This window comes from Emys orbicularis, chromosome 12 (genome assembly GCF_028017835.1).
Source record: "Emys orbicularis isolate rEmyOrb1 chromosome 12, rEmyOrb1.hap1, whole genome shotgun sequence".
Taxonomy (NCBI): Eukaryota; Metazoa; Chordata; order Testudines; family Emydidae; genus Emys; species Emys orbicularis.
Genome location: NC_088694.1, coordinates 32,894,414 through 33,035,446, shown reverse-complemented (window position 1 = coordinate 33,035,446; position 141,033 = coordinate 32,894,414). Strand labels below are relative to the sequence as shown.

Here is a 141,033-nt window from a genome sequence, read left to right as displayed (position 1 = left end):
AGCGCGGACGCCACAGCACTGCGAGCATGGATCCCGCTGCGACCATCGCTGCAGTTGTGGCCGTTGTCAACGCCTCGCAGGTTATCATCCACCTTTCCCAGAGGCAGATGCAGATAAACCAGGCGAGGAGGCTACGGCACCGCGGTGAGGGCCTGAAGTCTGAGAGGAGCACAGGCCTGTCAGAAAGCACGGGACCCAGCTCCGAGGACATCACGGTGACAATGGGTCATGTGGATGTTGTGGAACGGCGATTCTGGGCACGGGAAACAAGCACGGACTGGTGGGACCGCATAGTGCTGCAGGTCTGGGACGAATCCCAGTGGCTGCGAAACTTTCGCATGCGGAAGGTGACTTTCCTTGAACTTTGTGAGTTGCTGTCCCCTGCCCTGAAGCGCAATGACACCCGGATGCGAGCAGCCTGACTGTCCAGAAGCGAGTGGCCATAGCCCTCTGGAAGCTTGCAACGCCGGACAGCTACCGGTCTGTCGCGAACCAGTTTGGCGTGGGCAAATCTACCGTGGGGGTTGTTGTGATGCAAGTAGCCAACGCAATCGTTAAGGTACTGCTCTCAAAGGTAGTGACCCTGGGAAACGTGGAGGTCATCATAGATGGCTTCGCCGCGATGGGATTCCCAAACTGCGGTGGGGCTATAGATGGAACTCACATCCCTATCCTGGGACCGGACCACCAGGCCAGCCAGTACATTAACAGAAAGGGATACTTTTCAATGGTGCTGCAAGCACTGGTGGACCATCGGGGACGTTTTACAAACATCAACGTCAGATGGCCGGGCAAGGTTCATGACGCTCGCGTCTTCAGGAACTCTGGTCTGTTTAGACGGCTGCAGGAAGGTATTTACTTCCCGGACCACAAAATAACTGTTGGGGATGTGGAGATGCCTACAGTGATCCTTGGGGACCCAGCCTACCCGCTAATGCCCTGGCTCATGAAGCCCTACACTGGCGCCCTGGACACTGAAAAAGAACTGTTCAACTACCGGCTGAGCAAGTGCAGAATGGTGGTGGAGTGTGCTTTTGGACGTCTCAAGGGGAGATGGAGAAGCTTACTGACTCGCTGTGATCTCAGCGAAACCAATATCCCCATTGTTATAGCTGCTTGCTGTGTGCTCCACAATCTGTGTGAGAGCAAGGGGGAGACCTTTATGGCGGGGTGGGAGGTTGAGGCAAATAGCCTGGCATCTGATTACGCCCAGCCAGACAGCCGGGCGATTAGAAGAGCCCAGCGGGACGCGCTGTGCATCCGGGAGGCTTTGAAAGCCAGGTTCCACAGTGAGCAGGGTAACCAGTGACTTTTAAGTTTCTGTACAGAGAAGCTGAACCTGCCACCGTTTCTTTACCCAGTTAATGATGACTATCCTCTCCAGTTACAGACCCCCTCCACCCCCTTCCAAAATAATAAAATCATTTTTATTTTGTTATTGAACACCGTTGTCTTTGGTACTGTTTTCGCGGGAATGTTTGAAACCTGGGACGCAGACTGTGGTGGGGAGCGGGTGTAGTGTACTGATGCAAATGATCCTTCTAAACTCCAGGAATGACAGGATTCGCAGTGGCGGACTGGTTGTTTCAACGGAGCCTGCCAGCCCTCCTGAGCGTGACTGCATGTATGTGGGGGCTATGTGACTTTATGGCAGGGGGAGGAGGGTTACAGATCCCCTGCTGCGTGGCTCTGTGATCCAGGACAAGGACCGCTGCATAAGATCTGTAACTGCCCTCCCCCGCCACAAAGTCACAGAGCAACCAACCCCGCCCCGCCCCCCACAGAACATGAAAACCACCTCCCAGACTGACCAGGGTAACTAGTCACTGCACTGTGTATGTGCCCTGCTGCTGGACCTGCCCCCGCCTCTGTACCCTGCTAAAGGTGACTGTCCTGTCCAATTACCAAGCCCCTTCCCCCCCTTCAGACAGACTCTCCCTCAAAAGAACCTGACTGAAACAGTAATGAACAGAAACGTATTTTTTATTAACAACCAGACAGGAAACTGGGGGGTGAAAGTTGGACGGGGGCTTGGGTGAGGCGGGCAGGAAAGGACTTTTCAAATTTTGGGGAATGACAGCCTTCTGGTGCTTGAGCAGTCTGCAGGGGTGGAGTTAGAGTTTTCACGGACTCTGCCGCCCCTCCTTCTTTGGACTTTGGGCGAGGGGGGGTATGGGACTTGGTGGCGGGGGAGTGCGGTTACTGATAGACTGCAGCGGGGCTCTGTCCTCCTGCCTCCGTTCCTGCAGAACATCAACAAGGCGCCGGAGCGTGTCCGTTTGCTCCCTCAGAAGTCCAAGCAGCATTTGAGTCGCCTGCTGGTCTTCCTGCCACCACCTCTCCTCACGTTCCATGTGTGTCCGGTGCATTTGGGACAAATTCTCCCTCCACTGGTTCTGCTGTGCTGCCTGGGCTCGGGAGCAGCCCATTAGTTCTGAGAACATGTCCTCTCGTGTCTTCTTCTTCCTCCGCCTAATGTGCGCTAGCCTCTGGGAGTGTGATGCCAGGCTGGGTTGGGAGACAGTTGCAGATGTGGCTGTGGGAATGAGGAAAAGGTAGTGAATTCCTCCGAAAGATAAATGTAGTTGTGAACCAAGAACATAGTCTTTCTCTGTGAACAAGACCATGAACCACACCTATCACATGCGCACTCAGGACAAGGTCGAATTTTCGGACCTCGCCTTCAGTGCCTGGGCTTTTGCACTGCCGATCTGGGAAGCGGGGCAGGACACGGTAATCTCTGTAGCAGGCAAACATGGTAAGCCGTAGACTTGTGGCTGTTTAAAACTTTAGGAGTACCACTGGCCTCCTTTCACATTGAAAGCACTGCCAGTCTGTGCTGCCAGCAATCGGCCAAGCAGGAACTCTGGCCCTGTCCCACCCCCTCGCGGATGTGCCAGGGAAAGATCCCTGGATGCTGCCCCTCTCCCGCCCCCACCGCGTGGCTGTAAACCAGCGGTCACAGTTCTGTAAAGGAACTTGTTGCAAGCAGTCCCAATACTAACAGTCCCCTACCTAATTCAAAGCAGGTCATCATGAGCGACATAACTCTCATGAGGATCCCGGACACCGAGAAGGAACGGATGCTTCGAGAAAGCCTGCAAAGACCGGGGCCCTATGCCGCCATGCTATGCAAGGCAATGATACCGGAGTACCTGCTTGTCTCCTGGCGCGGGAACGTCTCGTACTTCGGAGGACCCAGTAAGGCCGCTCTCCCCAGGAACCTGATGAACAGGCTATCCCATTACCTGCAGGAGAGCTTTGTGGAGATGTCCGTGGAGGACTACTGCTCTATCCCCGGACATATAGACAGGATTCTAATATAGCTGCAGTAGCAGGGACTAAAGAGTGGAGCAGCTTGGGCAGCAGAATCATGCACAACCGGACACTGTTTGATTTTTTTTAAATAGTTGGAACTGATTACTTAAGCGCCCAGGGGGAAGAAATCATGAATCACACATTGTTATTACTCTTAATATTCCAGTTTTGTAAAAAATAAAGGTTTATATGTTTAAAGCACTTACCGCTTGATCCTTCCCCTGAATCTGTGTCCAGGTTACATGCTGGGGAGGGTTGGTAGGGGATCTCTGTAAGGGTGATGAAGAGCTCCTGGCTGTCGGGGAAATCAGCTTGGTAAGCGCTGTCGACTGCCTCGTCCTCCTCATCTCCTTCCTCATCTTCCTCGTCCGCTAACATGTCCGAGGAACCGGCCGTGGACAATATCCCATCCTCAGAGTCCACGGTCAGTGGTGGGGTAGTGGTGGCGGCCGCACCTAGGATGGAATGCAGTGCCTCGTAGAAACGGGATCTGTGGGGCTGGGATCCGGAGTGTCCGTTTGCCTCTTTGGTCTTCTGGTAGCCTTGTCTCAGCTCCTTGATTTTCACGCGGCACTGCGTTGCATCCCGGCTGTATCCTCTCTCTGCCATGGCTTTCGAGATCTTCTCATAGATCTTTGCGTTCCGTCTTTTGGAGCGCAGCTCGGAAAGCACGGACTCATCGCCCCACACAGCGATGAGATCCAAGACTTCCCGATCAGTCCATGCTGGGGCCCTCTTTCTATTCTGGGATTGCACGGCCATCTCTGCTGGAGAGCTCTGCATCGTTGCCAGTGCTGCTGAGCTCGCCACGCTGTCCAAACAGGAAATGAGATTCAAACTGCCCAGACAGGAAAAGGAATTCAAATTTTCCCGGGGCTTTTCCTGTGTGGCTGGTCAGAGCATCCGAGCTCGGACTGCTGTCCAGAGCGTCAACAGAGTGGTGCACTGTGGGATAGCTCCCGGAGCTATTACCGTCGATTTCCATCCACACCAAGCCTAATTCGATATGGCCATGTCGAATTTAGCGCTACTCCCCTCGTTGGGGAGGAGTACAGAAGTCGAATTTAAGAGCCCTCTATGTCGAACTAAATAGCCTTGTGGTGTGGACGGGTGCAGGGTTAATTCGATGTAACGGCGCTAAATTCGACATAAACGCCTAGTGTAGACCAGGCCTCAGACTCCTGAGCAGAAGAGCCACTCCCAGCAGTCCAGCACTGGCGAGCCTGATGCAGGGGAAGGGACCTCTGGTAAGTATGCAGTCTGCTTCAGTATTGCAGGGACACTTGTTCAGGTACAATTTTTTAAATCAGACTAGAAGAGGTGGTGAAATAAACAGTGGAGGTAGAGTGGTATCTGCTTCTCATTCCCTGTACAGCTAGGCAGAGGGAGTCCGGCGGAACAGTTCATTTATGTGCACCAGGACGTCCCGTGAATCCTCCATAGAGATCTCAAGGAAACTTTGCTGGAGGTAGTCTGCAATCCTCTGCCAAAGGTTTCTGGGGAGGGCTGCCTTACTTCTACCACGGCAGTAGGACACTTTCCCATGCCAGTCAGCAGTTACTTCAGCAGGCACCATTGCAGCACACAGACTAGCAGCATACGGACAGAGTCTGCAGTAGAACGACCCCTCTCCCCCGGGCCGTACTCACCATGGCTGGGACTGCCGCCATGCTCTGTGAATCCCAAGGAGAAGTGAGAATGTTGTGCTTGTAACTTGTGTGGATCAAGAGGAGTGAATGCACTCACAATAGTATCTCTGTCCATTGTTTCTTTAGTCGCTGCAAATGTGGCCTTGAGGGTCTCTCCCTCCACACTAGTGGAGCAGCTTGGCCAGATACGGAGGAGAAAGAAGAGGACAAGGAAATGTAAGCAAAACATTACTTTTACTGTTAATTTTTTGCAATATCACCCATTGGTACATCTTTTCCCGTAATCTTAGGGCATCGGGTTAGTCTTCGGTCACTTACTTATGTCAGCATTTCTTAGCTCCAAGGCCTAGTATGGCTAAATCAGCATGGCAGCTCTGCGCGCTGCCTCTGCCCATAGGCACCGCCCCTGCAGCTCCCATTGTTGATGGTTCCCGGCCAATGGGAGCTGCGGAGCGGGTGCTTAGGGCGAGAGCAGCGTGCAGAGGCCCCCTGGCCACACCTCTGCCTAGGAACCGAGGGACATGTCGCTGCTTCTGGGGAGCTGCGCGGAGCCAGGTAGGGAGCCTGCCAGCCCCGCCAGCCGCCCTCCCCAGCAGCAGCAAATCCTACAGTTTAACCCTATTTAACATACAATGATGATCTATGACATAACATGTTAGTTAATCATAACCACACAACAAACTAAAATTATTGAGTACAGAAAGAAATGTACCAGAATGTCCTGCAAGCCTCTGGTGCTTAGGATTCCGAGCACAGGGCTTGAAGGGTCACACTCAAGGACAGAATGCAGAGGGATAGCGGGGTCAGGAGAAACAGGCAGTATGAGATGACAGTGCTGCTCAGGGAGCAAACAGACATGCTGTGGTCTCTGATTGAACCTCAGGCTGAACAGATCTGTGCTTGCCTCCTCCTGCAGCCCATAGAGAACTGCATTACGGGACCTCCCTAAACTCCCCCCCCACCATTCCACATATCTTCCGGGGCAGCAGCACTACCCCTATCACTCCAGCCGGCGGGAGAGTACATGCAATCACAGCCACACATAGAATCATAGAATATCAGGGTTGGAAGGGACCTCAGGAGGTCATCTAGTCCAAGCCCCTGCTCAAAGCAGGACCAATCCCCAACTAAATCATCCCAGCCAGGGCTTTGTCAAGCCTGACCTTAAAAACCTCTAAGGAAGGAGATTCCACCACCTCCCTAGGTAACCCATTCCAGTGCTTCACCACCCTCCTAGTGAAATAGTGTTTCCTAATATCCAATCTAAACCTCCCCCGCTGCAACTTGAGACTATTGCTCCTTGTTCTGTCATCTGCTACCACAGTCTAGATCCATCCTCTTTGGAACCCCCCCTCAGGTAGTTGAAAGCAGCTATCAAATCCCCCCTTACTCTTCTCTTCTGAAGACTAAACAATCCCAGTTCCCTCAGCCTCTCCTCATAAGTCATGTGCTCCAGCCCCCTAATCATTTTTGTTGCCCTCCGCTGGACTCTTTCCATTTTTTTCACCTCCCTTCTTGTAGTGTGGGGCCCAAAACTGGACACAGTACTCCAGATGAGGCCTCACCAATGTCGAACAGAGAGGAATGATCACGTCCCTTGATCTGCTGGCAATGCCCCTACTTATACAGCCCAAAATGCCATTAGCCTTCTTGGTCACAAGGGCACACTGTTGACTCATATCCACATACACCACCCGTGTCTCTCACAGGTCGGTATGTGTTTGTGAAATGGAAATGACTATTCTTTCCCCTGCAAAGACACTTTCCCTGTATTTATAAGGTTTTGTTCAGTTTTAAATGTGTCTGTTTGCCTGGGTTTGGAATATGTCTGTTTATGGAAACTTAATTCATCTTTATTAGTCCACCGCATATGGTGGCTGGGGCTGATGTTCACAGATAAGAGCAATAGGTGCATTTGGCTCGGCTTGTTGAGCCTAACCAAAAGAAGACTGAGGGGAGATATGATTGCTCTCTATAAATATATCAGAGGGATAAATACCAGGGAGGGAGAGGAATTATTTAAGCTCAGTATCAATGTGGACACACGAACAAATGGATATAAACTGACCATCAGGAAGTTTAGACTTGAAATTAGACGAAGGTTTCTAACTATCAGAGGAGTGAAGTTCTGGAACAGCCTCCCAAGGGGAGCAGTGGGGGCAAAAGATATATCTGGCTTCAAGACTAAGCTTGATAAGTTTATGGAGGGGATGGTATAATTGGATAGCCTAATTTTGGCAATTAATTGGTCTTTGACTATTAGCAGTAAATATGCCCAATGGCCGGTGATGGGATGTTAGATGGGGTGGGATCTGAGTTACTACAGAGAATTCTTTCCTGGGTGTCTGGCTGGTGAGTCTTGCCCACATGCTCAGGGTTTAACTGATCGCCATATTTGGGGTCGGGAAGGAATTTTCCTCCAGGGCAGATTGGCAGAGGCCCTGGGAGGTTTTCACCTTCCTCTGCAGCGTGGGGCACGGGTCATTTGCTGGAAGATTCTCTGCATCTTGAATTCTTTAAACCATGATTTGAGGACTTCAATGGCTCAGACAGGTTTGATACAGGAGTGGGTCGGTGAGATTCTGTGGCCTGCATTGTGCAGGAGGTCAGACTAGATGATCATAATGGTCCCTTCTGACCTTAAAGTCTATGATTCTATGATTTGCACTGTTCTGTTACCACACCCAGAGCACTCATTACAAGGTTCATATTGGGGCAAAAAGCAATGCCAGGCCCAGCACACTACAGCAACACACACATCTGTGGCTCATTGTTAAAATGGTCCTTGAAGCCCCACTGAGCCATATAGCTCCCCGCTGAGCGCTTCTTATAGCTGCTCTAAATCAGCAGAGAGACTTTTCACCTCCAACCCTGCGGAAACTTCTCCCCCTTTGCCTCACAGATATTATGAAGCACCCAGCAGGTAGCTATGACCATGGGGATATTTTCTTCACTGAGGTCTAATCTCATGAGTAGACATCACCAGCAGCCTTTCAAACAGCCAAAGGCACATCGAGCTCAGCTGTCATTCTGCACCTGCTAAGCCTGTTGTTGAAGCGCTCCTTGCTGCTGCCGAGGTGGCCCCCCACTTCTAGGGACCTTCTGGCGGCGGCGCTCCAAAGGCAGCGGGCCAGTGCCAGGCCGCATCTGGCATTTCTTGCCCCCTGCGTGGCCAGCCTTCTTTGGGGGAGGCCTAACCTCTTATACACGCCACCCACGAGAATGGGAGATAACTGGCTGGGCAGCAGCGCTGCTGAGAGGGCTCTGGGAGTTCTAGCGGATCACAACCTCAACAATGCGATGCTGTTGCAAAAAAAGCAAATGCAATTTTGGGATGCAAGTCACAGGAGGTGATGGTACCACTCTACTCAGCACTGGTTAGGCCTCAGTTGGAGTACTGTGTCCAGTTTTGGTCACCACTATCTAGAAAGGATGTAGAGAAACTGGAAAGGATCCAGAGGCGAGCAACAAAGATGATCAAAAGGAAGAAATGCAGCCATCTGAGCAAAGGCTGAAGGAACTGGGCATGTTTAGTTTGGAAAAGAGGAGATTAAGGAGGATATGATCGTGGTCTTCAGATACTTGAAAGGCTGCTATAAAAAAAGATGGAGAAAAGTTGTTCTCTCTTGCCACAGAGGGAAGGACAAGAGGCTATGAGTTCAAACTACAGCAGAGCAGATTTAGGAAAAAAACTCAGGAAAAACTTCATATCTGTAAGAATAGTAGGACAATGGAACAGATGCCTTGGGAGGTTGTGGAAGCTCCTTCATTAGAGGCTTTCAAAAGGAGGCTGGAGAGCATCTGTCTTGGATGGTTTAGACACAACAGATCCTGCATCTTGGCAGGGGGGTTAGACTAATCTTGGGGGAGAGGTAGATATGCTGGAGGGTAGGGATAGGGTCCAGAGTGATCTAGACAAAATGGAGGATTGGGCCAAAAGAAATCTGATGAGGTTCAACAAGGACAAGTGCAGAGTCCTGCACTTAGAAAGAAAGAATCCCATGCACCGCTACAGGCTGGGGACCGACTGGCTAAGCAGCAGTTCTGCAGAAAAGGACCTGGGGATTACAGTGGATAAGAAGCTGGATATGAGTCAACAGTGTGCCCTTGTTGCCAAGAAGGGGTAATAGCATATTGGGCTGCATTAGTAGGAGCATTGCCAGCAGATCGAGGGAAGTGAGTATTCCCCTGTATTCAGCGTTGGTGAGGCCACATCTGGAGTATTGCGTCCAGGTTTGGGTCCCCCAGTACAGAAAGGATGTGGACAAATTGGAGAGAGTCCAGCGGAGGGCAACGAAAATGATCAGGGGGCTGGGGCACATGACATATCAGGAGAGGCTGAGGGAACTAGGCTTGTTTAGTCTGGAAAAGAGAAGAGTGAGAGGGGATTTGATAGCAGCCTTCAACTACCTGAAGGGGGGTTCCAAGGAAGGGGGGTTTGGCTGTTCTCAGTGGTGGCAGATGACAGAACAAGGAGTATTGGTCTCAAGTTGCAGTGGGGGAGGTCTAGGTTGGATATTAGGAAAAATATTTCAGTAGGAGGGTGGTGAAGCACTGGAATGGGTTACCTAGGGAGGTGGTGGAATCTCCATCCTTAGAGGTTTTTAAGGTCAGGCTTGACAAAGCCCTGGCGGGGATCATTTAGTTGGTGTTGGTCCTGCTTTGAGCAGAGGGTTGGACTAGATGACCTCCTGAGGTCCCTTCCAACCCTAATCTTCTATGATTCTATGACTAGATGACCCTTGTGGTCCCTTCTATAGTTCTATTTCCTGCACGTTGTCCACAGTCACAGTCCTTCGTAGCAGGAGGCGATTAATGGCCCTGCACCCTTGCATCACAGCAACCCCCACAGTTGATTTCCCAACTCCAAACTGATTCCCGACTGATCGGTAGCAGTCGATGTTGCCAGCTTCCACACAGCGATCACCAGTCACTTTTCCACCAGGAGTGCAGCTCTCATTTGGTGGTGCTGGAGGGCTGGGGCGAGCTTTGCACACAGTTCCATGAATGTGGCTTTGTGCAGCCGAAAGTTCTGCTGGCATCCCACACCTGCATAACGATGCGATCCCACCAGTCTGCTTGTTTCTTGGGCCCAGAAACAGCGGTCCACTGTGTGCAGCTGCTCTGTGAATGCCAACATCACCCTTGAGTTGTTTCTTTCCATGGTGCATAGCAAGGCAGCCTGCAGGGTATCATCATATTCTGGCTTGCAGCTCTGGAAACACTGCAGGTTCAGGCGTGTTGTGTTCGTAACACTCATCACAGTACAGCAGAGCAGTGCACAGGTTTGTGGGGCTTTTGAAAAGAGGCGTGAAATGTAATAGGATGCCCATGGAATGATGGGATGGAGAAAACTGCTTCATGGGATGCTTAACTCATGTTCCCACTCACCCTGCGGGACTCGTTTCCCCCAGGAGGCATTGCAAACCCCTCCAAAACACTTTGCGCTAGAAGGTGATGAGTTGCACAGAGGGGTAGCTACCCACAATGCACTGCGCTCTACATCAGTGGTAACGCTGCTAGTGAGGACACGCAGTGCTGACACAAGGAGCGTAGTGTGAATGTGCAAAAACAATTAATTACTGTGGGGGCTGTACGTCAACGTAACTTAGGTCGACTTAATTTTGTGATGTAGACATGGCCTGTGTGAGTGACTCTGTGCATGCTAAGGTGGGTTAACAACATACCATTTTCCTACTGAAGACAAGGCCTAAAGGAGTCCAGGCACTTGTTCTGATATGGAGGAGAAGGGGAGGCGGTGCTGTACCCACTGCCTAGTGGAGGAGGATGCTCTCCGGTACTTGAAGTTTCTTCCATTTACCAGACAAAGGCACAATGAGATCCACCAGCTGGAAGTTGAAGTCAGCAAAATTGAAACTGGAAATATGATGTCGCTTGTGCAGTGAGTCATTGGAACAGATTGCCCAGGGACGGGGTAAATTCTCCATCAGGTTAAATCCAAATCAGAGGGCTCTTGCTACAAGCTCTGCTCTGGCTCAACCAGGCGTTCTGGACTGGCCGCAGGAATCCCTGGGGCAGGGTCTCTGGCCTGTGTTCCACAGGAGGTCAGAGCAGATGATCAAACTGACCCCTCCTGCCCTTAAAAAAACTATAAAGTCTGAGCATTTCAAGGGCAAAAATGGGTTCTTCAAAGGCTCAGGGCTAAGTCATGTCTGGCCCAGGAGATTCACTGAGGAGGGGGCTGGTGCCATCACAAGCACAGAATCTCACCCCCTGTAACAAGGGCCCCTTTTGGCCACAGGATTGCACTGGGAGCTCCTGTTGGGCCCGTTATCTAGTATATAGTCCCCCAGCTTGTAAGTCTGGCCGATATTCGGTGTTCCAGGAGGAGAAACCATTCAAGTAGAAGGTGACCATAAGCTGCTAGAGACCAGTTTTTAAAAGTCACTGCTAGAGGCCCCAATATGCCTTTAAGCACATGCTACTGGAACTGCAACTTAGATGCACATTGCAAGAAAGGGATTGAGATGTACATAGCTGGGTGCTTATCCAGCAGGGCCGCCCGGGGGGGGGGGGGGCAATTTTCCCCAGGCCCCGGGCCCCGCGACCCCTGGCCAAGAATCCCTTTCCTGGCTAGAGGCGCCTTTTTACTTACTCAACGGCGGTCAGGGTCTTCGGCGGCATTTCGGCGGTGGGGGGCCCTTCATTCGCTCCGGGTGTTTGGCAGCATTTCGGCGGCGGGTCCTTCAGTGCTGCTGAAGACGCGGAGCGACTGAAGGACCCGCTGTCGCCACTGCAGACTCAGAGCGCCGCCCGGTGAGTATGTCTGCTCCCCCGCTTTGCCCTAGGCCCCCTGAATCCTCTGGGCAGCCCTGTTATCCAGACCTGCCTTGCGGCATGAAAAAACGGCAACTGGACATGAATATGAGATCCTCAGCCTGATAGAAAGCAACACTCAAGTGACTGCCTGTTCTGTTCATTCCCCCTGAACCATCTGGCACTGGCCATGGCAGGATACTGGGCTAGGTGGACCTTTGGTCTGACCCAGTATGGCTATTCTTTTGATCTTAGCAACTAAGCCAGTGTTATATGCCAATTTCAAGGCATGGCTAGACAGAATCCGAGGACAAACCGATACAAGATTTACAAGTGCTCACGTCTGCCCTTCTGTCAGGATGGCCAGACACCAAGGGAAAGTCCCCCCTGGCCTCTCAAGAACCCCAGAACTAGCAAGATGAGGTGAGTGTACAAGACAGCATAGTATATAAAGGCAGCTGAGCCTTGATCCAGAAAGGGACTTAGGAATTGTGATGCTGAGCCTAACTTTTCAGTGCCTAGAAAATCACTGGAGCAACACTAGGCTCCCTGTGCAACGCATGGGGATGACCCACACAGTCAGCATGTCTAAGCTAGCCAGCGGGGGACGATGATGAGGGATGTATTAAAAACCCCACTCCTCTGAGAGAGAGGGGCTCCGGAGCCAGGGCTGCAGGCAAGCACCTGTCTCTGGCTGTGATCTATGAACTGGGGGAAGATGATGTTTACCTCTACAGGACTGAGCCCTGCAGGGAACACAGGTGGGTATTCAGAGGCCACTTAACTCCATGCAAAATAGCAGGGGGGGCCTCCCTTACAACCCCTAGTCCAGTGGCTAGGATACTGCCCTGGGCTGTAGTCCAGACCCCCTCTGCCTACTGAGGAGAAGGGCTTTGAACAGGGGTTTCCTCTCTCTCAGGTGAGGGCACGAGCCGCTGGGCCGGAGAGTGAGTCTCATTGTCTCTGGCCCAAATCGTATTTAATGAAAGTGGAACAACATCGGTAGGTGTCAAGGTTCCTTCCCCACTCTGAACTTTAGGGTACAGATGTGGGGGCCTGCATGAAAACCTCTAAGCTTAACTACCAGCTTAGATCTGCTTTTGCTGCCACCACCCAAATGATTTATGAGTTATTTGGGAAACTCTGTCTTCCCCCCCAAAACCTTTCCCGCCCTGGGTAGCCTTGGGAGAGTCTTCCACCAATTCCCTGGTGAACACTGATCCAAACCCCTTGGATCTTAAAACAAGGAAAAATCAATCAGGTTCTTAAAAAGAGGGCTTTTAATTAAAGAAAGAAAGGTAAAAATCATCTCTGTAAAATCAGGATGGAAAATAACTTTACAGGGTAATCAGATTCAAAGAGCCCAGAGGAACCCTCTCTAGCCTTAAGTTCAAAGCTACAGCAAACAGAGATAAACACTCTAGCAAAAGTAACATTTACAAGTTGAGAAAACAAAGATAAAACTAACACGCCTTGCCTGGCTGTTACTTACAAGTTTGAAATATGAGAGACTTGTTCAGAAAGATTTGGAGAGCCTGGATTGATGTCTGGTCCCTCTTAGTCCCAAGAGCGAACAACCACCAAAACAAAGAGCACAAACAAAAGCCTTCCCCCCACCAAGATTTGAAAGTATCTTGTCCCCTTATTGGTCCTTTGGGTCAGGTGTCAGCCAGGTTACCTGAGCTTCTTAACCCTTTACAGGTAAAAGGATTTTGGAGTCTCTGGCCAGGAGGGATTTTATAGTACTGTACACAGGAGGGCTGTTACCCTTCCCTTTATAGTTATGACAGTAGGCGAGAGAGAGATTCCGAGGAAGGGCTCCTGCAATCTCTCCTGCTGACATGGCTCCACTAAACAGTTACATATTAATTGGGCCAGAGGAAGACAGAGTCCTTTTACAGCCCAGTGCTTAGTGCTCTCAGCTGAGAGGTGGCAGATGCTGTTCAAACCTTTCTCCCCAGGCAGATGGGAGACCTGAACCAATGGTCTGCCATGTCCCAGCTGAGCACCTCACTACTGGGCTAAGGGAAAGCCTTTTTGTCTCTCTTCATCCTCCTTCATTCCACCCCTCCCCGCCCCCACCAACTTGTGCCTGTGCAGGTAGGCAGCCCCTGAGTGTGCCCACCAGCTGGGGCCTGCAGGGTGGATAGGATTTGCCTGCCTAGCTTCTCCTGGGTCCTGGATCAGTCTGGGGCTGAGGTGTCTGGGGGCCTGCAGAGAGGCAGCAGTGCTCATGCCCAGAGGCAGAAACACAGGAGCCTATAGGTGGCAGCTGAGAGGGAGTTTTGTGAATTGCAGTGCACCTAAAAATGGGACTTAGGTGCCTAAATCTGGAGGTTAGGCACCCGAGTACCTTTGTGGATCTGGTCCTAGAATCATCATACCCAGATCACTGAGAGAAAACACCCTGAAGAACACATCTGAACCGTCCTGGACTAGAAGGCTGTATCTGGGAAACCAAAGATGCTATATATATACTGGCCAAACATGACCAAGGATGTCTGAGAGCTGGTGAGCAGCTGTGATTCATGTGGGGAAATGCAGGCCAAGCAGCAAAACCAGACAATGAAAATGCGCAGTGTTCCTAACAGACCTTGGAGCAAAGGAGGAATGGACCTTTCAGCACAAACCACAGAAGCCACCTCATTATTGTACTAGTCAGACTTCTGGGAACTACATGAACTGTCCCAGTCAAAGCAATGAAGCATTTGAGGCTCTGGTTAGGCCTCAGCTGGAGTATTGTGTCCAGTTCTGGGCACCGCATTTCAAGAAAGATGTGGAGAAATTGGAGAGGGTCCAGAGAAGAGCAACAAGAATGATTAAAGGTCTTGAGAACATGACCTATGAAGGAAGGCTGAAAGCATTGGGTTTGTTTAGTTTGGAAAAGAGAAGACTGAGAGGGGACATGATAGCAGTTTTCAGGTATCTAAAAGGGTGTCATAAAGAGGAGGGAGAAAACTTGTTCACCTTAGCCTCTAAGGATAGAACAAGAAGCAATGGGCTTAAACTGCAGCAAGGGAGGTCTAGGTTGGACATTAGAAAAAAGTTCCTAACTGTCAGGGTGGTTAAACACTGGAATAAATTGCCTAGGGAGGTTGTGGAATCTCCATCTCTGGAGATATTTAAGAGTAGGTTAGATAAATGTCTATCAGGGATGGTCTAGACAGTATTTGGTCCTGCCATGCGGGCAGGGGACTGGACTCGATGACCTCTCGAGGTCCCTTCCAGTCCTAGAATCTATGAATCTATGAATCTATGAATTTCCGCAGACCCGGGATCCCAAGCCGTGTAGTTTCAGATAACAGATTCCATTTCACTCGCTGGGAGTGAGTTTGTACAACTTATCTGGTAATGGGAATTCAGTTATATCATATCATCACCGTACCAACAACAGGGAAATGACAAAGCCGAACTGGCAGTTAAAATTGCTAAAACTCTGTTTGGTGTCCCTAGCCTGTGGTTGCCAGAAGCTGGAAATGGGCAATGGGATGGATCACTTGATGATTACCTGTTCTGTTCATTCCCTCTGGGGCACCTGGCATTGGCAACTGTCGGAAGACAGGATACTGGGCTAGATGGACCTTTGGTCTGACCCAGTGTGGCCGCTTTTATGTTCTATTAAAGAGATCTTCACAAAGTAAAGAAAATGTGTAGCAAGTTATTCCTGAAGGGAGAAACACAGTGCACAGAACAACCCAGTACAGCACTTGATGCCAAGATGCGTGCATCCCTTGGTGCCGATAGCCTCAGCATCACTGCAACCGGCAGTAGTGGAAGGAGCAAAAAGGAAGAGTGACACAAAGGCCAAAGGCTAGTATGACAAACAAGCTAAAGACTTCCCAGAACTACAACCGGAGACCCTGTCAAGACCAAATGATTTCCTCAGGACAAATCATGCACTTGCAAACAAGTTACGTTGAAGAGATGAATCCTTGTTCATATAGCCTAGCAGTGGAGGAGCACGTTTCACTGAAACTGCACATATGAACAAAAACATGGATGTGAAGGATGGTGAAATATGCCCTCCACTGAGACTGGATCAGCAGGACATGGAAGAAACCCAGATCAATTTTGGAACAGACCCTCAAAACACCACCCCACCAGAGATCCAGGAACAAGTAGATCATCTGTCAACTCACCCCCTCCAACATCAAACTGCCTGAAGGGATATGCAAGACTTGGTACAATACTAAGACCTGACAGAACAACCCTCCCAGAGGAAAAGACCTTAGTTGCCAAGCACGTTACGAGTGAGTGACAAGAGTTGCTGTCCAGCCATAGACATGCTGTGAACAGTAGGTCTGATAGAATGGGACGTATGTAGCAGGTTATGGGATTCATGTTTAATTTTACTAACTCTGATAAAGGTGACAAAAGGAATGTCACAATAAATGGCTTCCCACTAGGGGGCACTAGAGTCTGGTTATGTCTAGGGACTTGGAGAGCTCAGCTTCCAGTAAGTGCTTGGGGGGAGAGTTTGGTGGTTGGGGAAGGAATGAAGCCAGAAAGCTGCAATGTTATGCTCGTGCACTGCACCCCTCGGTGGGAGCAGGTCAAGTGGGACAGTGGGATCACTGCCTTCCGTACCCTTACCAGACTGATACCACCTTAGCCAACGCTGTGCTGGTGTCCGGGCACTCACTAGTGCCACTGTAGCTACAGCCCAGACTGGAAAAGCAGCACAAACCATGGGGGCCCAGTGATTCCAGCATGGAGCCAGCATCAGGGCGGCTCCAGGCACCAGCGCAGCAAGCACGTGCCTGGGGCGGGAAGCCGCGGGGGGCAGCCTGCCAGTCGCTGTGAGGGCGGCAGTCAGGCTGCCTTCGGTGGCATGCCTGCGGGAGGTCCGCCGGTCCCGCCGTTTCGGTGGCAATTCGGCGGTGGGGATGCCGAAGGCACGGCACCGGCGGACCTCCCGCAGGCATGCCGCCGAATCGGCGTGACCAGTGAATCGGCGTGACGCTGCCGAAGGCCGCCTGACTGCCGTGCATGGGGCGGCAAAAAACATAGAGCCGCCCCTGGCCAGCATCACAGGCACGGCCACAGTGCTCTGTCAGCCCTCTCAGAAAGAAGGTCTGCTGCTCTCTGGGGGTTCAGGCCAGGCAGGATCCTGCCCCTCTACCTGCTCAGCATTAGGGGCAGTCAGAATTGTCCGGGATTGGACCAACTCGCATCTGTGCCAGGACCCAATGGAGAGTCCAGCAGGAAAGAAGCTGAGCTTGAATTGCTTTCCCAGGTGGTGCTGCATTTACAGCTGGCTCGCACAGAGACTGGCACCGGCACAGCAGCTGGTGTCAATTAAAACTGATTTCGTTCGTCTAGTGCTAGCTTGTGTACAGACCAACCCTGGTGTATTCACACGCGGACTGGCACCAGGATGGCTCAATCAGGTTCGGGAAACTGGTGCCAGTTTGGGTATAGACCAGACCTTCTGTGCTGCTCCCCTGCATGGTTTGGAGGGGGTGCCACAGGCACTCCTGCCAGTGCCATTATTCCCCTACTGCAGGTGACAGCCACAGGCCTTGGCATTGCTTTTGTGGCGTTCCAGGAAGTGCTTGTGCAATAAAAGAATAAAAGGAAATAACCACGGGCCACCCGCAGGATGATTCACTCCTGAGGAATGGGCAGCTCCGTGTATGCTGAGCAGGACTGTTTACCTATGACGGACTATGCTGTGCTGCTGCTGGCATTCCTTAACCGCTAGCCTCCAGGCCAGGCTCTGGGTGGGAAAGCAGGTGAGAGGAGGGGGAGAGCATGACCGGCACTCAGGGTGGTGCATCTCCAGTGGCCTGGTGACAATGACCATCCCTGCATTTCTCAGCACAGGAGGTGGAAACTAGAGGGAAGAGCGGTCAGGCCTGGCCTCTGTGTACAATGCAGATTTGGGGCAATCGGAAAGTGTGCGAACTCCAGTCAAATTCCCCAAAGTGTTTCAGTCAAAAAACCCATAAAACAAAATGAGAAAAATTAGAAAAATTCAAACTGTTTTGCTCTAAAGTGACCTTTTGTTTTAAAATTTGTTTCAATTAAAAAAATGGGAAAAGTGTGCCCCAAATTGAAGGCTTTTCACGTTGAACTAACCCCATTCAAAAATAAACTTCTTGTAACTGGCAGCGACCAGAAAAATGGGTTACTCACAGCCCGCTGAGGAATTGGGTGTAGCCCAGTGCATTTAGAAATGACATTCCTAGCTGGTGGCAAGGACTGGGGCATTGTGCAGGCCACATCCCCCAGGGAGGCCAGCTCTGGGCGTGTAACTAGGCCGGAGTCATTTTGTGTCTTCCAGATGCCCTATTTGTACCTTGTGGGTGTTTGCCCAAAGCTGGAATATTTTGGTCTCCGGAGTGAGCTGCTGTGAGAAGTGGGCTAAGCCCTGGGGCTCAGGCTGCCTCTGACGTTATGGAGCTGTCCCTCCCCATGGCCACGGTCACAGTGGCCATCCAGCACTGAGGCTAGCTCAGAATGAGCCAGCCAGCTCCTGATGTCAGGGGAGACTGACCCTTGGCCCCTGTGACTGGCCCCTCCCCACAGTGCAGTTTCTCCCCGCCCCCATTCCTGTGTCAGATTCTTTACAGCAGGGAGCTGCTGGGGGCCTGGGGTTGCTCAGCATTATAGGGTTGCTAACCCTCCCGGTTTTGCCGGGAATCTCCTGGAATCATGCTCTATCTCCCGGCTACTGAAGCCAAATCTGGAGATTTTAAGCCGCTAAAAGTTCGGTGGTGCAGCAGGGCTAAGGTAGGCTCCCTGCCTACCCTGGCTTTGCGCTGCTCCCAAAAGCGGCCGGCATGTCCCTGCGGCCCCTGGGGTGGAGGCCAGGTGGCTCCGCGCACTGCCCCTGCCCCCAGCACCAACTCCGCAGCTCCCATTGGCCAGGAACTGCAGCTAATGGGAGCTGCAGGGGTGGTGCTTGTGGGCATGGCCAGCGTGCAGAGCCCTGTGCCCCCCTCACCCAGGGACGTGCCAACTGCTTTTGGGAGCAGCACATGGCCAGGGCAGGCAAGGAGCCTGCCTTAGCTCTGCTGCGCTGCCACCTGGGAGCCGCCCCAGGTAAGAGCCTCCCGGATGGAGCCTGCACCCCTCACCCCCTCCCGTACCCCAACCCCCTGCCCCAGCCCTGATCCCCCTCCCTCACCCAAACTCCCTCCCAGAGCCTGCAGCCCACACCCCCTCCTGCACCCCTGCCCCAGCCCAGAGCCCCCGCCTGCACCCAAATTCCCTCCCAGAGCCTGCACCCCTCACCCCCCTCCCATACCCCAACCCCCTGCCCCAGCCCCCTCCCACACCCAAACTCCCTCCCAGAGTCTGAACCCCACAACCCCCTCCCACATCCCAATCCCCTGCCCCAGGCTCAGCCACCCACACTCCTAACCCCTTGGCCCTAATCCCCAGCCCAGAGCCCAAACCCCCTGCCCCAGCCTGGTGAAAGTGAGTTGTTAGGGGGCTTATTCCTATGGGAACAGGGACTGGGGGTGGGGGAACTGGAATCATGTTTTGCTAAGGGGGGGAATGGGAACAGGGAGACAGGCAAGGCTCTGTGGTGTCAAAGCTGGGAAGGGGGACACTGAGGAAGGAAACTGGAATTATGCTTGATGGAAGTTCACCCCAATAAACATCGAATTGTTTGCGCCTTTGGACTTCGGGTATTGTTGCTCTCTGTTCATGCGAGAAGGACCAGGGAAGTGAGAGGGTGAAGGAATAAGCCCCCTAACATCTGTGAGTGGGGGAGAGCAAGCAATGGAGGTAGAGGGGATGGAGCAAGTGGGTGGGGTCTCAAGGAAGGGGTGGGGCAAGGGTGTTTGGATTTGTGTGTTTATACAGTTGGCCACCCCACTGAGCAATAACGGTAATAGCTCTGCCCATTAAGGCCTTGGCTTCATGGCTAACACAGGTGGTTTTTCCCTCAAGGTAACTAGTGCGTGTGAGCTAACCTGAGGTCAGCACAGTGAAGATCAGGCACTTTCCTTTTAGCATAAGGTAAACAGTCCAGGGCTGACCACAATGAGTTTACCTCAGGCTAAAACGAAAGTACCTGGTCTTCACGGTGCCTTTACCTCAGAACAGCTCACCTGCATTAGCTGCCCCTTAGTAAAGACACCATTTTTTAGCACTGACGTGCCCACTGAGGTGAAGGGATCTGTAATGATTTACTTGCAGTTACATGGTTCTGCCACTAGATATCGCTCCAGAAAAGGCTGGGGGCTCTGACAACAGGCAAAGGTAGAAGGTGGCTTGCTCTGTTAGGAGCTAATTGTAGTTCTCCCGAATAGCAGCATTGCCAATTCACTTGTAGCAGAAGTCTCGTGATAGCTGGTGTTTTTCTTCAAGCCCCAGCTTCTGGAATCAGGTGATTAGGTGAGACCCTAAGCTTTCATTAACATTTTTTTAGCCCTTTTGAATCTGGAGAAACACTTGAAAACATGACCCTGAAAACCCAGCCAGCCTATAACAAGTACCCCCCTGGATTAGTTTAAAAATCCAATGATTTTGAAGCCAGTCTTCTGATTTTTGAATACTTAGGGTTGGCAATACAGAGGGCCCTGGCTCCCTAGATCTTAACGTAGTATCATAGGGGCACCTGTGAAACAATTGCTTGGTGCCGATTATAAACGACGTGCCTATGTGTCATGTGCTGGAGTGGTCTAGCCACGTGTAACAGACTCACCAGAAGGCCAGAGTGGCAGCGTAGCAGCAGAAGCATCACAGGGTCCCAGCTAATTTTGGGTGAGGGTTCTCAGAGAACCATGCTCAGAAATGCTGGCTAAGCTGTGGGCCTCAACATGCTCTTTTTGAGAACAAAGTCGATGGCCAGGTGAGCCGCGCCCTTCCGCCAGGGCTGGAGAAACTGAACATGTGTTCCGAGCGTTTATGTTTGAGGGATGAGCACAGCCGATGCCTGGGAGATAGTCTGCTGATGATTAGTTGGTCCCTGACTAACAGGCTTTTCCCAGCAGCATGGCCAAAAGCCTGGAGAATCAGTCAAACCTTCCTCAGAAGCCCGTAGGAAGTAGCAGGTGCTGTGACGATGGGGCTCTGTCGCTGAGCGCGTTTGGAACACAATCACAACTGGTATTTCTGGGCAGGATTTTGCAGAGAACAGGCCATAATGGTGCAGCACTATTGAAACGGATACACAAAGGGATGCCAGAGGCTTGGGGGGTGGAGCATGCCTTTTGTCTTAAAGGGGCACTGTCCCTATTGCAAGCACCCAGAAATAGCAACCTTGGCAGAGCCATGGAATGGGCAGCCCATGATATAATTTTAGTCACAGCCATTGTGTCCTCACTAGTACATGCAGCCAGACTCTGCTTCTCTCCAGCACTCTGGCTAGTGACCCCGCTGGCACTAAATGCCTCAAGAGGGCTGCTCCAGACAGAGGTTCAGGAAGGCTAAGGAGCCCCAGTTGCTTTCTACTCTGGCCTCTCTGACATCACTCTAAGATTGGATGGACGTCTGAAGTCAAGGGGCCAGGATCCATTGGCGATGGTTCCTACGGCACTAATCACACTGCATTGCGGCATATCTCGCAGACGGTGGATGATGTCAGGGAACTCGGAAGCATGCTGAAGAAGAAGAGTGTCCAAGCGATCGTCTCTGAGATCCTTCCTAATCCTGTCCCACAGGGGAAGGACGGCAGAAGAGGCGGGAAGTGAACTGCTGGCTACGTCAGTGGTGGAGGGTTTGGGTTTTGTGGAATATTGATCCACCTTCTATGGGGAGAAGGGGCTGTATAGTTTGGTCCCCCCTCTACTGTAGAAGAGGCCATCCAGTCTCCTCGGGGTCAGGCTGGGTAGAGTAGCCAGGAAAGGGTTAAACTAATAGCAAAAGGGGAGGGTAAAAAGAGGGAAGATATGAGCACTCAGCACAAAATCAAGATGTGGAGAACAAAATTAATCAAGGAGTTGAAAGACATGAAGAGAGGCAATTCTGGCTGTACACCAGTGCTGGGAGCCTGGGTAACTAACAAGAGGAACTGGAGCTGCTCATTTATGAACATAAATTCAATCAAGTGGGTATTACTGAAACCTAGTGGGATAATTCACACAACTGGAATGTTAAAATCAATGGTTGTAACCTATTTAGGAAAGACTGAATGGGCAAAAGAGAAGGGGCAGCGGGCGCCACTCTGTCAAAATTGCATTATCTGTTTCCGAGTCACTGATAACTCAGAAGAAAAATAATCTTGAAATGGTTATGGATCAATGTCCTAACAGAAAAAGATGGGGTATTAGCTGGAGTCTGCTACAGACCCCAGATCACACTGGGAACAGGATCCCTGCTCCTTATGTACCTATCTACAATGTGTAGGGAAAAAAGCTGTGTGATCATGGGAAACTTCAATCTGAGTGAGGAATTCTGGAGGTCTCATACTGCCAATTTCCTAACTCCTAACGCAGCCAGCACAGGAAATCTTTATTAGGCCTTGTCGTGACAGATAAAGAAGAACTGATCACAGAACTAAAAATTAATGGCAGCGTAGATTCAAGTGATCATGACTTGGTCACATTTGTAATGTTCAAGTCCAGGCCAAGTAATATATATATTACTAGATGCCCAAAAAGTCAGAATCCTACAATCAAGGAAGAAGGCTGTACTGGGTAAAAAAACAATCTGGTTAAGAGGCAGAATAAAGGCAGCTATTAAAAAAAAAATACCACAAATGGAAGAAAGGGGAAGTTGACCATAATGATTATAAATCAGAAGTTAGGAATTGTAGAAAATTGATAAGGGAAGGAAAAGGACACAAGGAGAAGTCTATGGCCAGAAGAGTTAAGAACAATAAGGAGCTGTTTTAAAATATATTAGGAACAAGAAGAATCTTGACAATGGTATTGGTCCATTACTAGATGGAAATGGTAGAATTATCAATAATAAAGCAGAAAAGGCAGAAATATTCAATAAATATTTCTGTTCCATATTTGGGGGGAAAGTAGATGATATAGTCTTATATTGTAATGATAAAACCTTTTTTTCATTCCACTACTATCTCTGGAGGATGTTAAACAGAAGTTACTAAAGTTGGTCATTTTTAAATTAGCAGGTCCAGATAACTTGCATCCAAAAGCTGGCTGACGAACTTGCTGGATCATTAATGTTGATTTTTCAGTAAGTCTTGGCACTTGATTTCCCAGGGGGTGCTCCACCCATGCTCCGTCCCAGCCCTACCCCCACTCTACCCTTTTCCCCAAGGCCCCATCCCCACCCCTTCCTACCCCACTTCTTTCTGTCCCGTTCTGCCCCCTCCCCTGAGTATGCCCCGGCCATAGATGACTGGTGCCTCCCTATACTGGCAGGGAGGGGCATGATCAAAAGTGGAGATAACATGACCGGTCACGTGTCTCCCCCTCCCCCCCCCCGCCAACTCCTCTACACCCAGCCCGGGGCCACCACACTCTCCTTGCTGAATGTTGCCCGGCGGGGGGGGGGAGGGGGGAGGCTCTGTCCTCCCACTGCACCTGTGCCCCCCCCCCCCCGACCGGCATGTTCCACCGCTCTCCCTGGTGGGATGGAGCCACTTCTAATGCCAGCCCCCTCCAGTGGCTAACTGAAAAAGCCCATCTGGGGAGGAGGTGGCTTCCGCTTCCTGCCCAGGCTCAGCTGCTGGGGACCGTGGTTGAGTGAGCTGGAAACATACCAGGGGGGAGAGGGGCTCCAGCTCGATCACCCTTGATCCCCAGCACCCGAGTCTAGGCAGGGAGCAGAAGCCATCTCCCCAGACAGGCTCTCTCAGGCAGCCACCAGCCCACCATGCTGCAGAGCAGTGTCCCAGGGGCTGGAAGGGGCTGGTCCTACCCCTTCCATTCCACAGCATCTGGGGATGTCCCCCCAACGCACCTCCCAGTCCCGCCCTCACTCTGCCTCTTCCTGCTCCTGCTCCTCCCCTCCCAGTGCCTCCTGCACGCCGCTGAACAGCTGATCCTCAGCGGATGGGAGGAGCTGGGGGGGGAAGGAGAGGCTGATCGACGGGGCCCACCACCAGCGGGAGGCGCTGGGTAGGAGGTGGAGGGGGAGCCCGCCGGTGGGTGCTGAGCACCCACTATTTTTTTTCCATGGGTGCACCAGCCCTGGAGCACCCACGGAGTTGGTGCCTGTGAGCCTTGGAGCCCTAGGGAAGTTCCAGATGACTGGAAGAAAGCTAATGCTGTGCCAATTTTTAAAAAGGCTAAATGGGATGTCCCAGTTATTACAGGACTGTCAGCCTGACATCAATCCCAGCCCATATAATAGAGCGGCTGATATGGTACTCAGTTAAATAAAGAATTAAAGGAGGGTATGTGACGGGTTCCCTGGGGTGCAACATGGACCTGGGGTATTGCTCAGCCCTCTGGCATACCAACCTGATGCTGTGACAAGCTGCAAACCTCTCCAGGTCCTGCACTTACACAGACATCCACAGGAAGGGACACACCCAGCTGAGTTACAGGAATGCTTTCTCCAGCCACTCATGAACTGACAATAAAGAGGCTCCAGGCAGTTCTCCCCAGCCTGGGACCCCAGAGCTGTACTGTCCTACCCTGGTCAGAAGCCTGAGCAGCGTAAGTTTATTACCCGGTCCACCACTTCTACAAAGGAAAGTGGATGTGCGCCAGCTTTTGTACACTGAGCAGATTTCCAATGCACTTCAAGCAAAACCCACTGTTTTAGGTGAAATAGAAAACAGATTTAATAACTACAGCAAGGTAGATTTTAAATAATTATAAGTAGTAAACGTAAAGATCAAAGTTGGTTACCTAAGAAATAAAAAGTAAAATCACCATCTGAGTTCTATAAAGTAGGCAGGATTTAAATCAAGCCGTGTCTCACCCTGGTGGTGTCGTTCCTTTAATACACAGGCTGGGATTCTCCTTTCCAACCTGGGGCCACCTCCCCAGGTCAGTCTTTGTTCTCTAGACGTGTTTTCAGGTGTTGAGTTGTGGGGGGGAGTAAGGCTAAGTGATGATGTCACTTCCCCCTTCTATAGCTTCTTCCAGCTTGCTGGAAAGCGCTTTTGCTGTGACGTGAGTCAAGCAGTCTCCATTGTCTACGTGCTCTCTCTGTGAGTCTATGTATTCCCCTTAATGGGCCACCAATGCTATCTGGCCTCTCCAGTGTTGTACCTAAAAGGCTGGCTGTGGGTGTTTCCATCTTACAACATATTCCAGTAACATACACATAGCAAAACTTCGTAACTTCCCTCCAGTGACAGCACATACAAGCCAACAGGATATTAATGTTCAACAGATCAAGACTTTTAGAATGATACCTCACAGGCATACTTTATACAAAACATATCATAGTTATATGACAGTGGTAAATACGGGAGTGCCAGAGTGTTGCTTTGGAGCACAGAATGTCTCAGGGTAATGTAATTAATGCCAATCAACATGGGTTTATGGAAAATAGATCCTGTCAATCTAACTTGATAGCTTTTTTGATGAGATTACGAATTTGGTTGATAAAGGTGATAGTGTTGACATAATAAATCTTCTGTACGGTGTTTGACTTGGTGGTATATTCCTTTTTGATTAAAAAATTAGAATGATATAAAATTAAGATGATATAATAATTAAATGGATTATTGGTATATTGGGCTGTATTAGTAGGCGCATTGCCGGCAGATCAAGGGAAGTGATTATTCCCCTCTATTCGGCTCTGGTGAGGCCACATCTGGAGTATTGTGTGTAGTTTTGGGGCCCCCACTACTGAAAAGATGTGGACAAATTGGAGAGAGTCCAGTGGAAAGCAACAAAAATGATTAGGGGGCTGGGGCACATGACTTATGAGGAGAGGCTGAGGGAACTGGGCTTATTTAGTCTACAGAAGAGAAGAATGAGGAGGGATTTGACAGCAGCCTTCAACTACCTGAAGGGGGGTTCCAAAGAGGATGGAGCTCGGCTGTTCTCAGTGGTGGTAGATGACAGAACAAGGAGCAATGGTCTGAAGTTACAGTGGGGGAGGTCTAGATTGGATATTAGGAAAAACTATTTCACCAGGAGGGTGGTGAAGCACTGGAATGGGTTACCTAGGGAGGTGGTGGAATCTCTATCCTTAGAGGTTTTTAAGGCCCGCCTTGACAAAGCTCTGGCTGGGCTGAATTAGTTGGTGTTGGTCCTGCTTTGAGCAGGGTGTTGGACAAGATGACTTCCTGAGGTCTCTTCCAATCCTGATATTCTATGGTTAGAAACTGGCTAACTGATAGGTCACAAAATGTAACTGCAAATGTGGAATCATCATCAAGTGGCTGTGTTTCCAATTGGGTCCTGCAGAGATTGGGTCTTGGCCCTACACTATTTAACATTTTTCTCAATGACCTGGAAGAAAACATAAAATCATCACTGATAAATTTGCAGATGACATAAAAATTGGGAGAATGGTAAATAATGAAGAGGACAGATCACTGATTCAGATGCTCTGGTTTGCTTGGTAAACTGGGCACAAGCAAACAATATGCGTTTTAATAGGGCTAAATATAAATGTGTACATCTAGGAGCGAATCATGTAAGCCTGTAGTAGTGTCCTCAGTGGGCTGGGTGGCCTAGTGATTAGCATCCACTCAGTCATCGGAGTATTGATAGGGGAGTCCAAGCATGCCCATTCTACTGGGCTCAACCTAGGGTCCTAGAAGGATCAGTAGACCCCTGAGTTACCCTCCCTGCATCACTTCCTACCACTGCCCCCTCCGCTTCTGGTCCCAGATAAGGAAAAAGGAAACCAGACCAGCAATCCTAACTGGGCTCAGCATACAGCCCTGGTACTTCAGGGAGGCATCTCTAGCTCCTTTTGGCAGGAACCTCCAGGGTAGGCCTGTCCCTCCCACTTTCTCAGCTGGGTTTGCTCCCTTTTCAACCCTGTCTCCAGCTGGCATGTGCTCTGCAGGGTTGGAGGTGCACGGCTAGCTTGGCCAAGCGCTGTCCTTTAACCCCTTGGTCCCAGTGTGGGGTTTGTATACCCCATCACAAGGCCATACTACAGAATGAGGGACGCTATCCTGGGAAGCAGTGACTGAAAAAGATTTGGGGGTTGTGGTGCGACTGCTGCTGGAATATTGTGTCTAGTTCTGGTGCTCACAATTCAAGTAGGATGTTGATAAATTGGAGAGGTTCAGAGAAGAGCCACGAGAATGATTAAGGGATTAGAAACCTGCCTTATAGTAATAGACTCAAAGAGCTCAACCTTTTAACTTAACAAAGAGAAGGGAACAAATATTTAATAATCGGCTCTTTAATGCAGCAGAGAAAGGGCTAACCCGGTCCAATGGCTGGAAATTGAAGCTAGACACATTCAGACTAGAAATAAGGCGTACATTTTTAACAGTCAGAGTAACTAACCATTGGAACAATTTATCCAGTGTCATGGTGGATTCTCCATCACTGTCAATTTTTCATTCAAAATGTTTTCCTACAAGATCTGCCCTAGGGTGGGGGGAGTGCCGGGGGGGGGGGGGGCGCTGCCGGGGGTGAGTGGGGGTAAGTGTTGGCATGCCAGAGTGAGTGTGGGAGTGCAGGGTGTAGGGGAGCATGCAGGGTGCTGGGGTGAATGTTGGAGTGCGGAGGTGCAGGGGTGAGTGTGGGGGTGCCAGGGTGAGTGTGAGGTTGCTGGGGGTGAGTGGAAGGATGTCAGGGTGTGTGCAGGGAGCTGGGGTGAGTGTGGGGAGCCGCAGGGGGTGAGAGTTGGGGTGCCAGGGTGAGTGTGGGGGTGCAAGGGGTGAGAGTTGGGGTGCCGGGGTGAGAGTTGGGGTGCCAGGGTGAGTGCAGGGGTGGGTGAGTGCAGGGGTACTGGGCTGCGGGGGGCAAGGGGCAGGTGGCCTTGGGCGAGGGGCAGCTGGGGTGAGTGCAGGCTGCGAGGGGCAGCTGGGGTGAGTGCAGGCTGCCAGGGGCAGGTGGCCGCGGGCGAGGGGCAGGCAGGGCAGGGCCATGTGTACTTTCCGGGTGGGGAGCAGGCGGCCCAACCTGTTGGGCGCGTCCCGGCGGTGAGTCAGAGGGACCGGGCCGGGACCGGCCGGGCGCAGCGCAGCACAGGAGCGGGCCGGGGTCGGGGTCGGGGCCGGCGGCAGCAGCATGGCGCTGAGTGTCAGCGTGAAGCGGGTCACCCAGCTGCCGGGGGCCGGGGAGCGGCAGGTGCAGCTCAGCTTCCGAGGTGCGACGCGGGGGTCGGGCGGACAGAGCCCCGCGCAGGGCGCAAGCGAGCCGGGTCCGGGGGTCTGGGGGCCGGTGCGCGGAGGGGGGAGGGGGGGTTGGTAGATGTGGGGGCTGGGTGCCGGTCCACAGGGAGGATTGGTGGCTGGGCGGGAGGTCTGGGGGCCGGGGCACTTGGGGGTTGGTAGCCGGGGGAGGGGGTCTGGGTGCCGGTGTGCAGGGTGGGGGAGTGGTAGGGGGGCTGGGTGCCAGGACGCGGGGGGGGGGGGTTGGTAGCCGGGGGGGCTGGGTGCCAGGACGCGGGGGGGGGGGGTTGGTAGCCGGGGGGGCTGGGTGCCGGTCCACAGGGAGGGCACGTGGGGGTTGGTAGCCGGGGGGGGGGTCTGGATGCCGGTGTGCAGGGTGGAGAGGTGGTAGGGGGGCTGGGTGCCAGGACGCGGGGGGGGGGGTTGGTAGCCGGGGGGGCTGGGTGCCAGGACGCGGGGGGGGAGGTTGGTAGCCGGGGGGGCTGGGTGCCAGGACGCGGGGGGGGGGAGTTAGTAGCCGGGGGGGCTGGGTGCCAGGACGCGGGGGGGAGGTTGGTAGCCGGGGGGGGGTTGGTAGCCGGGGGGGCTGGGTGCCAGGACGCGGGGGGGGGGGTTGGTAGCCGGGGGGGCTGGGTCTGGATGCCGGTGTGCAGGGTGGAGAGGTGGTAGGGGGGCTGGGTACCAGGACGCGGGGGGGAGGTTGGTAGCCGGGGGGGGGGTTGGTAGCCGGGGGGGCTGGGTGCCAGGACGCGGGGGGGAGTTGGTAGCCGGGGGGGCTGGGTGCCGGTGCGCAGGGGGAGTTGGTAGCCAGTGGGGTGTGCGATGGGGGGGGTGTTGGTCCGTGCGGGGGGGAGGCCCCCGGGAGCCAGTGTGCAGTGGGGTTGGTAGCCGATGTGCAGAGGTCTATGACGGGAACAGGCCAGTTTCTATCTTCTGCCCCCTGCCCAGGGTGCTGCACTGCCTGGTTCCCTCTCGCCTCTCCCAGAGCCTCGTGCTCCCGGGCTCTCCTCCGGCTGAGCTGCCCAGGCTGTCTCCTCACTGCTCTGGGTCTCAATCCCACCTGCCGCTGAGCGTCAGCAGCCCGGGGTTTGGTGAGGGGCCCTTGGCACCATGGCTGGGGCTTTGGGCAGGGATCTTGCTTCTTTTCTGTTCCGGGCCAGCGCCTTGGACTCAGCGTTAGTTTTGGCGCTGCTGGGCTCGGGGTGAGAGATTCTGCAGATTGTGCTGTTTTCTCCCAACTGGCTTCGGCGCTGTACAGCCCCCGGCAGTGGTTCAGCCAGAGAGGAGAGGAGCCAGCACCCCATCTCCCTGCAACAGCCCGTATCCACTTCCCTGGCAGGGCGTGTCGCTGACAGCAGCCTGCACCCTTCCCCCAGCAGGTCTCATCCCCTTACAGCCTTGCCCCCCCCCCAGCCGGTCTCATCTCCCTGCCGCAGCCCCCCTTTCTTCCCTCTCCCAGCCGGTCTCATCTCCCTGCCGCAGCCCCCCTTTCTTCCCTCTCCCAGCCGGTCTCATCTCCCTGCCTCAGCCCCCCCTTTCTTCCCCCTCCCAGCCGGTCTCATCTCCCTGCCGCAGCCCCCCTTTCTTCCCTCTCCCAGCCGGTCTCATCTCCCTGCCGCAGCCCCCCTTTCTTCCCTCTCCCAGCCGGTCTCATCTCCCTGCCTCAGCCCCCCCTTTCTTCCCTCTCCCAGCCGGTCTCATCTCCCTGCCGCAGCCCCCCTTTCTTCCCCCTTCCAGCCGGTCTCATCTCCCTGCCGCAGCCCCCCTTTCTTCCCCCTCCCAGCCGGTCTCATCTCCCTGCCGCAGCCCCCCTTTCTTCCCCCTTCCAGCAGGCTGTATCCCTCTGCCCTACTGCAGAGTTAGGTCGACATAAGGCTGCTTACGTCAGTGTCCACACCTCAATGCTGCCTCTGCCGACCTAAGGCCCCCCCTACACCGACCTATGGTGAGAGGCACAGCACTATGGTTGATGTGGTTAGGGCAACACAGTGTCAGTATAGACACTGCATTACTTCCACTGGCTGTTGGCAGTCAGCCCTGAGATGGGCAGGGGGCTCCAGCTGTGAGTCCCCTACAGGCTGGCAGCTGGAGCCAGAGCCCTGATGTGAAATAACAGCAGCTATGAAACTGACAAGAATGTCAATTTCACTGCTGGTAGGCTCCCTGCTGTGAAATGAGCCCATGCTGGCTCACAGCTCAGACTGCTAGCACAGGGCTGGGGAAGGGAGGCCAGCTGTGAGCCTGCACCTGCCTGACAGCTGTGGGGGCGGCAGATGTGAGCCCCGTGCCTATAGCTGAGGCTGTCAGCCTCAGGGCTCCAGCTGTCAGTGCCCCACAATGCCCCACTTCAGTCGGTGAAAGCTCCTGGCAAGGATGGAAAAGAAGGAGGGTAATGGGGACATGAAGTACCACTGTAATTACTGCGGCGGCTGTACACCGACTTAACTTACACTGACTTCATTAGCGCAGACAAGTCCTGGGCCCAGCGCTTAAATTCTCATACAGCATTTCCTGCAGCCCTGGGGCTGAGGGCATCTGGCCTATGGGGGGTGCTGGAGCTCGGGGCTTCTGCCCTGCGGATTTGAAAATATTTACTGGAGCTCCGCTCCTGACAGCTGCAGGTGAATTGAAGCCCTGCCTGTGCCTCATGGCCTGTTCTCTGCAGCCCGTCTTGTGCCAGTCCCAGCATTCGCTCTCTCTCTCTGCAGGCCTGGGCACTGCAGTGTCTGAGCACAGCACCGCACAGCAACCCAGAGCCATTTGGAAACCTTTTAATCATAATGGACTCCTGTTGCACCAGGGGAGCCAATGGATCCTGTGTCTCATCTATGGGCTTTCCTGCACAGCAGCACCATTGGGGAAGCTCACTTAATATGGGCTGCGGGGGCCCAGGGACCAGGTGGGAGTGATCAGGATCAGCTTAGTTCTGAAGGGAGGTGATGGCAGGGAAACACCCCTAGTAACGAATCTGCCCTGGTTCCCTTTGCTGGGAGATGGAGGAGGGGAGCTGCAGCTCCAGCAGAGTCCCTGGGTCCCCACACACTAGCCAGTACCCACTTGCTGCAGCCTGGGAAAGCTGAAATGAACGAGACCCAGTCCTGAGATGTGCTGAGCACCCCAACGTCCAGCATTGGGCCCTTAATGAATTAGGCATAGATTTGGCATAGCTAGATGTTCTGGCCTCCCAGCTGGCAGATTTTGTCTTTCCTGGCAGTCGGGGCCCAGAACCAGGAGGAGGAAACCCTGCGTCTGACCATTGTCTTAACATTCTGTGTGTGTTGTTCCCCAGGGTTTACTCAGAAGACGAAGAAGGTTCGCTGTGGCCAGGAAGCTGTCTTCGGAGAGGTAAGGGAGCATGGGACAGCAAGTGTTTGCAGTGAGTGGGGCTGGGCTGCGCTGTCTCTTCACATCCTGGGTGAAGCCCTGCCCAGGCTCGCCCTGAGGGCTGTTCTTGGGTGACCAGATGAGCTAGATCCATAAGAAGCCTGACTCAGTCCTGCTGTCTTGGGGCTCTGAAATGAAGCAAATGGCTGAGAAGGGTTCAGCTCCAGTCAGTCCTTAGGCCCCTCATTGCAACCTCAGGCCTGGGGAATCCTGGAGCAGGGTGGAGATGGGGTTGCGGGGGTGGGGGTGTCAGTTATCAGTCAAAGGATTTTTGTAAAAGAAAATGACCAGACATAAAAGAATGTCATGGGCTTGGCAAAGAGGTGCAGCTTCTCAACCTCAGCACCAGCCCAGCTGCTGTTCTAGGACAATGGCGTTTCCAGAGAAAAGATCCCAAGTCACTTAGAAGCTATAAATAGAGAAATCAGTTCACCCCCCACTTCTGGGGTGGACCACTGCTGCTGGTTGAAGGAGCATAGGAGAACTACACAAGAGTCTCGGCCAGGAAGTGAATTCTCCTGAGGGAATTCTGTACCAAAAAAATAAATTTCTGTGCACAATATTTTAAAATTCTGCAAATTTTATTTGTCAGTAAATAAATGTGGAGGCTCCAGCATGGCAGTGGGGAGCACAGGCCACTGTCTGCACAGAGGTGGGAGATCACCCTGCATCTCCCCCCCTTTTTCTCCCCCGGGACAGGGACTCGGTGGTGAGGCTGCATCCGACCCTGACACAGCGCAAGGGCCAGGCCTGCCCCAGAAATACCCCAGGGCCCTGTCCCTCCGTGCCAGATGCACCAGGTGTGGGGCAAGTAGGTTCTGCCTGACAGGATCCAAGTATGGAGGGGCTTAGTGTGGGGAGATCCAGGTGTGGGGTGAGAGGGTTCTGTATGGGGTGTGGGCAGCTCAGTGGGGGGTCTGTGTGTGTGGGGGATCTGGATGCACAGGGGCTCATTGAGTGGTTCCAGATGCAGGGGCAATGTGGGGGACTCTGCAGGAGGATGCAGGTGAAGGTGGTTGTGGTCAGCAGGGGTGTCTGAGTGAGGGTAGAATGGGGCTTGGCGGGGAGGTCTGGGTACTGGGGCAGTGGGGCTTGATGGGGTGGGGGTTCAGGTGCAGCTATGTTGTGGCTCAGTGGAATAAGGGTCGAGTTGCGGGGGCTTGTTGGGGTGGTCCAGGTGTAGGGGGGTGAGACTCATCGGGGTGGGGGTTTCAGTGCAGGGGTGGAGGTCCAGATGCAGGGGGGAAGGGATTGGCAGGGGTCTGGATGCAGGGGGTGAGGCTTGGTGTGGTGAGGGTTTGGGGGGCTTGGTGAGAGGTTCTGGGTGCAGGGGGGTGAGGCTTGGCAGAGGGGTCTGAGCAGCTCCCAATATCGTTACCCCTCCCCCTGTGGCTGAGGAGCAATGGGGGCAGGAAGTGTGTGTGTGTGGGGGGGGGGGGTGCAGAGCTTCCTGCAGCCCTGGGAAGTTTCTGGGGTAGGTCTGTCCTGAGCCCAGCTGCCCCTTGCAGAGGAAGAGGAAGTCCCATCCTCCCCAGCCAAGCCAGGACTAGCAGCTGAGCCCAGTGCAGGGTGGGAGCCACTGGCCAAGGCATCCCCAGCCTCCCTCCCACCATGGTGATTTACCTCTCCACTGGCTGCTCCAAGTGCCTGAAACGCCATGTCTACACTGCTGGGGAGGGGAGCATGACTGCTCTTCTGGCTTCTCTTTGCTTCCCTGTTAGAAAGCCATTTTTCTTCAGGGAAGCAAAGAAATCTGTGGGGGACATGCATTCTGCGTGCATGCGGGACACAGAATTCCCCCAGGAGGAAAGTGAAGTATACAGACAGTAGGAAGGCGTGTGCCTTTGCGTTAGTTCTGGAAAACAGAATAGAACTGTCGCCACTGGACTGAACACTGGCAGCTTGTCTGTGAGCAGAGGGTTGTTGGAGGTGACCTGCCCTTCCATAAACTCCCAGTGGTTGAGCTGTAGGCTAGCTATGCCTGGCTGATATGCCCAACCATTTGTTGCACTTTTCATAGAACTCCGTCCCCTCTCGTGGAGTCCCAGAGCCTGGGCTACAGCCTGAGCCTAGTTGTCTACACTGCAGTTTTACAGCCCGGTAGCCCAAGCCCCGTGAGCCCGTGTCAGCTGATACAGGCTAGCTGAGGTGTTTCATTGCAGTGTAGACTCACCCTCAGACTCCTGGTCTGGCAGGCATGACTCAGGGAGAGGGGATTTGTTCCCTGCTTAAGATTCTGTGATGGTTATTTTGCTCACTCTGTCCATGACCAGCAATGACACCCCCTCAATACCTCCCTTCAGCCAGTGGACAGGGCGTCAGTCAGGATTGTCCACAACAGACTAACCATGGAAGGTTCGTTCTAGGAATTCAACATAAAGAAATTGAAATCGAAAGCAAAAGCTGTTAAATATTAACCTTGTTACTCCAGCTCCTCCGGAAGTCTGGGAAAACGTAGCCCAGTGATTATGTCAAAGCATAGCTTAATCTGGCCTCCCCAGCAGTCTCGGGGGAGGGGGGCATTCTTTCTCTGGCCTCATGCGGCGGGGAAGAATGATTCATGCCTGGGAAGTCTGAGGGAGCTAGGGCTGGATTCACAAAGAGGATTTCAGTGCCTAACTGCCTCTTTAAGTGCCTGGTCAGCTGCTGCCTCGCCCTTTAGGCACCTCGAATCGCTGAGATGGCTGCACTTCCCCCGGTGACATGTGCACAGTCTGATACTGCCCCATAGCTAACTAGCGTCCTAGCTCATGTCTGAGCCCAGGTGGGATTCCAGTGCCCGTCTGCCTGCTGGGCTGATCTGGTGGGTGTGCTCAGAGCATGGCTCCTGGATTGGGCTTGGCACAAAACACAGCTGTGGGTGTAGCCAACAGCCCACCGGGTTTGGCCACCCACCTGGGATGTGGGAGACGTAGGTTTGAGTCCTTACTGGGCCCGATTTGGGGCATGCTGTGTTGGTCGCAGGATATCAGAGAGTTAAAGGGGAGGGGGAGGTAATACAAAAATCTCTTGGGCCGACTCCTATTGGTGAGACAGACAAGGTTTTGAACTACACCGAGCTCTTCCTTGGGGTGTGGAGCAGCACTTGAGCCTGACTCTCCCGTGGCTGAGTCCCCTGATGACTCTAGCTCTGGGCAGCCTGCTACACCCAGCAGTGTGGCTGTTGTGGCCCCCGTGGCTGCTCAGGCTCTCCAGCCCACCCGAGCGTGGGGTCGGGTGGTTTGAATTCAGGGGGTCAGCCTGAGCCTGTGCCAGAGCCGCAACGCGCCAGCTCCAGCCCTGCCAGCCCGGCTGCTGTGTCCCCCGGCAGACGCACCCCCAGAGACCAGTGCTACTTGCAAGCTGAAGCAAGGGGGACTGTCTGAGGGGTGTTGCTGTCTCACTGGGCCGTTGGAGGGGTGTGAAGGAAGGAACGTGTCCTCCTCCCTGCAGGTTCACAGCACGGTCATTAACGCTGACATGGTGACTCTTGGAGGAAGGCGTGGAGGGAAGCACCCGCTGACTTCAATAAGCACAGGGTTTCTAGTACCCAAGGGCCAGATTTTCATAGGTAGTTAGGCCTTGTAGGTTCTGTCTACACTGCAATAAGGTGCCTGCAGCTGACCCTGTTGGCTGGCTTCAGCTCTTGGGGCTTGGGCTGCGGGGCTGGTTAATTGTGAGGGATGGCTGGGGGGGGAGATGGGAAGCGAGGGGTGTCTGGGTGGGATGGGGAGTGAAGGGTGGCCGGGGGAGGAGATGGAGAGTGAGGGGTGTCTTGGGGGGGTGGGGAGTGAGGGGTGGCCGGGGGCGAGGAGATGGGGAGCAAGGGGTGGCTGGGGGGATGGGGAGTGAGGGGTGGCCGGGGGGAGGAGATGGAGAGTGAGGGGTGTCTTGGGGGGGGGGGAGTGAGGGGTGGCCGGGGGCGAGGAGATGGGGTGCAAGGGGTGGCTGGGGGGGAAGGGATGGCTGGGGGGAGGGCATGGGGAGCGAGGGTTGTCAGGAGGAGGGGAAACGGCAGGTGAGGTCCATGGATGTTACAGGCCGCACAGCTGCCCTTGGCAGGGGCAGCCCAAGGTGCCTGGCTCCTTAGGGTCAGGTTCTCCCTTTCTTGGGGGTTGTTTCACACCCACCTGCCTAGTGCCCGGAGAGCTGGGATCACAGAGGTGGCTCTGGCCCCCGGTGCTTCACCCTCTCCTCACCCAGGTCTCTGTGCTGCAAGGGGTGCCTGGAGGCGGGGCGCCGGCTCTGCCCACACACCTCTAGTAGGGATGGGCCCAGCGAGCCTTTTCAGTCTGTGGCTGGAGCAGGCTCGCTGAGCGCATGAGTTGGCCTGTTCGTGGTGAGAGCGACTCCCCATTTCCCTGGTTCTGCGGGAGGCTGAGGCTCCCCGGCGAGAGCGCCCCGAATCTGGCTGTCAGGTGTGGGGAGTGGTGCAACACAGCCTCCTGCCTGGGCTGGGGAGTCCAGCTGGCCCCAGAGCGTCAGAGGGTGGCAGGAAACCAGCTGCTTTAGAAGCTGAGCATTGCCCTGGGGGCCCACAGAGGGAAGCAGGGCGCACAGGGCAGCCGGCCCCAGGCTGGGGAACAGCCTGCTGTGCCCTGTCTGTGTGGGCTGCTCTCTCATGCCCAGCACAGCGCTGCGCTGTGGCACTTAGTGGGAAAGCCCCCGGGGGCCTGGGCCACGTTCTCAGTACAGCTGGAGTCCCTTGGCAGGGCTTTCTGGCTGCTCCTGTTTGTACTGAACATTACTTCCCTCCCACCTCTCCAGTGTTTGTTATCAAGAAACTGAAAATGCGGGAGTATTGCTAAATATAGACAGGAGCGGCCAGAAAGCCCTGCCCAGGGCTGAGTCCCAGAAGTGTCACTGCTGGGACCTGGGGCACGTTCGGGGTGACGGTGACCGACAAGGGGAGGTGGGGAAATGGGTGCACACCCTGTTTTAGGGTTTAAAGGGGGGGAAGTTTCAGCCAAAGGGGGGATTCTGCTTGTTTTTACATTGGGAATTCAGGTCTCACCCCCTGGTAGACTCCAGGGCTGACTGAGAGCTGGAAGGCTTATGAAATCTGAGACACTAAGCAAGCACAGCTAAGCGGTGGAGAGAGAGGGAGCTTTAGGCCTAATATTTGAAACACTTTGAACTGAATTTGGTTTTGTTATTGCCTGTTTAATTCAAGTGCCTGAATAAACAGTGTGAAGGAAAGTCTGTTCAGCACTCAGCACCCAGCCCTTTCCAATAAGGCTAAAGAAGTCCCGGTTCACTTCCCTGCGTCTTCCAACTAGACCTTCAGCAAAACCATGGGAACAGGAGACTTGAGACCTAAACAGGGAGAATGTCCCATGCCCAGAATAGTCAGGCTCCCTCCTCTGCCCCCCTGGCCCATGCCTAGCGCTGCAGGGCCCTGGGGCAGTGCTGGGGGCCAGGTGCCCGGGCTCGTCCTCCAATTGGCTCACCTCTCCTTTTCTGCTCATGGCTGCTGGATGGAGTTGGGCTTATTTTGCAATTTCTATTTTAGCAATGTTGTTAATTTTATTTTGTAGCCCCGCCCCCCACTAGCTGTCCTTTGACAGGCCTCACGCCCAGTGGAAGGGTGAGGGGGGGAAGGCAGTGGGTGTCCCAGCTCTCACTTGGAACACACGGGGTCTCCATGTCCTAGGGCTTGGCTAGACGAGGCAAACAGCTCGAGTCCCAGGAGAATCTCAGGCTCTGCCCCAAAGCAAATCTTGTGGCGGTGAAGCCAATGGGGTGTATGTTCTCACTCATCCAGGGGTTTATTACAGAATCTCTCACTAGAGGGTGAGTGTTAGGAGGAAAATAACCCTAGGCCCTAGGGAATGGGGACAAATTGAGAATTAGTGGGGATCCCCTGTGGCTGTGAGGTGCTGCAGAAACTCTGAAAATTCACTGTATGTTTGTGTTTGTTTTTAGCTCTTTCGCTGGCCACATTATGGGAAGCTCATTATGGAAGAGATGCTGCTAGTTAAAGTTTACAACTGCAGTAAAGTTTTTAGTAACAGGTAGGTTCTTGTAGGCATAAGGATAAACTGGATGACTTGGGTAATAGAGGCTGGTTCACCTGACATTGAGCCCGGGCAAAATCATGCAAAACCTGATATGGGATGCAATCAGGAAAGACGGAAAGGATGAGAACATAATGCCAGTGAGCGTGTGTATGTTTTAGGGAGCATAGGTCTTGTCAAACAAACTTGATTTTTTTTTCTGAGATTGCCGGTTTGGTTGAGAGAGGCACCCTGGCGATGTCATATACCTCGACTTCTGTAAGGCGCTGGGCTTAGTACCGCACAACGATCTGATTAAAAACTTAACATGGTACAAAATCAATGTAGCACATATTGAATGGGTTAATAATTGACTAACTGATAGATCTTAAAATGCAATTGTAAATAGGGAATCATCTCCCGGAGGGGTTTCTAGAGGGGTCTTGTTCTTGGCCCAATGCTATTGACTATCTTTATGATCAGGAAGAAAACATAAAATCATTGCTGGTAAAATTGGCAGATGACACAAATACTGGCAGAGTGGTATGTAATAATGGGGGCAGATCAGTTATATGGACTGATCTGGATTGCTTGGTAACCTGGGCTCATTCAAACAACATGCAGTTTATAAATCAGCCAAATATAAGATCATACATCTAGGAGCAAAGAACATAGGTCATGCTTACAGGATGGGGGACTATCTGGAAGGCAGTGACTCTGAAAAGGACTTAGGGATCATGGTGGATAATTAACAGAACATGAATCCCCATGAGATGCTGTAACTAAAAGGGCAAATACGATCCTTGGCTGTATAAGATGGAGAATATTGAGTAGGATCAGGGAGGTGGTAATGACCTCTATTGACAACGTTTTTGGCGAGACCATTACTGGATACTGCCACAGTTCTGCTGTTCAAAAATAATGTGGACACATTGGAAAGGGCTCAGAAAAGAGCTACAAGAATAACCTGAGGCCTGGAAAATCTGCCTTCCAGTGAGAGACTTAGGAAGAGAAGGTTAAGAGATGGTGTGATCATGATCTCTAAGTATCTGCAAAGAGAGAAGATTTCTGACATCAGGGAGCTCTTTAATCTAGAAGAAAAAGGCATAACAAGATCCAGTGTCTGGAAGCTGAAGCTAGATAAATTCAGGCTAGAAATAAGGCACAAGTGTTCACCAGCACGGGTAATTAGCCACTGGAACAGCTGACCAAGTATGTGATGGATTCTCTGTCACCTTCAGATTGGAGGGTTTTTTTAAAAAAAATCTGCTCTAGCTCAACCACAAGGCATTAGACTGCTGCAGGAACCTCTGGGGGAAGTTCTCAGGCCTGTGCTGTGCCGGAGGTCAGACTAGATCATGGCGGTCCCATCTGGCCTTAACAGCTACAGTTTCTCATTTTGTAATGTTTGGTTCTGAGATAATCACAACATCCCTGTAATGTCTTTACCTTATCTCTTTTCACCCCATCTGCTTGTGAGCAGATGTAACACTTAGGCTACGTTTACACTACGGGGGGGGGGGGGGGGGATCGATTTCAGATACGCAAATTCAGCTACGGGAATAGCGTAGCTGAATTCGACGTATCTGATCCGACTTACCCCACTGTGAGGACGGCGGCAAATCGACCACCGCGGCTCCCCCGTCAACGGTGCTTACTCCTACCTGGGCTGGTGGAGTACGCGCATCGATTCGGGGATCGATTATCGCGTCCCGACGAGACGCGATAAATCAATCCCCGAGAGATCAATTTCTACCCGCCGATCCGGGCGGGTAGTGAAGACAAGCCCACAGTATCTTTGTTCTTTGTTCACACATATTAGTATAAGATATAAGAGTATCAAAAGTCAAACCCAAAATTCTATCTCAGGCTAACAAACAGGCCTATATACTAACAGACCTGCAGGAAATACTTTGGCAATATTATATACACAGCCATGATGTGAGTTATCAGGGTGGAGACTGTGCCGTGAGCTACCTTCTCTGCTCTGATAACTAGCTGAGACTGAAACCATAACAGAATATTTCCTCTCTGATTGTTGTTTTGTTGTAGACTGCTTGGTACCTTAGTCATCAGCCTTCAGCACCTAGTGACATCTGGACGCCTGACCCTCAGAGAGGCCCTCGTTGACAAGAACCACAGCATCACTGGGGTAAGGCACGTGGTTACTGTAGCATTGGTTAGATGGAAAGCACCAAAGGAGAGAGCACCAGGACACCAGAAGGGTCCCAGGTGCACAGCCAGCAAATGTCTGACTTGTTCAAGTTTTTCCTGCTCTCCCATACTCTGATTTCCTCATATCAGAAAATATCCAGCAACTCTGTGTAACTTGGTTAAGGCCTCATCCTGTCAGAGATCAAGAACAGTTTAGACAAGACGTTATTGGGAATGAGGTAGTGAGAAGTCCTGCAGAATGCTGGGCTTGATATGGCCTTGTGGAGTCTTTTCCAAGCCTATTGACTAGGATGTTTTTCTGTGTGAATATGCACCAAATAACAGTTGTAATGAGACATTGCTAGAGGCTACTCTACCGTGCTGTCCTTTATGATCTGAACTGAGGTCATCCCAGGCATTTCCTGTTGCTCTTGCTGACATGTGGCTTTTTTGAGGCTCATTAGTTTTCACATTGACAATCTATCATATTAGTTGATACTAAATAGACCCGAGTGTGTGTAAATCCTTGAATTTGCTTAAAGCTGAACCATAGCCCAGGGTTATGAGCTCTTACTTGACAGCCTGGCCAAGCAGGTCAGAGGACTGGGATCTGAGTTAAGGAGAGAGGCAGAGCTGTGTGGAGATGAGGATGTCACTGAATCCAAGGCCAGAGGCCAGCACCTCATCTGATGTAAGTCAACACCAGTTTATGCCAGCTGAGGACTGGCTGTTCGTTTTTAAAAATAGAAACGGGTACAAAATTGTAATAGAAAATTATTTTGATTGAAAGAATTAGAAAAGTGGGAATTCTGTCCATTTTCATTCTGGGTCTGACTGAGACAGACCATGTGTTCCGGGAGCCAGGGGACCTCAAAGGTACTAGACGGAAGGTGAATTAGAAACAGGAGCAATTACAAAGCAAACACAGAGAGGGTTTATGAATGTGTCAGTTTCGAGCTGGGAGCGCTGCCAAGGTGTTAGCGAAGGTATTCTTTAGCGACTGGGAGGCTGGAATGTGGGCAGCCCAATCAGAGAAGTGGCTGGTGAGAAGCTGGGAGGTATCATGAATGCGTTGGAGTGTGGGAGCAAATATAGAATGATGAGGCGGCAGCAGAGGCAGGCACTGGGAAGTTCTTTGAAGCACATCTCTCTGCCTGTCTGCCTGCCAGATGTGTTGGCACATTGGGAGCATCCAGAATGGTTCCCTGGGGACTAAGTAGCCTGCTAAGGCTTATGGGGATCGGTGTTGGCTTCTACGGCTCCAGGGTGGGCTGAGCCCCCAGCAAGCCTCAGGCTCAGGGGTGTGGTGGTGGCCCCCACTGAGCCTCCATACTACATGGAATCTCAGCTTCCCAGCAGCCTTTGGGCATCCTGGCAGGAGCGCCGCCAGCTTTTCTGCCGCCCTAGGCGGCGGAAGGTCCCGCCGCCGAAATACCGCCGCGGTCGCCGCCCCCCAAATTGTAGTGCCCTAGGCGACTGCCTAGGTCGCCTAATGGGTTGCGCCGGCCCTGCATCCTGGACTAAGCTCACCACAGTGGAAAATGTTAACACAATTTGTAATTTTGCATTCGTTAGCTACGTTTTGGGGCTGGCCCTGGATCTGAGGGAGGGGACCCAGAGAAGGACCCCAGTGGTTGGATCTCTCTCCTCCTTCCTGCTTTTTTTGTTACAAATGATAAAATAAAGAAGTTACACTGCTGGAACTGCATTTAACATGGTGTTATGGAGCCATTATCCATGAACCCCTTGTCCAATTCACTTCTAGCTTAGCAGGGAGATTCTACCCCAGTCCCAGGGCTAACGTAACAATTTGGAGGCCGATATAACTTTTGGGGTCAATTGTGGTTGCGTTGTGGAGTAAAATAGCACTTAGATTGGAAACCCAATTGTGGAACCCCAGCTGCCACTCCACAACACACAGTGCTGCAGAGGAGCAGGATTTCCCCCACTGAAGTTAAAAGCTACGTTAAGCTCACATGTCTTGAGATTAGCTCATTTCATTTTTCATTCAATCTTGACTGGCAGGTCCCCTCAGCCGGTGCTAAACAGTTACTCTGGACTTGGGAAAGGCCTATTGCATGAAGGTGGGCAATCTCTCCTTGCACTTGCTGTATGGCAAACTAGATTGTCATGACTCAGGGGCAAATACCTGCTGAGATGGTCTGCGAGATGATTCTGAGCCCCGGGCAAGTGAACAGCTATCGGAGTGATGTTCTCCTCGAAACAGAACAGCCACAGCCTGCTCGCCTCTAGGCAGAGCAACCTGGAGTGTGCTTCCCTTGTTTGATCACATAGTACATCGCAGTGGTATTGTCGGTGAATATGTGACCCACTGAGTCTCTGATATGGTCCTGAAAAGCACAGCATGCTCTGGAGATGGCCCGAAGCTCCAGCTCGTTGATATGGAATGAGACCGTCCTGAGCCATATTTGAAGGGGGCGAAAGCGCAAGCTTGCAAACTGGACCACCTGCGGGCAAGTGGACACGTAGCCCAAGAGCCTCCAACACGTCCAAACTGTCGTGGCAGGCTGAGACTACAGACTGATGCAAAGCTGGTGAATGGCATGCGGCCCATCAGGGTAAGCTGATTGTGGGCTGCGAGACATTTTGCGGGCGTTGACTGTCCGCAGGCACAGCCCCACGCAGCTCCCAGTGGCCGCGGTTCGCTGTTCCCAGCCAATGGGAGCTGCAGGGGACCATACCTGTGGACGGTCAATGTCCACAAAATGTCTCACAGCCCGCAATCAGTTTACCTTGATGGGCCGCCCTGGGCCACAAGTTTCCCACCACTGCGGTACTGGGAGGAGCAACGACTGGAACAGTGCTCTGGACCAAGGAGTCAAAATGGACGCTTGGAGGGCACCAGGGGCGTGTGTGTGGACTGTCCGAACCCTGAAGCTGACTGCTTTCTCCTTTGGGCTCTATCCCTCTTTCTTGGGTCGTCCCGTTGCCTCAGATGAGGGTAGGGCTGAGCAAACGTGCACTGCGAACGATACTGCTGTTGCTGTTGAATGCCGCCAGCGTGCACACCCCCAGGATCAGAGGGTAGCTCTGGAGTCCCTGAAGAAGTGCAGCATCTCGTCTGAAAATAGCATTTGGCTATTGAAGGACTAATCCTCAATGGCTTGTTGGACATTGGGGGCAATGTGCGAATTGTGTAGCCAGGAAGCTGTCCTCACAGTGGCCAAGGTGCCCGTGACATGTAGCGTGGACTGCAAGGATGTCTTAGGGCCTGGTCTACACTGGCGGCGGTGGAGTACAGGAGTCGACGGGAGAGTGCTCGGGGGTCGATTTATCGTGTCTAGACTAGAAGCGATAAATCAACCCCTGCTGGATCGATTGCGGCCAGCCGATCGGGTGGGTAGTATAGACATACCCTAGCCACCAAGCAGCCCTCAGTGACAAATGCCTGAGATTCCTCTTGGGAGGCCTTGGCCAGCTGGACTGCGAACTTTGACACAGCTCGGCATGTGATGAAATAGTGCTGGGACAGCGAGACTTGCTGGTTAGCAATTCGCATGTGTAAGGAAGAGGAGGTGTAAATCTTCTGCCTATGAGGTCCAATCATTTAAAGTCCCTGTCCTTGGAGGTGGACTTGACCCTGCCCTGCTGGGTTATGTTATTCATCGCAGTTACGACTAGGGAATTTGGGGCCAGTTGGGAATAAAACCTCTCAAATCCCTGCGTGGGAATGAAATAGTGCTTCTGCATGTGCTTAGCCGCAGGCAGTTCTGAAGCCAGTGCGCTCCAGAGGGCCTTAGTTGTTTCGAGGAGAGTATCACTGATAGGAAGGGCGACTCTCCCTGGGGCGGATGGCTGAAGGATATCCACTCATTTCTGGTTGGTATCTTGCAAGAACTCTGCTTGGATTCCAAGGGAAGCAGCTACACTGCACAAAAGATCTTGGTAGGCCTTAAAATTCTCCAGTGCCGAAGGGAAGGAAGAGCCAAGCATTGTCTGGAGATGAAGATGAGGCCCTTAACTGGGCCAGAGCCGGATCCTGTTCCAGGGCTAATGGACCTGTACGGGACGACTCTGGAGGCTCCGCAGGGAGGACTGCTGGTGGCTGGCCTGCAGGACTGAGGAGTGTCCCAGGGAATCCATGGAGGCCACTGACATGGATAAGGTATTTGTGGCCAGTAGGTGCTGGGCCAGTGGCCTCCATCTTGACCACAAGACATGCACCAATTCTAGTACCTGTAACGGTCCGTCAACGGCCCATGATGCTGGTCAGGTGATGGAGAGCAGGAAGATGACGACTCCGACTCAGACGCAGAGGAGTCTCGGGATCCGAGAGATAAAGGCGGAGCGAGACCACAGGGAGCGAGTCACCGCTCTGACTCCACCATTGCCAGAAGGAGGCAGGAAGCGGCACTGCTGATGGAAGCAGTACCATTGGTACTGAGCATGCTGGTGCCGGAAGTGGTGTCGGTGCCAAAGTGAGTAGCAGCACTGGAATGCCTGCCGGTACTGACGCTGAGGCCAGTGAAAGTCGCCACGGAAGCTTTTGCAGTGTCAACTGCAGCAGTGATGCAGAGGTTCCCGGTACCGAGGTCCCCCATACTGATCCTGGTACTGGCCCTGCCTCCACAGCCTGGGAAAGGGGAAGATTGGGGTGTGGTGCCAACAAGTGCTCAGCAGCTCAGTCAGTCGACGGGGCTATAGATCAGTGGTTCTCAACCAGGGGTACGCAGACCTCTGGGGTACACAGAGGTCTTCCAGGGGATACATCAACTCATCTAGATATTTTCCTACGTTTACAATAAGCTACATAAAAAGCACTAGCAAAGTCAGTACAAACTAAGATTTCATACAGACAAAATGAAAAAGTAAGCAATTTTTCAGCGATAGTGTGCTGTGACACTTTTGTATTTCTATTTCTGATTTTGTAAGCAAGTAATTTTGAAGTGAGGTGAAACCAAAGGAGAGGTCAGGACTGAAAGGCAGAGCAGGTCTGTAGCTGCCTGATACGCTGCTGATGTGGAAACAGTACTGGCATCTCCCTCCTTGGTACTGGTCTCAATGGATATCCAGAGGCTGGAACCGGAGTCATGGTACAGAGTTTCTAAGCTCCCTACTTGGTACCACTGCAGGGAAGGGTTAGAGCAGTGGTTCCCAAACTTTAACAATCTGTGAACACCTTTCACTAAAATGTTGTGTCTCGCGAACCCCCTCTTAAAAATGAATATTTCCAGGAATTTTCTCCTTTACCTGAGTTTAAATTATAAAAGCAGTGATCTTGGAAATATAATTTTTTTTATGACATGCTTATTACACACTATTTATTATTATTAATTATTTATCATTACAGTATTTTTACTACATTATGAAAACGGCAACACTCTTCCAAGATCTCACTTTCGTAGCTTGTATCACTTTGAATAAGCCTGTTATAAGACAAGGTTCCTATGTTTCTTCAAGGAGTATCAGATGTGAAACAGCATGAAGGTATTTAAGAAGCCAACTCAGAGTTCCTCCTACACAAGCATTCAGGTCTTGAGCAGTCCAGGCAAACAACGCACATTACAACAAAGCTTAAACTTGTTCTTCGTAATAATGTTAAAAACAATACTAGCTGCCTATTTAATTTTAAAAACAGCAAAAAATATCCACCTCCCTTTCTATTTCTTATAAGGAGTCTTGAAGTTTAAATCTCCTCAGTGTGATAGAGATGCTTGCTTTGATCTGCTTAGCTCTTGGAAGTCCAGGGGCTCCGGGCTGCTGGCCCCATGCTGCCCCGTGGGACAGCTCTGTCTGCCATTAGAGAATTTTTTCCCGAGAACCCCCTGGAACATTTCACGAACTCCCAGGGGTTCACGAACCACTGGGTTAGAGGCACCTGCGCCAATCTGTGTGTCAGCACCAACTCCATGCCGGTCCACACTTTTCCTGGGGGAGGTGGAAGAGTCATCCTGAGATCTGGAGTGCTCTAGATTGGTCTTATGTGACCTTTTCCTCAGCGCTGTCAGTGGGGAATGGGTCCTCCATTTCTTTGGAGAGGGGCCTGCTCCGGAAATGTCAGCGCTCTCAGAACCTGAGGGCGATCTCTGACCCAATAGGGTCTTGGTGCCAAAGCAGGCTGCATGGCCATTCGAGGAGAGTTTGAGAGCATGGTGTGCTGGGATGTTTTTGTCACTCCTGGTGACCTGGCCGAAGAGCATACAAAGTTACTTTTGAATGTAGTGAGCGATCTGAGGAGGGCCAGAGCTCTGCAAGATTATGGCATTTCATACAAAGTCAAACCACTTTATGCTCAGAATTTGGTGTGGATGACACATATGGAATGTATCTAGCAGCTCCAAGTCTGCTTCTAGGAGGGTTCAGGTTTTTGACCCATGTAGCAGTACAGGCAGAACCCAGCTTTGATAGATCTTGAACTGTCTCTCAGTGCAGAGACATTTTTTGCGTCCACAGGTGACATGGACTTCATGCAGAAGCGGTAAGACCTATTTGTTGGAGGATGTCCAGTTTGCTGTGAACACTTTAATTCTGTTTGCAGCCTATGTAGGTGAACTTGTCAATACTCTCCACAGTGCAAGACAGCATTGTCGGCATAGTTTTAGGCCTGGTGTACACTGGGGGGGAGGAGGAAGGGGGGATCGATCTAAGTTATGCAACTTCAGCTACGTGAATAATGTAGCTGAAGTTGACGTACTTAGGTCAACTTACTGTAGTGTCTTCACCGCGGTGAGTCGAGTGCTGCTGCTTCCCCATTGACTCCGCCTGCGCCTCTCGCGGTGGTGGAGTACAGGAGTCGACGGGAAAGTGCTCGGTGATCGATTTATCGCGTCTAGACTAGATACGATAAATCGACCCCCGCTGGATCGATCGCTGCCCACCAGTCTGGCGGGTAGTGTAGACATACTCTTAGTTGGTGAACATTTCTTGACTAACCTTGATTCCGACATGTGGAGCGGCACGTCCTAATATCCAGTCGATAGCTCGACCTAATAGTGCTGGGGCGACAATACATTCCTGCCACATGTGAGGTTGTGTTGAGAGCAGCGCACTCTTGCACCGGGACTGGTGTGAAAATTGTGTGCCAGATTTAGCAGAACATCTGGAATACCAACTCTTTTTAGTGCAAGCCAAAGCTCTCACCTGTCGACCAAATCAAAAGCAGGCTTGATGTTGATATATGGCACATGAAGTGGGCAGTTAAATTTTTGGTGCAGTCAGAAGCTGGAAGCTAAGAACAGCAGCCATTATCAACTGCCCAGCAGTGAAACTTGATTGCTGTGGATGATGATGTCTGTCAGGGAGTGGCTGCATCCTACCAAGCAGGACGTGAGTGAAGACCTTTATGGGGACTGTAGCAATGAGATTGGCTGGTAGTTGCCACATTCGGTGCAAGATCCTGTACCCTTGTACAGGGATGCTATGATGCCATCTTTCCATTTTGCTGGCACTCTGTCTGATACCCGCACTTTTAAGAACAGTTGATGCAGGCCAGTGCTCACTGGTTCCGAGGCACTTTTGAGCAGCTCAGGTGGAATACTATCAGGTCCAGCAACATGTCGATTCCATAACTTTTGGATGGCCTTTTGTACTTCCTCGAGCGACGGAGGATCAGTATCATCCTGGGTGTGCTGCTGTATGGTTTGCCTGGTCCTCTAGCTCTGAATAGTCACTGGCAGGTGTGTGCTTTCATCATGTGTTTTCCATCTGTCCAGGTCCTCGTCGGATGATGAGTAGGGAGAGCTGTCTGGTTTTGCGATGAGGATGTTAGAAGATGTTTATGGCTGCCAGCCAGGTGTGCGATAGCTTTGTAGACAGGACAGGTCGTTATACTTCAGGCCGTCCTCTGCTTTGTCGGCCAGGGAAATGATGCAGATCTCCCCGTCATGTTGTGCTAAGGCCTGGAAAATGCCTTTCAACTGTTTATGTTTTCAGACAGCTCCCTGCTTGTGTACTTCTGCCTTTTTCGCTCATCTATCAAAGGCCTCTTCAGAACGCCAAGGTGTCTTGTGTGACTTTCTGAAGCTGATTGTTCCAGCAGCAGCCTGTGATATAGTGTTACGTATACCGCTCGATGCGATCTCCAAGTGGTCTGAGAGGGTATGTGCTCTTTAACAGCCGGTGTGTATTTCACAGCTTTAAGAGGATCCTCGGTGAGACACTGGACATTGCTAGTTTGCAAGGGTTTCACATCCCAGCAACTCTCCACCTTTCTCCCTGGTGTCAGGCGCTGGTGCCAGGCAGTCAGGCCTGGTGGTTGGAACAGAGGTTGAAGCCGGGTGGTCAGAGTCCGTGGACAAGCCAAATCAGTACCATAGCCAGAGTCCAGATGCAGGCCAAGGTCAGAGCTGGGGGTCAGGAGGTGGATGCAGGGCGGAGCGGGTCAGTAACAGGCCTGGAGCAAGGTCAGGGTAGGACATGGGCAAGGCTGGAACAGGGATCAGGCCAGGGACAGGAACTGGATCTGGAGCAGGCTGGGAGTCTAGAGTGTCTGCTTCACAGTGAGGCTGCAGGAGGGCTCCTGGCTGCACAGACTAACTTGCAGCTCTGGCGTTGGGGAAATATCTGAGTCTGGGGGTCAGCTGACCCAGGCTCTGCTCAGGGATAGGCTGCTGCCGCAGACAGAATCTTAACCTTAGTCAATAATACTGGTGGATTTCAACAATCCCCATATTGACTAGGTATATGTCACTTCAGGATGGGATGCAGACATAAAGTTTTTGACACCATAAATGACTACTTGGAGCAGCTAGTCCTGGAACTCACAAGAGGAGAGGCAATTCTTGATTTAGTCCTAAATGCAGCACAAGATTTGGTCCAAGAGGGGAATATACCTGAGCCGCTTGGTAATAGTGACCATAATGTAGTTAAATTTAACACCCTTATGGGGGGGGGGGGGACACCAAAGAAACCCACCACAGTAGCATTTAATTTCAGAAAGGGGAACTACATAAAAATGAGGAAGTTAATCAAATGGAAATTAAAAGGTGCAGTCCCAAAGATGAAATGACTGCAAGCTGCATGGAAACTTTTAAAAAACACCATAACAGAGATTCAAATTAAATGTATAGTTCAAAATAAAAAAACGTAGTAAAAGAACTAAAAAAGTGTCACCATGGCTAACCAACAAATTAAAAGAAGCGGTTAGAATCAAAAAGACATCCTGTAAAAATTGGAAGTTAAATCATGCTGAGGAAAATAGAAAGGAACATAAATTCTGGTAAGTCAAGTGAAAAAGTATAATTAGGAAGGCCAAAAAAGAATTTGAAGAGCAACTAGCCAAAGACTCAAAATGTAACAGCAAATTTTTTTTGAAGTACATCAAAAGCAGGAAGCCTGCCAAACAATCAGTGAGGCCACTGGACGATTAAGGTGCTAAAGGAGCACTCAAGGAAGACAAGGCTATTGTGGAGAAACTAAATGAATTCTTTACATCAGTCTTCACTGCAGAGGATGTGAGGAAGATCCCCACACTTGAGTCATTCTTTTTAGGTGACAAATCTGAGGAACTGTCCCAGATTGAGGTGTCATTAGAGGAGGTTTTGGAACAAAATTATATTCACCCAAGAATTCTGTAGGAACTCAAATATGAAATTGCATAACGGTGGTATGTAACCTGTCATTTAAATCAGCCTCTGTAGCAGATGACTGGAAGATAGCTAACATGACACCAACTTTTAAAAAAGGCTCCAGAGGTGATCCGGTAATTATAGGCCAGTAAGCCTAACTTCAGTACCAGGCAAATTGGTTGAAACTATAGTAAAGAACAGAATGATCAGACACATAGATAAACACGATTTATGGGGAAGAGTCAACATGGCTTTTGCAAAGGGAAATCATGCCTCATCAATCTATTAGAATTCTTTGAGGGGGTCAACAAACATGTGGACAAGGGTATAGCATACGTAGGCTTTCAGAAAGCCTTTGACAAGATCCCTCACTAAAGGCTCTTAAGCAAAATAAGCTGTAATGGGATGAGAGGGTCGGTCGTCTCATGGCTCATTAACTGGTTAAAAGATAGGAAACAAAGGGTAGGAATAAATGGTCAGTTTTCAGAATGGAGAGAGGTAAATAGTGGTGTCCCCCAGGGATCTATATTGGGATCAGTGCTATTCAGCATATTCATAAATGATCTGGAAAAAGGGGTAAATGTTGTTTTGCCAAAATTTGCAGATGATACAAAATTACTCAAGAGAGTTAAGTCCAAAGCAGACTGTGAAGAGCTACAAAGGGAGCTCACAAAACTGGGTTCTGGGCAACAAAATGGCAAATGAAATTCAACGTTGATAAATGCAAAGTAATGCACATTGGAAAACCTAATCCCAACTATACATATAAAACGATGGGGTCTAAATTAGCTGTTATCACTAAAGAAAGAGATCTTGGAGACATTGCGGATAGTTCTCTGAAAACATCCACTTAATGTGCAGCAGCAGTCAAAAAAGCTAACAGAGTGTTGGGAACTGTTAGGAAAGGGATAGATAATAAGACAGAAAATATTATCAGGCCACTATATAAATACATGGTACGCTCACATCTTGAATACTGCCTGAAGTTCTGGTTGCCCCACCTCAAAAAAGAAATGTTACAATTTGAAGAAAAAAGAAAAAAAACAGTGAGGGGGAACAAAAATGATTTGGGGTATGGAACAGCTTCCGTATGAGGAGAGCGTAAAAAGACTGAGTTTTCAGCTTGGAAAAGAGACAATTAGGGGATATGACAGAGGTCTATAAAATCATGAACAATGTGGAGAAAGTAAATAAGGAAATGTTATTTACTCCTTTACATAACACAAGACCCAAAGGTCACCCAATGACATTAATAGGCAGCAGGTTTAAAACAAACAAAAGGAAATATTTCTTCACACAACACACAGTCAACCTGTGGAACTCTTTACCAGGGGACATTGTGAAGATCAAAGGCCAAGACTATAACAGGGTTAAAAAAAGAACTAGATAAGTTCCTGGAGGATAGAAAGAGATTTGATGTCTATTATAACAGGAAATTAAAATATTTTTTTACATGATTTAAGCAAGATGTGGGGTTTTTTTGTGGTAAAAATTATGTCTGAATTCGGTTTATATATATATTAATTCAGAGGTTCTCAACCTTTTTCTTTCTGAGGCCCCCCTAACATGCTATAAAAACTCCACGGCCCACCTGTGCCACCACAACTGGTTTTCTGCATATAAAAGCCAAGGCTGGTGTTAGGGGGTAGCAAGCAGGGCAACTGCCTGGGGCCCCATGCCACAGGAGCCCGCATGAAGCCACATTGCTCAGGCTTCGGCTTCAGCCCCGGGTGATGAGGTTAGGTCCTGGGCTTCAGCCCCATGCAGTGGGACTTCGGCTTTCTGCCGAGGGCCCCAGTGAGTCTAATGCTGGCCCTACTTGGCGGACCCCCTGAAACCTGCTCACAGCTCCCACAGATCCCTGGTTGAGAACTACTGTATTAACTGACCCCCCCCCCTTTTTTTTAGTACCATGGGGGAATCTGTCTCTCTTGAAGGATTTGAGGGGACTAAGGTTTTGCAGGTGGTAGTGGGATAAAAATGCACAAAACAATGAGGGAGCAGGTGGGAATGGGTATTGTGGGGCGGGACGGGATGGGAGCAGGATTTAAAAAAATAGTCCCGCGTAGGGCTCTAGCCTCTACCACCTGAGCGTACTTTCCTTCTCTCTCTCACTTGTGGACAGAAGATCTCTCTTAGGTGTCAGCTGTAGAGAGCCCCAGCTGAATGAAGCCCATAGGAGCTGCAGTATCTCTGACTGGATGTCCCCAAACTGAGTAATTGCTGGTTGTTTCTGAAAATTGTAGCCATATGCCCACTCCTGCTCCCACTCCCACTGCCCCCTCTTTTGACCTCCGGGAGCTGCAGGTGAAGTTTCCGTAACAGCATTGCTGGTGAAATCCACCTCCCCTAGGTGGCGGTTGAGAACAGGTTAGCTAACTTGGTTATTAGCACATTTTCAACCCTATTTTGCATCAAGTGAAGGCAAAGACAGTAATGGCTAAAGCCAGATTAGCCCTCTCCCATTTCCCGGTTTGCACAACCCCTCAAAGCCAGTGCACCAAGCCCAGGGGGGAAAGCTGCTAGTGGTGCATTTTAAACGTGGAAAACTGAGCTTAGCTTCGCTTCCATTTGTCCCTGGGTTTGGGAAACTGCAGGGAGCTGTGGCTGGAAGGGGGATTGGGCAAATACAGTATCGTCTATTGAAGCGTCAGACAGGGATTCTGCACAGCTAGGCTGCCTGTTCCCTGGCCAGCCAGGAAGGAAAGCCCTTGACAGCTTTCTTCACTTTTCCTTTCTTATTTGTAATGTCCTTTCTCCTTCCCTTTGGTGTCTCAGTGGGCAGTCTCTGGCTGCTGTGCCCTTCACGCATGTTGGCTTTCCCTTCCTAGATCTATATCGAGCTAGATTTGCGCTACCAGCCTCCAGATGGCTCAGCGGGTACATGGCTTGAAGAGGATTTTGTCTACCAGATGAAAGACAGGTACTGACAATAATGGAAGAGTTAAAAATCAGGCCACTTCTGCACTTCCACCCTTGTTCCCTTAGGGCCTGTCTGCAGTGGCTTTTTACAGTGTTAGTGGGATGGTTTGAGACAGATTGCCTGGTCAGTTGGAACTGTTTTAGCTGTGAGTAAGATCAGTGCAGGAGTCCAGACTACTCGCCGGGACGTGGGATTGCAAACCACTTGGCAGGCATGGGGTAGGTGTCAGTATCCAACAGAGCTGCAGCCTTGTCTTTACCAACACTGGGCGGATAGCCTGCACCTCCCTCCAGTGATGGCTGGTCTGTGCTGCCCTGCAGAAGACCATGCAAGTAGGAAAGGCACTAGTCAAAGTGAGAAGGGACGAAGCTGTGCATAGGGTTACAGCGGAGACAGGGGTAAGTAAGAACTGGTCCTGGCAATCCCCAGAGGCTGTGCGAGATGGCGCACAGACTGGCAATGTGGTGTGGGTGCAGCGGAGTCAGAAGGGGGAGTTATCATGGCTGTCCTTGCTCTGAAATTCTGACCTGAGGAGCTCAGAGGTTACAGTGGCGGGTGTGGGGTAAGGAGATGGCCAGATAGGGATGCTATGCAGCGTCTGTGCCGTCTCTGCAATGAAAACAAAGGCCTTACAACAGTTAAAGCGAGAGCAGACTCGGAAGCATGTGTTTGGTGAACAGCAATAATGGGCTCGCTGTTTTGACTCGTGTTTCTGTGTCTTGCAGCTCCGAGTTAATTATCCGCAACGCTGGATTCGAGGAGCTGCAGTAAGTAGCCTGTGCCCTCTCGGAGCAATGCGCAGGTGCTCGGGGATCGGAGAAGCAGTGCTTCCTTGGTCTACTCCCGGCTCTTGCCCGGGCAGTCTCACACGAGGCTGACAAGTGTGTATGTGTTTCCAGGCCAGCTGACGTGAAGCGAGCTCATGAGCTGGATAAGAAGGCCACGGCACTGGGCAGGAAGCTGGTGAAGGGCCTAGAGACTGACGAGGAGGAGGAGGAGTATGATGATGAGTCTGATATGGAGTTCTTGGGCATTGTCTTCAGCCCTGTCAAGAGGTACCTGGCACATGCTCCTCTTCTCTCCCCCAGTGCTCTGCAGGGCCTTTTGCTTGGTGAAGGTGTGGGTCTCTCCGCACAGCTGGGCCAGGGGCCCATCCCTGCTGTGCTGGGCTACTGTGAGGAGCCGAGTCTTACCCACAGGGCCCTGGGGGTTCAGTCCAGCCTTGTTTACCCTTCCTGCAACCTGTGGCTTTGTGTGCAGCCAGGCTGTGGTGTTTCTGCTCTCTAGTAGCAGGATGTGATGGTGGCTCTTGGGGAAATGTGGCCTCTTCATGGAGCCTTCACCCTCGCTGACCCACCTATGGAGGGAGTTTGCTTGGAATTGCTGGGCTGTCTGGGAGGAGTGTTTGGAGTTTCCTTTCCCCTTGCTCACGTCTTGGCTGATTGGCCCTTGGTCTCCAGCCATTACGGCTCCCCCGTAGGTATAACTGTGTTATCAGTGCCAGTGGGTAATGAAGCTAACCTTCTGCACATGTGCAGGCTGCAGCCCAAGTAAGTTAAAGGAGGGTTTTGCTCAGAGGCCCACTCAGCTGGTTTGTTTCTCTTGCAGCCGTTCCAGACGCCTCTGCAAGTGGGACCTGTTTGCCACTCCTAGAGCACAAAGCTTCCAGGTATTGTACTAAACAATCCTCCTGCAAGTCAGGTGCCTCCCCTTGGATCCCTGCCCCAAGCCAGGTCTGCTACAGTCAGGGCAGCTAACTGCCAGGCGAGTGTCTCCCTTCAATGTCTAACAGACAGGCAGGCCCCTCCGCCCTCTCCAGGGAACAGTCTGGCGGTTCCTCTTTGCCACATCCCTGCTTCCTATTCCTCGTTAAACACACACTGGCCTCAGCAGAGCTCTCCTTTCCTTGTATAAGCTCTTAAACGCCTACATTCCCAACCCCACTGGCCGGGCCCAGATGGGTGTTGATCTTTCCTTTCATTGCTGGTGGTGTTCCTCCATGCGGCAGCTGAGAGGCTGTGTGAACACTCTGCACGGGATGGAACTGGTTTGAACAATGTGAGCCAGGATTCTTACTGGGCCATAAAGTGAGATCTGAGTTTAAGGGAGATTAGAAACTGCGAACCCGGTGTGGGGAGAGCCATCAGCCTCTTGCTGTCTCAGCTGTTAAACAGCGCCCTGTAGTCTAATAATAACAACAGTAACAGTGCTTCTGTAGCTCTTTGCAGTGCAGATATTAACTGGCCCTCATTGCCCACCTGGGAGGTGTTATCATTCCCATCTTAGGGACGAGCAAACAGACACACGGAGATGCCGCTGTATCCCAGGAGGTTACGCAGCTGGCCTGAGCCCTACTGCCACTCAGTAGCGGATTCGTGACTCCCAGGCCAGCTTGACCATGCAGCCTCTCTCTGGGTGTAATCTCTGCTGCAGCAGGAGTGCCCATTCAGGCTGTAAATGTTGCATTTCTCTAACCGCTGGCTATTATTCAGTGTTTGCCTGGACACTCTAGTGAACGTCTAGAATATTAGGGGGCAAAGGCTCTGCCACACATCAGTGGAAAGGTAGCTTGGATTGTAGTAAAGTCTTTGATTTCCCATTTGTCCCGCTCCTCCTGAGCGTGCCATCACCTGTCTAAGGTGGGAAGAGATGCTAATAACAACAGGGCATTTTAAAAAGCAGCGGAGAAAGGCTGGGGGCTAACGGGCAGGCTGTGTCTCTGGAAGAGCTGGCTGCAGGAAGGAAACAGGCGAGCTTTCCTCTCATTGGTGGCACTCGCAGCTGCTCTGAAAGGACCTGTCAGTGGATTCCTTTCCCATGTTTCCACAGATCGGGATCAATGTCATTGAAGCCCAGAAGCTGGTGGGGGTGAACATTGACCCCTTTGTGGTGGTGAAGGTTGGAGAAGAGAAGAGGCACACGGCTACACAAAAGTCAACGAACTGCCCCTTTTACAATGAGGTACGTGGCATGGGCCAGGGATCCCATTGGCAGAGTGTCCAGAGCCACCTGCACAGGTCAGAGTGCAAGGAAGGGACCAGGAACACTGCAGTGTGGCTGAGAGCTGGCTGTGTTGCTGTTACTCTCCACAGCCTGGGTCATGACACGAGCACTGCTCACACCCAACCAGTGTGACGTGGAGCGCACAGCACTGCTCACACCCAACCAGTATCACGCGGTGTGCACAGCACTGCTTACCCCAACCAGTGTCACACAGAGCGCACAGCACTGCTCACACCCAACCAGTATCACGCGGCGTGCACAGCACTGCTTACCCCCAACCAGTGTCACACAGAGCGCACAGCACTGCTCACACCCAACCAGTGTCACGCAGAGCGCATGACACTGCTCACACCCAACCAGTATCACGCGGCATGCACGGCACTGCTCACACCCAACCAGTGTGACGTGGAGCGCACAGCACTGCTCACACCCAACCAGTATCACGCGGTGTGCACAGCACTGCTTACCCCAACCAGTGTCACACAGAGCGCACAGCACTGCTCACACCCAACCAGTATCACGCGGCGTGCACAGCACTGCTTACCCCCAACCAGTGTCACACAGAGCGCACAGCACTGCTCACACCCAACCAGTGTCACGCGGAGCGCATGACACTGCTCACACCCAACCAGTATCACGCGGCATGCACGGCACTGCTCACACCCAACCAGTATCACGCGGCGCCCACAGCACTGTTTACACCCAACCAGTATCACGCGGCACCCATGGCACTGCTTACACCCAACCAGTGTCACATGGTACGCACAGCACTGCTTACACCCAACCAGTGTCACGCAGAGCGCACAGCACTGCCTACACACAACAGTATCATACGGCGTGCACAGCACTGCTCACACCCAACCAGTGTCACGCAGAGCGCACAGCACTGCTCACACTCAACCAGTGTCACGCAGAGCGCACAGCACTGCTTACACTCAACCAGTGTCATGCGGCGCGCACAGCACTGCTCACACCCAACCAGTATCACCGGAGCGCACAGCACTGCTTACACCCAACCAGTATCACCAGAGCGCACAGCACTGCTCACACCCAACCAGTATCACCGGAGCGCACGGCACTGCTTACACCCAAAGTAAACAGTGTCACGCGGAGCGCACAGCACTGCTTACACCCAACCAGTGTCATGCAGCCCGCACAGCACTGCTTGTCACGCGGCGCACACGGTACTGCTTACACCCAACCAGTGTCACACAGAGTGCACAGCACTTCCACAGGTGCTGAGCCTCATTCAAGTCACACTTGACAGGCTGTGTCCAGGGAGAGGGGCTCTCGGGGTTGCGATGGGGGCGCTTTGCTCAGTTTTCTCTCTCTTCTCTTGTAGTATTTTGTGTTTGAATTCCATGAACCAAGGGAAGTTTTATTTCACAGACTCATAGAGATTTCCGTAAGTATGCCCTGCTGCCCACACCCCCTGTGTAGTGGCAATAACTGACATGCTGCACTGAAGTGCCGAGTGTGTACGTGTGTGTGTGTTTATGGCAGCACCTTCCACCTGGAGATCTTCAGGCTCTTGTACAAAGTTAGAGCATCAGTATTGCCCCCATTTTACAGGTGGGGAAACTGAGCCACAGACAAGTTAAAGGACCTGTCCAGCATCACATAGCAAGTCAGTGGAAGAGTTGGGAATAAATCTCAAGGGGTCTGACTCTCATCCCTTACTTTAGCCAGTAGACAAAGCTGCCTTCCTTGTAGATAATACAAGCTACATGTGTAGCTATAGGGCCTGATCCAAAGCTCATTGTAGTCAATAGCAGTCTGTAACCCACTTTCACATCTCATGTGGTGTTAGGCAAGCGCCTTCAGCAGCCCAGGCAGAGCAGGTGTTGGTAGTGTTGTTGCTTTTTTAGCAATATATAGCAAGTGTGCCCTCTTACATGTTGGTACTGATTGGGCCACAGCATCTGACCGTGTCGATACCCCAGCTGCACACAGCTTGTCAGTCTCCTGCTTTCATAACGCCCCACAGGGTTACATCTGCTTGGCAAATGCACAGTTGTAATTTTATACCGTCAAGCTATTTCAGCACAACTGTTCGTAGGGGTCCCCTGACCCTCCAGCTGAGACTGAGAGTCCAGGGAGAGTTCCTCCCCAGCCTTGATTGAGCCCCCAAGGGAGAACCAAGCACCCCTTCCTCACAGTAAAACATCAGGAGAAATGTGCCCAGAGTCTTTCCCCAAGTTTATTTTTCCATTTCCGGCTGACTTACTTGGAGAGGAGTTGTCTGCAGTGTAGTTGTAGCCGTGTCAGTCCCAGGATATTAGACAAGGAGGGTGAGGTAATAGCTTTTATTGGACCAACTTCTGTTGGGGAGAGACAAGCTGTCAAGCCTCACAGAGCTCTTCCTCCGTTCCGGTAACCGTAACGGGGCACTCTGCTTTGAATGGGCCCTAGAATATGAGCTAACTACTTATGCTAAACAATCTGTTCCAACAATCTGGCATTTAGCTGTGACACTCGGAGAACCTTTCCCAGACCTGGGGAAGAGCTTATAAAAGATATTACCTCACCCACTTTGTCTCTTGGAGAGGAGTTGACATTTTGTAGCAGTTTTTCTTCCCCTAGTAGGGGCACAAGCTGCTCTCAGTCTCGTCAGATGGAGATTGAAGCCAGTGGCACCCCAGGAATGGTTCCCATTGCCTGTCCCCTGTCCCGCAGAGGGGTGTAACATGCTGGTGGGAGGGAGGGGCTTTCTGACTTGGCAGCCCTTGCATGTGTATAAATGCCAGTGCAAGGCGAAGGCAGGGCAGAATCAGGCCCTTTAAAGACTCTAAGGCCTGAAGCTCAGAAGACTCACCTGAGGCTCTTTATAATAAGAAGGTTAAAAGCAGCACCTGTTTGTTGAGACGTAGGCCAGAGACCAGAGATGCTGGTTCTTCTTCTACTGCAGCCTGCCGCCCTCCACCTGTGGCCCAGCACAGCACCCTTCCCTGCAGGAATGTGCCCAGCCCTGGCACGAAGGAGAGGCCGGCCTGGCTTGGCACCAGAGTGATGCCATCCCAGCTCAGGCCTCCTCCTAGGCATGGATTAGGAGCTTGGCTCAGTTCAGTCCAGGCCTTGGCCCATGGGCAGGAATGCAGTCAATGCAGGCACATGAAAAGTCAACTTGGGCCTCACTGGGCTCGCAGTGTGTTGGGGAGGTCAGCCTGGGCCTGCGCATGAGAGAGGGGTTGGCACGGTTCAGGCCTCAGGCAGGTCTGGGCACATGCAGCAGCTTGTCTAGGGCCCAGGGGATAAGTCAGCTTGGCTCAGGCCTTGCCCCGGGCTCCTTGGGTGGTTGGCCTGGTGTGGGCCTTGGCTCAGGAGAGTCAGTTTGGGCATGAGAGAGAGGTTGGCTGGCTGGGGCCTTTGCTCCGGCCCAGTGGGGAGACTGGTCTAATGTCTGGGGGAGGTCACCAAGCTTCTGGGCTGCATGTGTGTTTCACGACAAGCATGCAGCCATCTGTGCCAATGAAGGCTCATCCTGCTGAGCGGAGCTCTGCTTGCGGGATTGTTCTGTTGGTAGCAGCCCGTCCCCTCTGCCCATTCCTCTCTGAGCAGCTGCACTCTGCCCTGGTGACAGCCGGGCCTTTCAGCGGCACAATGGGATTTGTTTGTTATGTGCAGGTTTTTCATTCAAAGAAGATCCCGTTCCTGGGAACACGCATAGGAACATTCAAAATCGACGCCGAGACGGTGTACAGCCAGCCAGGTACAGTGTGCAGAGCCTTGGGGCTGCTGCTCTCACTTCCCTGGTTTATCCCTCCACGTTGTTTCAGGGGCACCATTTCCGATTTTTTGCGGGGAGGGGGCAACTTTAGCCGTGATTCCAGAGGCTACTTGGGCACCTCAAAACTCTTGGTTTTTTTGCAGATAATAACTTAGAAATTATTATCTGACAGCAGCAGTGTATCTAATTCCCATATAAAGGAAGAAAAATAAATAAATATTAGACCCACTCGGCTCTAATACTAACATGTTCTGACATCTTGTGTCAATTCACCTACGGGACACTGGTTAGGTTTAAAATTTTCATGTATATTTTTAGTTTGTTACTAACTCTTAACTATAACAACTGAAACAATTGTAGAAAAATCTAGATGACTTTCTATCACTTTTTTGCAGTTCACCAAAAGCTTGGAATAGATCATTTAACTTTTGGAAACAAACTCACGGGGCCTTGGCCTAGTAGGATATGCTGCACCTGCCTGGGGCTCTAGGGGTGTTACCCCACTACAAATAATAGACTAGAAACTGACCTTAAACAGGAGTGAAACTGACACTTTCAGGTCACTTTCACAGTATTGCCAACCCCAAATGTTCAAAAATCATGAATCAGGCTCACCAAAAATCATGAGATTGGCTTTAAAATGAGATTATGTAAAAATAATAGCTTTGGTGTTCTTTTTATTTGCCTTCTGCTTTTTGAGCCTTTAGGGTGCACTGGGTCACATTTTGAAGCTTTCTCCACAGCCACGAGGGCTAGAAACTTCATTTTTCGTTAAGAATGAAGGCTGAAATCATCACACATCCACTTCACTCCAGGAGTGGGGCTTTAGGGAAAACAATAATTATCTTGAGGCTCATGACAAAATCATGAGAGTTGGCAACACTGCTTTCACTTCTGTTTAAAGGCTAGTTACTTTCCAGAAGGCTCTTAAACACAACACTCCAGTGACTGAGTTGCAGTTCTCACAGGAGAATATTTAAAACCAAACACCAAGAAAATTCCACATTTTAAAGTTGAGAGAAAAATTGAGACTTCTGAGGTTTATCAGGGCCACTGCAGGCAGGAAAGGAAAATAAACAGGCACAGGAGCTCTGGGCAGCTCTTCCTCTTGAAAGAAAGTTGGAGGGTCAAATCTTCTAGTCTTTAATGAAGTAAAACTTCTATTCCCATCAGCGCCTCCACTCACAGCTATTAACATGTGCTCAATCACTATATGCTTCACATAGGCGCCAACTGGGGGGGGAAATGGTGGGCGCAGAGCACCCACCGGCAGCCCCCCTATCATCTCCCCCTCCAGCCCCCCAGTGTTTGCCACCCATCAGCTGGCCCTGCTGATCAGCACCTCCCCCTCCCACCCCTGCCCGCCACGATCAGCTGTTTCGCAGCATGCAGGAAGCTTTGGGACGAAGAGGGAGGAGCGAGGGTGCGGTGGGGTCAGGGTGCAGGAGGGGTTTCAGGGCTGGGGGTCAGGCTGCAGGAGGGGTGCAGGGCATTCGGCTGCAGGAGGGGTTCAGGGGGCGGGCTCTGGCCCGACACGCACCAGGGGCAGGGCAGGCTCCCTGCCTGCCTGCCCTGCCGCCGCGCCGCTCTGGGAAGCAGCCGGAACCTGGGGAAGGAGGGGCGCAGGGGTATGTGTGGCTGTTGCTTCAGGCACCGCCCCCAGCAGCTCCCATTGGCTGCGGTTCCCCATTTCCGGCCAATGGGAGATGTTGGGGGCGGTGCCTGAAGCAACAGCCACACACACACACACCCTGTGGCCCTCCTTCCCCAGGTTCCGTCCGCTTCCCGGAGTGGCGCGGGGGCAGGGCAGGCAGGCAGGGAGCCTGCCCTGCCCCCGGTGTGCGTCGGGCCGGAGCCGCTCTAGGTAAACGCTGGGGGAGGGTGGGAGGGGCCGTGAGGAGCTCGCGGGCCGCAAAAAATAACCCCGCGGGCTGCGTGTTTGAGACCCCTGGGTTAGACCTTGTGAGCCGCTTAGATACTATGGTGATGGGGCCACATAAGTACCACAGGTAGAGTGGGAACTTCTCTATACCACTGCTATCCCTTCCCTGGGTTTTATCCCCTTCTTTTCACCTATGCCCCTCACATCTCCCTCTTTTCTGAATGTAAACTTGGCTCAGAGGGCTTGGTTATATTTCTTCTGAGTCCCCTGCAGACTCAGGGGCTGGAGGGGTTTCTTCAACACTCATAGAATCATAGAAGATTAGGGTTGGAAGAGACCTCAGGAGGTCATCTAGTCCAACCCTCTTCTCAAAGCAGGACCAACCCCAAGTAAATCACCCAGCCAGGACTTTGTCAAGCCGGGCCTTAAAAACCTTTAAGGATGGAGATTCCATCACCTCCCTAGGTAACCCATTCCAGTGCTTCACCACCCTCCTAGTGAAACAGTGTTTCCTAATATCCAACCTAGACCTCTCCCACTGCAACTTGAGACCATTGCTCCTTGTTCTGTCATCTGCCACCACTGAGAACAGCCGAGCTCCATCCTCTTTGGAACCCCCCTTCAGGTAGTTGAAGGCTGCTATCAAATCTCACCCCACTCTTCTCTTCTGCAGACTAAATAAGCCCAGTTCCTTCAGCCTTTCCTCATAAATCATGTGCCCCAGCCCCCTAATCATTTTTGTTGCCCTCCGCTGGACTCTTTCCAATTTGTCCACGTCCTTTCTGTAGTGGGGGGCCCAAAACTGGATGCAATACTCCAGATGTGGCTTCACCAGTGCCGAATACAGGGGAATAATCACTTCCCTCGATCTGCTGGCAATGCTCCTACTAATGCAGCCCAATATGCTGTGAGCCTTCTTGTCAACAAGGGCACACTGCTGATTCATATCCAGCTTCTCGTCCACTATAATCCCCAGGTCCTTTTCTGCAGAACTGCTGCTTAGCCAGTCAGTCCCCGGCCTGTAGCAGTGCATGGGATTCTTCCATCCTAAGTGCAGGACTCTGCACTTGTCCTTGTTGAACCTCATCAGATTTCTTTTGGCCCAATCCTCCAATTTGTCTAGGTCACTCTGGACCCTATCCCTACCCTCCAGCGTATCTACCTCTCCCCCCAGCTTAGTGTCATCTGTGAACTTGCTGAGGGTGCAATCCATCCCACCATCCAGATCATTAATGAAGATGTTGAACAAAACCGGCCCCAGGACCGACCCCTGGGGCACTCCGCTTGATATTGGCTACCAACTAGACATCCAGCCGTTGATCCCTACTCCTTGAGCCCGACAATCTAGCCAGCTTTCTATCCACCTTATAGTCCATTTATCCAGCCCATACTTGTTTAACTTGCTGGCAAGAATACTGTGGGAAAGTATCAAAAGCTTTGCTAAAGTCAATATATATCAAGTCCACTGCTTTCCCCATATCCACAGAGCCAGTTATCTCATCATATCACCCTCTGCAGTGGGATTCCTGTTTTTCAAGTTCATCTAAAGACTTCCAGATCCTTAATTTAATTACCAGCCTTTTCTTCTCTTAGTCACCTTGCCTCTGTTTGTAAACAAAACACTGACTCCCTGCCCCAGGGGCACAAGCTGGGAGAAGCACCTCCCTGCAGAACTCCCATTCCATGCTAATATGGTGCAGTTAAGAGCTCTACCTGGGAGCCCACCTCCTGTATGAAACTCAGGAGAGGGGGCAGGAGCTTTGACCTACGCTCACCTCTCTTTAGGGACGGGGACCCCCTGCTAACTCAGTATCCAGCACCCCTTCCCCTCACCACCATGCTGCTGCACAAGCAGGCCCCTGTGATAAGCAAATACCTGTCCAGAGCAGAGGTCTTTGATATGGGATGAAGACATAAAAAGTAGTGCTGTCAAGCGATTAATCATGCTGTGAAACAATAATAGAATACCATTTATTTAAATATTTTTGGATATTTTCTACATTTTGAAATATATTGATTTCAGTTACAACACAGAATACGAAGTGTACAGTGCTCACTTTATATTTATTTTTTATTACAAATATTTGCACTGTAAAAAACAAAAGAAATAGTATTTTTCAATTCACCTAATACAAGTACTGTAGTGCAATCTCTTTATCATGAAAGCTGAACTTACAAATGTAGAATTATGTGGACATGTGTCCATGCTGATGACAGGTTCTGCTTGATAACGAACCAAAGCAGTGCAGACCAACGCATGTTCATTTTCATCATCTGAGTCAGATGCCACTAGCAGAAGGTTGATTTTCTTTTTTGGTGGTTTGCGTTCTGTAGTTTCCACATCAGAGTGTTGTTCTTTTAAGACTTCTGAAAGCATGCTCCACAACCTGTCCCTCTCAAATTTTGGAAGGCACTTCATATTCTTAAATCTTGGGTCTTTAGAAATTTCCCATTGGTACCTTCTTTGCGTTTTGTCAAATCTGCAGTGAAAGTGTTCTTAAAATGAACATGTGCTGGGTCATCATCCAAGACTGCTATTACATGAAATATATGGCAGAATGCGGGTAAAACAGAACAGGGGACATACAATTCTCCCCCAAGGAGTTCAGTCACAAATTTAATTAATGCATTATTTTTTTAAGAAAGTGTCATTAGTATGGAAGCATGTCCTCTGGAATGGTGGCCAACGCATGAAAGGGCATACAAATGTTTAGCATATCTGGCATGTAAATACCTTGCAATGCTGGCTACAAAAGTGCCATGCGAATGCCTGTTCTCACTTTCTTGTGATTTTGTAAATAAGAAACGGACAGCATTATCCAGGGCCGGCTCTAGGATTTTTGCCGCCCAAAGCAAAAACAATTTTGGCCACCCCCCCCCCCCCCCCGTTCTTTAATTACCCCACCCCCGGCCCCGCCTCAACTCTGCCCCTTCCCCAAATCCCCAGCCCTGCCTCCTCCCCCCAGGCTCTCAAGCCTAGGAGGGAGGGAGGGGGAGAAGCGGTGCCCGCGCCGCGGCCACTCGGAGTCTCCCCCTCCCTCCCAGGTTTGAGAGCCTGGGAGGGAGGGGGAGCAGCGGCGCACGAAACGGCCGCTCGAGATCTCCCCCCCCCCCTCCCAGGTTTGAGAGCCTGGGAGGGAGGGGGAGACTCCGAGTGGCCGCGGCGCGGGCGCCGCTTCTCCCCCTCCCTCCCAGGCTCCCAAGCCTGGGAGGGAGGGGGAGCAGCGGCGCGCGAGCGGCAGCAGCAGCGGAGGTGAGCTAGGGCGGCCGGGGCACATTTTTAGGGGCGGCATTCTGGCGCCGGCCATGCCGCCCCTAAAAATGTGCCGCCCCAAGCACCAGCTTGTTTTGCTGGTGCCTAGAGCCGGCCCTGGCATTATCTCCCGTAAATGTAAACAAACTTGTTTGTCTTAGCGATTGGCTGAACAAGAAGTAGGACTGTGTGAACTTGTAGGCTCTAAAGTTTTACATTGTTTTCTTTTTGAGTGCAGTTATGTAACAAAAAAAAATCTACATTTGTAAATTGCACTTTCACAATAAATTGCACTTTCACAATAGGGGGGAGGGATAGCTCAGTGGTTTGAGCATTGGCCTGCTAAACCCAGGGTTGTGAGTTCAATCCTTAAGGGGGCCACTTAGGGATCTGGGGCAAAATCAGTACTTGGTCCTGCTAGTGAAGGCAGGGGGCTGGACTCGATGACCTTTCAAGGTCCCTTCCAGTTCTAGGAGATGGGATATCTCCATTTAAAAATAAATAAATAAATAAAGAGATTGCACTACATACTTCTTTGAGGTGAACTGAAATATAATATTTACTTTGTCATGTTTACAGTACAAATATTTGTAATAAAAATAATAATATAAAGTGAGCACTGTACACTTTGTATTCTGTGTTGTAATAGAAATCAATATATTAGAAAATGTAGAAAAACATCCCAAATATTTAATAAATTTCAATTGGTATTTTATTGTTTAATAGTGTGATTAAAACTGTGATTAATCGTGATTAATTTTTGTGAGTTAACTGCAATTAATCGACAGACCTAATAAAAAGTCAACAACCAGTCCCATCTTGTCTTTGCCCCTGTGGCCAGTGCACAATTATGCCTTCATGCTTATTCTGTGAGACTTTGTCCCACCCAAATGTAAAAATCCCAAGCAAGGGGGTTCTGCCATTTTCCCGAGAAGCTACTGCAGTCTCAAAGGGATTCTGGGCCTGATCTTTGGCTGGTGTTAATCTGTGTAGCTCTGTTGAATACACTCAAGCTACAGTGAGTTACAGTTGGAGAACTGGCCTGAGAATGTCACAGGCATAGGCGCCGACTCCGTGGGTGCTCTGGGGCTGGAGCACCCATGGAAAAAAATTGGTGGGTGCTCAGCACTCACCAGCAGCTCCCCGCCCCACCGCCCCTGCTCTAGCTTACCTCCGCCTCCGCCTCCTCTGCGAGTGCGCTGCCACATCCTGCTTCTCCCCGCTCCCTCCCAGCGCTTGCGCCACAAAACAGCTGATTCGCAGGGCAGGGAGCGGGGGGAGAGGGGGAACGCAGCGTGCTGGGGGCAGAGGCGGGGCCAGGGTGGGGATTTGAGGAAGGGATCCAATAGGGTCAGGGAGGGGGCGGAATTAGGGCAGGGACTTTGGGAATGGGGTTGGAATGGGGGCGGGGGCGGGGCGGGGCAAGGGTGGAGTCAGGGCGGGGGGTGCGGGCACCCACTGGCGCCGGAGAAAGTTGGTGCCTATGGTCACAGGAGTGGGTGGGTGAGGTTCTGTGGCCTGCTATGTGCAGGACATCAGACTAGATGATCATGATGGTCTTCTGACCTTGAAGTCTATGAGCCAGTGAGCCAGTCGGGGTTTTCCCAGGGCGCTGGTTCAAACACAGTAGGGTCTCTGATTTCAGAAGTGCAGAGCCACAGTTTCTTGGAGAACTAGCAGTGGTGTGATTAGGAATTCACAGCTCAGAGTCCCTGTCCTTATCTCTTTAGATCACAGGTTCTTTCAGAAGTGGGCTGTTATCAATGACCCGAAGGACACCAGGGCAGGAGTGAAAGGATTTGTGAAGTGTAACATTTCTGTCTTTGCACGAGGTGATATAATGGGCTCCCTTCCCACTTCCTCTAGCAGCCAGAATGAAGACATTGAAAAGTAAGTGTGTGCTCTGCAAAGTTTTTGGGCAATCATTGCCCAACAGTTCATAATGGGTTTCTTGCACCATTCTCTGAAGCCCCTGGTGCAGGCCATTGTCTGAGATGGTAGACCAGCCTAAATGGGCCCTTGGCCTAGCGGTTCCCACATTTCCTGTGTTCTTGGGCTTTGACTTGCTGAGGTGATTTACTGTGACCAGTAGAACAATGATTATTTCTTCTAGGAACTTGCTGCTGCCTAAGAGAGTCCCAGCTGAGAGACCATGGGCCAAAATCTGCATCAAAGTTTACCGAGCCGAGGGCCTGCCCAGCATGAGTGCTGGGATCATGGGGGGGTTCTCAAAGATTGTGGGCGAGAAGAAAGTTTTCATTGATCCATATGTGCAGGTGTCATTTGCTGGGCAACAGGTAAGTCTGCTTGGGCATTCAGGTCTCTGTATCCCACAGGGAGGCCTGGGCAGACCCTCTGTTTTCTGAATGTTAAGCCCCACATCACTGTCGTCTGTGCAGTTGAGATTGGTTTCGAAATGCACATGAATGGATGTAGGGATGTAAGAGGTCGGACTCACCCCTGCGGCGCTTCCTGCTGGCTACTCCGGGGAATCAGTTCAATCCAGCCCGGAGCACCCTCTGCAGGCCGGTGATCCGCCTTGTCCTCTACTGGCTCCCGTGTCCCTCCCAGGACCCCGGTGCCCCTTGCTCTGGGTGCTACCCCCTGGCAATACCCACACATGCTGTGTCTCCCCTCCCAGGGGAACCCCCACTCAGCCTCAGCCTAAGGCTACTGCCAGTCATCGTCTAGCCCCACGCCTGGGGCAGACTGCAGTATCAGCCTACTCATCACTGGCAAGGAGGGTTTGGACCTGCTGCCTTGGCCTACCCCTGGGCTGCCCTCTGCAACTCCCAGTACCCCTTAGCCTAATGCTAGGCCACAACCTGGGGCTTTCCAGGCTGGAGCTCCTCAGCCCTGCTCCACTCAGGTACCCTGTCTCAAGCTCCCTGCAGCCAGGCCCTTCTCTCTCTGAATGCAGAGAGAGACTGCTTGGCCTCTGCCTCACAGTCTTTTTATATAGGGCCAGCTGAGGCCTGATTGGGGTGTGGCCCAGCTGCGGCTACTTCCCCAATCAGCCTAGGTAGCTTTTCCCACAGCCCTAGCCCTCTGCAGGGCTGGCTTTAACCCTTCCCAGGCAGGAGTGGGTGTCCACCCCACTACAAGGGAGCATACTGAAACTTGGAGAGACAGTCTGCACCAATCAGAGCTTGGATAGTCATATGGTTAGCAGCAGCATGAGCCAGCAATAAAGTAGGAAAGTCATGTGATTAGGGAGAATCTGAGCCTGCATAGGTTCATGGTGGAGAGGAGTTGTTGATGAGATACTGATGCCACAGCCCAAGCTCTGAGGACCTCACAAGCTGTTGTGATAGTCCAGGTGGTTTGGTTATCAGACACAGGTAGACACAGATGTTTCTAGAACTCCTCACACTGCTGAGTATAGGAAAAAGCTCAAAAGAAATCCCAAGGATGAAATCACACAGACTGTTCCATGTCTGGCTCCCTTGGGTGGGTTCCAAGGTGTCTGGATGCATTGAAACTGCCCAGCCAGCTCTGTCCTGTACAGCCCCAGCCTCTGTCCCGCACAGCCTGATGGGACTGCTGGTCCATCCTGTTACTCTTTCCTGCCCTGAGGCCTGGAGCCTTTGTTAATCAGTCACATGGTTGCCCAGCCTTTCCCTCAGCCCTGTAGTGTGGTGCAGAGTCCTCAGGAAATGCTTCACTCCTGTTAAACCCAGAGACTGATTACAAGGTGCACAAGAGGACAGGAGCAGCGATCTACCCAGCTTTGAAGCTAGCACTCTCCTGTTGTGCACAGCTCTATATACAGGCCAGCTAGGTAAGCAGAGGTGCAGGCTGGAAGAGCAGCTCCATTGTTTTTCTTATAAACTGAGCCATTTGATATAAGGTTAGTGGGACAATAAACGTGGGGCCATTGTATAATTTCTCTTCAGAGCAGGACAGCACCTGAGGACATTACATTTACTTCTCCCCCATTTTATATCTTCTTTCTCTTACCCCTCCAGGACAAGCCATCACCCTCCACCTCATCTGAGCTCCACATGGCTGGCTCTGGCCATTAGAGGGCTGGAGCCCCTCCGCTCTGACCCTTGCTCAGCTGTGAGGTGCTCCCGCCTGAGCCTGGCCTGCATGTGCTCCAGGGCGCCGAGCTCCCCCATGCTAAGCTCCCGCAGCTGGCCAAGGGTGGTTTATGCAGCATCTGTACCCTGGCTGCTGCCGCCACTCACCAGTGTTTTAGAGTGACTCTCCTTGCGTTTGCAGTGAGGTCAGAACAGAGGACCAGGGCCTCAGAGCCACACACTAATGGGGAATCCAGATTTTCCCAGCATGCCTCAGTGATTTCTCTTGAACCTGTGGCTGGCTTTGAAGCCACTTGGAGTTCTTTAGCAGTGCGCCGTGCAGTTCTCATGCTTCTCTCTGCCCCAGGGGGAGACCTCGGTGGAAAATGACACTGCAGAACCGGAGTGGAACGAGCAGATCAGCTTCATCGAGATGTTCCCTCCTCTTGCCAGAAAAATAAAAGTCCAACTGTTAGATGATGCAAACATTGGGGACGTGGCGCTCGCTACGCACTTCATTGACCTGCAGCAGATATCTGACCCTGGGAGGAACGGTGAGGCCTTTACACCCCACGCCTCTGTCCTGTCCCCTGCCATGGAGCTATCCAGGCAGCACCTAGAGCGTCAAATATGATTCTGCTCCCCCACCCCCCCTCCATGCACCTGCCACAGTCATATATGCCTCTGTCTGTGGGGTATGCCCAGGTCTGTCTGGCGTGAAGTGCCCAGGTCTGTCTGAGGGGTGTGTGTCTGTCTGTGGTGAACCACCAATGTCTGTCTGTGGGTGGGGTGTCTGTCTGTGGTGAACCACCAATGTCTGTCTGTGGGTGGAGTGTCTGTCTGTGGGGATATGCCCATGTCAGTGTGTGTGTGGGGTGTCTGTCTGTGGTGAACTGCCCAGGTCTGTCAGTGGGTGGGGTGCATGTGGGGTACACCCAGGTCTGTCTGTGGGTGGGGTGTCTGTCTGTCTCTGGAGGTGTACCTGTCAGTTAAGGCAAATCCTGAACTATTTAATTGCAAGCGTTTCTGTCCCTGCAGGCTTTAACCCCACCTTTGGCCCATCCTGGGTGAATCTCTATGGCTCTCCCCAGAACTCAGCTCTGCGGGATGTCCACAAGGATCTGAACGAGGGCCTGGGGGAGGGCATATTCTACCGTGGCCGCATCCTCCTGGCCATTTCTATGGAGATTTTCAGCAGCCCCAGCGCAATAGATGGCAAGCGCAAGGAGGTGCTGAGGGGCACCCTGAGCAAACTGACGCTGAAGAAGAAGAAGAGTAAAAAGGCCAAGGAGAAATCCAAGGCCAGCGCCAAAGAGCAGAGCCAGAGGCAAGGTGGGGACGAGGCTGGCAGCCCCGAGGAGGCAGAGCAGCCCAGCGAGGTCACTGTGGAGGTGGAGGAGCTCCATCCGCTCCCAGAGGTGGGTACTCCAGGGACTGATGGGCCATTCCAAGGGAGGGGATGGGGAAGAGGCCAGGAGCTTCGGGTTTACACTCCGGCTGAGAGCTGTGTGTAAACCTGCTGGCGCCGGAGTGACTAGTAACTCACACCTGCTGTTCTTGCAGTGCCACTCGGAGTGTACACATATGTGGGATGAGAACTGACCCAAGCTAAAATACAGTGGGGCCCTTCCTATGCCAAAGGAGTGTGTGCTCTGGAAGCTGCAGGTGTGCTGGGTCCGTTACTGCGGAGCGCTTTGGCTACCGGCGCTGATTTTTCCTTTTCCTGGGGGTGCTCAACCCCCGCTTCACCCCGATGCCCCGCCCCCACTCCGCCCCTTTCCCTGAAGGCCCCACCTTCACTCTGCCTCCTCCCTCCCCCATTCTGCCCCGAGGCCTCCGCCCACCTGCCACTCTCCACCCTCCTCCTACAGCTGTTTGACGGCAGCGCGTGCCCCCATCAGCTGAGGAGCAAGGGCGGGGAACAGCTGTGGCTAGTGGGTGCTGAGCACCACTGTTTTTTTCTGTGGATGCTCCAGCCCCTGAGCACCCACGGAGTCGGCGCATATGGCTTTGGCGAAGGCAAGTCCCGTGTCTGCAGCTCTAACGCTCTGCTTTTAAAAACTAGTTCTGGTCTCAGAGAGCGGCCGCCGTCCGTCGCAGGCAGGGCCCTCCTGAGGCCTTGCACTGACAGAAAGCCAGTGCAGTAATTGAATAGTTGCATTGTGACTGGGGACAATAGGCAAGGCCCCTGCCCCCACCACAGAGTGTTCCCCTGAGCTTGCCTCCCGCTTGCTAAACCCTTGTCATTGCTGGAACCTACAAACCTGCCGCTCTGTGGGAAGCTGGTGGAGTGAATCCAGGACAGGTTGCCCAGGGCACGAGCACTCAGTCTGCTGGGTCATGCTCCCACTGCGACCAACAGAGCAGCCCTGCCACGCACCCTGGCAATTGCCGTCCTGGAGCCTCTGAGTCAGCGGGGTGCGTGATGCTGCTATGAGCTCAGCATAGGGTAAATAAAGTTGTAATTCAGAGGAAAGGGGACCCCTTGGGCCTCAGCGCTGGGCCCCTCCTGCCCCCTGGGACCCTCACTGCTGGCCCGAACGGTCATTGCAAACACCCTCTGTCACCTCTTTTGTGAACTTCTAGTAGGCTTCCCTCTTCCAAGAAGCATCATTTCCATCCTGCCCGCCCTCAGCCTGAGCCAGCCAGCTGCTATCTAGCTCCATGTCTCCATCAAGCGCTGGGGAAGTAGGGAAGCCTCCACTCAGCTCAGTGACAAGGGGAGAGAGAGCTGAGTCCATCAGTAGTGTACTGGCACCTTAGCTTTTAGACCAATGGTCCCCACCTTAGCCTTTAGACCAGTGGTCCCCACGGAGGACCATGGCGGCGGACGAGCATCCGCCGAAATGCCACCGACAAGCGGCGTCATCCAGAGGCGTCGTCGCCAAAATGCCGCCAAAATTCGGCGGCATTTCGGCAGATGCTCGTCCACTGGCCAGTACGCGAGCGCACTTAGACGCCCGTGGGCACCGCATTGGGGACCCCTACTTTAGACCCTCTCGGGCTTCCCCTGTGGCATCACATAAGCACTGAACCAGGGGAGAGCCAGGACTGAGCTCTGGGAGATAGAACGATTGCTCCGCCACAGCCTCAGGGATCATGGAATCATAGAACTGGAAGGGACCTCGAGAGGTCGCCTAGTCCAGTCCCCTGCACTCATGGCAGGACTAAGTACTATCTTTCTAGACCATCCCTGACAGCTGTTTGTCCAACCTGCTCTTAAAAATCTCTAATGATGCGGATTCCACAACCTCCCTGGGCAACTTATTCCAGTGCTTAACCATCCTGACTGTTAGGAAGTTTTTCCTAATGTCCTACCTAAACCGCCCTTGCTGCAATTTATGCCCATTGCTTCTTGTCCTATCCTGAGCGGTTAAGAAGGACAATTTTTCTCCCTTCTCCCTGTAACAACCTTTTATGTATCATGTCCCCTCTCAGTCTTCTCTTCTCCAGACTAAACAAATCCAATTTTTTCAATCTTCCCTCATAGGTCATGTTTTCAAGACCTTTAATCATTTTTGTTGCTCTTCTCTGGACTTTCTCCAAATCTTTCCTGAAATGTGGCACCCAGAATTGGACACAATACTCCAGTTGAGGCCTAATCAGCGCAGAGCAGAGTGGAAGAATTATTTCTTGTGTCTTGCTTACAACACTCCTACTAATACATCCCAGAATGATATTTGCTTTTTTTGCAACGGTGTTACACTGTTGACTCATATTTAGCTTGTGGTCCACTATGACCCCCAGATCCCTTTCTGCAGTACTCCTTCCTAGGCAGTCATTTCCCATTTTGTATGTGTGCAACTGATTGTTCCTTCCTAAGTGGAGTACTTTGCATTTGTCCTATTGAATTTTATCCTATTTACTTCAGACCATTTCTCCAGTTTCTCCAGATCATTTTGAATTATATAATCCTATCCTCCAAAGCACTTGCAACCCCTCCAAGCTTGGTATCATCTACAAATTTTATAAGTGTACTCTCTATGCCAGTGTTTCCCAAACTTGGGATGTCGCTTGTGTAGGGAAAGCCCCTGGCGGGCCGAGCCGGTTTGTGTACCTGCCGCGTCTGCAGGTCTGGCCGATCTCAGCTCCCACTGGCTGCGGTTCGTTGCTCCAGGCCAATGGGAGCTGCTGGAAGTGGCAGCCAGTATGTCCCTCGGCCCGCACCACTTCCAGCAGCTCCCATTGGCCTAGAGCAGCGAACCGCGGCCAGTGGGAGCCGCGTTCGGCCAAACCTGCAGACGCAGCAGGTAAACAAACTGGCCCGGCCCGCCAGGGGCTTTCCCTACACAAGCGGCATCCCAAGTTTGGGAAACACTGCTCTATGCCATTATCTAAATCATTGATGAAGATATTGAACAGAACCGGACCCAGAACTGATCCCTCCGGGACCCCACACGTTAGGCCCTTCCAGCACTTCCAGCATTGTGAACCACTTATAACTACTCTCTGGGAACAGTTTTTCAACCAGTTTTGCACCCACCTTATAGTAGCTCCATCTAGGTTACATTTCCCTAATTTGTTTATGAGAAGGTCACACAAGACAGTATCAAAAGCCTTACTAAACTCAAGGTACACCACATCTACCGCTTCCCCCACATCCACAAAGTTTGTTACCCTGTCAAAGAAAGCTATCAGGTTGGTTTGACATGATTTATTCTTGACAAATCCATGCTGACTGTTACTTATCACCTTATTATCTTCTAGATGTTTGCAAATGGATTGCTTTATTATTTGCTCCATTATCTTTCCGGGTACAGAAGTTAAGCTGACTGGTCTGCAATTCCCCAGGTTATCCTTATTTCCCTTTTTATAGATGGGCACTATCTATATTTGCCCTTTTCCAGTCCTCTGGAATCTCTCCCATCTTCCATGACTTTTCAAAGATAACTGGTGACACCATCCTGCAGCAGCTCTTTCCTCTCTGCCGGGTCCTGCCAATCAAGGCAGCCACTCCTCATGGCCCATGGGATGAAGGTGCTGCTGAGTGAGGGGCATGTCAGCCTAGGTCCCAGACCCAGTAACCATTCTCAGGCCCCAGGGCCCGCTGCTCTGCTTAGGAGTATTTTGACATGACCCCTGTGATGGTTGGACTGATTGGTGTCTCCTTGTTTAGAACTCACTGGGAGTGAAGGAAGAATTCCTCCTCTACGCTGCCTTCTTTGAAGTGACTATGATGGACCCCTCCATAGGCTCCAAGCCTGTCCGTTTTGAGATCTCAATAGGTAAATGTTTCTGATGCTCCTGTTTTCTTGAATTAGAAGAAACAAAATGAAAATATTTCTGAGCCTCAGCAAAATGTATTAATTCCCAGCCAGATTAGTTCACAGTTCTGGCTGTAAAGTGCCCTAACAGGTACACAAAACCGCACAACATGAATGTCACAGCTAAAAGCACCCTCGAGGTTACAGGGTGGAGATTTCTAGTGCAGGTTATGGAGATAAATATTCTAGCTACCTCAGGCCTTTTCAGAATGGATTAGCGATTGTCCAAATTCCCGGGGAACATTCCAGAGTTAGGGTTTGTGGGGGGACACTTACGGTGGGAGTAGGGGAGAGGGATGGTGGGAAGGGACTGCAGAATAAGGGAGGGCAGCGGGAGAGGGAAATGCGGGAGTGGAGGGAGAGAGAGCGAGAGAGACTGAGAAGCTCAATGGTTGTGGAGTGATGCCAGGCAGCTGAGGGCATCAGAGGGATGGGGCAACTGGGGAAACAACCCGTGGGAAAAGATTTTTTTTTTTAAAAGTCCAAAGTCCCAAACTTCAGAGTTAAGTGAATGACGATGCTAGGAAGCTGCAAAGGCTCCTGCCAGCTTCTGCTGCTGCTTCCCACATGGAGCGGGTTGGGTGGAAGAAGGAAGGGAAGCTGCTGCGCCTGGGTGGGTCCTTCTGAGTCTAGTGAGGGTGTCGGGGGGCTAAAAGGCTCCCTATAGTAAAACTGTGAACTCGGAAGAGTCTAGGAGGAGTTCATGTCTGGCCACCCAGAGTCTCCAGCTTGTGTGCACCATGCTCTGAGGGCTGGACATTAAGGCACTTCTAATGCCGGGAACACTGGCACTTGCTTCTAGTACTCCAGTGGCTGGGCAGGCACATCCTGTCACCTCTAGGCTATGGCAGATATTTAGTTTAAAATATGAACAATACCTGTATTTGCAAGGGAACTATGGGAAAGCTGAAGAGGTTGTGACCAAAATGCCTAAGAAAGGTCAGAAAGGAGAAGGGCCTGAAGACAAGCAGCCTTTGCTGGATCCCACTTCAGACGAGGAGCTGGATATTGAAGTTATGGCCCCGAGTCCAACTTTACAGAATAAATCCATGACAGAAAGCCAAAGGCCAGAGCCCACCGAATACGACAGGTGAGTTCTCTTCATGGTGCTCGCTCACATCAGCCTCCTTCGCAAAGGTGCTTTGGACTCTTATTCATCCCATAAGGCATTAACAGGTACATGGGTGTAGATGGTAGGGCTCCTAGCTAATCATGTTCCACCTAGCCAGCGAGATTCTCTAGTGAATCAGTAGGAGTTGGAGGCTTTTCACTTCCATTGATTTGAATGAACGTTCGGGGCCTAAGTGCTTTTGATCCCCCAGCCCTAGATGCCATACGTAGATAGCTAAAGGCCACTGTCCCCAGGAGAGCAGTGGTTCCGCCTATGGTGGCAGCAGAAATGTCGTGCTGGGTACATTGGGTATTCAGCATCTCAAATGCTGGATATAAAGTGTTCCAACTGAGGGTGGGAGTGGAGGATTAGCATGTGGTGCTTCTCTGGTACAGGGAATCCCCCCGAATGGGCAGGGAGATGATTGCTATGGGACAAAAGACAGGAATTTAGCTCTTCCAATCTGGTTTTGGAGCTGTCTAGGTACCAGTGTCTGTTGAGCCTTCACCGCAGAGGGGGTTCAGACCAGCTGACTGCCATAGACACCAGGAGGAACTCATTTTATTGGGTGGGTTAGGCCATCTTAGACTCCACCGAGCTTCATCCTGTTCTGTTGAGGCTCCTTTTACTCATTTGGGATGGCAGAGGACAAATCCTTTGGCTTCAAACTGTGTCTTTCCTGCGATGGCACAATGTCCATGAGAGAGGAGAATGCTCAGTGCCTTTTCCGCTGCAGGGAAGGACACAGCCTTGAGCATTGCTCGGCGTGCTGGGGCTTCACCAACTGCATGCTGCACTAGGGGATTTGCTGTTGGGGGTTCAAGACTGGTGCCAGAGTCTAGTGTCGGTGGCCAGACAAGCTTGACCCCCAAAGAAGGTTCAGTGTCTAGGGTCTTGACAAAGTCATCGTGTAAGACAAGTTCCAGCTATGAGGGTCATTCCAGGCTGCCCTGGAGGAGTTGTCCGACCTCCTCCGTTGGGGTTGGCTCTGCCATAAGCACTGCATCAGCCCTTGCACCCAGCCCTTATGGCAGGATCTCTGAGCCAGATTCATAAAGGTACTTCAGCTCCTTGATCATGCAATTAGGCACCTAAGTCTCAGTTTTAGACTCCACTGAGGTCCACAGAATCCCTACCGAATGCTGTAGGCATCTAAACTAAGTATTCAGCGTAAAAGTTCCCTTGGCACCTGTGTTTCTGTCTCTGGGTATGCACGCTGCTGCCTCCCTTTAGGGGACGTCTCCTTCCGAGGCCCAGAGCAATCCACAAATCCGAGAAGGTAAGTTTTCGCCTGTGGGGCCTGATATGGGGCGGGGGTGTTACTCAGAGGTCACCTGCTGGGTCGGGTCCCATTCAAAATCTGCCTAGAGGTGGTGCCTACCTCCTAACTTTGTCCCAGTAGTTAGAGCAGTCACCTGGGATATGGGTGACCCAGGTTCAATTCCCCTGTCTGCTGAAACGGGGAAAATGAGGTCTGAACGTGGGTCCCACCCCTCTCAGGAGTGAGTTATGGGTTATTCTCATGTGGGGCTCCCTTAATCTCTCCTCTTGATGTTATTCCACTGTGCGTTATAGAGTCACTGGGGACGGGGACTGAATGCTGGGTCTCCCACCTCACTGGGGTGCCCTGGCCACTGGACTATAGAGTCGTTCTCTCTCTCACTCTGGCCCAGTGATGCTAAGTATTTGTCCCCAATGGAATAGCTTCCCTGGAGAGACCGAGGGAGCCCCGCATCAGACGATCCCACAGTACAGTCGTTAGAGCACCCCCTATTCAAATCCTTTTATCCCCTCTGATGGGTCTCCCACATCCTGCGCAAGTGCTCTAACCACTGGGCTAAACGTTATCACGTGATGGCACCCCTCCTCCTCTGGCTGTTCTGTGTGGACAGCCCTGCCTGATTCATTTTCACAAGAAACTCCCTGGGCGCCTAGGGCGCCCTGACATCCCGGATCTGGATCGCAGAGACAGGAGCTTCCCTGCAGCCTGGACTTAGGCACTTCTCTCTGTGAGCGGGACGGGGCTCAGCACTCACTCCTATAGCTGCAGAGAGTCCTGTGGCACCTTTAAGTCTAACAGATGTATTGGAGCATGAGCTTTCGTGGGTGAATGCCCACTTCACCCACGAAAGCTTATGCTCCAATACATCTGTTAGTCTTAAAGGTGCCACAGGACTCTCTGTTGCTTTTTACAGATCCAGACTAACACGGCTACCCTTCTGATACTTGACTCCTATAGCTGGCATCTCCCATTGGTTAGTCCAAGCAGCTCTTGCCTAGCATACTGGCTGCTGTGAATGGCATTCTAAGGCACCTGTTTCTCCCCGTGCATTGTACAGGGAGCCCAGGTGCCTGACTCAGGCTTTGTGGATCCCAGTGTGTTCCTGTGATTTTCTAGGCACCTGAGAGCTAGGCACTGCAATGCTCAGTGTCACCACCCTACGTCCCTTGTGAATCTGGGCCTCTGTTCTCAGCACAGTGCTTCTTTCTCGGAGCTAAGGCAGCAGCCGCAGAGCCATGCATCCCATGGCTTGGTTCCCCAAGGCGACTGACATGTATTAGGATGGCTCTGAGGCTGCGTCAGTCTCTCAGTGTGAGTTGTAACCTGCTCTGACTGTTGCTCTTAGTTCTTACAGCTGCCTGCCCTTGCTGCATGAGAAGCCCTGTGTGTACGTCTGGAGCTATTGGGAAGATCACACCTGGAGGCTCTACAATTCCAACTGGATTGTCAAAATAGCAGAACGCCTGGTAAAGTATAGCAGTGACTGGGAGACCCCATTGCTTCCCCTCGCACTGCTTCCTCCTAGCACTCTTTCTTGGGCTTACTGATTTCTTTTATGACATTTATTTGTAGCAATTTTTGAGTTTTATGTAGATGTCCAATAATTGTAGGGTGACCAGATGTCCCGATTTTGTAGGGACAGTCCCGATATTTGGGGCTTTTTCTGTTATAGGCTCCTATTACCCTCAACCCCCATCCCGATTTTTCACACTTGCTGTCTGGTCAACCTAAATAATTGGGGGTGTTTGAGGCTTTCTCTTTGTACGTACTGTAATGAGTAATTATATCTCACATACGTTACTCCTGGCAGTAGTGCATACCGAGAGTGTAATCTCTTTGTAAAGTTCCACAGCGTGCTTTAACAGAGCACGTCTTCAAACAGCACTAGATAGACTTCAGTGTGCACAGGCAGGGTCTACATAGACCAATTCATGTGCCACAGGTTACTGTAGACAAGCTCTTAGGCCTGGTCCACACTAACCCCCCACTTCGAACTAAGATACGCAACTAAGTCGAAGTACCTTAGTTCGAACTTACCGCGGGTCCAGACGCGGCAGGCAGGCTCCCCCGTCGACTCCGCGTACTCCTCTCGCGGAGCAGGAGTACCGGCGTCGACGGCGAGCACTTCCGGGATCGATCCCAGAATATCGATTGCTTACTGCCGGACCCGGAGGTAAGTATAGACGTACCCTTAGATACTAATAAGCCTTTCTGGTGTTTTCCCAATGTTCATTGTAAAAACACTGGTTTCATTTTTTTGTGGGGGGGTGTTTCATTGGTGTTTATCAGTTAAAACAGAAAATCAGAAGCCCAAAGCATGTGTCGTTAATCTGTCAGGAGTTTAATACTCTCCTCCCCCACTGCAGTCAGGGCCTCTTGCAGGATTGAGCCCTGGCCGCTCACATAGGTTTGATCAGGAAAAGTACAGCATGTGCAATATTGAGACGGTGGGAGCTGGATGCGCTGTTCCATGGTTTCTCACATTCTCTTTCTTTGCGTGCGAGCAGTGTGCTATCTTTGGACACGTGCTGCATTGTTGTGTTTTGTGATGCAGGTTCTTTGGGGGAGCTGTTGCGAACCACAAAGGAACTTGTTCTCAGCCTTAATTTCTCTAACTGGAGTCAATACTTACTTAGGGCACAATTGCGTCCTGGGAACTGGGCACTGGTGTTTGGGTTGAGAAATCTGAAAGAGGTTACCTATGTGCCATTTGTGACCACTTCTGTTCCAGGACTGGTGTATATAGTGTAAATATAAAAAGTAACACTCATATACCCGGTTTCCACATCACTGATTCTCCTCCAACAGGAAGCTGACCTGCAAGGCCCTGACATTTGCTACCTCTTGTCAAAGGGGCCCCAAGGTTATTTTAGGCGAATTTTCGGGGACTTGACACAAAGGCACTGCTCTCCCTGCTGCATGTCTGCACTTGCACCCAGGGATAATTTTAACGTGACGCTTGTCTCAACAGGAACATGGACTGGATGACGTGGAGACGCTCATGAGGAGGCCAAAGTCTAAAGCAGAAGACAGACTCAAGCAGGTGCTGGAGGAGTTTGTAGCTGGATGCAGGTTAGTGAGTCTCTGCTTCCTTTGGTTTCTTTCTGAACTCTTTGTTTGCATTTCAGTGAATGTTCCCAGACACCACACTCTCCCCAGACCTTGCCCAGCCTGTTCTGCCCCAGTCACAGGTGTAGGCCAAAACCCATAACTTTTCAGTCACAGTTAGAGGTGGATCGAAATGTCCCAGAACTTGGGAGCAGATCACACCTAGCTCCAGAGCCAAACATTGTGGCGAAGGCCCATTACTAGTTATGAATTGCTATGCAGAGATAGGCACCTATCTCCTGAGAAGGGCGGGACTTTCCTCTCATCTGCATCTCCCATTGGTAGTTTAGGCAGCTCACTGCCTAGCTAGCTGGCGTATGGCAGTCTAAGGTGCCTGTCTCTCCCCAGTCATTCTACAGGGAGCCTAGGCAACTAGCTCAGGCTTTGTGGATCACAGCGTGATCCTGTGATTTTCTAGGCACTTGAAACCACAGGCGCCAACTCCATGGGTGCTCGGGGCTGGAGCACCCATGGGGGAAAATGGTGGGTGCTGAGCACCCATCAGCTCCCCCTCCAGTCCCCCAGTGTTTGCTGCCCATTGGCAGGTCCCATTGATTAAGCCTCGCCCTCCCTCCCCGCGTCTCTCGCCTGCCACGATCAGCTGTTTTGCGGCATGCAGGAGGCTTTGGGAGAGAGCGGGAGGAGCGAGGGCACGGCTTGCTGGGGGGTGGGGGCGGAACGGGGTGGGAAGAGGCGGGGGTGGAGCGGGGACCGGAAGAGGCAGAGTGGGGGTGGGGCCTGAGGCAGAGCCGAGGGTCAAGCACCCCCTGGCACATTGGAAGGTCGGCGCCTGTGCCTGAGAGTTAGGCACAATTTCCTGGGGAGCCCAAAGCTCTGCAGAGGATGCCTGAGCAGTGACCAAAGCATGCCTGTGTGCTCCGCAGAGCCAGCAGCAATCAGAGGAAGGGTGTTATACTGCAAGAGACTGTGTGGTTCCTCTGCTGCTTTGCACGCTACACTGAAGCACAATGGTGCAGGCCCCTCCTCGAGCGAAGGGCTCTACAGTTTAGGAAGAAAGCCATCCAGATAGTAAGGCTGGTCAATAAAGACAAGAAAGGAGGGGAAGAGAGGGAAGGAAAGGGAAGAGGGGGGATGGAAGCAGGGGTGGCTCCAGGCACCAGTGCAGCAAGCGCGTGCCTTTCAGTGGCATGCCTGCGGGCAGGGCCGGCTTTAGGCCAATTCCCCCGATTCCCCAGAATTGGGCCCCGCGCCCAGCCAGAGCGCGGCAAGCCCGCGGCCCCCCTCCCCTGGCCGGAGCTCCAAAGCCCCGCGGTCCCGCTCCCCGGGCCGGAGCTCCAAAGCCCCGCGGCCCCGCTCCCCGGGCCAGAGCTCCAAAGCCCCGCGGCCCCGCTCCCCCGGCCGGAGCTCCAAAGCCCCGCGGCCCCGCTCCCCGGGCCAGAGCTCCAAAGCCCCGCGGCCCCCCTCCCCTGGCCGGAGCTCCAAAGCCCCGCGGCCCCCCTCCCCGGGCCGGAGCTCCAAAGCCCCGCGGCCCCCCTCCCCGGGCCGGAGCTCCAAAGCCCCGCGGCCCTGCTCCCCGGGCCGGAGCTCCAAAGCCCCGCGGCCCCCCTCCCCTGGCTGGAGCTCCAAAGCCCCGCGGCCCCGCTCCCCGGGCCGGAGCTCCAAAGCCCCACGGCCCCGCTCCCCGAGCTGGAGCTCCAAAGCCCTGCGGCCCCCCTCCCCTGGCCGGAGCTCCAAAGCCCCGCGGCCCCGCTCCCCGGGCCGGAGCTCCAAAGCCCCGCGGCCCCGCTCCCCGGGCCGGAGCTCCAAAGCCCCGCGGCCCCGCTCTCCTGGCCGGAGCTCCAAAGCCCCGCGGCCCCGCTCTCCTGGCCGGAGCTCCAAAGCCCCGCGGCCCCGCTCTCCTGGCCGGAGCTCCAAAGCCCCGCGGCCCCGCTCCAAAGCCCCACGGCCCCCCTCCCCGGGCCAGAGCTCCAAAGCCCCGCGGCCCCGCTTCCCGGGCCGGAGCTCCAAAGCCCCGCGGCCCCGCTCCCCCGGCCGGAGCTCCAAAGCCCCGTGGCCCCGCTCTCCTGGCCGGAGCTCCAAAGCCCCGCGGCCCCGCTCTCCTGGCCGGAGCTCCAAAGCCCCGCGGCCCCGCTCTCCTGGCCGGAGCTCCAAAGCCCCGCGGCCCCGCTCCAAAGCCCCACGGCCCCCCTCCCCGGGCCGGAGCTCCAAAGCCCCGCGGCCCCGCTTCCCGGGCCGGAGCTCCAAAGCCCCGCGGCCCCGCTCCCCCGGCCGGAGCTCCAAAGCCCCGTGGCCCCGCTCCCCCGGCCGGAGCTCCAAAGCCCCGTGGCCCCGCTCCCCCGGTCGGAGCTCCAAAGCCCCGTGGCCCCGCTCTCCTGGCCGGAGCTCCAAAGCCTCGTGGCCCCGCTCTCCTGGCCGGAGCTCCAAAGCCCCGCGGCCCCGCTCCCCTGGCCGGAGCTCCAAAGCCTCGCGGCCCCGCTCTCCTGGCCAGAGTTCCAAAGCCCCACGGCCCCCCTCCCCCGGTCGGAGCTCCAAAGCCCTGCGGCTCCGCTTTCCTGGCCGGAGCTCCAAAGCCCCGCGGCCCCACTCCCCCGGCCGGAGCTCCAAAGCCCCGCGGCCCCGCTCTCCCGGCCGGAGCTCCAAAGCCCCGCGGCCCCGCTTCCCGGGCTGGAGCTCCAAAGCCCCGCGGCCCCCGCTGTCCCGGCCGGAGCTCCAAAGCCCCGCGGCCCCGCTGTCCTGGCCGGAGCTCCAAAGCCCCGCGGCCCCGCTCCCCCGGCCGGAGCTCCAAAGCCCCGTGGCCCCGCTGTCCCGGCCGGATCCCAGCAAGCCCCGTGGCCCCCCTCCCCGGCCGGAGCTCCAAAGCCCCGCGGCCCCGCTCCCCCGGCCGGAGCTCCAAAGCCCCGTGGCCCCGCTGTCCCGGCCGGAGCCCAGCAAGCCCCGTGGCCCCGCTCCCCGGCCGGAGCTCCAAAGCCCCGTGGCCCCGCTGTCCCGGCCGGAGCCCAGCAAGCCCCGTGGCCCCCCTCCCCGGCCGGAGCATGGCAATCCAAAGTGCCGCCGAAGACTCGGAGCGCTGCCCGGTGAGTATAAGCCCCACGAATCGGGCCCCGCACTTGCTAAAGCCGGCCCTGCCTGCGGGAGGTCCACCGATCCCGTGGCTTCGGCGGCAATTCAGCAGCGGGGACCTCCAGCAGGCATGTCGCCGAATCCGCGTGACCAGCGGACCGCTCGCAGGCGCGCCACCGAAAGCTGCCTGCCTGCCGTGCTTGGGGCTGCAAAAAACATAGAGCTGCCCCTGGATGGAAGCCAAGAAGAGGCAGGAGAGATTGAGTGAGCTCATACAGGGCACCCCGCTCCCAGGAAGCACAGGGGGGAGCAGGCTGCAGTTCCAGAGCTGGTGTTAATGGGTTGCTGGTCGGTTTGCCACAGCAAGCGGAATGTAGCTTCAGGTGCTACGCCAGCCACTCTCTGCTTTGATAACTGCCTTTGTGCTTCCCCTCCCTTTCTGCTTGGAAAGACCCACGCGGACAGGAGGGAGACTGAAGCTGACTAAGGTCCCATTCAGGGTGACTGCTCAGTGGGGCAGGGGCCTGTTGTGGGGCTAGAGCCTAATTTACTATGAAGGGGACACACGAGGTCCTGCCTAATGCACAGCTCAAATGCAGCTAAGGGCTGTTGGTGGCTGGAGAAGGAAAAGCAGTTCAGAGAGAGGAGGGATGTTAGTGGTTTCCCTTGAAATCCATTAGGTTCATGTTTTCGGAGCCGTGCCCTGCCTGAGGGATGTGGAGAGCGTGGTCCTGGCTCAGGGCTCACGGGGTCTCTCTAATCACAGGCAGTATTCACTGAATGCTGAGAAAAAAATGATGTCACGTCCAAACAACCTCGACAGATGTCGGCTGAAATCCCTGACACACAACATTGTAAGTGGGGTAGGGTCTGTGGGGTTGAGGGAGGGAGGGGCTTTGGGTGGTCACTGGCTCTGAGAGGAGTTTGGGGAGGGGGACAAGGTGGAATTGCCATCATGGGAGATGTGTAGTGCCGGTTCTGAAGGAACTGTATGTGTCTGAATGGCCATTGTTATGTGCCCATCACCGCAGCCTCCGTCCTGCTGCTCCTGCAGCCGGAGTCTCGGGGCAGTTCTGCACAGGTGCGTGGGTCTGCCCACCTGGAGCGCCCTTGAGACTGATGGGGCTTGGCTGTCTGGAACAGCTTGCAGGATCGAGACCTTAGCCAGTAAAACTGAGCTACTGCCTGTCTGCCGGAGGCCGTCTCTTTACCTGCCCAACTCCAGATAATCCCTGAGTAACCTGGTAAGCCTCACACTGTGCCCTGAAGGGCGGCCACCTTGCAGAGAGGGTTGGTTCTAATGCTAAAGGCTCTCTGTGACCGTAGCTAATAGTCTGTGGGTACTGCCCCGCCACCCTCCCCTCACTCACTAGGAGCAGGTGTCCATCTCCCCACGGATCCTGTCCTGGGTAGGGGCTGGCCCCTGATGCTTCAGAGGAAGTTGTCAGGCTCCCCACAAGGGGCAGTTCTGCAGTAAGCAGCCCCAGAGGCAGTTTGTTCTGTGGTTGGTTTGTGCCCCGAAGTCCGGTACTGATTTTATCCTAGCCCTTGTGACTCACACACTTAAACATCTGGGTCCTGTGTGTCCTAGCTTGGGGCAGTGCCTGGGTCCCAGCCCAGATTCCACAGGGCTCTGGAATCAGCCCCTGGAAAGGCCCCTGAAAGGGGAGCCAGGGCAGCTCCTGAAGCTCAGGTGGAACAGGCTCACCGAGGGCTGCTCCGCCACAAAGAAACAGTTGGAGTCCAGTGCAGGGTATGGCTGGGCCGTGTGGGGCTGGGTTCCCCCGCGTGGCTCAGTGACGGACTCCGTGTAGGACTGTGGCTGGGCTTGTGGGACTGGGTTCGCAGGTGTGGCTGGGCCATGTGGGGCCGGGTTTCCCTGCGCGGCTCAGTGACAGGCTCAGTGTGGGTGTGTGGCTGGACCGTGTGGGGTAGGGCTCCCGGGTGCGGCTCAGCGACAGGCTCTCTGTGGAGGTGTGGCTGGGCCGTGTGGGGCCGGGTTCCCGGGTGTGGCTCAGCGACGGGCTCAGTGTGGGGGTGTGGCTGGGCCGTGTGGGGCCGGGTTTCCCTGCGCGGCTCAGTGACAGGCTCAGTGTGGGTGTGTGGCTGGACCGTGTGGGGCAGGGCTCCCGGGTGCGGTTCAGCGACAGGCTCTCTGTGGGGGTGTGGCTGGGCCGTGTGGGGCCGGGTTCCTGGGCGTGGCTCAGCGACAGGCTCTGTGAGGCGGTGTGGCTGGGCCATGTGGGGCCGGGTTCCTGGGCATGGCTCAGCGACAGGCTCTGTGTGGGGGTGTGGCTGGGCCGTGTGGGGCTGGGTTCTCGGGCGCGGGTCAGCGACAGGCTCTGTGTGGGGGTGTGGCTGGGCCGTGTGGGGCCGGGTTCCTGGGCATGGCTCAGCGACAGGCTCTGTGTGGGGGTGTGGCTGGGCCGTGTGGGGCAGGGTTCCCGGGTGCGGCTCAGCAACGGGCTCAGTGTGGGGGTGTGGCTGGGCCATGTGGGGCAGGGTTCCTGGCTGCGGCTCAGCGACGGGCTCAGTGTGGGGGTGTGGCTGGGCTGTGTGGGGCTGGGTTCCCGGGCGTGGCTCAGCGACAGGCTCTGTGTGGGGGTGTGGCTGGGCCATGTGGGGCTGGGTTCTCAGCGACAGGCTCTGTGTGGGGGTGTGGCTGGGCCATGTGGGGCCGGGTTCTCGGGTGCGGCTCAGCGACAGGCTCAGTGTTGCTGATAAATTGCTATAAGTTGTTGGTGACGTTAATTTCGAGGGGACCCGTCCCCACTCCGTGGCTGCTGCTCTCCCCTGCCCGCTGGGAGCCTTGGGGGCGGTGAGAGCTGTGCTGGAGATGGACGTACAGGCTTGGGTCCACCCCGCTGAGTACAACTCCTCAGACAGGCCTAGATGTGATCACCTGACCTCGGGATGCTGGTGTCTCCGGCGTTCTCGGTGGGCGTCAGGCGCGCTGCAGACCTGTGACCGGTGTGCTTTGTGTTCAGATCCTGTATGCGAAGCAGGGGCTCCGTGTGAGGAGGCGGCTGATTCGAGCCAACGTGAAGGAGAAAGTGAATGACACAAAGAGAATCCTAGGAAAGCTGCGCTCCCTGGCTAAAGAGGTACGATGTGCGCTGTCCGGGACCCCGGGCACCCCCCACTTCTGGACAGGCAGGCGAAGGGGGCCAGGCCCCCACTAGCTGGGCGAGTGGAGACTAGGCTCTCCTTCTCCCCCACCCCCGTGGATGGGCGGGGGCTGGGCTCCCTCTTTCCCAGTTGGGAGGGTGGGGGCTGGGCTCTCTCCCTCTCGCTAGGCAGGTGGCCTTCCTACTCTGAATTATTTTTTCCTATTGTAAACACTCCTGTGAGCTTGGGGTCAGTGCCAGCGAGAGCCAAGTGGCTGAGGCCGTGCCTACTCCCATGAGTAGCTGGACCCTCACCCGGCTTGGGAAGTGTGTAGAGAATGTTAGATTGTATTATGCTGCTGAGCCACTAGGTGGCACCATGTCACAGCCCTTATTGACGCTCCCAACATTCCTGGCAGTGCATTAGTGTCTTAAGGTGAACACATCCCTAGTGCACCTCTGGGGGTAGGAAGCTCTGTGGCCTGTCCACATCTGGCACAAGAGCCTGACATGCTAGTAGCAGCCCTGCAACCTGCTCTGTCCAAGGTGTACGTGATAGAAGATGATAGAATACATGGTTCTAAGTGATTGAGAAATAGTGGATTTGCTGTGATTTGTGAGCAGAACCTAATGATCCCCACCCTATATGTGACATCGCTGCTTTCTGTCCCTGCCTGGCCTGGCCTGACACACAGCCAAATCCCAGCCATTTGGCAGCAGCGCGCTTGAACGGGGAGACAATCTCCAGTTCTGCTGTCTCAGGGTCTCTCCCCAGGAGGATCCGTGTTGAGCACATTCTGTGAATTCTGAGCTTTCATTTAAAACAATTCTGTTTCTTTTTCTGTAGCAGAAATTTGGGCCTTTCTATATTCAAAGTTTCCTCACAATTAGTTTTAATCAGTTTACAAAACTAATTCATTAAACCGGTGAAAACATAGTGTGGATACTCTTAATTGGATTAAAACCAGATCTGCCTCGATGTAGGTCTTAACTGAGGCTTGGTCTACACTTGCCCCCCAAGTCGAAGTAAGGTACGCAAATTCAGCTACGTGAATAACGTAGCTGAATTCGACATACCTTACTTCGAACTTACCGCGGTTCAGACGGGGTCCACACGCGGCAGGCAGGCTCCCCGTCGACTCCGCGGTACTCCTCTCGCCGAGCTGGAGTACCGCAGTCGACGGCGAGCACTTCCTGGTTCGATTTATCGCGTCCAGACCAGACGCGATAAATCGAACCCGGAACTTCGATCCCCAGCCGCCGAACTAGCGGCTGGGTGTAGACGTACCCTGATTCTTTACTGAATTAAGCTAAATTCATATAAACTAGGCTTAATTTGGGTTGTGTGTGTCCCCGGTGGGTATTGCATGGGTTTAACTCACTTGGTTTGGAATCGCACCTTCAGTGAGATGGATGCAGCTTTGAACACAGACAAGGCCTACCTCTTCGCAATGTTAACTAATGAGATGCTGCCCTGTTAATCCAGCCAGTAGAGAGCTGTTCCCAGCCAGCAATAAGACAAAGGCAGGAATTTACCTCCCCTCTTTCCTTATCTCAATGAGATGTGAACTTCAGCACCTGTCAAAGCCATCTAAGTGCTAGCATCAAGCACTACAAACATACTCATTTCTTAAAACCGATGTAATTATTTCTGTGCCAGTTTGTGTGTGGACACTAATTTCAGAATAAAAGGGGCTAAAGTCAATTTAGCTAAAATTGGTAACAAAACGTTAGCAAAAGGGACTTTAGGCGCTTTTATTCTGAAATTAGTGTCCACACACAAACCAGCACCAAAATAATTACATCGGTTTTAATTCACACATTTTTCATTGTTTCATGCAAGGTTGTGCATAGACCACACCGCTGAGGCAACCCTTTAATTGTCTTTAAAGTGTCCATGGAGGAAAGAACTAGTGTGTCCTTCTTGTGTTTCCCTTTGAGGAGTGAAAAAACCTGGAAGATTTTTTTTGAAAGGTTGTGGTTTTTATGTTAGAATTGTCCATCTCATCTATATTTGCCAGGGGACTTGCTGGCTGGCAGGAGAACTATAAAAGGCTGGAACCTGAGCAATTAAGAGGGGAAGAGGTTTTTTAGTTAGTGTTTAAAAAAAGCCTCTCTTCTTTGTTTGTCTCCATAGTTGCCCTGGTGCCCCACTCTGTGCCTGTGCCATACATTTACAGTACAATTTTGCACTGCGGCAACGGCACAGGACACATTGTCTTAATGTAACCTTTCTGCTGGGTGGTGTCAGCAGCAACAACAAGGGCCAGGTTCAATATCTAGGGGTTCCTCTTAACATTGCAGAACAGAACCGGCTCGAGCCCCGACCCCGAAATCTGGGAAAATTAAACACCACCCCTGGGCACCTCTGAAAGACAATACTTCCCCACTTACAAGCACTGAGTCTGTGTATAACAACCCCCCCCCCCACACACACACATTCATTTAGGAAAACATTGCAACAATAATTCAAAAGCACGTAAACTATAAGTAAACACCCACCCCACAGTACGTCGGGCAATGTCCCTTGCCTCAGTTTCCCACCTTGTGCAATGAAAGTCTGATGGACAAAAGTCCCTTTAACACGCCACTCCCCTTTCCCTCCGCTGCACACAGTTGGGGTGTGTTCGTGTGGGTTTGTCTCCCACCTGTCAAGGGAGGGCCATTGAGCAATACCTCTTGCTGCTGCTGCTGTCCCTGCTGCTCACTACCGCTGTTATCTCTGCCGCTGCTTGCTGGTACCGCCACAGTGCCATGTTCTGAGGTTCCACTGCTTAGCCCAGCTACTGGTGCTGCCTCTGCTTTGTCTTTCACTGCAACTCTGGCCCCACACCAGGTCTCAGGCTCAGCCCCTAGACATGCTCATCAGTGATGTCAGCTGTACTAACACTGAACAGAAACAAGGCTTCTCAATTGAGTCTGATCAACTCCATTTTTAAACACTGGAGAGAAAATGTTTCAAGTGGTCTCTAGGATGCTTTAAACAGAGTGTGGAACACCTGTTCTCACCCCCCTCTAACTTTCACTTGGCGTTGGCACCCCTACCCTGCTTAGCGAGCAGGGACGGCTCTAGGTTTTTTGCCGCCCCAAGCAAAAAAATTTTTGGCTGCCCCCCGTTCCAGCCCTGGGCTCCTTGCCACACCCCCCTGCCGCCCCAACCCTGGGCTCTCCCCCACCACCCGCACCCCCTGCCCTGGGCTCTCCCCCCCGACCCGCACCCCCCTGCCGCCCCAGCCCTGGGCTCTCCCCCCCCCCCCCCGCCCTGCACCCTCCTTCCGCCGCAGCCCTGGGTCACTGGTAACTCGCTCCCAGGGCGGGTCATTCAGCAGGAATTTTGGGTGTGCTCAGAACACAGACAGGATTGGTTCCCATATGGTTACGGAACTGCAGTAAAGTGGAACAATTTTCAGCTTGTGTGACTGGAGGATATCTGGATGCATATTATAAGACTGTCCTACATAAATGAGTAAAAGTTGAGGTGCCTTTATTATTCTTTTGTTCCACTCTTTCTTTCTATGGGGAATTTGCCAATGCAATATCACTGTCTTCCTTTTAAACAAACAAACAAACAAACAAACAAACAAACAAACAAGGCAATGGCTGTTGAAAATAGCAATTCCAGTCCTAATAATCACTGGGAAGCATTTCTTGCTCAATTTTATCCTATTTTTTCTACAGCAAGTTACAGTGGATCAGTATATTTGATTTGGGAGAAATGAAGTAACAGCTGCCCGAATTGAGCTTGAGCACTCCTGAATTTTGAGGTGTTCAAATCTGGAAGGCAGGTGCTGGGGGGGCGGGGGGGGGCGCTGTGGCTCCGCAGGGGAGCACGGCAGCATGTATGCAGCAGCGTGTCTGGCGCTGCGCGAAGCCAGACACGCTGGTCTGAGTGGCACGCTAAGGGGGCTGGGGGGTTGGAGAAGGGGTAGGGGGTTCCGGGGGGCAGTCAAGGGACAGGGAGAAGGGGGGGTTAGATGGGTCAGGGGTTCGGGGGGGGCAGTCAGGGGACAGGCAGCAGTTGGATAGGCATGGGAGTCCCAGGGGTTTGTCAGGGGACAGGTAGGGGGTGGGGTCCTAGGGGAGAACTTGGGGGGGTGTCTCAGGAGGGGGCAGTTGGGGACACGGAGAAGGGAGGCTTAGATAGGGGGTGGGGTCTCAGGAGGGGGCAATCAGGGGACAAGGACCAGTGGGGCTTAGATAGGGGGTGGGGTCCTGGGGGGCAGTTGGGGCAGGGGTCCCAGGAGGGGGTGATCAGGGGACAGGGAGCAGGGGGATTGGATGGGTTGGGGTTTCTGTGGGGGGCAGTCGGAGGGAGTGGATGGTGGCAGGATGGGGCTACCCTCCCCGTGGAGTGTCCTATTTTTTGAATGTTAAAATATGATATCCCTACCCTTCCCAATGCAGCTCTCCATTCAAAGCAGGCTGTAGAATGAGGTCTCAGCTTCCTCACTCCCTCCCCCTCTTTCCTGTTGGTAGTGGCCAAGGGAATGCTGGGAAATGTAGTTCTTTCCCTGCTCCAGGGCTGGCTCTATAGGCAGGGAGCTAACCAAGGAACTACAGCTCCCAGGGCCCCCTGTTGGTTCTCAGCTCCCATGCTGGATCCCTGCCGCCCCTGCAAATGGGCTGCCCCAAGCATGTGCTTGCTTTGCTGGTGCCTAGAGCTGTCCCTGTTAGCGAGGGATGTTCAAGTTAGGGTGCTCCCTTCAGTCAGGGCAGGCTAAGTACCTGCCTGTTGGTACTAAGTACCTAAGTACCTGCCTGTTGCTCCTACAATAAGGACTACCCCTGCATTTTAACCCAAAACAGCCCAAACGGATCACTTTGGCAAAGCTCTGACTGCTGAACACCTAGGCAGAGTGGATGTGTCTGTGCAAATACCGTCTGCTCCTGAAGTCTTTTCTCCCAGTTCATCACTAGATGGCAGAGGAGAGCTCATCTGACCCTGGCTCACATTAATATAGACATGCCTTCCGTCAGAAACACCTGGGAGAAAAGATTCAACGCCCCATTCATCTGAGGGCTCAGTCCACAGCTCTGGTCTTCCCAGGAGTCTGTCAGTGAGAACGGAGAAGGCTGGATATTCCAGATATTTTTAATGAAAAAACAAGCAGCAAAGCAAGAAATATACGACCCCATGCAAAAATCTTTGCAGGTCACCTTTAAAAACTGCCGGGAAATCAAATGCAAAAACTTAAGTTAGGATACACATTTTAAATGTCAAAGTGAAGTTCACTAATCAACATTATCTTTGTATCTTGTATATTGCACTTACTAAGAGAAATCAAATGTATTACGCAATCAAGATTTCCAAAAAATGTCACCTAAAGTTAGGCCCCTAAAGCCACAGTTAAGCTCCTAGTAAGTGACTTGATTTTCAAAAGTGCCAAGCACTCAGCAGAGTGGGAGTTTTGCCATTAACTTTGGTGGAAGCAGGATTGGATCATTTGTATTCCCTCATGGGGACATTCTCTCGGAGACTCTGCATTGTCAATCTCTTCCAGCCCCAGTGCACGCTCCCCGATGTCCTACTCTGGATGTTCAGCAATAATAAGCGAGTGGCATACACAAGAATTCCTGCACAAAATGTCCTCTACTCTGTAGTGGAAGAGGAGAAAGGCAAGGACTGTGCAAAGATCCAGACCGTCTTTTTAAAGGTAGAGTTTATGTGAAAAACCTAACCATATTCCTGCTTCTTTCACTCCATGTTGGTCTCCCTTCCTTCCCCAGCTCTAATTATTGGTTCTGTATCTGAGAAAGAATTTGTAAGACTAGTAAAAGCCAAGCAGTCTAATTGCATAGTGAGAATACTGCTCATTTCTATACCAGGTCCAAACAAGTGAGCTCCTGGACTGGGTAAAGACTAACTTGACTTCTCCTCTCACAGAGTGGTTGTTTTCATTTAGAAAAAAACCCAGCACAAAGCATTTGGAACATTTTGACATGGGAACATTTCATCATTTGCAGAACAGAATGTTTTGGTTTTTGTTTAGAAACTACTTCATTTCAAAATTTCTTTAATATTATAAAAAAGGTAAAATCAGAAGGAAATGTTTTGATTTTATGGAAACAAAATATTTTGATTTTGAAGCACATTTTTTTTTTAATTTTGTTTCCTGTGAAATTTTGAAAGTTTTGGTTTCCTTCTGGAACATAACATTTTTTTTGAGATTGTGGAATTTCCCAAGAGACAGAAAATTTGGTCCCCGCCCAGCTGCCCATCATACCCACGTGTAAAGCTGCAGGCACAGTGATGGTGCACTGCTAATCACCGGCGTGTGATATAGTCACTGCTGGTCTGATGGCCTGTGGGTCTGGATGGGAAGTGAAACTAACATTCTGCACTCCAAGGTCCCAGGGTCACGCACCGGAGAGATCTTTGCGAAACTAGAGATCTATATGTGGCTGGGGGTGACCAAGTACGTGAAGAACAGCACTGCAGAACTGCCCGAGGAGTTCAAGCCCGTCTACGAGAGTGGCCAGCAGACAGCGCGGCTCCCATCGCACATGCCGCCCAGCCGGCTCAGCAGGGACGGTGAGCACAAGCTGCCCTGATTGCACTGGTTACTCTACAGTCCCACTGGAGGCTAAAGTGAAAACAAATGAGAGAGCGGTGAGCCGAGCGAGTCCTGTCTGGGCACCTGGATGTGGGCTTTGCCAAGAGCCTTTTTGGCTTGTGGGAACGTGTGTTTGCCACAGCAGCATTTAGAGTGCTGCCGTCTCCTTCTGTACAGATGGCATAGACCTGCTAGTGTGGAGGGCAGAGAGAGCACGGCACCTCAGCCTGCCATAGACAACCTGTGTCCCTAGGGCAGTGGTTCTCAACCTATTTGCCATTGTGGGCCTCATCCAATGCTACCTCTATGGCCCTGAGGATGTCACATGGGCCACAGCTGTGTGCTGATTGGGCCGTAAGTGGCCCATGGGCTGCGGGTTGAGAACCACTGCTCTAGGGTTTAAAGTTCTGGCAGAATGTCACAGGGACCCCCCCAGCGAGAAAGGGGCACTGTGACTTCATAAGCTACTGGAGAGTCACTGACTGGGCTCCGATTTCTAGGGTGTGTGACCTGCTCAAGATCTGTCCAGTAATTCATTGGCTTTGCTGTGATGCAGCTCTGAGGGGCTCATGTTCATTACAAATCACTCCAAAATTAACCCCCCAAAGACTTGTTGTCACTGGGGACAAATAAAGGGAGGAGAGAGGGGGTGGGGGGTGGCCACCTCCGAGGGCCACCCCCTCTCCCTCTGGGTCTGCCTAGAAACTCTCTCCCAAGAGTGCTAAGGGCATAACTACTCTGATCTCATAGCAGCCCAGTGATTTCTGCTTTTTCTTGCCAGACTTCAGTTACTTCCAGCTGCGAGCTCACTTGTACCAGGCTCGGGGGATCCTGCCTGCTGACGACAATGGCCTTTCAGACCCATTTGCAAGAGTGGTGTTTTCGACTCAGTGCCAGACCACCAGGGTAAGGTCTCTCTGGTCCCACTGCAGCCCATCTCCCTTACCTCAGGAAACACACCTGTGGACCAAGTCAGTCACTGCTTGCAGTGTTGGAAGCTGGCATCCCCGGAGGAGACTTGACTCCAGCTGTGGAGACATTTTCATGCCCTCTGAGTGTTGGGATTTTTCTCTGAGACTTTCTACACTCTGTTCCCAAGGAATTAGCTCAAATCCGGATTTGTCACTGAGGGCTTTTTCTCGGCATACAGCAGTCCTGTGCTGAGAGGATGGGTGTAGGGGTTTGCCAAAGCACACAAAAATCAATCGGATTGTACACACATTCTAAACCAAAGTGACTCATGCACATTCCATGTTACATTGTATCACACTTTGTAATTGGGTTACTAATTTTGGTAACCAATCCCTGTACAGATCATGAACTGTCCGCAAGCTGCTAGTAAGCAAAGCTGTAGATTATCACCCGTCATTCTTCTTACTCTTTCTTTATCTACTAGCAACAGGCTATTTACAAGGCCACTTGTGAAGCTGTGGTTTGTCCACTGTTAATCTCTGTTTCCTTTCATTGTTCGTGCCAGGCCTGCACTGGGCAGTGTGAATATTTAAGGAATCTTTGGTGACAACAGTTGTATCTGAGGGAAACTGGCTAATGCCCAGATCAGCGCCCAGAATTCTCTCATCTCCTGCTCTTGAAGGCATTGGCCATGCACACACTGCACTGAGTGGTGTGCGCGTGTGTGTATTTGTGTGTGCTCCATAGTGCCTCTCACCCTGCTTTGGGGAAGGAATGTCTGCAGCCTCCCCCTCCCCCTTTCCACTGCTTCCTTAAAGGGCCATTGTAAGTATGAACTTGACTGAATTCAAGAGACTCTGATGAGCTCTATTAACCCTGATCGCTCTCCACGCAGACCTTGGAGGAAACCCTGAGCCCGTTGTGGAATGAGCTACTTTTATATGATCAGCTGATTATTGATGGGAGGAGAGAGGATTTGAAGACCGAGACCCCAGTTGTTGTCATCAATATCTTTGACCATAATAAATTTGTAAGTATAACAGAATGACCCTGGCCCTCTATGTCCATAAGCTCAGTGTGTGCAGGAGTCTGGGGAAAGCTGAGGGAATATCTCTCCAGATACAGGATGTCACATGGACGACTGCACCAATTTGCTCTGCCTCCGCTCCTGTGCTTGGATCTTACCTATACTGGCAGCTCAAAGCTGCAGAGAGGTTGGAGCTGCCAGGAGTGGCTCCCTGGGAAAGGCTTTGACAAGCTTTCTGTTGTCATTCTGCTCTGGTGGTGCCAAACAGTGGAGTCGTGTGTGTGATGAGGGAAGCCTGCCGAGCTGGCGCTGGCCTGGGGAAGTGAGGTGCTCTTAGAGGAGAGGATGGTTCACATGCAAACACTGAGCTGGATTCTGGTTTGCAGTCTGGAAAGCAGCCAGACCTGCCAAGCTGCGAAATCCACTGTATGGCAGAGTTCTAAGTCAGTGCCCAGACAGGCCACTGCACTCCCCCAGCTCAGCCCATGCACAGGAGATGTGGCAGGGGCTTGCTGTGGTCCAGAGTCCCAAAGGCAGAAGTCAGAGCAGGTCTGTAACAGTCTTACCTCACCCAGTGTCAGCCCCCCGACTGCCTCAGCTTCCTCCTTCCTTAGTCAAACCACCTCATCTGGTGCTTTAAAGTTACTCCTCCATCAGGGGCCTGCTTTATTGACCTAACGAGAGCAGTTTAACTCCGAGCTAGACTCTCAGCCACCTGCCCCAGGCTCACCAGCTCACTAGGCCCAGCTTGGGTGCCACAGTCCATTTGGTTCCTCCAGGCTCATAATTCCCTTGGAAGGTTTTTGCTGTTGCGGCTCACTGCAGGTAGCTGTAGCCAGGCCTCTCCCTCTGGCTGGTAGGGACAGCCTCTTTCCCAGCCCTCAGCGACCCTTGTATCAGGTCCGGCCCAGGCCTTCCAGTTCCCAGCCCCGATCTCCCATCTCTGAGAGAACAGGCCCCCTCACACGTAGCCCTGCCCTGGCTACCATCACACGATCCCCGGTCGCCTGGCCCAAGCCCGAACCCATTACATGGGCACCCCACTTAGGGGGATCACTGGACACAGGTGGGGCTGATCCCAGCCCCCCTTACAGGCCCAGCCCTCCCTGTGACAAGCTCTGAGCATGCTCTAACCTGGGCTGCGGTCGGCTGATGCAGACCTGCCCTGCTATCTGGTTTGGTGCAGCCGAGAATCTGGGCTATTTTTCACTTACAGACCCAAGTGGAGGTGTTGCAGTCTATTCGTAACACACTGAATGTGACCATCAAACTGAACCACAGCATTATCATGCTCATATGTGTTTCCCAGCATTCGTAGCTGCCTCCACTGGTGCCAAAGCCCAGCTGTCCCCACCCAGCTGCCAAAACCTCCTGGAGAGCTTGACGCAGTGCAGTTATGTGTCTTCACTACTGAGTGCAGCAGCACAATGAAAACTGAAAATGTGCAGGCCTTGTAAAATAAACTGAACTGAATATCAAATTCAATCATATCACAGTCCCCAAAAACTGTTAACATAATGGTGTTAGGGTTGCGAAGTCCAGCTCTTGAAAGCTAGGAAATGCCAGAACTGGCAACCTGCATTTTGATATGGTCTTTCATTACATGATCACCTACTGTCTTTTTCACAGGACCTTTGCGTCATGCAGTGCACAGGATGGACGGTGCTCAGGGGATGAGTCGGGGTGTGTAGCAAAGGAGGCTGTTGTCTGTAGGCCTTGCCTCATTCACACTAGAAGTTGAAAGGTGTATAGGAATGAGGCAGTGGATTGTAGGAAGAAAGTCTGGTCGTGTGGCTAAGGCTGTTGAATGGAGAATTGGATTCCATCCTTGTCTTTTCCACTGTCTCTGTGTGATGTTGGTAAAGTCACGACACCACAGTTTTGGCAGGTGGCCACTGTGTGTTCCTCGTTTTGAGGGTGTCCAGCTTGAGACACTTGAGGCTCGATATGCAGAAGTGCTGAGCACTCACAGCTGCAGCTGAACTCATTGGGGGAAGTGGATGCTCGGCACCTCTGGAAGTAAGGAAGTGTGGCTGAATGAATGAGCAAAGGGCTGGGCGTCAGGTTGCCCTGAGTTCTGGTCTTGGTTCTGCCACTGATTCTCTGTGTGGCCTTGGCAAGTCACTTTGTCTTCCTGGCTCAGTTTCCCAACTGTAAAATTGGCCACACACTGAATAATGAGGATAGAAAGAAACACTGAACAGGTTCCTGAGCACTGTCCAGCGTGTGCTCGGAACAGGACATGGGGCATGTGGAAAAAATAGCATGTGATCACAGAACAGAAGCCTGTCTAATAATAATGCAAACACACAAGGGGACTGAATTATGGTGGCCAATTCTATCATTTCCTAACTTTTGAGGGCTGGACTTTGCAACTTAAATACCCTTAATTTAACATTTTTTGTATGTAATAATATACATAGATGCATGCATTGTCTTACACACACTGCTTTAATTCTCAATAGTAGTCATAGGTTTTATTATTTACAGACCACCCTAGATATACAGATAGTTTACAAGCAAGGAGACAAGGCCCATACTGTAAATAACTTGAAGTCTAACTCCGGTAGATACAGGGCATGCAATGATTGTTGAAATGCAGGAAGGCACGGCTGCATTGTCAGTGAGAGGAAGGAGTTTGTTGCCTTGTTCTGTATTGCACCCATTTCTGTGGTATCTGGTTACATTTTCCACAGTTCAGATTGGGCCATTAGCATTACACTTAAGAAGAGCCGATCCCTATGCTCTCCTGAAGCCCTCACCTATAAAGATGAGAAGAGGAAGACTGGGCTGGTCAGCTGAGTGCCCAGGGTTTTATGGTTCTGTCAGTGGAAAGCCCAGGAAGGGAGATGTGGTTTGATCCCTTTCTGAACGTGATCCCAGTCCTGAGTGCCCTGTCGTGGGCTCCCTGCAGCAGTGCATGGCGGTCAGCGACGGAGAGAGAGTCTTTCCGGTGACTTTGCAGAACGTACACCTGGTGGGGATTCAGCCCGTTCTGGCATGTTGTACTGGGGCCTGATACGCCGTGAGAATGCTGAGGCTGTATCCAATGGCGGCTCCTTCTTCTCTGTAGGGTTCTCCAGTATTTCTTGGCCGCGCCTTTGCTACTCCACAGGTGAAGCTGGTGGATGAACCATACTGCAAACCTGCCCTGCAGTTTTTTGACATTTACAAAGGAGCCAGAGCAGCAGGGGAATTAATTGCTACCTTTGAGCTGATCGAGCTGGATTACAGCGGCTACTTGGAGGTAACTGGCTTGTCTGGGGTAGCAGTGTGGTAAGGGGTGCATGGCAGCTCGTTCCAGCTGCTCCTGCTATCTCGACTTGGCAGATTAACACCTGGAGCATGATGCTGGGCTCCCTGCACTAGCCACATCCTCAAGCAGAGAGGAGCACTCCCATCGCGGGCGGGCCCCCAGTACCAATGGGCAGCAGTGAAGGAGGAGGACAAAGCTGGAGATGGGCGAGATGGGTGGGTAGGTGGGTGAGGGGATGTTGTGGGGCAGGAGAGACAAGCGCCTTAATTTCTGTGTGGCCTGGCCATTTCCATCTGTCCAGCCTTCAGTGCCCAAAGACGTGGAACCCAAGGAGCCAGACTTCCTGGAGGACCCCCATTCTGGACGCTTCATTATCCCAGAGGGAATCCGGCCCATCCTCAAAGAATTCCGCATAGAGGTGCCGTGGCTTTCAGTAGAGTTCTGAGCAGAGTGTCCTCTGACTGGTACCAATGCCGTGACTTTATGGCAGGGGGTTGGGGAAGGGACTGACACAATGCCTGGGACTCAAACATGTCTGTGCTGCCTCCTCACACCAGGGACTGTCGCAGGCCAGAAGTGAGTGTGGCTTGGAACTGGGGCGACATCTACCCACCAGCCCTATCACATTTCAGGGTGCAATCCAGGCACCACCTGCACTGCAACCTGGGGTGCCTCACAATGCTTTGCTGCTGTATCTCCCACCCTGGGCCCATCACAAACAGCCAGAGAGCATGCAGGTCATGTCCTGAGTGTCTGCGATAGCAGCAGCCTGCCAGCCACACTCCACCAGCCTTGGTTTCCACTTGCTGGGTGACCCCAACACACTTCCAGTCCTGGACTTTCCCCAAATGTATGTTCTGCACTGTCCAGCCCTCTCCTCGGCAGTCCAGATATTGGAGGTCCCTTGAACCTTGTAAGGGGTCAGTGTACAACAGTTTGCTTCCTTAACTGCAGTTACCAAACAATTTAGTTTAAACACACTACTGGATTAGTTTTGATTAAAGAAGACTAGAACAAGTTTATTTAACTACACGGAGAGAGATTTTAAGTGAGTACAAGTATAAGGCATGGAAGTCAGAAATGTTTACAAAAGACATAAAGATAAAGCGCTTTCTAGTAACTAAAATTTAACAAATAGACTTGGTTCAAGGTGAAATCCTTACCACATGTTCCCAGCATGAGGGCTGGCCAAATTCTGAGGTCAGAACCGCTCCCAAAGTCCAAAGGCTGGTTCCTTGATCTTCCCAGGTGAAAGAGAGAGAGAGAAACCCTACCAGGGGTGTTTTTGCCCCTCCCTTCCATACTCCAGTCACCCTTTGCAATGCATTTTCCTGAGCATCACTAGATAACGTTCCTTCCAGCTGTGAGGATGGAGACACGGGGGTCTCATGGGGAAAGAGCTTCCATGTTGTTTGTTAAAATGCACATCGATTTGTTCCTGCCCCCCTTCGCTGCCAAAGACTGGCCATGTGACCAGTGATGGTCAATCAACTTTGACGACACCTGGCTAGAGGTGTCAGCTTGTCCTTTGTCTTCAAGAAACTTGTTAACTCCTCCCCAGGCTTGTCTGGTGAACGCATGTCAGTCACAACTTTAACTTTACAAGTCATGTTGCTATATGCGTTTCACTGGTTTATTATTGACCAGTGAGTTATTAGTTTTCAAATGCTATCTCACAAGGCGTATTTTGTACAAAGACAATCCCAGTGGTGTGTAGGGTGTGTATACAGGAGTGCGTTGGGTCACAAGCCCCCATTACATCCAGCATCTCACATGGAAAGTGCCCCATGCGGTTTGATTAACTCCCGATCAGACTGAACAGAGGAGCCTGGCTGTGAGACAGCGCATTGGCTCTCGCTCATCTGCCCCCAAAGTGCTCTGCTGAGTCTGCCCACCTCCACACCGGCACATTCATCTGCTGTTGATGAAGTTTCTAGTGTTTTCCTCCTGGGAGCATCTGGGTGGGTGAGGAGCAGCCCTCACTCCTCCTGTGTTGGAAAGAGGGGTCCGAGTGCCAGGGACGTGGGAAGGGTTAGCAATGGGGCGAGGAGCTGGTGGTGATGCTGGTTACCTGTGGGGGTGAGGGACAGTCTGGCAGCTGGACAGGGTGTGGTGAGATGAGCACTGGGATTAGGTGGGTGGATTGGGGGTGATTGTCACTCTTGGGGGTGAGGGATTGGCGGCTGGGAAGGCGTGTGTGAAGAGTGCTGAGTGCCTAGAGCAGCTGACGCGCTTGACTCCTGCTGTTCAGATCCTGTTCTGGGGCCTGCGAGACTTGAAGCGGGTGAACCTGTTTGAGGTAGATCAGCCCCAGGTGATCATCGAATGTGCTGGGAAGAAAGTGGAATCGGAAGTGGTCGTGTCATACAAAGAGAACCCCAACTTCAACGAGCTGGTCAAATACATCAACGTGGTAAGCAGGGAGCAGTGCTCACTGCCAGGGCCCGGGCTGCAATGCTGACTCCCCACCCCCGCTAGCTCTGGGGCAGGGGCTTAGCGAGGAGGGGAGAGGCAGAGTTTCCAAGGCCCGTGTTTCTGGAGAATGGGCACATACCTGCAGACTGGGTTCAGCCCCAGCTGCGTTCCCCCGCCGGGGAACTGGGGCCCGTTAAAGACTAGCTGCTGATGGGAAAGAACGCTCCATGGCATGAATCCATTCAGCCAGCATCAGGGACTGCCTGCCAGCAGTATGTGCCAGGGGCTGCCTGCTGGCCAGGCATGGGCAGGGCTCTAGTTCAGAACTGAGGAGCTGGGTCCCAGCACTGACTGGCGCTGTCAGGATCTACCTGCATAGGGAGCATCAGGGCCGCTGTGCTAGGGGCTCACCCGGGTGCAGCTGGTTGGAGCGCAGCCCTTATCTGCCAGCTGGACACATGGGTGAGCTATAAGCCAGGCTCTGAGCTGTCTGCAGGACCCTCCCCTGCAGCCCTGGTGACAGTGTGAGAGGCTCTTTTGCAGGAGCTCCCGGAGCAGGTGTACCTGCACCCACCCCTAAGCATCTTTGTGGTGGAGCAGCGAGCTTTTGGGCGCACCGTGCTGGTGGGGACCCACGTGGTGTCCCATATCATGAAATTCTCTCCTAGAGAGCTGGAGGAGCTGGAGGAGGGGCCAGAAAATCCGCCCAAAGGTGAGTTTCCTGGTTTGAACTGTGCTACACACCCCCGCACATGGCAGGGTGGCACGAGGCTTTCCACTGCCAAGTGCTGCGGGGGGGAGAGGGACTGTCCCGGCATGCAGCACAACTAAGTGCAGCGTTTTCTGCAAGGCTGGCATGTCCCCATTGTCCCTCCCTCACCGGGGCAGTGCAGCAGAGGTGCGATTAGACACCCCTCGGCTAACCCAGGCAGGGCAAGCTGGGGCGGAATTCAGGTCTGATGGTCTCCAGTGTCTTGCTGTGAGGCTGTGGACTCTCTGTGGTGCTGCATGAAGGGGCTGCTGACTGAATTCCTGCAGGGGTAACTCCTCACCCCCTCAGACAAGGCCATTAACCTGTGCTGGGGCTCAGCGAAGTCCCCTTTGGGGCTAGGGATCATGTGGTGGTGTGAAGCAGAGAGGCTTCCTCCTGTGCTCTCCGGCATCTCCCAGGCACACACACAACATGGAAGCTATTGAAACGAGAGGTATTCAGAAAAACCAGTGCCACACAGCTACTGGGGATGAAGTACAGCATGGGGTGGGGAGTAATGTCACGCAGAGTTACACGGTGCAGTGGGGGGTTACGCAGGCCTGTGGGGGCAGGGTCACGCAGGGTGACACGGTGCGGTGGGGGGTTATGCAGGCCTGTGGGAGAAGGGTCACACAGGGTGACACGGTGCGGTGGGGGGTTATGCAGGCCCGTGGGGGCAGGGTCACGCAGGGTGACACGGTGCGGTGGGGGTTACGCAGGCCCGTGGGAGCAGGGTCACACAAGGTGACACTGTGCGGTGGGGGGTTATGCAGGCCCGTGGGGGCAGGGTCACGCAGGGTGACACGGTGCGGTGGGGGGTTATGCAGGCCCGTGGGGGCAGGGTCACGCAGGGTGACACGGTGCGGTGGGGGGTTACGCAGGCCCGTGGGGGCAGGGTCACGCAGGGTGATACGGTGCGGTGGGGGGTTATGCAGGCCCGTGGGGGCAGGGTCATGCACGGTGACATGGTGCGGTGGGGGGTTATGCAGGCCCGTGGGGGCAGGGTCACACAGGGTGACACGGTGCAGTGGGGGGTTATGCAGGCCCATGGGGGCAGGGTCACGCAGGGTGACACGGTGCGGTGGGGGTTATGCAGGCCTGTGGGGGCAGGGTCACACAGAGTAACACGGTGTGGTGGAAGGCCCCTGCAGCTTCACGACGACGCCTTTCTGGTGTAAAATTTCAGACTGAAAGTGGGTGAGGTAATGTAGGTAACTTGGGGATTACAGGAATGGCGTCCCTTGCAGTGAGGTGCACCTGAGAGGTACGTCTGTGCCCTTGGCTCAGCGGCCATTTGTAATTGGTAATGAGACCTTGGAAGATTAGACAATGAATGAATGATCTTCCTGTTGGAATACATAGTCTCCATCTTTCTCACTCAGCACGGAAAGCCTCTGCTCGACCCAACATCTCCCAGACTGTGATCAACATTGGCCTGACTGCTAGCGACATGGGCAGCAAAGCAAACCCCCTGAATCTGGTGAAGGTGAGTGCGGTGTCATGTTGACAGTAACCTTCACGTTACTATTTGAATGGAAATGCTGCTTGCCCGAAGTACCCTCTATGGCTTTGACTTGGATCCTATCCCTAGGTTGTACCCAAGAATAGTAACAGTTCAGAAGTGACAGTCACCTTCCCTGTTTCAGTGTCGCCTAGCAGATCATATGGCAGCATAATTCACTTTCCAGAATAAGCCTGATTTTGATTGACTGCCCCTCTAATTTCCTCACTCACCCCCGCGTCGTTTCTGCGTGAAATGGCACTTGTCTGCACTCTAGAGAGAGACTACGTGGGGAGGAGATGTTGAGGTTAATCCGATGAGGGGTTTCTGGGATATGAGACGTGGAAAAAATTAGTTGTATTTCACTTTCTGAAAAATTCTTCTAGTGTTTATAAAGTCGTAAATGCCATCTCATTAATGGCTAAGTCTGGAAACTTCTGAGCTGGTCATTCAGTTGCCCTGGATGAGAGTTACCGCAGACAAGCATGGGTGCAACATTTCAGAATCATTTCTGACAGATTTGTATACATCTGAGCACTCAGTCAGATTCCAGCAGAGTTTCTGAGCTTCCCTGGGTGTTATAAGAATTGGCTCGGAAGATGCAGCCTGTGGAAGCTATAAACTCCATCACCATTACCAGTCTGAATCCGGCAGGTCACAGGCTCCCATAGCTGAACTCGATTTCATCAAGCAGGCTAAATACTCCACTGTGGAGTGTTTTATTTGACAATGTGATTTTCACTGACTCACATATTTCACTTCCCATCACACCGATAATTCTTGCAGAGTATAGTTTCTGTATCAGAAGAGAATCTACACCATGTTCCTACATGTCAGATTAGAGATGCCAAACCAGCGCCCTCGAGCCAAACCCCTCTACATTCAGGTGCGAGGAGGGGCAGGGGCTTGCAATCTGAACTCAGTCAGATCCCAATCAGAATTGTACAGCTCTGGCCCATATCTAGTTAAGACTTAAATAACTTTTCACAAGCTTATCAGTATGTTAAAACAATGCCACTGGAAGGTTTTAATTATAATAAAACAAAAGCTGTTGGAAAACCTAGAAATTCAATGCTAAGATTCAGGTTGAAAAAGCAATCCATTGAAGTCAGGAAATTCATAGTTGACTTCCACAAACAGCTTTTGCTCTGACCCATATGAATAGCAACCTTCTGCCTATCCACCAGCAGTCTCCCTGCCCCATCTCTTACAACCATGCGGCACCGTGACCTCTGTCACATTCCAATACAAACCAGGGTGCCTGAACTACCAAACTGGAACTACTGGAATGACGTCAGGATTGGAGTTACATTGTTATTTATAGAGCACCAAAAGTAAACAAGGTGCTTTAGAGACAAGGGATTTTGGCCCTGCTTTGTACTGAAAATGTCATCAACTACCATACTGTAGAAATCCCCTTCATACACGGCTCTAGGACCCCAAACACAGACCCCCCCTTTATTTCAACAAAAACTGCACTGACATGTATCCTCCATTCTGCCACATCCACCCTTCAAGCTGCATCTTGGGCTTGGCTCAGCTGGGAGAACGCATCCTGTTAGAACACACCTTGACTAACACAATGTGTCAGACTGTGTAGATTAGACTTGTGTGTCAAATTGTGTTAGCTGATTGTGGGTTACCAGTTAGTTAACCTTTGTTCTAACTAGATGGCTTTTCCCACTTTAGACAAGCCCCCTGACTGGCCCTTCCAAATATTTGTAACTCTCTGATGTGACTCAGTTGCTGCCCCCTAATGAACAAGAGCACAGGGTCAGAGTTAAGGGTGTTTGGACAACTTTGCCATTGCATTTCCTGATTTTCACACTCTTGTTTCAGTAATGACAGCATCCCCGTAAACAAACATTCCTTCCATTGTAGAATTTCTAACCTCGCCGAGACTTTTGATCATAGTATTTGGAATCACTTCTAGGGCATCTCACTTCCAATGGGCTGGAGCAATCCAGACCAGTGAGGGGTTGTGTCACTGCCTGTCCTGGAACCCTGAATGCCTTAAAATTCTCGGCTGCTGTAGCTCCCTTGTTTGGATGCTCCCAGCCAGCATACAAGCATGCTTTGAGTGTCTGTGTGACAAGTCATCCTGGACCAGCAGCTCTGACTCCAGCAGCCTGCTTGCTACACCACAGCCACACTCTGGCCACCACAAGCCTTGGTTACACCTGGCAAGGTGACCCCTACTCCCACCGTCCTGAATTTTCCCCAAATCACGTGTTCTTCTTCGAGTGATGGTTCTTATTGTATTCCACTGTGGGTTCTGCATGCGCAGCATGCCTCCAGAGTCGGTGTAGTGTCTGTGGTCCATGCATGCACCCTGGCTCGCCTCGTGCTTCCAACTGAGGTGATAAATGGTGGGGTGGTCTGACCGCCTCTTCAGTTCCTTCTCAGCACCACATGGTCTGGGTTGGAACCTCCAGTGTCCTCATCTCTGATGTCATTCTAAATAAACAGTTGTAAATCATTTTATTAATTCTTCGAGTGATTACTCATGTTGATTCCAAGTAGGTGTGTGCGCGCCGCATGCACAGTCATTGGAAGGTTTTTCCCCTAGCGATACCCATTCGGTTGACTAAGGAGCCCCCTGGAGTGGCGCCTTCATGGAGGTGTATGTAGATCCCTGCCAACCTGCCGCCTCTTCAGTTCCTTCTTATCGCCAGTGATGGTCGTTGGAGCAGCTTCTCTCTTGCGAACAGCAAGCAATCCCGTAGTGGACTTTCATTCAATGTTACCTGTAAATAGTTAAAATCTTATAGTCAGTTAGTGTAAATAGTATAGTTAGTTTAGATAAGTTTCAGTTGGGAGTCCCCCACCTCTCTCGTTTCTCCTCCCGGGGACTGGGGCATGTCTCGGTCTCAGGGTTTCAAGCCGTGCGGGTCCTGCCTGAAGCCTATGCCAAAGGGAGACCCACACGACTCCGGTCTGAAGTGCCTGGGAGAGTCACACCAACCAGACAAGTGCAAAAACTGCAAAGGCTTCAGACCAAGGGCCAAAAAAGAGAGGGACTTTAGGCTGAAACTGCTCCTTATGGAGTCAGCCCTTTGTCCCCAGCCAGCCCAGGTGGCGTCCAACCCCAAGCCCGGCACTTTGGTGCGGAGTGCACCAGCCTCGGTAAGGGTCGCCATGGCGCCAAGAAAGGACTCAGGCTCCAGGGACCCCCAGCACAAGGGCTCCAGGGACTTCCCCAGTGCCAAAGACCTCCTCCGGTGCAAGTGCCTGTCACTGCTCCCATTCGCCAGTGCCACACAAGAAGAAGAAGACAGACAGAGGGGGCTCTCCCACTAAAGTAGTGGAGCAAGCAGGCACCAGCGGGGTGTGTCCCACATCAGGACACCCAGCTCTGACTCTGCCGACACCGTTGACTCCAGCCTCGCGGGGAGGTCTGTCGAGTCTGGTTCTCGTGGATTTCCCGGTAATGGAGCAGGAGTGTTGGGAGGAGGACATAGATCTTCCTTCCACACTGGACACCTTTGAGGCAGCTAGGGACCTCATAACGATGATGGTGCAGTCCCTGGCACCGGCACCGCAGAGAGGCACTGTGCCCTCAAGAGGCAAGCCAACAATGATGCAGCAATGCTCGCCCTCACCTTCAGCTGAGGGACTTGTAGCCTTTTATTTTAAGTGAATTTTGTAATGTGGTGTTACACCACCGTGGGCTCGACTCTGGTGGCTACAGTTTCAAGCTTAACAGAGTGAAAGCTACCTCTGCTACTTGCTTCAGATCTAGAGTCTCTAGAGACACATAAAGTCCAAGGGTAATGGCCACACAGACATTCACATGTACAAGGTCTAGTCTGTTTGACAAGTTTTATTCAAGTTACAATTAAAGTTATGAATACTCAAGCATATAGGTATTCTATACAGACCTATGCACAAGTTATACTCACATCCTTAACAATAATGTTAGGGACTGATGGGTCTCTCATGGATTGATCATCAGTAGAGGGATGGTTCCTGCTGGAATTTTCCATAGGGAGCTCAATTTTCCTGCTCTGGGCACCCTCGCTTTATAATGCGATTCTGTGTATACCTACATTCTGTGCATGTCCATAAAAGTGTCAGCCCTCTTTTTTCCTTATTGGTCTGATGTCCCCTAGAAACTTAAGGGACCTCGATTTCTACAGGTTTTGTAGACTCTCTTTATTCTCATTAGCATTGATGCACAACCTATACCCTGTGGTTAAGGCACATGTTGGAGACAGATGCGACTTTACAGCATTTTTATGATTTAAAATTAATCTTCTGACTAATTTTTCGCAATATTGCCACTTGGTACCTCTTTTCCCATAATCGTAGGGCATCGGGTTAGTCTTCGGTCACTTACTTAAGTCAGCATTTCTTAGCTCCAAGGCCTGAAATAGCTAAGCTAAAAGCTTGCAGGCCTCAGCCTACAGGCCTGGCATTTCAACCTTACTTACTTAGTTACCTAATACATGTTTATTCCCTCTACATACTGATCAATCTTATACTTCTATAATCCTACAATTTAACTCTATTTAGCATACAATGATTATATATAACATAACCTGTTAGTTAATCATAACCACACAATAAATGAACAATGAACTAAAATTATTGGTTATAGGCTGCTGTCGGAGCACTGGCTCTGCCTTCCTGATTCTGTGCCTCTGTCTCAACCAAGGAGCAGGTTAGACCAGCCTGGAGGGTGCTCTAGCTTCCATCTGCTGACAACAGTCCACAGCGGCCACCTGCCAGCTGGGAATAGCTAGAGCACAGTTGTGGGTCAGAGGTTCCTGGGGACTCCCTGATGCTAGATGTATCCCCAGCAAGGGAGTTAGGGCTGGATGCCATCCCCACAGCACTAAGGACAGAGCAGGTCAGAGAGCCTGGCCCAAGGTGCTCTTTAGCTAGCTGTCTCCTTGTGACTTGGGGTTTGTGTTTGTAAATGACGTGATCGGGAAGAGCATCACTTTCACTTAGCAGCCTTAGCTGTCTGAAGGGAAGGTTTTGTTGATTGAATATTAATGTGAAAGAGTACACTGGGGAATGAATGGTACATCCATAAAGGGCCTGTCCTAGAAAGGTCTAATCCTCTGTCCCCCATGTGGAGATAGCCTTCATCCATGGTCAGCCTGCGTAGCACCTGGAGGGCTCTCATGTAAGGCAGGTGTACCTGCCTTAATGGAATCTCTTCTGCATAGCTCCTGCCTGTTTGCTATCCTCCTGCACTTGCCGAGAGAGCCAGGAGCTCTGGCATAGCTAATACCTTGGGTTGTCTTTCTGGTGGGAATAGTGCAGCTTTGGTAGAAATGCACAAAACCTGAGCCACAGGTAGCCATGTGTTGTGGTCTTTGTGAAAGCTGAGCCCCTGGGGTGGTGCGGGACAAAGCCTCTCTAATATCAGGCACCAATACAGTCCACTATATATGACTCACAGAAACCCATGCTTGGCCCTTTCCTGATTCTCAGCCCTTTGCTGTGTGTTCTTAGGCTCCTCTGAAGAAAATTCCTATCAATAAACTCATAAAGAAAGAGGATGAGTTTGAGGAGGAAAAGCCAGAGTTGGAAGAACTGGATTGGTGGTCTAAGTACTATGAGTCCTTAAAGGAAATGAGCAACCAGGTAATGGTCTGTCACTTCCTTTGTCCCTTATTGCCGCAAGATCAATGGGAATTAAATATCGCAGTACTTGGGTGGATCCGGCCCCTCAGCTCTGGCATTTCATTGCTGGTTTGCGTAGGCAGCTCCCTGCTCAGTATGCTGACTGCTGACAATCCCCTACTCACCCAGTGGGCACCTAGGTCAGGGCTGAGAGTTCGGCTGGGTGGCAGGGTGCCCAGGGGTTGGTGCTGTAGTACTGAGAGAATTTGGCCCGAAGTGCCTATGTCACTTCTGAAAATGGGATTTGGGCTCAAAAGTCATGTGGGGGAGAAGGGAGGGGAGGACGGGGTGGGGGGATGTTACACATGGCTTCACTTATCCTGGACAGTCGCATTGCAGTAATGGGGATCTTACTGCTCCTTCCAAGCCATCCTCCAATCGGCCCCGAGAGAATAGGAAGTGTCCCAGAGGTTCTTTTTCTACAGCCTGTCTCGTTGTTGACTGGGCAGCTTTGGCTAATGAGCTGAACCCAGCAGCATGTAACTACAGTGCTGTGTAGTCCTGATCCCAGCTGTGCGCCCCCACAATAGTATTAATCAATCTAGTAATACCAGCATAGGTGCCGATTCTGTGGGTGCTCCGGGGCTGGAGCACCATGGGGAAAAATTAGTGGGTGCTCTGCACCCACCGACAGCCAAGCTCCCCTCCCCCTGCCCCATCTCCTCCTCCGCCTCCTCCCCTGAGCACGCTGCATCCCTGCTCCCCCGCCTACTTCCCAGCACTTCCTGCCCGCCTGCCACCAAACAGCTGTTTGTCTGCTCCGGGAGGGAGGGGGTGGAGGGGGAACGTGGCGTGCTCAGGGGAGGAGGTGGGGAAGAGGTGGGGCCGGGGTGGGGATTTGGGGGAGGAGTCAGAATAGGGGCAGGGAGGGGGTGGAGTTGGGGCGGGGACTTTGGAGAAGTGGTTGGAATGGGGGCAGGGAAGGGGTGGGAGGGGTGGGGCCTCATGGAAGGGTGGAGTCGGGGCGGGGCTGGGGGCAGAATGGGGTCGAGCACCCACCAGCGGGAGCAGAAGTCGGCGCCTATGTATGCCAGGTAATAATGTGATAAGGGGAGGGGCTACTCTGGCATGAAATGGGCTAGGAGCATTTGCCGGCTGAGCAACGCAGTAACGGGTGTGTGTTTCAGTGCAATAGTGACGAGGAGGACGGGGACAACGATGACCCGAATGAGGCAGGTGAGTTCTTGGACCAGCCAGGCACACACGGGGTTTGCTGGCATTCCCAAATCCCGACCTGACGTCAGATGACACCGCACATGCTGGTGCTATAGTTCAGCCAGCTGTTCAATTGGCAGCAGAGTGCAGACCCCAAGCTGATAGCACAGGAGGCTAGTGAGATTGCTGCTGGGCCGTTTCCCTGGCGCACACAGATTGTGCCCCTCGGTCTGATAAAATAGCGATTTCATCAACAGATCTCCGACTGCTTCAGAATCTGATTTTTGTTTTACTATACCCAAGCCCTGACACAGGCCCTCCCCTGCCCCTTTCCTACTCTTGCGCCAGACACACCATTTGTACAGTAGGCGAATAGTTCTGCTTTCTGTACCAAGTCCTCAGTGACTTTCTGTCATCTCTGTTGCTGGCCTCTGTGCTCTGCAAATGCCCCATGTTCTTCCAGGAAGCTAAATAGTGGAAATGCTTGTCGAGGACAGTTCTTACAAGACATTGATTGTCATGTTGCACAATGATATTTTATCATGTTTTCAAACGACTGTCTGAAAGCCAAAGCTATTGCTGAGATGATGTCACGGAGTGACATACAAATCAGAGAGAAAAATACCTTGTTTGGAGAAGCCAGGACATTTCATGATTTCGTTAATGCCCTTTGTAGATGGAGGGAACTTAAATGTGGACTCTTTTGATGTGGAAGCGGAAAATGGAGTGATAGTTGAAGCCGAGCCAGTGAGGCCCAAAAGGAAACTCATAGCTACACTGCAGGTAAGTCTCCGAGGGTGACTGATCTGCTCTGTCTCAGCTTATTCCCTCCTGCTCCTTCTTCTTCACTGTCCTGCCAGCTGTGACAGCACAGATCCTAAAGGGGCAAAGCTAATCAGAATGCTGACACTCAGCCCTACCATCTGTTCACATGCACTGATCCGGCTCGGTGCTGAGTGCCCTCATCTCCCTTGGACACTGTCCGAAATGCCATAGAACCACGGCGGGAATGGGGGAAATCATCCTTAGATCGCATTGACTCTTTCCTTCCCTTTGGGGAGACTGAGCTGGAAGGAAAGAGCCTAAATAACTTGCAGTTTATTTCAGATCTACAACTCAGAGCTGGAAAACGAGTTTGATAATTTTGAAGACTGGCTGTATATCTTTCCGCTTCATCGGGGGAAGGCGAATGAGGATGAGGATGGAAATGAGGATGAGAACTTTGTGGGGAAGTATAAGGTACTGTGTCATTTGAGTGCCATTCATGTTGTGCGTGAAATAAAAAATGACAGCAGTGCATGAAAGAGGGGAAAGCAATTAGCAGCATAAGAACATTTTGGAACATTTTTATCCGTTTATTCTTCACTAAGAAAGAATTGGGACACTAAATTCCTTCATTATAGTGTGTAGTCAGGAGGAATGCCTTGTAGTATAAAGGCTCCTGCATGAAATTCTCATGGCAGATCTGCGTTGTAGAAGTTTCATGCCATTCCTTGGGCACCATGGAACCGAAACAAGCAGTAGCCACTAGGGCAGTGGTCCCCAAACTGTGGGGCGTGCCCCCCACAGAGGAACGTTTGGGGGGGGGCATGCGGTGGAGTCAGGGCCAGTCCCCACAGGGGGTGGGGAGGGAGTCCCACATAGTTCTGCTCTGCCCCCAGAGCAGTTCCGGTCCCAGCCACAGCTCCACTCTGTCCCCAGCCACAGCTGCAATCCACCCAGCCCAGATCCGGCCCCAGCCCCAGCTCCACTCTGCCCCCTGCTCCATCCCCAGCCCAGCCACAGCCCCAGCTCCGCTCTGCCTCCTGCTCCGCCCCCAGGCCAGCTCTGCCCTCATTCACCTTCAGCCCAAGCTTCTCGGCTGAGCGAGCTGTGCAGTAGTGGAGTGGGGGCGCAGACAGATTCCGTTACTGATAAGGGGGCGGGGGTGACAGGAAGAGTTTGGGTACCACTGTGCTACTAGGGGATGCATGTGTCTTAACCACAGACAACAGTGGCTCTGCCCACCTCCCCAGTGTCTCAGAGCTCACAAAACCGCCTCTCCCTGACATTTGGGGCCTGCCAGCTTTAGTTTAAGGTCTGTTTGAGGTATTATTTAGCTGTATTTAGTGCTCTGTTACTGCTGAGTGTTTATTGTCTGTCACTGGTGAAATTTAGCCTGGATGGTGCCGCCCTAAAGACAGCTTAAATAATGTGCATCTCTCAGTATCAAGGTAGTTGGAGGGGAGGGAATGGGTCTGCTGTGTCGTGTTGACACCCAGGGCTATGAATTAGCAGGTAATCCTCAATGCTGGCCTGTGTGGACGTATGTTCTGTTACACTCCTCCCTCTGATTGTTTGTTACACTTGTGTCACTAGTCTTTAGATGGGAAGCTCTCTGGGATAGGGACTCTGTACAGGTCTTGGCTGGCACCTCTGTGTGCTACCATGACACATAATTAGTTATAATTCGTACTATTACTTTGAAAGTCCTTCTTTCAGCGGAGGCCTTTTCCACTCACCCATGGTCTCCTGAAGTGTCCGCTCCTGAGACTGACTTCAGAGGAATGGTTAGGAGAGGTAACTGTGAATAGCCTGGCTCCCTGCCCTCCTCTGCAGCCAGCCCCAGGTTGTCATGAGCTGGAGGTAAGTTCCCTGCAGACTAGCCTGTCTCTTAGGAAAGAAGATCAAATCTGCTGAGCTGAGTGTGTGGGGGAGGCCCTGACCGTCTCTTTGGGAACATAGCACATTGTGTAGCGCTATCTTGAGAAGCCAGGGATTGTGTGGTCTGGCACAGGGCACAGACGGACACGTAATCTGCCAGTTTCAATTTGTCACAATTAAGGCGGTGCTACGGATCGAATACTGGGCATTGCAATTTGCTTGAAATATTTTCTGTAGCAGGGTATTGATCCCTACAATGTTGCTGTTCCTGTTCAATGTCTCCCCTGCAGGGTTCATTCTTCGTTTATCCTGCTGAGGAGGCAGGTACAGAGCACAAGATCTCACAGGGGGTTCCCAGAAACAGACCCATCAAGGTGCTTGTCCGAGTTTATATTGTTAAGGTAAGTGACTGCAGTGAGTCCTGGAGACCTTGTCCAGATCAGCAGCTAGAGAATCTCTGGCCAGCTCACAGCCTGTATTCATGGAGCCAGCAAAACTGGGATTGGAGAAGGCCTTGCTATTGGGTCCCAGCTAGTCGCTCCATTTCCAGCCAGCTGTTTGGGCCATGGCAGCATTGGTCCCCAGAGGATCTTTTCTAGAGCTTTGTCCAGTTTAGAGTCTAATGTCTGAAGTCCTGGGGTTTCCACCGTCTTCCCTTGGGAGACTACCTGCCCACTCCCGTACCTCCAAGGGGCACTGGAACTGCCGATGGGGCATTCCCCATGCTCTGCCTAGAGGCAGTACCTGAGAGATGACCTGGCAATTCTGTTCTCACTCTCTGGCTAAGGGCTTCCGTACGGATACATGACTAGTGAGTCCTTGAGAGATTCATCTGCTGCCTGTGACTGACAGGATCAGAGGTCTCAGTGCTCCGTCTCAGAAACTCCTCTGCTGCCCTGTGCCCTGCACTTGCTCTCACTTGGCCTGGGCGTCACGGCTGGGGCTGTGAATGGCAGCCCCAACACCTCCTGTCTTGTGTATTTTAGGCAACGAACCTGGCTCCGGCAGACCCCAATGGCAAGGCAGATCCCTATGTGGTGGTAACACTTGGGCAAGAGAAGAAGGACACAAAGGACCGCTACATCCCTAAGCAGCTCAATCCTGTGTTTGGAGAGTAAGGAGCAGGCTTTACCTCGGGTCAGGTTTAATGGGAACAGCCTCTTCCCTGGTGCATCTTGAAAAGGATGATGGCTGGGTCGCTGCACAGAGCCAACACTCTGGGCTCAATGTGACATCAGGGGTCCTTTCTCTGTCCACTGGAGACTCCATTACATTAGCCCGTCGGTCCCACACATCAGCAGCTCTGAGGGGCTCTGCCCAGGGCTCCTGTAGGTGCACTTGTCTGACTGGCCTTCCACTCATCTGGGCAGAACATCTGGGGTGTTGACTACAGGAGCACCCCTAAATTCCATACCTGATATACGGGCAAAGCAGCATAGGAGCCTCACCCCTCTAGAACCTACACTCAGGAGGGAACAGAGAGCAGGGAAACCCCTTCTTCCAGGGGGAAGAAAGGAGAGCCCCAGGCCTCTTTTCGAACAGCAAGAAATGGTGAGGAGAAAGGAGACCCCAGGCCCCTGGCAGCCAAAACCAGGGGAGCATTGCACATAGTGACAGTGCAGGAACATCTGTGTGTTTGTGACTCCAGTGGGGACACTCGCTGTGTTGCTGCTGCTGACTTAGGATCATGGGATTCGGAGCTTGGCCATGATTTATAGTGTCTGATCTCCAAGGGAATCCTTGGGGCAAACATTTAGAAATGGAGGGCAGAGTTCCACACACCCAAATGTGCTCCTGGATGTGCCCCCAGGTTTGCACACGCAGTCAGGGTGAATGTGGTGCAGATGGCTCACTGAATTGTACCCTGGGTGGAAAACTTAGCTTGAGTGGGGGGAGGTAACGGGAGGCCATTGTAACCCAGCAACCTATTATAACCCACTGTCATTGAAACACAGAGTAGAGTCACCGGAATGATGTACAATGAGCTGTTTGGAGTAAAAGGACCTGCAGATCAGGGCTGCCCGGCTCCTGCTGAGGTTACAGAACCAGGTGTGTCCAGCCCTGTGCATAGCAATGTGTTTGGAGCAGGGAATTAGACAGGAGAAGGTGCTGCCCCTTCTAGATATTTCCTTTCTGGCAGCTTGCTCAGGAGCTGGCGAGTTCTGTGGCGCAGGAAGACTCACCAGCACTGCGCCCGCAGACATGGGGTTCTGCCATCAGACCCGGGGCAGGGAGGGAAACATGCTTGATTTCCAGCATCTCTGCTGACCGAGCGTCTCTTTGCTTTGTATTCAGAGTTATGGAACTGAGCATATCCTTTCCGATGGAATCAGAACTCACTGTTTCAATATTTGACCATGATTTGGTTGGGTCTGATGACCTGATTGGGGAGACGAAGATTGACTTGGAGAACCGATTCTACAGCAAACACCGAGCTAACTGCGGAGTGGCCTCCCAGTATGACACGTACGTTCCAGACCACGGGGATGGCATATACGACTTTCTTTCATAAAATCATCCATGTTGAGGCTAGAAGGAACCCTTATGACCATTTAGCCTGACCTCCTGTATTACACTGGCCAGAGAGTTTCATCCAGTGTTTCCTGCATCCAGCCCATCACTTCTGGATGAACTCGAGCACTCTAGTTACATAGTATGGAGCCCTGCTGATGTTATGCTGGATGGTGCTGATGGCTGCTGTCAATCATAGACTTGGGTCATGTCTACACTAGCACTTATGTCAGCAAAAATTTTGTTGCTCAAGAGTGTGAAAAAAACCTCCCCCGCAAGCAACGTAAGTTTTGCTGGCAAAAGCACTTGTGTGCACAGCGCTGTGTCAGTGGGAGACACTCTCCGGCCAACTTAGCTACCGCCGCTCATTGAGCTGGTTTTATTATGTCAACAGGAGAGCTCTCTCCCGTCAGCATAACGCAGCTACATGAGCGATCTGACAGTAGCACGGCTGTATCGGTACAGCTGTGCTGCTGTAAGCTTGTAAGTGTATACATGGCTGAAGGTTAAAGCTTATGGGTGAGCTAAGCACCTTTTGTTCAGTGTAAATGGAGGGAGCAATTAAATGCTCCCTTGTGTAGTGACAGCTGAAACAATATAAGCCACTGCTCAAGGCACTGGCAGGATGGCAAGGCCTGAGAAGAAGTTATATGAGCTGTGGGGATTGACTGCAAATGCAGGGCCTGGGGCATGGGTGTGTGAGAGGCAGAAAGCCAGGAGGGAGTGAGAGAAGCTGTGGGGAGTGTGGCCCTGGGAGAAAGGGCAACAGGACTCTCTGGAGAGATTCTTGGTTCTTTGTCGAATAGATGAAGCCGTGTATTTCACTTAGGTGTTTGCATGCCCAGCGCACTGAAGCCAGAGAATTTTCCTAGCAGTACGTGGGGGGGGAGGGGGGGGGGAGAGAGGGGGGATTGTGCCTTGTGCTCATAGTCCCTTCTCTGGCTATATCAGGTGGCACCACCTTAATTCCGCTCTGTTCCTTCCTGCCTAGTGGAGTCTGCCAGAGGAGGCAGCTCTCACATCCCAGTATAAATATTATCTATCATGGCTACACCAGGAGAATTCTGTATGTCTGAACCTCCTCTCCCCTCCCCACAGAGATGGCTATAACATGTGGCGAGATGCTTTCAAGCCCACACAGATCTTGGAGAGTTTGTGCAAGAAGAGCTCTCTCCCCTCCGCAGAGTACAGGCGGGAGGAGGTCAAAGTGAACAACAAAATCTTCAAGGTCCCTCCTGAGGCTTTCCCTGAAGGTACCGTGTGTGTCTGGGGGGAGAGTTAACTCCGGGTGTTTTCAAGGGTGACCAGCTCTTGCCGTCTGTCAGCCCTTCAGCTGTGCAAGGCTCATGTATTGGGGTGCACGCTGAGCCCCCCTCTCCTCACTGACCGGACCAACCACTCAGCCACTGTTCGCACGTTCCGAGGAGCTCCAGTACATGTTCAGAGCTGCACCGACCACACAAGACAATGTGGCCCCTGAACCAAGGAGTTTACAGTTGAAGGGCTGATTGTGAACCCCTTACTCACTTGGTGAGCAGTCACTGATGTGAGTTTACCCACAAAATATGAGTAACTGCTCACTAATGTGAGCGGGGTTCATAATGTGGCCTCTAATTAGACAGAGAATGGAGTTATACCAAGTGGGAACGTGGCCCAGACTGTGCAGTCCAAACACAAATTCCTAGCTGGTGCTCGAGCCCCTGGACCAGCTGCCCTGCTGAGCGTCAGCCTGTCACGCAGGCCATGTGTGCTAGGTTTGGTTTGATTGTTTCTTTTAACACTCCCCCTGAGAGAGCTCTGCTTATTTTTCATTGAAGCTACAATGGACAGTCCCTGTATGCAGCTGTTTGACTAGCTGTCCATCATCGACACTGACAGTTCTCCTGACTGGGTTTTCTTTGTGCTTTTATTTTCCATTATCCTTCATCTCATTCAGGCTTATCTAGATTGTGCCTGAGCCATCTGTGCCTCATGCATGCCCCAGTCTCACTAACACATGGAGTAAGGCTAGATTTAGATGCATAGGCTGAGCTGAACATGCAGAGTTTGTATTATCAGCATATGGAAAACACCACATCCCACTTCTCCCAACACCACACATGCATGTGAAATGCAGCCTCCCATGAGAGTGTCCTGCTGGTCAGCAGAGATCTGGGTAGTTGAACTCCCCCAGAGGGCAGGGATCCTGCTTTGGGAGTTTGGGTTCCCCCACTTTTCCTGTTCTGGGGGCGGGGTAGCAGGTGCTCACTGTCATTTTCCCTTGTTTCTCTTTAGTCGGATCTTTACTCAAAAGATTTCTCCACCACACTCTGCCTTCTTCAAAAGCAGCTCCCTGGGACTTTTAACCACTTCTCCTCTACACAGCTCTCCCCTTCTTCTTCGTCCCATTCCGTTGTTCTGTATAGATGTTTGGTGTGCTCGGATGCTCCAGCCTTCTCCCTTACAGCTCTAGTAATCATTGTTGGCCACGTCTTTAGATCCTTCTGACTGGCTGTCTTGTGTTCTAGAGGCCTTTGTGAAAGACAAGAGAGAAATGGATGATGAGACTTGGTCAGCATATGATGAGCAGAAGGCTTTGTATGTCCTGCAGCACTGGGATGAGATGCCAGAGTACGGGTACAAACTGGTCCCGGAGCACGTGGAGATTCGGGGCCTTTACAACGCAGAGAACCCCGGGCTCGTGCAGGTGAGACGAACACGTTTATTCACACCGGAGTACCAGTGTGTTGTAAGTCTAGCAAAGCTCTTTGGGCCAGCTGGTCACACCCTTAGCCAGAACTTCACCGTCTCCTCCCTGGAGCTTTGTCCAGTCCAGCAGGAACTGTCCCAAGCAATGGAGTTCCCACCTTTGCCCTTGGCAAACTGTTCCACACTGGACTAGAGCTCATCAACAGCAAAGGTTTCCTGACATTCAGCTTCAGTTTCTCCCTCCATCTCTTGCATGTCTTGTCTACGTTTTCCTTTGCTCCGATTTGTCCGGCGACTCCTAGCTATACCCCCTGCAGCACCATGGGCAATTCCCCACCATATCTTGGGGTCACACCCTTCAATTGTTTGTCATTTTTCTGATAGTGAAGTGACCATCACTGAACTCAGTAAACCATTGCCTTCTCCTCAGAGTGCAGGGCTGTTCATCCTACGGACAGCAGCACACAGTACTTGGAGAGCAGTGTGGTCTAGTGAATAGGGCACCGGATTGGGAGTCAGAAGACCTGTATTTTATTCCTGGCTCTGCCACTGCTGCTGTGTGACCTTGGGCAAGTCACTTCCCCTCTCTCTGCCTCATTTCCCCCTCCCAGTCTTTGCCTGTCTTGTGTCTTTAGATTGCAAGCTCTTCAGGGCAGGGGCATCCTGGCACAGTGGGGCCCTGAGCTTGGCTGAAGCCTCTAGGCACTGCTGTAGTACAAATAATAATAAAAAACTATGGACCCAGCAATCAGTTAATAACTTATTGATAAAGTGCAGCCACTTCTGGGGCAGAACCTGGCAGCATTTTAAAGTGAGCAACAGCACTGCTCAGTGGCTTCAAGTAAGGAGCTGAAATTAGACAGAATGTAATGTAGAGAGGCATATGCCATAGATTTTAAGGCAAGAAGGAACCATTGTGCTCATTTAGTCTGACCTCCAGCATAGCACAGGCCAGAGAACCTCGCCAGGTGATTTCTGTTTGCTGTATCCAGCCCAGTAACTTGTGACTGAGCTAGAGTAGGTCATCTGGAGAGAGACATCCAGTCTTGAGTTAAAAACTTCAAGTGAGAGAGAACCTGCCACATCCCTGGGAAGTTGTCCCAGTGGTTAATTACCCTCACTGCTAAAAACTTCCACCTTATTTCCAGTCTGAATTGATCTTGTGTCAACTTCTAGCCGTTGGATCTTGTTCTGACTCTCTGCTAGACTGAAGAGCCCTCATCTATCAGCACTCTTCTCTTCATGTAGGTGTGTGTAGACCACCTTGTAACATTCTCTTTGCTGAGCTGAATACCTTGCACTCTGTTAGTCGCTCACTATATGGCAGGTTTTCCTGACCTCAAATCATTCTTGTAGCTTTTATCTGAACCCTCAAAGTTTTCAACATTCTTTTGGAAGTGTGGACACCAGAACTGTGCACAGTATTCCTGTAATGGTCTCACCAATGCCATTTAGAGAGGTAATGTGCACCTCTTTGTCCCTACTTTATTTCCCCTGTTTATAAATCAAAGGATTAAATTCATCCTCTCAGCCACATCATTGCACAGCGAGCTCCTGTTCAGATGGTTATCCGTAAGGACCTCTTCAGTCTCTCTCAGTCCCTGTTTTCCAGGATAAAGTCACTTATCTTGATAGTGTGGCCTGCATTCTTTGTTCCTCGATGAAGGACCTTATATTGGTTGTATTAAAATTAGGACTGTCAAGTGATTAAAAAAATTAATCACAATTAATTGCATGATTAATCGCACTGTTAAACAATAATAGGATACAGTTTATTTAAATATTTTCTACATTTTCAAATATATTGATTTCAATCACAACAGAATGCAAAGTGTAGAGTGCTCACTTTATATTTATTTTTGATTACAAGTATTTGCACTGTAAAAAAACAAAAGAAATAGTATTTTTCAATTCACCTAACACAAGTACTGTAGTGCAATCTCTTTATCACGGAATTGAACTTAAAAATGTAGAATGATGTAAAAAAAAACTGCATTCAAAAATAAAACAATGTAAAATTTTAGAGCCTGCAAGTCCACTCAGTCCTACTTCTTGTTCAGCCAATTGCTCAGACAACCAAGTTTGTTTACATTTGCAGTAGATAATGGTGCCCACTTCTTATTTACAATGTCACCTGAAAGTGAGAACAGGCATTCTCATGGTACTGTTGTATCCGGCGTTGCAAGATATTTACGTACCAGATGTGCTAAAGATTCATATGTCCCTTCATGCTTGAACCACCATTCCAGGGGACATGCGTCCATTCTGATGATGGGTTCTGCTCAATAACAATCCAAGCAGTGCGGAGTGACGCATGTTTATTTTCATTATCTGAGTCAGATGCCACCAGCAGAAGGTTGATTATCGTTTTTTGGTGGTTCGGGTTCTGTAGTTTCTGCATCGGAGTGTTGCTCTTTTAAGACTTCTGAAAGCATGCTCCACACCTCATCCCTCTTAGATTTTGGAAGGCACTTCAGATTCTTAAACCTTGGGTCAAGTACTGTAGCTATCTTTAGAAATCTCACATTGGTACCTTCTTTGCGTTTTGTGAAATCTGCAATGAAAGTGTTCTTAAAACGAACAACATGTGCTGGGTCATTATCCGAGACTGCTATAACATGAAATATATGTCAGAATGCAGGTAAAACAGAGCAGGGGACATACAATTCTCCCCCAAGGAGTTCAGTCACAAATTTAATTAACGCATTATATTTTTAACAAATGTCATCTGTATGGAAGCATATCCTCTGGAATGGTGGCCGAATCATGAAGGGGCATACGAATGTTTAGCATATCTAGCACGTAAATACCTTGCAATGCCGGCTACAAAAGTGCCACACAAATACCTGTTCTCACTTTCAGGTGACATTGTAAATAAGAAGCTGGCAGCATTATCTCCTGTAAATGTAAACACACTTGTTTGTCTTAGCGATTGGCTGAACAAGAAGTAGGACTGAGTGGACTTGTAGGCTCTAAAGTTTTACATTGTTTTGTTTTTGAGTGCAGTTATGTAACAAACAAACAAAAAATCTACATTTGTAAGTTACACTTTCACAACAAAGAGATTGCCCTACAGTACAGTATGAGGTGAATTGAAAACTACTATTTCTTTTGTTTATCATTTTACAGTGCAAATATTTGTAATAAAAAATAATATACACTTTGATTTCAGTTACAATACATAATACAATATATATGAACATGTAGAAAAACATCCAAAATATTTAATACATTTCAATTGGGTATTCTATTGTTTAACAGTGCGAATAAAACTGTGATTAATCACAATTATTTTTTTTTAAGTTAATCATGTGAGTTAACTGCGATTAATCAACAGCCCTAATTAAAATGCTTGCTATTTGTTTGAGGCCTGCTTACCAACCGCTCCAGATTAGTCTGTATCAGTGACCTGCTCTCTTTGCTGTTTACCACTCCACCAGTATTTGGTGTCATCATCACACTTCATAAGTCATAATTGTATATTTTCCCTTAGATAACTGATAACTTGATATCTTGGCAAACCCAAGTCAATATTTTTAATTTGACGAGTCCTATTTTAAAAAAATACACTACCAATAAACATGTTGCTTGGTGCTTACCACATAACCATAGGCGTGCGCAGCCCATTTCATTAGGGTGTGCACCCAGGGAGCCCCACCCTGCCCTAACCCCACCCCCATCCTGCCCCCATCCACTACCTCCTACTTCCCGCCCCCTGACTGCCCCCCTCAGAACTCCCAACCCCCCCTGCTCCTTGTCCCCTAACTACCACCTCCTGGGACCCCTGCCCTTAACTGCCCCCCAGAACCCCTCCCCCTATCTAAGCCTCCCTGCTCCTTGTCCCCTGACTGCCCCCCTAGGACCCTACCCCCTACCTGTCCCCTGACTGCCCCGACCCTTATCCACATCCCTGCCCCTAGACAGACCCCCAGGACTGCCCGCGTTTCCAACCGCTCCCCACTCCCTGACAGGCCCCCCCCAGAACTCCTGACCCATACAACCCCCTCTGCTCCCTGCCTCCCCTAACCCCTCTCCAACCCCTGCCTCCTGACAGGAACCCCAGAACTCCTGACTCATCCAACCCCCCCAGCTCCTTGTCCCCTGACCACCGCCTCCAAAGACCCCCCCAATTGTCCCCCCAGGACCTTCCTTGCTCCCTGTCCCGACTGCCCTGACCCCTATCCACCCCCTGCCCCGACAGACTGTGGGACTCCCATGCCCCATCCAACCCCCCCTGCTCCCTGACTGCCCCCTCCAGAGACCCCCTGCCCCTAACCACCCCCCCACCGGGATCCCACCCCCTATCCAACCCACCCTGCTCCCTGTCCCCTGACTGCCCCCACCCCTTATCCAAACCCCCTGGCCCTGGACCCCTTACCATGAGATGAGGGTCCTAGCCTCCCCGCGGAGCCAAACACTGCCCCACAGAAGCACGCAGCCCCAGCTCCACAGGTGGGATGGGAGACAGAGGGGCTCAGGCCAGCTCCTCACAGAGTGGGGTCAGGGCTTCAGCCCTGCAACTTTTGCCACTAGGGTGGCTGGGGCTCCCGAGACGGGGACTTCAACCCCACATCTTCTGCCAGGGTCCAGGGCTTCTCCTCCCTGCCCCAGTGTGGCTCCCTCTCCGGGGCGGCTGGGAGCCAGGCCGCCTCACTACTGAGGTCCGCTGAGTCAGGGAATTAGTCGGGTGAGGCAGGAAACAGTCAAGGGCTCAGGCCCTCAGGCAGGGGCTGAGCAAAATAGTTCAGTATCAGGCCCAGGCCCTGGGTCAGGGCGGGGCAGCAAACAAACAGTCTGGGGCTCTGGCCCTCAGGTAGGGGCTGAGCAAATAGCACAGGATCAAAAACCCAGACTCTTGGTTCAGAGCATCTGGGGCGAGGGGGAGACTGCCACCCGTGAGTGGGGTGGCAGGGGGGACGCAGGCCCGCCCACTCCATGCGTCCCAGCCCGGGGCCCTAACAGCGGCAGGCAGCCTGCTATTGTGTCAGTGGGGATCCTGGCCGCAACACATTGACATCGGCTCTGGGTGTGCCGCAGCCAGACTAGGGTCGGCTTCCCCCGGGCTACTTCCTACCTCCCCCTCTAGCAGTACCTGCGTCTGGTCGGTGTCCTCCACGGAATCGAGCACCATGGGCTCCTCAGGGTACTCGGCGAGCGGTAGGCTTGGCAGCTCCTCTGGGTCACTTCTCTCCGGTAGGGTTGACAGCTTCTCCGGGGTTTGGTCATCATCAGGCCTTGACTGGTATGGCCAGTCCTCGGGTCGGTCACAGGCTGCCGGAGTCTCCCCAGCAGGAGCTAGGCCCCCAGCATCTGGCTTCTCCGGCGGCCAGGCAGCTTCTGAGCCCTGGGATGCGGCTTTTATACTTCCGGTCCTGCGCTTTGACCTTTGGGGGGCAGGCGCAGGCTCCAGTGGCTCCGCCCACTTTGGCATCCAGAGGGGCTCGTCCCTCTCTGGGGCGGCTGGGAGCCAGGCCACCTCACTACAGGAGCTTATCCAGGATTCCGAATTATCACCCTGCTTTGCAAAAGTGATGGGAGATCTTTATAGCGAAGAAGAAGAAGAGAGTGAGAGACAGTGAATCTCCTCTGTACAGGTAGTCACTGCCATATACCAGGGCTGTGGGCATGCACACATCTACTTAGATTCATTGATTCATTTTAGAAAAACATCCACTCTTCATTTAAACATAGCAAGTGATGGAGAATCCACCACAACTAGAGTGAAGTGAATTGGCATCTGAGTCAACACCCACTGAAATGAGCCAGGCCATTCACCCCTCAGAACTGTTGTGTCAGGGTCTCTGCAGATGGAGCACCCCACTCCCCGTGTCACTCACATTACCTGGTGGAGGCATTCTTTGCACTCTGAACAGCTGGAGACTAGCTGTTGGTAAATGACAGCTGAGACTGTAGAGATCCTGCACCCTGGCTAGTCCCTCATGCTCCCAGAGGGTAATGCCGGGTGCAGGAAACGAGACAGGACAGCAGAAATCGAACCTTCAGAAGTGGCAGCCGGGGGAGGTGAAGCACAAAGGGCAGCACCAGGCACTGTGTGTGGCTCCATCACTGTGTGCTGCTGAGATGCTGTACGGGGCACAGTCCCAGCTCTCCAGCTCACCCCCAAATGCCCGGTGAGTACGGCTACAGACACCACCAGTAACATGGCAAGAACCAGGCCTGATAATGGACCACAAACACGCTGGCAGCATAGCCAAAGCTACAGCATCACATCACCGGACAGGGAGCTGAGAGTCTCTCTGTACGGCATGGATGAGACCACACCGAAATACTGCAGCCATGCTACCAGACCTCGCAATGGATCTCGCAGGCTGGCTGGGTCTGGGCAGAACTTGGGTGAGAGCCCTCCAGCGAGGAGGAAGTGGTTGTGGTGACTCAGCAGGCAGCACTGGTCCTTAGCCAGGACAGATTCAATACACAGGTACATGGCTGGGGCACTCAGCTCTGGATGAGCTGTAAAATTGAGAGCCTTATCTTGTTCAGTAAGGCCAGTCTTTCAAAGGCAGCGCCTCACTTGCTGATGCTACAGAACTGCATTGGTTTGTACAGATGCCAAATGGCTAGCTGGATATTGCAGGAGGCAGGGTGGCCTAGTGGCTAGAACACTGGCCTGGGACTCAGCAAACCAGTTCTTTTCCTGCTTCTGGTCTGCTGGGTGATCTTGGGGAAATCATGTTGCCTCCATGGGCCTCAGTTTCCCATCTTTAAAATGGGGCTAATTATACTGATGTCCTCGGTCCAGCACTTTGACATCCTATGTAAATTCACACTGATCATCTCATCTGACCTGTACAGCACAGGCCAGAGAACGTCCCCACAATAATCCCTAGCACAGGGCTTTGAGAAAAACAGCCAATTGATTTCAAAATTGTCAGTGATGGAGAATCCACCATGACCCTTTGTAAATTGGCCCAATAGTTACTCATTCACTATTAAAAATTTTCACCTTATTTCCAGTCTGAATTTGTCTAGCTTCAACTTCCTTCCATTGGATCATGTTAGACCTTTCTCTTAGGCCTTTCTCTGCTAGATTGAAGAGCCCATTATTAAATATTTGCTCCCCATGGTGGTACTTATAGACTAATCAAGTCACTCCTTAACCTTCTCTTTGTTAAGCTAAATAGATTGAGCTGAGTGTCTCATGATCAAGCATGGTTTCTAATCATAGAATCATAGAAGATTAGACATTGAGCCATTGATCACCACCCGTTGAGCCTGACAATCTAGCCAGCTTTCTATCCACCTTATAGTCTATTAATCCAATCCATACTTTTTTAACTTGCTGGCAAGAATACTGTGGGAGACCGTATCAAAAGCTTTGCTAAAGTCAAGATATATCACAGCCACCGATTTCCCCATATCCACAGAGCCAGTTATCTCATCATAGAAGGCAATCAGGTTGGTCAGGCATGACTTGCCCTTGGTGAATCCATGTTGACTGTTCCTTATCACCTTCCTCTCCTCCAAGTACTTCAAAATGGATTCCTTGAATACCTGCTCCATGATTTTGCCGGGGACTGTAGTGAGGGTGACCGGTCTGTAGTTCCCCAGGTTCTCTTTCTTCCCCTTTTTAATGTAACCCTTCTGCCCATCTAAGTTGGCAGCAACAAGGGCCGGGTTCTGTATCTAGGGGTTCCGTTTCAATAACGCAATGCAAAACCGGCTCGAGCCCCCACCCAGTGACCTGGGACAATTACATACCACCCCCCTGGGTACTAAGAGGCAATACTTCCCCTCTCGCAAGCACGGAGTCTGAGTGTAGCAGAAAATGTTTAATAACATGAGGTAAACGACATCAGCATAAAATTGGAAAAACACCACAAACAGGATTCATAACACAAACCATGAGCAAAACCCACCCCAGCAAATTGGGCTGTGTCCTTTCCCTTTGGCTCTTGAATCCAGCAACCCAAAAATCACCCAGAGTCCCCAAAGTCCAACACCCCCAAAGTCTCTTGGCTCCAGCAACCACCCAAAGTCCCCAAAGTCCAATAACCCCCCAAAGTCTCTGTCCCTGGTCAGTGCAGCCCCAGAGTAAAAGGGGGGGGCACGCAGGGTGTTAAGGGGCACCTTACGTGATCCAAGGCTGGCCAGCCGTCTGTTTCTCTGTGGGGGTTCTGCCGCAGCCTTCACCACGAGCCAGTCCACTTTCCTGCCATCCCACGAACTGCTCCGCTCTACAAGCTGCTCCGCTCCGCTCACCGACCTGTGAGCCATTCCAGCCGTCCCCGCAAACAGCTCCGCCCGCCATTCCTTGGGCCACTCCAACCGGCCCCGCAAGGCTCCGCGCCGCTCGCTGCTCCTCCAGTCGTCCCCACAAATTGCTCCACCAGCTGCTGAGCAATATAGCTTCAGGCTCCCCCACTAGTTAACACAGCACTCAGGGATCTCAGCTCTTAATAACTTTAGCTCTTTTGTGATTTCAGCTCATAGTATAGTAGGGGAGCCCCAGTGCTGGTGCACCATTGGCCCAAAGTGAATTCAGCTCAGCAGCCTGTAACTAGACTCCTAATAGAATCAAAGTTAGCTCTGACATTCAACAGTGGAGAGAGGAGATGGTGCAATTGGTGTTTCAAACCCTCAGAGGGACCCATACCATCAGGCACAAATACCTGTCCCCATCCTCTCTCAATTCACTGGGTTTTGTTAGTTTGACAGGGTCTGTTTTCCCTAAACCCATGGTGATTGGCATTGATTATATTACTCTCCTTTCATTCTTTATGAATCAAGTCCCATATCCACCGTTTCATAATCTTGTCCAGGATCAATATCAGACTGATGGGAAGCCGAGCCTGGGGGTGAGATGTTTTAGTAGAGAACAAATTAAGGTTGCCACTGACAAGTATGAAACATCCAGTGAAGTGATGCTATTGTGAGATAGAAAAGAAATGTTCTAGTTCAGTTTTACATAATAAATAACTTGTATTCAACCATTTAGTAAGGATGCTAGTGAACCCCATGGTAACAACGTCCTGAGCAGACGTTATTCCTTAAAATACTCCCTCCCCCCATAAGGAGACATTTTAAATTCAAGCGACTTCTACAATGTGGCAGGCCTTTCCCAGCGATGGCATGTGCTCTCTGTATCCTGAGGGGCTTGCTGTGAGGGTTGCTGTGACCCAGAAGTGTGAGGAAGGGTCAGTGGCTTTGGGAAGAGGATTCTCTGGAGGTCAGGGAGTGGGAGAGTAAATCTGTTCGTGAATTCAGCCTTGGTGAATCCTTTGAAGCAGCTCAGCTCTTTCCTTTCTGCAGGGCTCCCTCCACATGTGGATTGACATGTTTCCAAATGATGTCCCAGCACCTCCCCCTGTCAATATCAAGCCACGGCTGCCAATCAGGTACAGGCCTGTAGGAGATGGGGATGGAGCCATTACAAACCCAGTGTTTATAACCGCAGCCTGGGGTCCCGCTCTGCATGTCTCCCGTGCAGTCTGTGCCCACGAAGGCAGTGACTGGGTGAGAAGGGCAGACTAACTGGTCTTGTCAGCCTTGGAGGCTCACAGCTAGGCCATGACAGTGGTACTGCTTCAGCTCTGGGCCCCTGGCACATCTCCATGGCTTCCTCTCTATGCTGGTTCAGGGGGGCTGCAGGCCTCACCTCATCCTGCTCTCCTAGGGACTCCCACTGTCCCCACATGCCGTGTGGCTGAGAGGAGGGAAAGCTGCTCCTGCCCCTCACACAGACATGGCTGGGAGGAGAGGTGTCCCCTGGGTTTACGTCTGCTCCAGGCGGAGACCAAACCCCAGACAGCAGCGTCTGAGCTGAAGCAGTACCACTGTCAGCACGCAGCTCAGCGCAGGTGCCTCAAAAACCCAAGGCTGGGCCATTATTGTTCTTGCTGCTGTTTCTGCCTGACTCGTGCTGGGCAGATTCCAGTACGCTGGAGATGTGCTTTGGTTCAGACACCTCTTTGTACTAGAGTCTGCAAAACTGGGCCAGAGTGACATGAGAGGGGCCTTCTGCGAGGTGTCCTGGGCCCCTGGCCTGAGCTGCAGCAGGCACAGCACTAGGCTGGGTAGCCGGGCTGAGTGGGTGCTGGTGCAGGCCATTGTCCCAGGGGGGTAGCTTTGCCTGGCCCTGACAAACACTGAACTGGAATGTGCTTCTCTCACCTGCCCTTGGCTTTCCCTTCTGGTAGTTACGAGCTGCGTGTCATCATCTGGAACACAGACGACGTGGTTCTTGATGACGTTAATCCAATAACAGGAGAAACCTCCAGCGACATCTACGTGAAAAGGTGCCCGAGTTGATGGGGAATCATATGAGCAGAGACAGCCGCAGGGCCAGAGAATGAGTAGTTGGCCTGTCCAGTCTGACCCTGCCTGGACACTGTGCAGCACTCCCTACTGCCTGAGTCCCACAGACATCACCAGCCCCTCCTCGTATCTCACCAGCCATGGGGCCTCCACCTCCTGGGGGAGTCTAGCTCATTGTCCATTTAGTCTACCCACAAAGGCCTTGGCCCTGATACCCAGCCCAGACTTGTTCTTCAGAACACGTCAGTCCTTATCCCTATGACTGAGCCTGCCCAGGCCCTGTCTCCCCTTAACATGGGATGCAGATTCTACACACCTTGGGCCAGCTTACCAAAGCGTGCAATTCCCTCCTGCATTTTTTGCATCAGCAACTAGTTGTGGGCTCAGTTCCTATTACTTAGAAAACCAAGTGCCTGATTTGTCCCCATAATCCGATACTGGACCATCTAAATGGTGGGGTTTGAACCTCCCAAAAAGAGAGGCTGGAGAGAGGCCCCTTTAGAGCCCTCATAATGGCTGTGGCCCAGCATAGACCTGGCCCCGCTGACATGCTCCAGTCTGCCATTTGAATCAGTTGAGCCTCGTTGGCTAAGCCCGTTATTATTCGTTGCTGTGAGGCGCTGTCGGGCAGTGACTGAGCGCTGCCCCTCAGCCTGGGGCCCTTGCTCCCAGCACCCCTGCAGCTTAGTGACGCTGACACTTGGGGCTGCTTTAACATGACGATTGATGTTAATTGAGCTTCTTCTGCAGCTGGATCAAAGGTCTGGACCATGAGAAACAAGAAACAGACGTTCACTTTAACTCCCTGACTGGGGAAGGCAACTTTAACTGGAGGTTTGTGTTCCACTTCGACTACCTCCCGACCGAGAAGGAGATCTCCTATAAGAAGAAGGACTCCATCTTCTCCCTGGAGGAATCTGAGTTCAGGGAGCCAGCTGTCCTGGTCCTTCAGGTCTGGGATTATGACAGGATTTCAGCGAATGACTTTCTAGGTACAGTATCCTCCTGCTGAGAGAAGGGGGCTGTTTCTCTGTGCCTTGCCTGCTCCGCTTGCCCAGGCCGCCCACCCTGAGCTTTGCAGGAAATGGCTCCCAGTCGAGATGAGCTGGGGCTGCAGGGAGCTCACTTGCCCTCTGTTACGTTTGCAGGCTCCCTCCTGGCCCACTGGTAGAACTGCTGCTTACAACACCAGGGTCCTACCAGGTTCCAGTTGACTCCTGGCATTGGGATTAAACTCTCTCATTCAAGCCAGTTATTCATCTTCTGACCCATCTCTGCACTGTGCAGTACTGTTCCCCCTAACCATGGAACAGGGGGCGAGTGAGCAGCTTCTTCCAAAGCTGACCCCACTGCTGCTCTGCATAGTGACCTTCACCTTCTCTCTGGCTCTTGCATAACTACCTTCCCGCTGCCTCTGAGCTCCCCCGTCCAGGAGCCCTCAGGCAGCTTTAGAAATACTGTTGTGTCAGAGGGTCAGCCTGAACCAGGGCCTTTGATTGCAGGAGGAAGCTTTCAGCCTAGAGGTAGTGGCTGGAGATGCTGATGGCACTTAGATGCCATGGTGGCAGGTGCCTTAGAAATACCATGGGCAGACTGCGGACAAGTCTTCTCTCCTTTCAGGATGTTCCTTTCATTCTCAGACTGTGCAGAAAATGCTCCCTACTTCTGTTAGGCTTAAGTTATCCAAACTTTGAACCTCGGCCCTAAACACTAGGCCCTCTGAGGGGAACATAAGCATATGGATGTGCTATATTGCAAGCATAATACACCTCTACCCCGATATAACGTGACCCGATATAACACGAATTCGGATATAACGCGGTAAAGCAGCACTCCGGGGGGGCGGGGCTGCGCGCTCCGGCGGATCAAAGCAAGTTCGATATAACGCGGTTTCACCTATAACGCGGTAAGATTTTTTGGCTCCCAAGGACAGCGTTATATCGGGGTAGAGGTGTAATACAGATGGATGAAAATTTTCTGCTGAAACAGTTTGGATGGAAAATGCCAATTCACTGAACCTGGAGCGTTTCATAGACACAGCTCAGATTCACCACATGTTCAGTGTTCTGTGGGAAACCTGCCACCTTGCCAGGCTGCAAAGGAGCCCAGGGTTCCAGGGGCCACAGCTCTGAGACAGCCCCACCGTATAGGCTGCCCCATGCTCAGGAGACCCCAGTCTTCCAGCGTCTAGGGCTCCGGGGCACACAGCCAAGCCAGGGCTTCCAGGCTCCTGCCGTGGAGCCAGGAGCCTGAAAGCCCTTGGTCAGCTCTTGGTTCCACAGCCAGGAGCCTGGAAGGGCTGAGAACTCCCTCTTCCAGGCTTCCTGCTGCAGAGTCAGGAGCCCAGAGCCAGGGCCTCTTGTCCCCATGGTGAGGATGCCCCAGAGCTGCAGGCCCTTAGAGCCCCTGGTGCTGCTGGGTGAACCTGACATTCCTGTGGTAGCAGGTTCTGCTCACAGCAGCAGTGAAACTGACAAGAATGGCATTTGCAATGTTGCTGTAGCAGTGTTGGTCCCAGGATATTGGAGAGACAAGCTTGTCTCTTTCACCAGCAGAAGCTGGTCCAATAAAAGATATTCCCTCCCCCACCATGTCTCTTTAAGAATGTCAGTTTTACTCAGCTGCTGTCGGAGTCCCGGGAGCTGGTTTTGTGTGGGAAGCAGCATGCGTCAATGTTTCTGAAACAGTGTTTATTCAGGATTTCTGGTTTTCAGGAAATTTCTAAAAATTTAGCTTCGTTACGATTTGGAACAAAGCCAAATTTTTAAAAATGAAATTTCCTGTGAGTTGGAAATCCTGCATTTCGTCCAGCTCTGGGTAACACCTTTAACCCCGAGAAAAGCTCCTTTTATTCATGAACCCATTGCCAATCAGTTCAAAAGGCTTCATTGGCATGGAAAGGCATATAAAGCAAACCTGCTCAGCAGTGCCATCTACTGATGGCAAGAAGAGAACATTAGACCCAGAGCATCGTGGTATTTCTGGGACATGAGCTGCTTACATTTGTGACAAAGACACAAAATGAGGGAAATAGAACCGGAGGGAGCTGGCGATGGTGCTGGCATCCTGGCTGTAGCCTGAACAAAGTGTTCTCCCACCCCAATGTCAAGATTTTATCATTCTGTACTGAACATGAGGGACAAGCTGGGGTGTGAGAAGAGGGTAGATTTAGACCTAGAGGTACTGATGAGAGGCATAATGTGGCATTGCAGTGCTCAGGTGTGACTCTGTATAGGAGACAGAGTGGTCAAATGGCTAGGCCGGAAGAGTGGGACTCAGGAGATCTGGTTTCTGTTCCAGGCTGTGCCACCAACTCAGCATGTGAGGCAAGTCACTTCCTCTCCCTCCGACCCTCAGGTTCCCCATCCCTCAAGTGAGGATAACACTCTTGATGGACCTTTGCTTTGAGAGCTACAAACAATCACTGCCTGTGACTGATTCTCTGGGGACTGGGATGGGTGCAGGCCGAGCAGCATGTTGATGCTGGCCCTAATGTGTTACTTGCATTTACATTAATGATCGACCCCTGAGGTCCTCACTTCCTGCCTGTCTTTGAAGGGTCCATTGAACTGAAGCTGAACGACATGGTGCGGGCAGCCAAGAGTTCTGAGCAGTGCACCGTTAAGATGGCCAAGGAAAAGGCCACCCCCCGCTTCTCCATCTTCCGGAACAAGCGGATGAGGGGCTGGTGGCCCTTCATCAAACTGAAAGACCAGGAAGATGAGGAGCGAGAGGAGCGAGAGGCCAAGGAGAAGAAGAAGAAGAAGAAGAAGAGGAGGTCGATTAAGCCGGAAGACATTGAGTTTACAGACCCCAGTGGGAACAAGTACCTCCTGACGGTAAGGAGCAGGAGAGAGGGGCAGAGCCCTTGTGCCGTGAGGCAGTGCTCAGTGCCTGCCTGAGCTCTGTGGAGTGTGAGGCCTGCAGCTGGGCACTGGCATGGCCATGGCTAACTGCAAAAGCTTTGTCGTGGGCGTGGGGCTGCATGTCCCAGGACCGGTGGGTATGGCAGAGAGTGTCATAGCTCGGTGCTCTCAGCCTCCAGCTCAGAGAGCTTGTTTGCTTAGCTGAGCGGTCTGCTGGGGGCAGCAGTGTCCATGGGAGATTTTCCCTGCCGTGCAGATGAGAGGAGGAGGGCTGGTGTGAAGGCATTGTCATTGGTGGGGGTGCTGCTGCTTCTCTGAGTCCCCTGTTCCTGGGCACAGGGCAGCCTCCTCTCCCGGCTGGTTCCAGCTTCCTGCTTGGACTAGCAAGAAGTCAGGCCTGGTTCCCCACTGAGCTCCAGCTGCCTGGATCTCGCAGATGTTTCACCCTTTCCTGCCTGGTCTGTGATTCCTGTCAACAAGCACAGGAGAGGGCGTGGGGTTGGCTGCCCCAGGATCCCCCTGGGACTCAGACAGAGCCTGACACTGGCAGTTACCGAATCAGCCATAGTGGTGAGATGTGATCCTAGACTTGGCAAGCATTTCCCCCAAGGCCCTGAGTGGACTCCTATCGTTTGAGTGAGGACGCTCCCCGCAAGGGCAAGAATATTTGGTAGCTGGGGATGTGGGGCTAGGAGCTGAAATGTCCCCTGACCTTGGCAATGGCTAGTTGGAGTTTCCCAGCCGGGAAGAGGGTGGCCAGGAGGTCCTGGGGCTCTGAGGAGCCATGGACAGGGCATGTGAAAATCAGCAGGTGTGTGGGGAGAGGTGCGGCCAAGGTCTCAGCAGAGGGAGGGGAAGGGGCTGTAGCCTGGCGTGCTGCTGATACGCCTGCACCAGGTTCCCCCTCTCGCTGCACAAACCAACCAGGTGCCAGCAGCTGAGGAAGCATGGCTGCAATGCGCCCGTGCTCACAGCTCCATGCAGCAGCACCTAGCAGTGTCCCAGTGGGACTCGGCCCCACGGTGGAATGCAGGCTGGGTTCAGTGTGCCGGGAGGAAGGTCGTGTTCACTCCCGGTGGGCTGCTGGGACAACGCCTCTGGCTTCTCTCACTGGGCAAGTGGAAGAGGGAGGCCTTTTGTGCCTGATCTCTGGAGAGGGCAGTCATTGTGCTGAGCACTTGTCTCGAGTGGACATTCACCGGTCCTGTAGTGTCCGTGCTCAGGAGGATATGTCTAAAGCACCAGGAACGGCACTGTGACGGGGGGTATCAACCTGCACTGGGCAAACGGGGCAGCGCCACTCGACACGCCGACCCCCCATGACAGGCACAGTGCGCAGAGCCCTGCGCTGGGCAGCTCCTACTCTAGGAGATGAGCCTCGAGGAGGTGGCTGCATGGGCAGGCAGCCTGCCAGGGCTCTGGGGGCACGGGTGTGTCTGGATGCTGCCTTGACTCGCTCCTGATGGCACTGGCGAGAAGTGAGTGTCGGGAGCTGTGAGAGGCTCCTGAGGCCACTCTGTGCAGGGGACTGGGACACAGAGGCCAGAAAGGCCCCGAGGGGCAGATTTTCAAAGGTATTTAGGTGCCTGTAGATGCAGATAGGCACCTGGTGGGATTTTCAAAGCTCCTGAGCAGGTTTGGTGCCTGACTCCCACTGAGCAACCGTCGAAAACCTGGCCCTGCAACTCTAGACAAGACAGTATCAGCCTGGCTCGTCCTGAAGACACCAGTGTGTCTCAAGTGTGTTTCTCTGCAGGGTAAAGTGGAAGCTGAGTTCCAGCTACTGACTGTGGAGGAGGCCGAGAAGAGCCCTGTTGGTCTGGGCCGAAAAGAGCCTGAACCCCTGGAGAAGCCCAAGTGAGTATCAATCATAGAATCACAGAACTGGAAGGGACCTCAAGCGGTCGTCAAGTCCAGTCCCCTGCACTCAGGGCAGGACTAAGTATTATCTAGACGGTCCCTTGACAGGTGTTTGTCCAACCTGCTCTTAAAAATCCCCAATGATGGAGATTCCACAACCTCCCTGGGCAATTTATTCCAGTGCTTAACCACCCTGACAGTTCGGAAGTTTTTCCTAATGTCCAACCTAAACCTCCCTTGCTGCAATTTAAGCCCATTGCTTCTTGTCCTGTCCTCAGAGGTTAAGAACAACAATTTTTCTCCCTTCTCCTTGTAACAACCATTTATGTACAGGAAAACTGTTATCATGTTCCCTCTCAGTCTTCTCTTCTCCAGACTAAACAAACCCAATTCTTTCAAACTTCCCTTATACTAGCTCCATCTAGGTTGTATTTCCCTAGTTCGTTTATGAGAAGGTTGTGTGAGATAGTATCAAAAGCTTTACTAAAGTCAAGATATACCACATCTACCACTTCCCCCCATCCACAAGGCTTGTTACCCTGTCAAAGAAAGCTTTCAGATTGGTTGGACCTGATCTGTTCTTGACAATTCCATGCTTTTACTTATCACCTTATCTTCTAGATGTTCACTAATTGCTTGCTTAATTATTTGCTCCATTATCTTTCCGGGTTCAGAAGTTAAGCTGACTGGACTGTAATTCCCCGGGTTGTCCTTATTCCCCTTTTTATAGATGGGCACTATATTTACCCTCCTCCAGGCCTCTGGAATCTCTCCTGTCTTCCATGACTTTTTAAAGAGAATCGCTAATGGCTCAGAGATCTCCTCAGCTCCTTAAGTATTCAAGGATGGATTTCAGCAGGCCCTGCCGACTTGTGCCATGTACACGTGCCAGGCAGAGAGGCATTGGAATGTAGGCTGGGGGTTGATACCATGCCTGCTCTCAGCTTGGGTCAGCCTGCGCACAGGCACTGAGGGAAAAGGGAGGAGCTTTCAGGCTGAATGGAACCAAGATCAGAATCCAGAGACACTGAGTTGTTGGGGACTCCGGGGCTCAGGCTGTAGACGGAGTCCCTGGGGTGAAGCCATCTCCACTGAGAGTGTGGGCTGAGTCCCTGGGGCAGAGCCATCCTGGCTGAGGCTGCAGGTAGAGTCCCTGGGCAGAGCGGTTCTGAAATATTTACTGAAACAAGCGACAGGGCTTGTGTATCACTGTAGTTGTGCCTGCACTAGGAGGGTGCACTGATGTAACTACATTGGTTTTAGTGAGCTAGTTACATTGGTGCAAAAATGGAGAACAGCCTAGGCCTTAGTTAGCTGCCAGTGCAGTCATCCTCCAGCGCTCTGCAGGCCCTGCCGGATGTTTCCCGTGGCCTGCAGGTGTGTGCTCTGCATGCCTCAGAAGATGAAAAGTGTGTGTGTGTGCGGGGGTGTGTGTGTGAAAAGTCCCTCCCTCTCCTCCCCCCCCCCCGCCCCCCGGGAGAGCCTATTTGTCATCTACAGCGTGGGTGCCTTGGAGAACCCTGGTCTAGTGCAGGGTCCAGGCTCCAGAGAAAATAATACAAAAATAATAACAACAATAATAATAAGTAAATACAAAGATTTCGTGGTCTGTTCAAAAGTGTCTGGCAGTCTGGATTTGGCCCGCAGTCTGCTCATCGACTACCCTGGTCTAATGTCTGTGCAAGAATCCTACGAAGCCTCCAGATTGTGCTGGCAGTGAAATGAATGCAGGGAATGGGGTCCTGTTTTGAAGGAAGACATTGTGGGCACAGGCATCAATTTGAGTTTGGGGGCTCAGGGATTCAGGCTGATCTCCACTGATCTGGTACCTGGTTATCCGCAGCCCATGAGTAGCAGCAGCTACAGTATGTTGTATATTTCCAGGGCACTGAATTCGACTGGGTGGAGCTTTGCTTTGCTTTGTCTGAGCTCAACAGCCTTTTCCTTTCTCTGTTTTAGCCGTCCAAAAACATCCTTCAACTGGTTTGTGAATCCCATGAAAACCTTCATCTTTTTTATCTGGAAGCGGTACAAGAAGTACATCATTGCTTTGGTCATTATTGCTGTGGTAACCATCTTCCTGGTCCTTTTACTCTACACAATGCCTGGGTACATCAGCCAGAAGATCATCAATGGATAAGTGCAGTCAGAGACTGGGCTCCCCAGAGGACCATGGCTGTGGCTCCAGAAATTGACACTTTATACCAAAGCTTTTAAGGACAGTTTGCCGGTGCCTGAAGGTGCTGGGACTCTTTGTAAATGCTGCATCAGGAGGAAGAGGAGTGGAGAAGCTGCCCTTTCGGGGTAGTTGTATTTCACGCTTAGAACTTGATACACTGTGATCGTAGCACTGTGGAGCAGAGCGATAATGATTTGGGTAAATTGTTTGGTTTTTGTTAGTTGGGAGGAATCTGTCCCAGCTGGGGTTGGCTGTGGGGAGATTTGCAACGAACATCAGCTCTGTACCTCTCTCCCTTGAGCTAAGCAGAGGAGCCTCTCTGAGAGCCGTGGGAGTAGCGGTGCTGCTTTCGCTGCATGGCTTCAGCGTAATAACGCGGAGGCTTTTCACCCGGAGAACGTAGCGCACTTTACAAGGTGGCTGTCCCCTTTGTACAGGTCAGAGAGTCGGGGCACGTCTGCACTATGGAGACTACAGTGCTATGGCTGTACAGACACAACCTGTCCCAGCGGATAGGACCGACAGCTGTGCTGACACCGGGGGTTAGATTAGAGCTGGGTCAGTCAGGGGGTGTTTTGTCACAGCTCTGACTGATGTAGCCATGTCAGCCTGGCGGTCAAGTGTAGACCAGGCCTCAGTGGCAGAGCTGGGACCGGCAAAGTGACAAGTAGAGAAACTAGAGAGGAGCTGCAGCAGGCCAGCAAAGTGAGGAGCGGAAAAGAATGAAGGAGCCAAACTGGTTGTGACCCTCACCACGACCTGGGTAGGGGTGAGGGACAGGCAAAGTCTGAGGCCACTTGTGAGCTGGGAATTCCCAGCCAGGCGTGTGTCCCCCCCCCCCAGCCCATCCTTCATACTGCTGTTAAACACACGTCTTCCCACATAGTCAGGCTGGACTTGAAGCTCTCTTTAATCCTTGTGTTAGACCTTTACTCCCACTGGAATAGAAAACCCCAAAGGATCTGACCCATTACCTGGTGCTTCTCTCCACTCGGCATTTGCTAGGGTTTCCCAGCTGGCTTTCAGAGGCCTGGTCTGTACCCAAACTTAGCTCAGCCTAGTTACATTGCTCAGGGCTATGAAAATGTCCCACCCTGGGCGCTATTTGGGTTCCCTAACCCCCACTGTAGATACAAGAATTCATCCCTCCCTATTGACCCTGCTGCCGCCGCACGACGGGGCAGGTTAACTAACAACCCCCCCTTGCGTTGCTGTAATAAGTGTCTACACTGCAGGGACACAGTGCAGCTGTGCCTCTGGCGCGTCTGTAGTGTAGATATACCTGGAGAGTGTGAGGGCTACTTGTTTGTCTGGTTCAGACTCGATCCCAGGGCTTCCTTCTCTCTCACACTAACTGAGCGGGGGGATTAACAGTCCCTCCTGGGTTGTGTTTTGCACCAGATTTGTAGATATTTATATGGATGCTATTTATATGAGCAGTGCAAAGTGGCACCAGACTGAGGTAAATCAACTGTTGAGAAATATCCTCAGAGCAGCTTCCACCTCTGCTGCATTCTTTGCGCTCTGGGTTTTGATTTTACTGATACAAGTCAGTAGGGATACGATTTTGTCATGGTAAAATTAAGCAAAATTCATTGAATAGTCACGCTAAAAAAGTACAAAATCAGGGTATGGTCGGGGGGGGGGGGGGGCGAAGCTGAAGCCCAAGGCAGGGTGGAGCTGACAGCCCGAGTCCCCCTGCCCTGGGGCTGGCGCTGAAACACCAAGCCCTGCCACCAGGGTGCTGAAAGCTGAGCCTCGCTGCCACGGGGGCTGACAGCCTGAGACCCCCACCCCGGGGGGCTGACAGCCCGAGCTCCACTGATCCGGGGGGGATGAAGCCAGAGTCCTGCCGCCCCAGGGGGGAGGGATGAAGCCAGAGTCCCGCCGCCCCAGGGGGGAGGGATGAAGCCAGAGTCCCGCCGCCCCAGGGGTGGGGGTGAAGCCAGAGTCCCACCACCCCAGAGGGGAGGGATGAAGCCAGAGCCCCACCGCTCCACTCACTGTCCGGGAAGCCCCTGCTGCTGTTCACTGACAGCGCTCAGCTTGTGCAGACATACGCATGAGTGCACTACAAATAGTGTATCTGGGGAGCCCCAGCAGCAGCTAGTGGCAGCATGGGCTAGCAGTGCCATGTACGTGCCCATGGGGTCCAGGCGGGTTTGCACTTGGAGGGACTGGCCCATGCTGCCACTCGCCGCTGCCTGTGATACTATGGCTACACTGCTGGTTTTAGCACATTAGCTCGATGAGAGCCAGTGTGAGTATGTCTGTGCAAGCTGGGAGTCACACCCAGCTCCAAGTGTAGACATAGCCTCAACGTTCCCAAGTGTGCTTTGATCTGTGTCTGTTTGAAACAGCAGCGTGCTACACCCCCCTAGTGCACAGCAATGCTACACCTCCTAGTGCATGGCAGTGCTACACCCCCTAGTGCACAGCAGCATGCTACACCCCCCTAGTGCGCAGCAGTGCTACACCTCCTAGTGCATAGCAGTGTGCTACACTTCCTAGTGCACAACAACAGGGGCCGTACAGACAGACCTGGTCTACACTGAAACTTTTGAGCAGCATAGTGACAGAGCGCGCCCTGAGCGATGTAGCTCTACCAGCCTAAACCCTGCTGTAAACGTGGCCAGGTTGATGGGAAATTCTTCCATCAGCTACCACTGCTCAGGAAGGTGGATTACCTACATCCCCGGGGAAACCCCTTTTGTTGCTGTTGGAAGCAGCTACAGTACTGTGTTACAGTGGTGTAGCTGTGCTGCTGTAGTGCCCGTGTGTAGACATGGCCTTAGCGCATGGTAGGCTGGAGCGCTGTAGATTTACACCCCAGATTGCCACATACTAATTCGCCATATAGACAAACCCAGTGTAGTTCATTTAGCGGTTGCACCAGAGCATTAGAATTTAAAACAACAAAAACCCAACATGCATATTTCGCCTCATCTAATCTTATGCTTCACTGCAGGCTCAGCTAGCCTGGGTTTGCTCTTCAGTTACTGGCACAGAACAGCACCACGGTACATTCTCCTGCCCTGCCCAGATCCTCCGGTTTGTGGGTGGGACTCACAGCTGGTTACCTCTCCTGTTCCAGCTGGTTTGGGTGCTGCCCATGCAGGCTAGAGCTGGTGAGGCTCCTCCCTCTGGCAGATGGCTGGGAAGTGACGCTGTTAGACCACGATTAGAAAGGGCCTTCTGCTTGCCCTGGCGTTGCCACGAGGCCTGGTCTCCACTAGGCAGTTAGGTCAGTAGAACTACGTTGCTCAGGTGTGAAAAAAACACACACACACACCTCACACCCCTCCCACGGGCGACGCAGTTAAACCGCCCTGACCCCCAGTGCAGACAGTACTCTGTCGACAGGCGACTTCTCCCCTTACCTAGCGACTGCCTCGCGGGGAGGTGGAGTAACTACACCAATGGGAGATGGCCTCCCCTCAGCTTGGCAGTGTCTACACTGACGTGCGACAGCGTTGTAAGTGTAGACAACCCTCAGGCAGACTCCTGGGGGAACTGAAACCACCAGACTAGTGACAGATCCAGAGCCACTGAGCTCTTTAATATGAGAGGTTCCTGCCGCTCAGCATGGGCAGTAATGGGCCAGGGCTGTCAGTGGTTTCCTGCCCCGTGGCTGCAGCGGGCAGCAAAGGAGGGCCACCTCACTTCCAGAGGTTTCTATATGAAGCCAGCCAGGGCCTTCCAGCTTGTCCATGGACTCTGCCGTTGTGTGTGTTAAGGGAAGGGCCTGAGACTAGCTGTGTATTGGAGAGGCCATGCTGAGCAGGGAATGTTGGTCTGCAGAGCCCCAAGCGTGATTGTGATGCTTCACTTGGGGTTCCTCCTGTGACCCCTCTCAGCCTCAGCAGCTGCTAAGCTCTGGGTCAGCTCCCTGACACACCAGCCTGTCTGCCTTGCCAGCAAACTCCACAGGACTCCGCCAGTCCAACCTTGCCTTGTAGGCAATAGCCAGGGGGCTCAGTTCCCAAGCTCCCCAGAGACATCTCCCTGCAGTGTCCAGTCCCTCTCCCCCTGCTGCCTCCAAAGAGACAGTATGCACAGCAGCCTGGTAGGTGAGCTGAGAGCTCACGCTCCAGGTTACTACCCTGAGCTGAGATGGTTTTGTAGTAAAACCAGAATCAGTTTATTAACAAAGGGCAGAGATTTAAGTGCTGATAGGAAAGGATGAAAGAGACAGGCAGAGTTACAAATAAAACAAACCAAAACACGCTTCCTAGTGACTCAAACTTCATTTCAGCACGTTACAATTTCTGTCTAAGCAGGTTTCTCACCTCTAGTCAGTTTCCAGCTCCTGTTGCCTCCCAGGCTAAGAAGATCCACTTTCATTAAGTCCACAGGTGCAGCTCCCCTTTGTCTCCTGGGGATCGATGACTCGAATGTCTCTGGCCCCTCTCTCCATATATTACCCCAAAGTTCATGGTCTCTGGTTCAAGAGCCAGGAGGGCTCCCCAGGGTGCAGGCTCTATCCTCCGAGGTGACTGTTAAGTGGTCATCTCCCCGACTTGCTGGCTTTGTTTACCTTATATGTAAATGTATTTTCAATTGTCCTCTGCAATCAAGCTGGCCAGCAAGTAAATGTCCATTCCTTTCTCTAGGGCAGGCTGGGTCGATGGCCTGCCTGGCAAACACATTTTAAGACCATATTTCCGGCGTCTGTAACTCTTTGTCCATGATTTCAGGACCACTGGATTGCCAGTTTGCAGATGATACTTTACATGATGCCGGCTAGCTACAGTGAGTTGTGGCCTGGTGTGTGCTCTGCCAGCTAGCCCTGAGGGGCTCCCAGGAGCAGTGTCACTGAGGACAGACATGTTGCCAGGCTGCAGCTCAGAGCCTGTTACAGTCGGCAGGAATGATCTTAACCGGGACCTGAAAATACTAAAGCAACTGACCTGACGTGTGCTCTCCGCTCCTCCTGTGAGCCCCACCCCCGTGCTCCTGGCTGCCAGCTCTTCCTCGGTGAGACCCCCAGGCTCAGCCCAGCCTAAAGCCTCAGGGGCTGCAGCTTTGGCCAGTTGTGTGGATTTCCTGGCGCTTTCTTACCTTCCGTCCCAGAGGAGGGTCACAGCAACAGCCAGCCTCAGCACCCACCTTGGGGTCAGCTGCAAAACCCCTTACAAGCCCCAGGGGCCAGGAGAGACTGCACGGGCCCTTCCCGTCCCACTCCTCTGCCTGCACTGGTGCCAGCCACAAGTCCAGGCTGGAGGCAGCAGGGTCTGTGTGCCCCAGAGTGGGGCTCTGGCCTGCTGCAGCCTCTCAAAGAGGGCCCCTTCCCAGAGCCCCTGGAGGGATTCTGGCTGAGCCAGGCCAAGTGCCCCTGGACTCCTGCTGCCACATAGCCCCCGTCTCATCCCCACACCCTGCCGCCATGGTGGCTTCAAAGCCAGCATGTGGGGCCTAGACCCACACGTGCGCTAACTTGGGGGTGTTTAAAATGTCACGGCACGCCAGCTTGGACTTGGTGCAGCCTTCACACCCACCACAAACACACACGTGTGAGCACACACCACCATACCGTGCGCACACGCTGAGGAGGGAGCCTGCATGGAGACTCCCTGGAATAGGTCCAAAAATCTCAGCCCTGCGGTGGTGGTGGAGTGTGCAGGCTGGGCTCGGCCCACCACTGCCCCGGCCACCTCCACCCTGCTGGGACTTCAGCTCTTCCCTTCTGGCTGTGGAGCTGAGGCCTGGCCAGCTCCTGACCAGGAGTTGCTGGGGCCATTTAAAGCACTCATGTGGTAGGCAGGTGTCTGGGCTAGTGCTAGCCTCACGCAGGGCCTTTGTGTTCAGTGCCAAGCACTCCCTCTTGCCTTATCCCCCCGCCCTGCTGTCCTGGACACAGGGCTCAGCCATGGGGAGGGAAGTGGTAAGTGCAGGGGTGCCTCCAGGAATGGCCAGCATGGCACGTAGCCAGAGCGCCTCCCTATATGCTGCTCTGCACTGCCTGCCTGCCCGGTGGGAGGGCTGCAGAGGCCTGAGTTCCTGGGCCAGATTTCGACGTGGCTGTTGTTTCTGGCGGTGTGGGTCAGGGTGCATAACGGCACAGTCCTTCTCCCCAGCACGCGGGGCGGTGGGCCAGGTGTTGGAGATGGCATGACAGGCGTCTTGGAGTGAACTGGGGACTTTGGCGATGGGATAGATTTTGTAGGGGCCCTGGGGCTGGGTGGAGTGTTGTAGCAGGGAGGTTGTGGTTGGGAGCAGTGGTGCTAGAAGACCAAAGGTCCATCTAGCCCAGTATCCTGTCTTCCGACAGTGGCCAAAGCCAGCTGCCCCAGAGAGAATGAACCGAACAGGTAATCATCAAGTGATCCATCCCGTCGCCCATTCCCAGCTTCTGGCAAACAGAGGCTAGGGACACCACCCCTGCCCATCCTGGCTAATAGCCATTGATGGACCTATCCTCCATGAATTTATCTAGTTCTTTTTTGAACCCTGTTATAGTCTTGGCCTTCACAACATCTTCTGGCAAAGAATTCCACAGGTTGACTGTGCGTTGTGTGAAGAAATACTTCCTTTTATTTGTTTTAAACATGCTGCCTATTAATTTCATTTGGTGACCCTTATTTCTTGTGTTATGAGAAGTAGTATCACTTCTTTATTTACTTTCTCCACACCAGTCATGATTTTATAGACCTCTGTCATATCCCCCTTAGTCGTCTCTTTTCCAAGCTGAAAAGTCCCCATCTTATTTATCTCTCCTCAAACAGCAGCCATTCCATACCCCTAATCATGTTTGTTGCCCTTTTCTGAACCTTTTCCAATTCCAATATATCTTTTTTGAGATGGAGCCACCACATCTCACGCAGTATTCAAGATGTGGGCGTACCATGGATTTATATAGAGGCAATATGATATTTTCTGTCTTATTATCTATCCCTTTCTTAATGATGCCAAGCATTCTATTTGCTTTTGTGACTGCCACTGTACATTGAGTGGATGTTTTCAGAGAACTATCCACAATGACTCCAAGATCTCTTTCTTGAGTGGTAACAGCTAATTTAGACCCCATCATTTTATATGTACAGTTGGGATTATGTTTTCCAGTGTGCATTACTTTGCATTTATCAACATTGACTTTCATCTGCCATTTTGTTGCCCAGTCACCCAGTTTTGAGAGATCTATTTGTTGCTCTTCGCAGTCTGCCTGATATTTAACTACT

The 141,033-nt window shown here is 52.2% G+C and overlaps 1 protein-coding gene across 1 annotated transcript; it reads left to right on the top strand.

Annotated features, from left to right (window-relative positions):
- Positions 1–27,778: 27,778 nt before the first annotated feature.
- On the top strand, positions 27,779–133,816 carry LOC135886680 (fer-1-like protein 4). The gene is made up of 45 exons (XM_065414465.1): positions 27,779–27,857; positions 31,172–31,227; positions 37,171–37,259; positions 39,294–39,393; positions 51,754–51,845; positions 52,571–52,612; positions 52,745–52,900; positions 53,454–53,514; positions 54,675–54,806; positions 56,191–56,253; positions 58,473–58,557; positions 65,441–65,600; positions 65,824–66,007; positions 68,100–68,286; positions 68,771–69,150; positions 72,849–72,957; positions 73,888–74,086; positions 76,735–76,855; positions 78,361–78,461; positions 82,285–82,372; positions 84,506–84,622; positions 90,127–90,279; positions 90,974–91,157; positions 91,961–92,085; positions 92,987–93,121; positions 96,192–96,365; positions 96,676–96,792; positions 98,626–98,787; positions 99,333–99,501; positions 100,923–101,026; positions 106,508–106,639; positions 107,806–107,854; positions 108,510–108,616; positions 108,941–109,072; positions 110,767–110,877; positions 111,463–111,590; positions 112,772–112,942; positions 114,086–114,240; positions 115,495–115,673; positions 124,946–125,031; positions 125,833–125,931; positions 126,701–126,942; positions 129,509–129,789; positions 131,573–131,673; positions 133,636–133,816. The coding sequence occupies exons 1-45, from the start codon at positions 27,779–27,781 to the stop codon at positions 133,814–133,816; spliced, it is 6,078 nt and encodes a 2,025-aa protein (XP_065270537.1).
- The last annotated feature ends 7,217 nt before the right edge of the window (positions 133,817–141,033 follow it).

Excerpts from the sequence above, each read along its gene's own strand:
- LOC135886680 (XM_065414465.1), top strand. The coding sequence starts at position 27,779 with ATGGCGCTGAGTGTCAGCGTGAAGCGGGTCACCCAGCTGCCGGGGGCC. Across the intron at positions 58,558-65,440 it reads GACGGTGTACAGCCAGCCAG|ATCACAGGTTCTTTCAGAAG; the intron begins GTACAGTGTGCA and ends TTATCTCTTTAG. Across the intron at positions 84,623-90,126 it reads TGCGCTCCCTGGCTAAAGAG|CCCCAGTGCACGCTCCCCGA; the intron begins GTACGATGTGCG and ends AATCTCTTCCAG.